This window comes from Hyalella azteca, unplaced genomic scaffold (assembly GCF_000764305.2).
Source record: "Hyalella azteca isolate HAZT.00-mixed unplaced genomic scaffold, Hazt_2.0.2 contig3126, whole genome shotgun sequence".
Taxonomy (NCBI): Eukaryota; Metazoa; Arthropoda; class Malacostraca; order Amphipoda; family Hyalellidae; genus Hyalella; species Hyalella azteca.
In genome coordinates, this window is record NW_025933379.1 from 1 (window position 1) to 113,458 (window position 113,458).

The 113,458-nt window shown below is 40.3% G+C and overlaps 6 protein-coding genes across 55 annotated transcripts; all 6 read left to right on the plus strand.

Moving 5' to 3' along the window:
* Positions 1-3,037: 3,037 nt before the first annotated feature.
* LOC108664648 (longitudinals lacking protein, isoforms A/B/D/L) lies at positions 3,038-58,109 on the plus strand. Of its 50 annotated transcripts, none has more exons than XM_047885802.1 (6): positions 3,911-4,039; positions 5,468-5,559; positions 6,588-7,505; positions 7,970-8,068; positions 29,576-29,972; positions 30,128-30,147. In XM_047885802.1, exons 2-6 carry the CDS (start codon positions 5,482-5,484, stop codon positions 30,130-30,132), a joined length of 1,497 nt encoding a protein of 498 aa, XP_047741758.1. In that variant the 5' UTR covers positions 3,911-4,039; positions 5,468-5,481; the 3' UTR covers positions 30,133-30,147. The 50 variants fall into 50 exon arrangements, with proteins under 50 accessions (XP_018006760.1, XP_047741753.1, XP_018006759.1 ...); XM_018151313.2 differs by lacking the exons at positions 29,576-29,972; positions 30,128-30,147 and adding exons at positions 15,982-16,247; positions 16,577-16,591 and having other exon boundaries at positions 3,916-4,039; XM_018151271.2 differs by lacking the exons at positions 3,911-4,039; positions 29,576-29,972; positions 30,128-30,147 and adding exons at positions 3,038-3,154; positions 20,852-21,934.
* Positions 58,106-59,899, plus strand: LOC125179610 (zinc finger protein 536-like). Its single transcript, XM_047885809.1, has 2 exons — positions 58,106-58,147; positions 59,046-59,899. Exons 1-2 carry the CDS (start codon positions 58,106-58,108, stop codon positions 59,526-59,528), a joined length of 525 nt encoding a protein of 174 aa, XP_047741765.1. The 3' UTR covers positions 59,529-59,899.
* Positions 59,900-60,148: 249 nt separating this feature from the next.
* On the plus strand, positions 60,149-61,258 carry LOC125179612 (zinc finger protein 536-like). The gene is made up of 2 exons (XM_047885811.1): positions 60,149-60,316; positions 60,762-61,258. The coding sequence occupies exons 1-2, from the start codon at positions 60,221-60,223 to the stop codon at positions 61,071-61,073; spliced, it is 408 nt and encodes a 135-aa protein (XP_047741767.1). The 5' UTR covers positions 60,149-60,220; the 3' UTR covers positions 61,074-61,258.
* Positions 61,259-68,882: 7,624 nt separating this feature from the next.
* On the plus strand, positions 68,883-76,903 carry LOC125179608 (zinc finger protein 665-like). Its single transcript, XM_047885795.1, has 6 exons — positions 68,883-69,068; positions 70,889-71,341; positions 71,639-71,941; positions 73,718-73,990; positions 74,665-75,000; positions 76,607-76,903. The coding sequence occupies exons 1-6, from the start codon at positions 68,883-68,885 to the stop codon at positions 76,901-76,903; spliced, it is 1,848 nt and encodes a 615-aa protein (XP_047741751.1).
* Positions 76,904-76,908: 5 nt separating this feature from the next.
* LOC125179611 (zinc finger protein 628-like) lies at positions 76,909-79,537 on the plus strand. The gene is made up of 2 exons (XM_047885810.1): positions 76,909-77,906; positions 78,028-79,537. Exons 1-2 carry the CDS (start codon positions 77,880-77,882, stop codon positions 78,490-78,492), a joined length of 492 nt encoding a protein of 163 aa, XP_047741766.1. The 5' UTR covers positions 76,909-77,879; the 3' UTR covers positions 78,493-79,537.
* Positions 79,534-83,520, plus strand: LOC125179609 (zinc finger protein 775-like). The gene is made up of 5 exons (XM_047885796.1): positions 79,534-79,539; positions 79,967-80,264; positions 80,921-81,069; positions 81,626-81,745; positions 83,197-83,520. Exons 1-5 carry the CDS (start codon positions 79,534-79,536, stop codon positions 83,518-83,520), a joined length of 897 nt encoding a protein of 298 aa, XP_047741752.1.
* Positions 83,521-113,458: the final 29,938 nt, after the last annotated feature.

The following is a 113,458-nucleotide window of genomic DNA, read 5'->3' on the forward strand; positions in this document are numbered from 1 at the left end:
AATTCCCTATCTCGGCCGTGAAAAGCCATTTATGACCCGCAAACTTGTTACTTACACAGTCCCATCACTACCATGCATACAAAGTCCCATGTTATTTACAATGTCCCGTACAGAAAACAGTCACTAGCATTTGTCATCACTTAGCAGCAACTGTAAAAGTGATGATGCAGTGTGACCATTCTGACCGTCTGACTGACGTAACCGCATCTACACAATCTTCATGGAGGAAATGTTCTTAGTTGACTCATTATTATGTTCTTGGGTACATGTGGTATATTCCGACATCGTGGGTAGCTAATTCCGACACTTCTCAACTTTTTTCCTTTATATTAAGCTTTGTCTTAGTTCCACGCATTTGTTGATGGTTGAAACAGTGATGTCATACTATTGCGTGCCATACTATTGCCAAAACACTAGGTCTAGGTATATTCCGACATCGTGGGTAATTCCGACACTTCTAAACATTTTCCTTTATATTCAGCTTTGTCTTAGTTCCACGGATTCGTTGATGGTTGAAACAGTGATGTCATACTATTGCGTGCCATACTATTGCCAAAACACTAGGTCTGGGGCGTCTGGCGGGAAGATGTTGAGATCCAAAGAGAGACAGTGCACATCACCCAGTAAAAACATCAAAAAACATGTCAAAGTTAATAGTAGACCTTGCTCTACAAAATAGTGATAAACTGTTTGTGTAGAAAGAATATTATGGTTTGAGACTTTTAAATAAGTCTGTGAATATATTAGGAATGCTTTAAGAATACTTGTATTTGCTGATTTCAAGTGGTAAATAAATTAATAGATGATCAAGTTAAGAGAGTTTTAGACACATAAGAACTAATTCTGACATAGCTTGGAATTAGACAGACACAGCTTGTTTTGAGCTGTGTTCAAAAATTAAAATTTTCTCAATTAAAAGCTTAATAGCTCATAATTAAAAGCCTAATCAAGTAGTGTTCAATATTCAATAGTGTTCTAATTCCAAGCTGTGTTGTATAACAATACAGCTCACACAGCGATCGGAATTCGAACACAAGAGGGTCGGAATTATGAATTAGTAGAGTTTGAAGCACGGCCGGAATTAGTCTCCCAAAACGCCGAATTTAGTCGCACACAGCGTCGGAATATATCGATTTGGACTTTGGTAGGTTTGCATTCTAAAGGCTTTTAAATAAATATGGCAACAGTTTGTGACGTTTCATCATTGCTGGCACGTAGTGCGGAGTTTTGAGAGTGACGTAAAGCAAACAGAACTCGAGTTGCACATATGGTGATTTTTTTATAGCTATTCATTTTTTGCTACGTCCTTAATGTGTTGGAATATACCGCACCTTGCACATTATTTTGGTAGGAGGCAAGAGCATTGAAGTATATATACTGTGGATCCTATGGATTCCATAGGATTCATTCCATAGTATGGAATGAAAGTTGAAAATTTTATGAAATGACATGTTTGCAAAGTGCAAACCGCTATTTTTTCAGATCAAACAAAAATTTATTACAAAGCCGTGAAATTTCATACCATAGGCTACCTACCTACTAAAATTATATGACAGTCATTGACAGAGCTGCAAATGCAATATTTTGAACCAAATGACTTTTCCATCCCTGGACTGTGAATAATATGAAACTGAACTCAGTAATAAACCATGCTCCATTCAGATGATTCAGTCCATTGTTTGGCTAAGCCTAGGCTACCTAGGTAGTACCTTGAATCGAAAATGCAAGGGCTCATAAATTATCTTATCTAGAAATAAATATTGTGAACAAGTACTTTGCTGAAGATTTATAGTGAATTTTGGCGATGCCCTCAATTATTGCCCTTTAATAATATTTCAAGATAGTGAAAAACGTTTCTCGACTCGGATCTAGAAAAAAATTAAAAACTTACCATACAGAAGAAAAAGTAGCTATATCAAACAGTCGGTCCTTATCAGAATTTAGTAACAATAATCAAACTCTAGTAAATTTAACCTACGTTAATGCTACGTTCAATAATCAATACCATTAAACGCTAACGAGAAGACCTTTTTCCATCAACGAACTGAATAAGGACTCAGCTAGCTGTTCTTCACTCTTCAGGCTATTCTAACATAATTACAACGTAATTGGACGCTTACATGGCTAAAATGGGAATAAAAATTATAACTTAACTATTTCTACTCACATCTTTCATTGAATGAACTTATATGTTGCATATCTTATGCAGTACTTTAAATAATATTCGTTAATTACGTGACAGCAAACCCACACAGTTCACACCAAACGCATCTTCACCACACCACGGCGTCACGCGTGCGCCATCTTGTTAACGAGAAATTCTTATGCAGTCATATAATAATAACGCGTGTTCTCACTATCTACAGGCAACAAAATGATATTAAAATAAATTCATTGGTATTTTGATGGAGGAAAGAAAATTTAAATAGACTTAAACCCATACAGACCCAATAAATATTTTTTACAAGACTTTACTGCTGAGTGGTTGTGACCTCAACCAAGCGTCCTGTGAGTTCCTAGCTTTCGTTATATGTTTATTTAAAATCCGTTACTGTGCAATTCTGTGCATTGAAAGCACTATCAAATCACATTTTTAATATGGTTTCATGAAACTTGAATATGGTACTGAAAAAACGAACAAGTTGATGCATGAATTCAGCTTCAAGAATTAGGTTGTGTAAACGATTTTCAGGTAAATTCGTAGTGAGTTTAATTTTTACTCGATATAATTAAAGGAATATTATGGTAATATGAAATATTTAATATAGTGTTCCGTACTGGTCAGTATTCAAAAATGTTGCTCATGATTTCAGTGAAATTGATATATACAATAACTTTCTATCATACGCCATACAAGTTAATGTCGTTCCAATATGCTTATACAGCTTCGTTTCTACCTTTTATTTACATTAAAAACTAACGTATTATTCGTTAATATGTTATAAATGATTGATTTGATGCTAAATTACAAATATTTATAATTTTTGTAGACTTAATTTTTACTTATTAGTAAGCTTATTTTTGGTTCCATCACGGAACATCTGGCACTTCTTCGGCTGCAACGCCACCTAAAGACTGGCTGGTGTTGGGTGTTGATCTATCATTGTGCGAAAAATAAAACTTTGTGAAACTTGGTACTTCGATGCAATGTAAAGTGAGTATTAAAGATCTAATGATTATTTAAATGTTGTGGAAATTTGTTCTTTGTTGTAGAAATAGCTAGGTACTTATTTTATGTGATTATGATATCGGGATTGGGCCGCCATTGCTTCGATCTTCGCAGTGAAGCGAGAAAGTTAGAGTCCAGTGATTCATCGCTTATTTTTTTATGCTGCTTTTTGATTTATATCGTTGTTTTCCCGCTAAATTCTAGATAATTGCAAGAAGAAAATCTCTCGCATGCAATGGCTAGTTGAGTTCTGCTATATCATATTTGGAGCTTGCGTATAATTGTGCAATTTTTATGTTCCTAACGATTTGTTAGAAACTGATCGTATTTCTTAAGAATATTCGGCATAATATCAATTTGAAACTAGTGGGTGATGAGTAAAACTTATTTAAGTGATATATTGATCTAATATGTCATTTGTGAGCTATTTCAGGATTTTGGGGGGTTATGTGGGGGTGCGCGACCGTTGATGGGGTCTTAGGGAGTGAGGGGGAACCTCCACAGTGAAGCGAGTGGTGATGGGTTGACGGTTGGTTGGAGTGATGGGGAGAGGCTTGCCAATTGGTTGAGGAGCAGCTGCGCATAGCGCGTGGGGAAAGCTCATTGGTTGCGGCTCTTGGTTGTGTGGCGCGCTCGTCATGCGCAACGGCTGCGCGTGAGGGAGAGATGGGGGTATTGGATGGAATTGAGGAGTGTAGCGGGGGAATTCTTTGTGGCGTGTGTTGCGTGTGGGGTATAGTTGGGGGATTGTGTGAGCCGGTTGGTGCGCGGGAGACGTTGGACGAAGGTCTTTGTGTTAGTTGGTGACGGAGTTGCTGGTGGAAGGGCCGTGCCGGTACGGCTACCGCGTTATTGCAACTCTAGCTGATGGTATGTATATATATTTTTACAATTTCATGTGTATCCAAACGTCAAGTGCAACATTCCGATCATTGATCTTTGTATATGAAAGAATTGCACAATTCCACGAAATATTATAGTTGTGTTCGGTTGCTTACGCTTGCGGAGTTGGCCGTGGAATGGCGTCGGTTCCTCCTAGCCTACTGCGCATGCGCGCGTATGGCGTCAGTAGCACACCTGAGATGCGCGTGCTGAGCTTATTTTAACCCCGATTCGGAACTTACTTCTTTAAGACCAGCAATTGAAAGGTATTTGTTGCATAATTAATCGCCTGTTGCGTAATTTTTGTCGAATCTTTTGATTGTTTAAGTTTACCATATGTGTAGTACAGTAGTAGAGCTAGAGAAACTGCGAGGCTGAAAGCCAACACAACAGCGTCACTGCGCAGTCGTATCCGTGCCGAGTATTGATTTTCTGCTGCAGGGCGAGCCCAAGTTGGTTTCTTTTACGCGCTCAACAGATCTCGGGTGTGGAATTTGTTTTGTTGATAGTGATCAATATATGATCCGGTTTTGTTGTAGGACTATCTAGTTCACCGCGTACTTGGAAGTTTGGCATATGTCGGCTATTTCGGCCATGAATTACTATTCATCTCGCATTTTCTTTACTGTCTAGCGGTCTAGCCTACGCTGGGGCTGGAAAAATATCGATTAGCCTATTGCGTTATATAGGTAGGTAAGAAAGTAATTCAGCAAATATTACCTAAATTTAATCGAATTGCATGTAGAATTGTCCATCTTTTCATAGGTAACTTCAAATTTGTAGTGAAAGTAATACGGGTAGCCTATTGGAATACCAATTTTTTAATTCGGGAACTATATTTTGTCTTAGGCCTAGTTGAATTTGTCGAAATTCCGCAGGTCCGCACAGCCAAAGTTAGGCAATAGTTATTATTCTTCTAATTTTCTTGTGAAATTGAACCAGATGTGAGCATTGAATGCTGACTTACCTAATAATAAATTTTTACTTCTACCTAAATATGACTGGCTAGCTACCTACATTTAGGAGTTGAAATGCATTTGTTTCAATTTGGCAAATAGTGTCAAAGCTGAGACTTTGATGAGATTTTAGACTCTTCCTCAAGCTCAAAGCTAATTTTTTAGTCCCATAAGTAGACCAGTTATGTATCATGGATAGCTATCATTGTCATGCATAAGAAATTGGTGTAAATCTTCAGTAGATGAGGAAATTGAAATTTATCTGACTTTAAAAAAATCTGGTTTGTCATTATGCTTGCATTGAAATGATTAGATCAGTTAACGCTTCCTAATTGGATGGATAATCCTATGTTGTGTAATGTTTAGCTTGTGTACCTAGTACCTACCATGTGTAGGATTGGTATAGGCTATCTGCAGATGTGTTGATGAATTAGGATTAATGTCGAATTTTTGTGTGCAGTTGGCATCACCACAATGGAGGAATTACTATCACTCAAGTGGAACAACCACCGATCTACCTTCATCCACGTGCTTGGCATCCTCAGGGATAAGGTTAGTGGCTAGCATACATATATCTCTCTGTTTATTGGTTGTTTATTGAACCATGTATGATGCATATATTAAAAATATTATTACTACTAATATTCTAACATCCTCGGTCTACCTTGAGACTGTGTTTTGGGTTTGAATAAATTTGTGCCCTCTGCACAAAATATTAATATTTACATAATTGTCATTGCTGGAATGCTGTGCATTATTCCCTGTCATGTCTTGCTCATTAGTATGTGGTAAATTTTTGAGATTGTATTTACACATAAAATTCTATTCGTTTTTTTACGAAATGTGCTTAATTGGGAAGATTTATAATTTTATTATTTAGTCATGTTTTTATGAAAATGCTGAATAGCAAACGAAAATGGGATCTGTCGATGATTGGATAAGAATTTGATATCTGACATAATGTATTATGCTATGAAATTTGGAAATGTTTTAACATAGCGTGGCTGTAAATGCAAGTTAACAAATTGGTTATCAATAAAAACTCGATGACTAAGATGGGCATGAACTTCTTAGTATTCTCTTTGGTGAAGAAACTGTCGGATGAGCAGATGGATTTGCCACTTACAATTGTTAGTTCAGTGTATTGAGGAGAAGTTACTATTTATCTTCAGTTCAATTAACCAGAATGATATTCTATGTGCACGATAATTAGAAAGAATTCGAGCAGACTTACTCCCAGTGACACACAATGACAAGTAACGCTTGGTGCATCATCTTGGGAACAGCATTTGGTCCACTTTTTAGGTCTAATGTACAGAAACTTACGGTACTTGAAATAATTCAGTAAAATATTTTTAACTAGTTGCCAAAGTGACAATGCTTCATACTGTTTTTAATCGTTAGTGGAAATTATGGAAAAGTTGTAGGGTTATTTCGTAATCGATCGAAAAGTGTATTATTTAGGCACGCACTAGTTTCAGCTCAATATTGAAATTTGCTTTTGTTATTGACATTGCTGTACTAGTGTACTAAGTACATTAGTGTACTCGTGTACTAATATGTGTTGTTTGTGTTTGCAGCAACTGTACACGGATGCGACCTTAGCGTGCGATGGGAAGTTCTACAGTGTGCACAAACTGGTGTTATCGACGTGTAGTGATTACTTTAGTGCTATGTTAGATCGGACTAATTGTAAAAGCCCTGTTATAGTTCTCAAAGACATCAAGTGTGAAGATTTAGAAGCCTTATTAGATTACATGTACCTGGGTGAAGTGAATGTTCGCCAAAGTGATTTAGCAACGCTCATCAAGGCTGCCGAGTGTTTAAGAGTGAAAGGTTTAGCGGTGCCCGACGATGAACCTCCAGCATCAAAGAAGAGGGAGACCCAGACTAGGCGCAACGACCCCAGCAGCAGCCCTCCAGCCAAGAGGAAGAGACGCAACGACGTCGTAGATGACGGTAGAGACGACGTTAGACCAGCGCGTGTAGACCGTAGACGGTCTTCATCACCTGCTCGCAGTTCTTCTAGACCAAAGAGCCCTGCTATTAGTTCAACTCCTCTTAGTCCTGTAAATCATCATAGATCAACTCCTCAGAAACAACAGTCTTCATCAAATAGCGACCACCACGCTGTCGAGTCTTCGCCCAAGACTAGCCATTCTGTTGCTGGTGGTGGCGGTGGTACGGACGATGGTGCGTTAGGTGACCCGGTGCACTCGTCTGAGTCAACCAACAACCAAGCCTACGCCAGCGACCAGGTGGAACCATACGTCAAAGTCGAGATGGACGATGGCAGTGGCGCCGACCTCGAAGCCTACGATCTCAGCAACGACGGAGCGTTCAAAGAAGAAGGCGAAGATGGGGGAGGGTCCACGACGGGGGACGGGGGAGGGGATCTCAGTAACGACCTCCCAGAGTTCCTGCAGCAGGCGACAGGCCCCATGGCTGGCGGCGCATTTGGTCACTCCTCCTTCTCTGGCTCTACGTCTTTCCAACCGGTAAGAGCTCTTATTTATTATTTATTAGCTTATTATGTTCTTATCTGGTATATCTATATATATATATTATCCATTAATTGAAGATGCTCTAGTTGACTAGTATTGATTGAATTCTTAACTAGTAAGTAAATTTTCGATGGATGATTTGCTTCTCATATTGCGTGGTATATTTTCTTTTTAATAATCTGCCCTGTGGAGATTAATTTTGTTTCGTAATTTGAGCGTCATTATCATGGGGATAGTTTTATAATACATATATTTGATCCTCGTTTAGGCTTGTTCATCTTAATCGCTTGTTACGAGCTTCAAATTCTGGCCTAATTTTCACCAGGTCGTGATTTCGTATTCGTAAAGTCGACTTCTTGACCTTTGTGCTGTATAACTATTTAGATTTAATTCCGTTATTTTATTTAATTTTAGTCCTAATGAATTAGTAACACTAACAATATCTCATTGAATTGCAGGGTGACTTGGCCGGTTGGCAAGGCGACGGTTCCAACGTAGGCTTCCCTCACCTCAACTTCAGTTCTGCAGAGAGCGCTAGTCAACAAAACGCACCAGGAGTAAGTATTCTTTACTTTCTGTTACTTACCCCTTGTATTTGAGACTGGAGAGAGTGCAGAGATTCTGAGCCGTCCGTACAGTCACGAGCCGCGTTTGTAACGCATAATAGAACAAATTTTTTTTTTTTGAACGGTAGAATTTTTTTATTCGATCAGAATCGTTGACTAGTCAAGTTATTGTAACGCGTAATAGAACATTTTTTTTTAACGGTAGAATTTTTTTTATTCGATCAGAATCGTTGACTAGCCAAGTTAGCAACCCTAAAACGTCGCTTTAAAAAATGAATTCATGCGAATTTTTTAATTACATATTTGTGCAACGAAAAATATTCATTTTTGCATTCCATTGTTGAAAGGATTGAGAAATATCATTTAATAATATCTTTGATTGCGAATAAATAATTAAGATAGAATTTTTGCTAACGCCGTAATAGTGCCGTATGAATAAAAGTCGCTTAAGGCTTAGCATGATTTTCATTGCGTCCAGATCTGTTGACGTCGCTAAAATAATAAATATCAAATGCGTGAATACCTTGTATAATTTTGATAATTAGTATTTTTCAAATGTTACTAGTGACTCCGAACTTGTTTAGTAATCCTTGGGGATCTGATAAGATTAAGTGGGCGTTCTTTCAAAGTCGTTCTGAGATCAGTGCCTGAACGAATGAGTGTATTTTCGCTAGTCTTTTAAGTCTGAACAAGCGAACGAGTTGCCTTCGTCAATTTATTTGTTATATTCACAATATCCTAGTAAATGAAAAAATTCCTTATAGCGCTTTTTAAGATTTTTTTGTTACTTTGATTTGTTTGAAATAAATCATATACGGGAATCGACGTATCGTGACACATTGTACGATGTATCGAGTTGATGAACATTTTAATACTCGCATATGTATCTTACATTACAATGAACTCGGCGTTTCTACCCGAGGAAATTTTCTTTGCGATTACTTTAATACTTCAACATTGAATTTTTGATGCGACTTAATTTGTCATGAATCGAATTCAGTGGATAATATTCAATAAATCAGTTTCTTGATTGAATGATTAGAAATCGCCTTTAAATTCTCGGTAGCGAACCGTGACGAGCTTTTAAAGTCATACGTAATGGAACCATTGAATTGAATGGCACGGTAGAAGTTGAGACGAGCATACCGGTTATTCGTAAAATGATCTGTAAATTACATTTGTGGCTCGCAACGTGTAAGGCCGGCTCTACCGTAACGTAGATCTCAGCACTGCCTCTCTCTCAAACCTCAAGGGTATTTTTAGGGGTAACATCACTGAACTGTTTCCTGAAGGCTTTATTCACTTGTCTATTGTATCTTGAATGTTCATTGCTCATTTTCAATGTCTTCTTTACCTGCATAACTTATCTTTAATATCAAATTGAATTGTCGATTTTCGCATTCAATATCAACTGCTGAGCCAATGGCTGTCTAATTTATCTGTCGTTAAATTTATCACCTGACAGTCGTTAATATTTAATTTAATTGCATAACGTTCAAAGTTATCTGAATCATTGAAATCTTTATGAAATAACATCATCAGATTTTGATTATCAACTGAATTTATATACATAAAAATGTATTAAAAATGTCATCTATTTATTCAAATTAAATTTTCATTCATTTAGCCGAATGTCTAATAATCGTCATTTGCAAGCGAATTTAAATCGGTGACATAACTCGTTGATGAAATGTATTAGCGTTTTGTCTGTTGATTTGTCTTCATCTTCTGCTACATCGCCGATCACGGTAAGTCCAAAGTATATTTGCCAAAAGCCTTCAGGAAACAAGCGTACCTTGGCCGGAACTTGAATCATAGCTTTCCACATAATTTCTCTCAAAAATAATCCTTTTCACTTTCAATAAAAACGGAAATAAATAGAATTTTATTATGCGGATTGTGTTGTAATTTGAAATCTTGTCTCTGAAAAAAGTTAATTTTTGGAAAATTCATTGCATTCCTTCCATTCATGAGTTTTAATACGTTCATATCGCAGTGGAAAGCTAAGTGTGTTAACCCTCACATAATTTACTGTTAACTTACTTCACCGCTACATCACTCTTCTACCACCTTCAACATCACTTCTCAACCACTACCACATCACTCTTTAACCACCATCACATCACTCTTTAACCACCATCACATCACTCATCAACCACCATCACATCACTCATCAACCACCATCACATCACTCATCAACCACCAACACATCACTCCTCATCAACCACCAACACATCACTCCTCATCAACCACCAACACATCACTCCTCATCAACCACCACATCACTCCTCATCAACCAACACATCACTCCTCATCAACCACCACATCACTCCTCAACCACCAACACATCACTCCTCGACCACCACCACATCACTCCTCAACCACCACCACATCTTTCCTCCAACAACACATCACTTCACAACCACATCTCTCAAGTTCCGTGCCAATAGTGCGGTCAGAATTATCGATCTTAGAGCAGCAAGTTGTTTGAACAATGCAATGAACATAAAAATTTTCTCGTCCATGATATATCTTTACGATGCTGTGTATCTTGCTGCAAGTAACGAATTTCATATCCATGTCATGTTTGGGGACACTTGGAAGTTTCTAAATTTGGTCGCATCATTGATTAAAAGATTCACACGTAGCAGAGCTGTTTCTCAAACGTCTTCTTAAATTTGTTTGTGGCAAGATGCATCTTCGTATCGTAATGATTGAAGCCCGGCTCTGCGGCTCATAACTTGCTCTCTAAGATGATAAAAATGATGACATGTAGTTCAGTGATGTATCGCCCCTTATCTGAGGAGCTCTAAACCAACCCGCGCCTTATTTCGAATACTCCAATGTTCCCATGATTTCTTTCATTGCATTAAATGAAATACTTGAATATATAGACACTACTATTCAATTGGTGAATTTTTGGCAGTTAGAGATCCTCAAAATTTCATATCTTGTTTGTGATTATCCATTAAAATGTGATTGTTTCATGAACGCCAGCCCCTTTCTTCGTCCGTACGAGAAATTAATCGCTTACTAATTGTTTCAATACATTTGAAAATTTTTAATGATGTAGGTTTAAAAATTACTCAGTTGTAATGAGAAATCAATAATTCGTCTTTGATTGTTGCCACTACTATCCATTATTTCCGATCTACTTTCAATTTATGTGTTCAATTTAGACACCGGTTGATTTTCTTCAATATTTTGCTGTTTTTTATGGTAAATCTGTGATCATCGTTGACGTTCAAAGATCTTTCGTCCGATTTATGGTATTTTTATGAAAATATTGGCCACTTTGCCATCTTTTTTGAATTATTTAAGCAATTTTTTGTCCTACATTTTTAACATAACATTATTCCAAAATAAGTGCGTTGAAGCTTCTTTTTACATGGTTGAAAAATAAGAATTTCATTTCTATTTATTGAGTAAATACGTTGATCCATAATTAATGCCTTGAAGTTAGAAAGAAAGGGGCTGTCGTTAAGATGTACTGCATGGCGTATTGTAGTCATGAAGGTTGGTGTACTGCTTGAATTATTTCTCGGTTTATTAATGGGTGGGTTGCTTTACACCAGACTTCATGCCTACGTTGTTTTCCATTTTTGCTGTGTTTGATATCCCACATATGAAACTGTCATGAGCAAAAGGAAACCCCCATAAGAAACGAAACGCTGATAGGATCAGTTAATTACGTGGGACAACTCAAGCAAACTTGGGTCTCGGGGAATCACGGGAGGGAGATGTCTAAGAGTTTGCTTGAGTTTCCCCCCGAGTGGTGACCGATAGCGAGACCGCGCAAAGAAATGAGTGTTGAATGCTACGAAGACGGCGATTTGGCATCGCTAAGCGAAGACTTGGTAGTGTTGGAAAATAACGTCTAAAATGCGTCAACGGCATCACAAGTTTTCTACATTATCATTGTACTATATAGAAGTGTTGTATCTGTCGATGTGTTTTTCATCATTAAATGTTAATATTACGGGTCTTTCATTTTTATTTAGAATGGCCGCCCATGCAAAATTAAATACACGGTGTTATCATATGATGCGTTAGTTGTTATTGGGTTTACAGGTTGTGTTTGCTATTGTATAAGACGCGGCTCCTCTTACAGGAGTTATGTAGACGAGGAGGAGGAGTGAGGCAAGGTTCAGCTGCGCTGGCTTCACATGCGTTCAAAAACTCGTCAGGCCTCCAGCCCGCCTTAACTGACTTCTCTTCTTCGTCTGTACATAGCTTCTCTGAGCCTCCTCAAACGATGTTCTCGGACACCATCACACTGGACACATTGCCTGCGCGACATAAATGTCTTTTTTGTGGCAAACAATTTGGTTCACCTAAAGATCTACGGCGTCACGTCCTAACGCACACCGGCGAAAAACCTCACGCTTGTCCGCTTTGTCCGTACCGCGCCGCTCTGAAAGGCAACCTCAAAGTCCATGTAATGGGCGTGCATAAGAAGTTTCTCGTACCCGTCGAAACTGATGTTAATATGACCACTTGAATCGCCATATACTCGCGAAAGTAAAACTGAAAATCACGCACATCTACTTGAACATTGAAGAAATGTGTGACATTCCTCGAGTGTCAATTATAAATAGATTATTCTTCGACTACGGTCCAAAGAATGATAAAGAATTTTGCGCGTTCTGTACTTGATATTTCACGCTTATTCATTGATGATGATTTATATTATTGGTGTTGAAATCGGTGATGACAGATTCTTGTAGTTTTTCAAGATCTTGGAAAAAGTATATTAAACTTTATTGAAAATTGGCATTGTTATACGTAGATAGGGTTTAAGTTACAGGAATGTTATTATTGCATCATGTGAAGTTGAAGGCCAAGTCGCAAATTGTATGCTGGACAGTTCAAGACATGGGACGTTCTTTTCATACATTCATCATAGAATGGGAGACTGCGCTGTTTATTTTTCGACTTTCAACTATGAATTTTCAACATAGGACTTTTTTTATGCAATATAGTTTTCAATTGTATTAGAGAACTTGCACGAGCTCTGCGGTCCTCGGTTTATTTCTTCAGCGTACGGATTATAATACATTATTTTCACTTCGCATATAATTTGTCTTTTTAAGGGTTCGATTTGTACTGTTGTTTTATTTTGAGGCGTCTCGTTTTAATTTGGCTGGGAATCGATACATTTCGAGAATCGATCTTTAATTTGAGTGCTCTGTCAATTGTTCACTGTAGCTATTCTCCGAGCTAGTACACCTTGCAACTGGATAGCTGCATGGGTCTAAATAATAGGTTTCGTGTAAATCAATGTGCTATCGTGGAGAAATGGTAAATTGCTGTGTCATCCACTGAGGGTCGATGTTGCGTTCATTTACAGGCTGTGAGCGCTGTGGGTGGCGACTTACAGCAATATTCGTCACTTCAATTACCTCCTCCAAACCTTCTAGAAAACTCGGACGCAAAATCCATGATGTCGCGCGCGAGAACACGGCGTCCTGACCAGCTTAGCAGTCATGGTGATACCGCCGCCAAATCCAGTGGCATGCATTGCAGTATTTGCGGGCGCCTCTTCCTGCGACTGCAAGACTTCAGCAGACATCAACTTGTTCACACAGGAGAGAAACCCTTCGCGTGTCCTCATTGTCCGCATCGGGCAAATAGAAAATCTAACTTACGACTGCATATACTTACGCAGCATGGAGCTGGTGTAGACACGTCTGCTCCGGATAACCGAACCATGAGATGTACCATTTCGCTGTAGCGTCGTCACTCGTTGAACAAACTTCCTCATGGCCGTCTCATGAGTGGTTATTGTGTCTGAAATGTCCGTCTGGATGATTTCTCGTTCTTGGAGGCTTGACCATCGAACATTGAATCGGTGTTAGCCTAAAACTGGTCTCAATTGTGGGGTTGGGTAATCATGTGTTGATGATTTTATTTTCTTTGCTGTCGTTTCATATCTGTTGTAAGAGCGTTTTCATTACTCTCCGGAAACGAAAAAATAGCGTCCACTTCACATCTTTGCACTCCGGCTTCAGCTCATTGGTGATTCCGCACCCTCCGTCTCCTGTGGGCGATTGATGATTTTCTACTGCTACTCCTCTGATAATTGAGACCTTACTTCAACCTTCGATATTATTGTCGTTTTCGGTGTGAAATAGTTTCGATATTATTGCACTTGTAAGACACTACAATCTTTACATCTCTACTTATTCATCAATTTGTCCTTTTCGTCATCATTTTAACCGTGAATTTTCGTGGAACTCGCACTTACTCATGATAGTTTTTAAGACCAGCGGTTGATTCCTTCATAGCGGTAGTGTAAATAAGATGTGAATCTGCGACCAAATAATGCTTGTCAGTCTAGGGAGATAGACTGATGGCTGAGTTGCATTGTTTGATGTTCTGTTGCAGACGAACCAAGCAAGTATCCTGAGAGCTCTGTCTGCCGCGGGTTCTAAGTTCCTACTGCCAAAACCGGCTCCAGAGGCCAGAGTAGACGAATCACTGTGCAGTGAATGTCCTCTGTGTGGCAAGAAATGTTACGGACGCAACCGCAAGCAAAACTTGGCCCACCACATGGTTACACACAACAACGATCGTGGACTTGTTTGTAATCTGTGTCCTTATCGGGCATCTTTCTCCTCCCAACTGCTGCGTCACATCACTCAAGTGCACTCGCCGACCGTTCATGATTTCTCGTTTGTCAACTCGCGCAGTTGAGCTATCGCGGACTCTCGATCCATAACCGACAATATAGTGTTGTCGATGGCTGCTTATTCAATGCAGATATTCAGATTTCACGAAATAACCTTCTGTGTTGGAGTTGTGCCGAGAACTGATTCCGCTCTTCAGTGATGATTTGGGTTAGATGGTGTTGACGGTGTTGCTTGCATAAATTTTGATGGCACAATCTATGTATATTTGAGTTGGTACTATTGCCTTATTGCAGGCATCGGACACTTCGTGCATCGATGTGTGGATGGCCAATGCTACCTCGTCTGAGGGAAAGTCATCTGTACATCATCACGTTGATCCTCGCCTCCCTCATCTCATGCCTGAAGCTCGTCTTACTGTTCCTCGTCCTTCTGCCACCGTATGTCCTCTGCAATGTCCTGCATGCGGCAAACTGTTTGAAGGACGCAACAAGAAACAGAACCTGAAGCACCATTACATGACACACACCGGTGAACGGCGTTATGCTTGCCCGTTCTGTGGTCATCGTACAGCACACAAGTGGCATCTCAAGACCCATGTCATGAGACGGCACCCTGATCGCGTCATGGAGAGTACAGTCGCTTGGCTCGGATTTAAAACCTTGGATATTTCAGACGCTAATGAAAAATCGGCTCCCTCTAATGTAGAGAACTTGGTTGAACAGTTCTCTATGACACAGGAGTTAGTAACTTCACAATCGTCCATTGGTGGATTGCGTGTGTCTACTGCCAAGAGACCGAATTCCCATAACAAGTTGGAACAATTTAAGAATGCACAAATTTTTCTAGATAGGAAATCGTTCGACCTTGAAAATGCGTCACAAAATAATGTACACGACATGAAATTTCGTTGTGACGACACTGGGAGTTAGTATCAAGAGCCTTTTTTTAGGACATTTCTGGACACTTCTCTCCAACCTCATTTCGAGAAGTTGTGAATAATAAAATATGAATCGAAGAAATTTTAAAATATTCTGCTAAGGTGTGATGACTTTCAGTGCGACTATTAATCATTTCCGACGTATATTTTCTGAAATTTTCTCATGACCGCCCGAGAAGCTCTCTTTTTAGACCTCATTTCGAAGTTTCCTATCCTATATTATGTTGTATGATTATGTTGAGTGCATAGGCGGGATCATAAAGTGTGTTTAGAGTAAGCTCATGCTTGGCTGGGAATTGAGCGGTCAACCACTAAGGTGGTGTTGGTGTTTCCAGGAAGCGGACTTGGGGCAGAGCCGACAATGGGACGTGGTGCCTGCTGCACCACTCCAACATCTTATAAACTCCGCTGCGTGTCCATTTTGCAACAAAGAATTTTTTGGCCCCTACAGGAAGAGCAATCTTAAGCAACACATTTCCATTCACACTGGGGAAAAGCGCTTCGTGTGCTCCTTCTGCCCTCATCGTGCTAACAGAAAAAACAACGTCAAGATGCACATGAAATTTGTGCATGGTGTCGAACAGGAACAATGAAAGGAAATGTGCGTATCTCTCGAGATCAAGTGAGACGTGCCGAAAAGTTGAGTGAAATGCAACGCAATGTAAATTGGGTGTTGCTTGCAAGTTTAATGTACCTCTTCAACATTCAGTTCTAACTAACTTCTGAATTATTCACTCTGATTGCTCTGAATGTTGAACCCGAATTCTAAGGACTGAAATGTTAGTTTCAAGATGGCCTGAAATTAACCGTAGTTTTGGCTGTCTTGAGGTAAATAGAGCGTCGAGAGATGCTTCATTTAGCTGCTAGTATGTGTGTGTCGTGACGCTACTAGTTTGGACGCTCCATTGAAACGCGGTATTATTGTTACAGGTGAGGCTGAGACAGCTGCTCTCTATCTCTTCTTCACTGCATAAACTCCAGCCTAGCTTCAAGAGCAAGGAGCCCACGCTCGATAGTGTGTCGTGTACCGTGTGCCACAAGTTGTTCAGTGGTCCAAATAGAAAACAAGTCTTGAGACGCCATCTCATAATTCACACCGGTGATCGCCCCTATGCTTGTAAACTGTGCCCTTATCGCGCCAACCAGAAAAGTAATTTGACAGTTCACGTTCTCTCGGTGCATGGCAAGGACCCTTTGTGTAGTGCCAGTTCTGCTCCTACGTCCACCACCATGTCTCCTGACCATCACGAAGAGTTGTCTTGAGGAAATTAGTCCAACTTTATGCCTTCTAAAGACCGGCTGAAATAATTCTAGTCATCAGAATGTGCTATAGATACGGTTGCTCTGCTTTGTTTTACTTCGTTTCTTATATGCACTGAAAGTTATCGATTTTTTAATGTGAAGCGCCGCTCGAAATTAAGCTCCCTCTCCGAAAAGAAAAAAAGTGTCAAATTTCGACAACCGAGATTTTGAGTGCTCATTCCAATTTTCACGCAGCGCAAGAATGTTTTGTTTCGTTTTATTAAACGTAACGTAAAGTATCACGCGGAGAAGATGGAAGTGAGTTTAGCCCCTGTTGTCTTGCAGAGCGTGGGTGTGCGGTGTCCATGGTGCATCAAGGTGTTCTATGGACGTAACAAAAAGCAAGACTGTAAGCGACATCTTCTATCACACACCGGAGAGCGTCCCTTCTCCTGTCCACACTGCCCTTACCGCGCCGCTCTCAAAGGCAACCTCAAGAAACATCTATTCACTCACGAACGAACACACGTGTTCTCGGCTGAAGCTCTACCTCACAAAAACTCGGATAATTCCCCTTCTCTCGGCTCTAAAATTCCGCTAACGTCCCTATCGAATGTCTCGACATCGGCTTCCTTTCTTGATGCGTATGTGAATTATACTCCGTAAATTTTAGCTGTAGAATCTTTTAAAGCTTTGGTGGTTACATGTTGGAAGGTTTGTTATGGTTTAAGGGGCGGAGCGGAGAAGTTAGACGGAGGCACAAGTGACAAAGACCCTGTTGTTGGTGTTTCAGGGGTGCAACGTGTGGCCCTCGCTTCCTTCTGCCGTCAATCCAGCTTTATTTGCTGCTGTTGCGGCCGTCTCAGCTCCTTTCACTGAAGGACTGAGTCAACTGAACTTGGGTGGACATCAATCGTCATCTTCTCTATCTACGCAATATGTCACTTGCGATATATGTCAAAAGCGCTTCGTGGGCATCAATAGGAAGTATCTGCTGAAACGTCACAAGATTACTCACTCGGGAGAGAAACCGTTTCATTGTCCTTACTGTAGTCATCGTGCTAACATAAAACAGAATCTCGACATGCACATCAAGCGAAAACACTGGGACAAGCTTTTCTCTCTTGCTCAATCTGGACCTGTAGATATGTCCTCGAATCATATATTCCTTCGAGAGGAAGAAAGTGGTAGCTCGTGATTTCAATTTTGTAAAAATTTATTCTAGACCGGCGAAGAAAAGTCCTTGTAGATGGCTGAGCAGAAAATTATTTGATGCCATGTAATACATTTCAGGTTTCTTCCGTCGACCGCGGAGCCTTGCACACGCAAGTATGTCCCATCTGTAACAAGGTATTTGACCGAGAAAATCCATCATGGAGCAAGAAATACAACCGTCACATGATAGCTCACAGTGGCAGTAAGCCCTTCAAGTGTTATTTCTGCGATTACCGAAGCTCCAGGAAAGATAGCGTCAAACGACACGTCAAGTTGCGCCACGGTCCTCAGTTAGCTTTGGCTGGATTTGGACCATCTCTACTCGGTGTGGTTCAAGTTGTTGAAAATTTGCCACTCCACTAATAAGCTCGAAGTGCGCTAATCGGATGGAAAATTTACATCCTAGTGTTTTATTTTCATCCAAATGCAAGTTTACTCTCTCCTGCTACATAATCTCAGCAGCGTTGGAATGGACATCGGTGAACTAATTTGAATCAAGTTTCCCAGTCAATCAGTAATTTTTATTGCGGTCTAAATAGTGGCGGATAGCCCAACTGTTGCCACTACTAGCGACTAAATTGTCATGAAATGCAAAGTATGCGGTTGAGATCAGTTGGTGTAGATCTCATGGCAGTTCCATGTGTTACAGGCGCCAGTATCTCGGAGCCTTGAAGAGCTCATGTTGTGGCTGGACGATGAAAGGCGCTGTCGTGTGTGCGGCAAGCAGTTTTTGCCTGTGACGCCATGGAAACAACGCTTGGACCGACACATCAACACTCACTCAGGGGCTCGTCCATTTGCGTGTCCGTGTTGCTCTCACCAGTGTGCGCGCAAAGATGCCCTCAAACTCCACATGACCCGGCGACACGGAGTTGTCTTGCTTGCTAAGAAGTACACTTCAGAAACCGCGACATCCACAACCGCCGTACCTTCTGCCGCCGTATCACTTTCTCAAGAAGTTGTAACAATCGCCAAAAATCTCTCGTCTCGCACACAAGGCGATCGATCAAGTTCAGACTCGTACGTCAGTGGAGGCACAACGGAAACTCATGCGAATCCGTTGCATTCTGTTTTCTCCGGTTCTTCTTCATCTTGTTTTGATTTCAGTTTCTCGAAAGCAGATTAATTTACGACAAAATCGCTCAAACTTCCGCAACAAAAGCGAAGCTACGAGCGATAGCTACTAAAGTGCGACAACAAAGATTGAAGTTATCGTGAAAACTTGAGCAACTTCAGTTTCTTGTAAAGATCATTATTTTGTATAGTGTTAAAATTTTTCGGAAATTTGATTGGAATTGGTCATGCTGTTGCAGACGAGTGGCTGCAGTGACGGCAAGTTAGAGGACCGAAATTCGGATGCAACTCTTGAATCGCCTAATGAGAAAGGCTCTAAACCGTCATCTGGTTTTCTGCTGGAGGACTTTTGGCCAACTTCTTTGTTTGAAACTGCTTCCAACGCACCTGTTGAGCGGCGCACGTGCCCTTACTGCCGCAAGGTCTTCACTATGGCCACATGGAAGCAGAAACTAGAGCGTCATATGCTGATCCATACCGGTGTCAAACCATACCTATGTCCGCATTGTCCGCACCGCAGCAACAGAAAAGATAATTTACGGCACCACGTCGTTTCCATGCACAAGCAGGCTTTCGATTCTTCTGCTTGTCGGCCCACGCCTTGGCTGTGATTCCGACAAATGATCGATTTTGGTTTAAAATGTACGTTGAGTTTATATTAGGTGTTCGTTCATTTTTTCGGAAAGAAAGTTGTGACTTGTGAGATCGTTTTATTATTGTGAGAAAGACTTGTGAGATCGTTTTATTATTACTTGATATAGGTTTATTTGAAAATACAGATTTTGATTTAAGAAATACTTCAAATAGAAGTAATTTGAGTAGTCTGGTTGAATGAAAACGCAATGTCACATGAGAAACTTTCATACGACTAAGGGCGTAATTTAAATAATAAATGATGACTTCTTTGTCAGAAAATTATGCCAAGTAACTGTACATTCGTAATAATTATTGCTATTAAATTATGACTTCATTTTAATCTTTCAGTGTCCTTTATTATCTATGTAGGTTAGTGTAAATTTTGGTTCGGTAAAAATACTGTAGGTAATACTCACGTTCCTGATGAAGCCTGACCCAGGCCGTTCAAATTGAATTGAAATCTTTGGTATTAGTTTTCAAATTTCCCCAAAAATTTAATTATTTTATAATTCGCGTCATTAACTAATTTTAGGTTTCAATTGTTATTCCAACAGCTAGTGAAAGGCCGCTCGCCAAACGCACGAATTTTTTTTCCTATCTCTATACAGGATGCATATAAAAAGTTATGAATTCGCTCTAACGTCTTAAGGAAGTTTAATTCAGCTTCGTCAAACTAACTGCCGAGATTTTTGAAATTTTATTGGTGAAACACAGTATGTGGGGTGACTGAGATCGCCAAGTGTTGCGCTGCATTCTGTTATCATTGTTTCTACAAGAGCATTTGATGCTGATATACCTCGACATCCACCTTAGCGACTCTTGTGAACATATGGTATCACTCGCGGAGTCGGAATCAAGGTTTTGCTATTAATTACCAATATTATGGCAAATTTAGTAACAGCAACTTGATATATCATCGACAGCAGACAAAACATTCAGCGGGTGAGACGGTGCCATTGGAGGTACCTGTATATCGTTTCCCGCACGCCCCGAATTCATCTAATGAATTTGAACAGCTTACGTAGCGTATTTTTGCAGGCTGATGTGACTTCAACCCCGCCTGATGGAATATGCGTTATCCAGAGAGCAACTTCCTCTCATTTGAAGACGACAGTGAGCCGCAGTCGCAGCGTCTACAGAGTCCGCTCCTTTGACATATCCGACACTCCCTTGCGACCTAGGCCTGACTTAGCTGTACGCGTCAATGATATTAGAGCATCTACTTCTAATTGTTCTCGAGACGTCGCACTTGTTAATTCTGAAGCAACACAACAGGCTTTGAGTAGAAATAACGATTGTAGTACTGCGATTTCATCTGAATTGCCTGCTCAAACAAAATCTTCCAATTGGGCGACAAGTTCAGTTCAATTTCCTGAAAATCCTTGCGATTCGGCCAAAAACGAAATGCATGGTTTAAGGATAGTGTCCTGCAAATCCAGTTTTTCGACTTCATCCAATGATGCCAAAACTGTAGTGAATGATAACCTCGTTCCAGCTTGGAGTCAGAATCCTGATGAATTCGCTGCTTCTGGAGGACAGAGTGAGGACTTCGACGGTGATAGCCGAAGCTGGGGAAATGATACGATTGATATGACAATTTCTAATTCTAACCTACGGGAAAGTCTACCAACAGATGACATGAAAGTCTCGTTGCCTCCTCCACTTCTATGCCCAGTGTGTGGTCGTGCTGTGTATGGTAGAAATCGCAAACAAAACATGGAGAATCACATGCTAACTCACTCGAAAGTTCGGCCACACAAGTGTTCTCTGTGTTCCTACAGTTCTATCCAATTAGGTAACCTCAATCGACATTTGCGCAACGTTCATAAGATCTTGAGGTCAGATTCCGAAAGCTCTTCCGTTGTCCCTGCAAGTCTCTGGATTGGTAGCCTGCCTTCCGGCTCTGATGACATAGGGTTTCCAGTCTTGTCTAATTTGTTTGATAACATTGACGACGATCTTTTGAGAGAACCAAGCCAGTAAAACTAGTCTCGTAAATTGTAACATTAATCGTAAAATTAATCTTGTGGTTTTCTGATCAAAGTTCTGGATTGTAACTAATTCACAATCATTTGATTTGTTGCGTCTTGTAGTCTTGCGGAATAAATTGACCTGCCCTTTACCTTCCAATGTTTGAATATCCTTACAAGTTATTTGAATTCGCGGTTTTGTTTTAGAGTAGCATTCTAACTGATCCAAGTATTATATTGGCTGGCTAGTATGGAAATTTAAATATTTTTTGACGTCAGCACGCGATTGTTTTCATGGCGCATTGAATCCAATTAACTTATATTTTCTCGATAGCAAACGCTTCTGTCATTTATCAATCGATATTCTTTTTGTCTGCAGATTTCGACAATAACTGTCAGCTTTTTAAGATTCTTGATGGCCTCATGAACATAAATAACCGACATAAGTATGTTTTTTGCGACCTAGCGTCTGCTGCTGAATCGTTTAGTTGAATGGGAAGTTGGGAACCAAAACTAAATGGCGGATATAACGTTGACAGGCTGTTGTGTTGCAGGCTTTCGACTGCACAGACGGCGCGTTGCCTCTGCAATCGTATCCGCCGCTATCAGGCGATTTGGGCCCTGGTTTGGAGTGTGACAAATGTCCTCGCGTTTTCTATGGCAGCAGTCGCAAGTATCGTCTCGACCGTCACCTCCTCACTCATTCCGGAGAGAAGCCATTTCATTGTTCCATGTGTCCATACCGTGCTACTCAGCAGGGCAACCTTAACAGGCACATCAAATCCGTGCATTGTGGTGTTAGGAACAGTCAGTTTCCACCAGAAGTTGCAGAATCGTCCGCTACTACCATCTCACCCATATTCAACATCAAGCCTTGAATATGAGGTCTTTCGAGTAGGAAAGTTTCTGAACTCGTTCCCGAATATGCCAGAAAATTGCGTGCTTTAGGAATCAAGCGTACATCTGTGTGATGTCTTTATAAATTGATTATTTAGCTTATATAGTTACTTTACAATGGACATTGTACCCGGAAGTTTGACGTTAGGGATTGTTTTGCAGGACGAAGTTGGATTCGTTTATGGCAGCAGTGGATCTTTGGAAATGCTGGGCGGCCGCATGGATTCTGCCAATGAAGGAGATGGAACTGGATATCCGGACCACCACGGTCTGCCAGCTGACCAACATAGTCAATGTCATGTGTGTCTCAAAGTATTTTATGGAAATAAACGAAAATATAGACTTGATCGACATATGGTAACACACACTGGAGAACGACGCTTTCAGTGTTCTTTCTGCCCTTATAAAGCAAATCAGAAGGAACATCTCATCCGGCATATGAGAACACAACATCGCAATGCGCCTTGATTCGTTAATTGGAATTACTGTTGGACGAAGTTTCGAAACCTGCAATTGAATGTTATTCCGGTTTTCTGCTGCTTCGGCTCGACGTTTAACTGCGAAGTTTCCCGTATTGACTTTTCCAAGTCCACTTATCGTCTCACATTGGTTGAGGGCACGCCGTTCTCGCTGCAAAATTCGCTAGTTGAATGTTAAAATGGGAAAGCGTACTCTAATGTAGTAAGAAGTTGCAGGGTGAACTATAAACAATTAAATTGAGTGCCAAATGTAACGGTGTGGTTGTTCATCTCATTGCAGGCTGAGGAAGTGGACGCCTGTGGGCAGTGCGGCAAAGAATTCACTGGTAAGAACCGCCGCAATAATCTTGTTCGGCACGTGCGGACGCACAGCGGAGAGAAACCTTTTGCCTGTCCCGCTTGTCCTTACCGGGCAACCAGAAAGGAGCACATGATACGTCATCTCAAGAAAGGCTCTTGTGTTTATCACAAGTTTAAGCAAGCGAGCAACTTCATAGGCCTTAGCGTGAGCCCGTACGATGACAGGGTTAAAGCTGCCGTCGAAGCCTATCTGCAGCAGTTTGCACCGAAGACTCAACGCAAGTTCGGCTCTGATTCTTCCAATACGATGCCGTATATATGAGACATGATCAATGGATAGGGCTTCGTCACTCGTGGGTCGAATCACTTCCAGCTCGTCAGATCGTTTGCCATATCGATTTGTTGTGCATCAGTTGATACCCACGATGATGGCTGTACCGTGTTCTTTTGGTTCGATGTGAGATGACATAAAATGTTGTGCAGACGAGGATGAGATTTATTACTTCAACGTGGTGTTAACTGATGATAGCATAATTGTCCAACCCAGCCTGCATTATTTAATGTATTATTAAACCGAAAAGTAGGAACTCGAGGTTTATTCAATGTTCCCTTCTCAGGTTCATCGTCCTCTCCTTAGGTCGTCATAAATTGTATTGGATTTCTCCTTCATTGTGGTATTTTTCAAGAACTCAAGATTTTTGAGTGATGATTTAGTCGTGGCGTCAAGTTGCTGTGTATGTGCATGCGACTTTTTTTAGTTACTGGTTTCTGTTGCTATTCGTGATTCGTCTCAGAGAGACATTTGCTCTGTATGCGAGACTTTTCGCCGCTGGGGTTTGTCATGAATAGTTTTTAATTTAAGAAATTTGTAATGATCGAGACTTCTCCTTTGCTGGAAATGTTTATTTTAATTATTGTGTGAGTTAATACAGCTATTTATGGCGCATCTGCTATGAACTGCGTTAGTGTCTAAGTGTATACTTCTTTTGAAGTCAATGTTTACCGATGCATCCTATTGGCTGGTTCACCATGCTATCAATTGTTATTATAAGCGTATAGTGCTTTAATTCCAACATTGTGTTATGGTAACAAAACATTCCATTAGAAATAAGCTTAGGATAATATTTACACTGTTGAATCGTCAGATTTAGCTTTTGAATTGACTCGAATTATAGTGATATGGACCTGATATTGGTCGTTCCTTGCTCATATTGTACGTAGCTTGAACGTATTTTTCTATGACTAGTCTAAGCATAAGCTGGTCTTCTGAACTACACATTCCATTAGATTTGTACCAATGTATTATGAAGAATTATGATTATTAATAAATTGATATTTTTCTCGAGTACTTTTTCTTCCTGCAAAATTTATTTTTGTCCCAAGTGCGGTTTAATTGCTGAACATGTCTAGTCGCGGAAATATCCCGTTTTAGTAACATTTTATCCATACACATTTTACTATCAAATTTCCCATTCTTACGTGTTTTATTACTCGAACGCTAGAGACGTTAAGGCTTCTGACCGAGGCTATTGTGCCTTTTCAGGAGAAACACCGGTGTCGAGCGAGCGGAGAAACTTCCTTCCAAGAATACCTTTACCACGGTCATAGAGACGCTACATCTTTTATCCCCTCCTCAAATAGTGCTACTGATGCCACTCATCTTACTGTCACTTGCGAGCAATGTGGCAAAATCTTCCATGGAGCTAATCGCAAGTTTTTGCTTAGCCGGCATAAAATTACTCACACGGGTGAACGACCTTATCAGTGCCCTCTCTGCTCATACTGCGCGAATGTGTCAAGTAATTTACTTCGTCACATCCGCTGTGTACACGGCAGCAAGGCCAGTCAAGACGCTTTACCAGCACATTACACTGCAACCGGTGATGGAGGAGCTTCTTCCATGCTCGAAGATCCCCTCATTCCGCCAAATTAATGAAAGTCGCGTGATTTATGAATGCTTCAGGTTGGTCAATTTGTTACTTCTGTCATTACACAGACGAAAGTTGCCTTCATCGGAGTACAATAGCATCCAGTACACATGTCGCACGCTCTGAGAGATGTGTATCAATTTTTCAGAGCGATGCGGTGGATGGTACATATCCAGAATGGGCTTCAGATTCAAGCGCGACATCTCTTCTATCTCGTCCCTCTGATGCTTTGACTGATGGTTCAGAGCTATCGTGCAAAGTCTGTGGTCGAGTTTTCAGAGGAGAATACAAGACTACGTTACTGACTCGTCACTACAGAACTCACACGGGTGAAAGACCTCATCCGTGTCGCTTCTGTGCCTATAAGGCCGGCACCAGCTATAACCTTGCAAGACATGTTAAAGTGCGGCACTTCCACACCACGTCATGAACCTCTTCTGAATTTTCCCCTAAAGGATAACCGTTTTCCGTTCTGCGTAGAGAAATGAGAACTTTCAGTTACCAAACGACCTGCGTTTGATTAGTTTATTGAAGCTTGCGATGGCGTAGGAAAAGTAGTCGTGCCGCTAATGATGCTTTTATGTAGCATCAGGTGATAGAATACTTGAAACAAAATGAACAATTTTCGGTGAATTGCAGTTGATGTCGTTCTCATTTATTGATTCGTAATGATGTGTACTTTTTGAGATGAATGACAATTGGGTGCTTACTTTATGAAATAACTCGCAGAAATAGTTTTCTGGGCTGAAAGTTCGATGGTTCTTCAATTGGTTATCCCTGTCGGAGTAGCGACGTTTGCCGGGTTCTGCAAACAGCACGGCTCACTGGGATCGGACGAACTGTCGCATGCTTGTTTTGCTTGAAATATTTCAGTAGGTACATTCTTCATGTCTTGTAGACACATGGAGCAAGATAACATTTACTAGAAAAAACGTTGAAGCTGTTCGCTCTGCGATCATCGACCAACAAGAAAGATATCCTCACTCGACTCGAAAGGGCTGTCAATTTCAAATAATGCAGAAGTCGATTGTAATTCCAAAAGAATCTTTATTAGAGTAGAGTAGTTATTTTTTAAGGCGATTGGTGGAAGGAATTTAAATGTCAGAGCATTTAGTTACCTTCTCATGAGTTTAGTTTGCCTGTCGTGCGGGTCAATGATTGCCACACAGAATGAAGTTTCATTGCTTATTGTGTCGTTCAGCTAACAATTTTGGAAGGATTTAAGTGGCGTATCAAGAATTCATTGTTGCAGGAACGCGAGCTGTCGAGAACGTCGTCATGGCGCCTGAATGAAAATCATGCTGAGTTGCATGCAACGCGAGGCTCACTCGTGATACCGTCTGCTGCCACACTCGACCAAGACGTACTTTCGTGCTCGTTGTGTGGTTTTGTTTCGCGCGGAGTGAATCCAAAACGCAATCTACTAGACCACATGAAAACGCATAGAGGGGAACGACCTTATACTTGCCCTCACTGCCCGTACAAGTCTCTTAAAAGAGGAAACCTTAAACGACACGTGTTTCTTCAACATGCTGCTCAGCAATGATGCTAATGTCTTCATTCTAGTCTTGAATTTCCGTACCAATTCCATTCTTTTGTGGCAGTTGTCAATATTCTGTTATATTATTAAACTCTGTAGTTCTTTTTTTGATTACTGCTAGTTTGTGTTAAAAGGAAAACATTGAATGAACTATTCAATTTGACATCGGTGCGTGTCAGTACTTATGTTTGTAATACAAGCAAAAGTTGGCTGGTTAATTTGCGTTCGCTTTCATTCTCTAATTACATTATGTTTTTGACACTTTCTGAACTCTCTGAACCGTTGAGATGACTGCTTATGGACGGAAAGGTGAAATATTTTCATCTTTCACAGGCGATAAACTCGTCCGAAGACTCCTCAACGACGTTCCGCGCTCACGCCCAGGCCTCGGAAAATATTTCATCTTTGCGGCCGCAGCGTACGTACACAGCTGATGACAACTCGCAGCAAGCCTTCCCATGCCACATATGTGGTCGTCAAATCTCTCGCAAATACGACTTCAATCGACATCTTCTGACACATACGGGCAAGACTCTATACGCGTGTTCTGTTTGCTCTCGCGAATTCAATCGGAGTAGCAACTTATACCGGCACATGCGGAGCGCCCATCCAACGGTTGCTATGCCGCTAATTGGTGAAGAGCCATAACTTGAAGGTTCACGTCAACTGCGTATCGTGGTCTATAAAACGTCAATTAGTGCAGTGACAGTGATATAAATTGGTCAGCAAGTGGCCCTGCTACCACATGCCGTGATCACGTGACGTGTTGTGGGGCGTAAACGCATAGACGCATGTGTTCCTGTGTCGCATTTAGGAAGCAGTACTTGCAGGTATCCTCGTTATAAATGGCATCAAACTGAATTGTCGATGCATGTTGCAGGACACCGTCTGTCTTGGTGATGCATGGACCGTGCCAACGAGCTCGGCGATTGGTTCTCTTTCTGCTGCCACGGACTCAGTGCGATGGGCCTGTCAAGATATCCGTCGTGGAATTGAAATTCTTCCACAAATGTCATCAATGTGGTCTAGCGCAGCTCAAGATGAATGCTTCGTCGTTAATAAAACTGGTTCTTCCGATAAGGTCATCCAATGCCCACACTGTCCTAAGACGTTTTCTACGTGCAAGATGCAGAACTACCAACGTCACGTGATAGTCCACAGCGATATGAAGCCATTCAAATGTAGGCTATGCAACTTCCGATGCAACCAGGCCTCCAATCTGCGTAGGCACATCAAATCTAGGCACCAACTTAGTGACGCTCTAATCGAAGGCTCCTCTCAGTCAGCTGGGCTTACGGCGTCCCAAGCGCCCTTCTGAATATTATCAGATTTGTTTATTGAACTAACAGGGGGAGTAGTAATTGTTTTAATACAAGATAGTGACTGGAAATGGTGGTACATGTCTTGAGTTGAGCTATGGTGTTTTACAGATGTATGGCATGGGTGGCATCACTAATGCAACTAGCTTCAGTCGAGTGGACTCCACGCCAATGCTGTGTCAAGTGTGCGGTAAAGGCTTCGTCGGTCGCAATCGGCGACAAATGTTGGAGAGACACACTGCCGTTCACACTGGCGTTAAGCCTTTTTCTTGTCCGCTCTGTCCTAAGCGTTCATCTAGACTGGATTCATTGAAACTTCACGTCGCCAGAGTGCACAGACATGTCGTTCATCGGCAGGAGGACGCTGACACCCAACTTTCTATTAGCGCGCCGTCCAGTACAGCAGCCATGGATTCAAATAATTAGCTCGACGCCAATACAAATCAGTTGTGTGCGGAACGTTCCTTTGGAGCCAAATAATAAATTATATTCTGAACCCTGAGCAAATTACGGCCAACCGTTATAATGCATTGTTAGCATTCGAACAATCTGGAAACAGATGTAATTTTTATTGTTGGTGATCTTCATGATTTAATTTGATTCTGATTTTAGATTATATTCGAGAGGAACGCTTTATCGCTGGAGAAATTACGGCAAAGAAACGTACATAAGTTATGAATAAACGTGTCCTATTTGTAATATGACGGGACACTAAGTCTGTTGGTGGTCTTGCAGGTTGGACTTTCCGTAGCCTCGGACGCGACGTCGAACTTCGGCGTTTCTTCTGGCACTCCACCGAAGTCACGCCTTAACGAGGGCTTGGTTTGCCCTATTTGTAGTCGGACTTTCGTGGGAAAAAATCGGCGGCAGCACTTCGCTAACCACATCTACACACATACCGGAGAGAAACCATTTGCTTGTTCTCTCTGTCCGTACCGCTCTAGTAGGAAAGATACTTTGTATCTTCATATGAGAAAGTGGCATGGTGAGCTGGCGCAAACCTCTCCGTGTTTAGGGTAAATTGCCACAGAAGTCGGAATGCATCGGTTCTCCCGTTGGTAGGACTCGGTCTAAATTTCTTGTAAGGCATAAGTATATTTTGTACTTCGTGTACCGTGATGTATTCGTTAATAAACTTTGATTTCTTCGAGATTTTCTATTTCTCCTGTTCCTAGTGAATTTGTCACATGACCATTTCACGACAAATTGCTGAACAATTTTATTTTTCTCACATTGCTTGCCATGGATTCTAGCTTAACTTTTGTAAATTGATTTGAAGACGTTTCTTAGTGGTCTTGCGTTGACAGTCCCTTTCCTTCTTGTTCTTAGGAACCATCGTCTAGCAAAGCTTCGACCATGATAACAGCGAGGGCAGAAGACAGTGCAAGTAACAAAGCCACTTCAGATGTGTTTCATTTGGGTAAGCGGACAGCTGCTAGCTACGGCGGGTCATTTGGAACATACGTACCCAAGAACTCGTACGTTGGAGATCTCGTCGTATCATCACAGCCTGAATCTTATCGTGGTGCCGGCAATGTCGAAATAGATTGGTATTCACGGATTGCCAAGCACATGTGCGGTTTCTGCAACAAAAAATTCAACACTCCTTCAAAATTGGCGCGACACGTCAGGACTCATACTGGCGAACGCCCATACTTATGTCCTCAGTGCGACCAAAGATTCAATCAAAAGGAGATACTACATCGTCATCTGAGAACTGTTCATGGTATAACTACAGTCAGCTGAATAACTTTGTGTGATTAGGTCTACTGTATCTTTAGTGGCGAATAATCTGTATACTAGATCCCGCAAACTAAAATAGCGAAAATCGTTGATTTCATGAGTGCATATGATGAGTTGTACCTCGCGTGACTCCCACAGGGTGATGGTGATGGACGCTTTGGTGGAGGATGCGCTCCACTTCTCGGAATGCCACCAACCTTGAATCCTGCAGTGTCCTCCGGTCTTCCTATGCTAAGTCATTCGCCTTCTCGTTTGTTCTCTTCAGCAACTCCAGCGTTTGTAGACTCTTCTAAGCACGAAGACTCCAATACTGGCGCTCGCGCAGCCTGTCCATACTGCACGAAAAGCTTCAAGTGGCCGTGTTTACTGCAGCGTCATCTACGCATTCACACCGGCGAACGACCCTTTTCTTGCCCTTACTGCTCTTATGCCGCTGCTCAGAAGTTCGACGTCACCAAACATATAATGACCCGGCACTCTGATACGAATTCTGCGACTATAACAAGCGTTCTGCCTCGTGTTTCTGATCAATTATCAGGCTCTAAAGAATAAACCGTTGAAAAAATTTCACAAATGTTTACACTACTTCGGCGCGAATGATCTTGCGTTCAGAATAAACTGTGCTTGATTATTCGGCAGCTTTGTGCTTCAGAATTTTTTTTAATATTGTAAGGGTGTCACTACTGTTATGGGCTGTCAAATTCGTTATTAATAGTAAATATCGAGAGATTTAAGTTCGAAGCATGATACTCGTCATATTGTTACCACGGCGAATTCAAAGATGATTGTCGACTCGTACTCGTCCAGAACATATTAGGCTGATGAATACAACGATCGCTATGTGATTGTGCTGCAACTAATAAATTTCAGACCTTGGATTTGAGCGAGCGTGGACACGACGTGTGAAGCATTATGTGATACGGGTATTTTGTTTTCTGACAGATTGTATCAACTTCGCAGTCACCAGGAGGTCTCACAGCGTCGCTTGATCGTTCCTCGACCGGCGGCCTCATGAGCTCTGATGTGCCAGATCCTCAGTCGAATATCTTACATCGCCAGCAACAGCTTCTCTTACAGAAAGAACAGAACGTTTGTCCCGTGTGCGGCTACAAGTTTGTCTACAGATGGATGCTTGTACGGCACATGATGACGCATACTGGAGAGAAGCCCTTCGCTTGCCCGCATTGCAATTACAAGGCGGCGCGTAAAGAGCAAGTCCGCAGCCATATATTCAACAAACATCGCTAATGTCTTTCATCGATAGGTAAAGCGCTTCTGTAAATGCCACGAAGACATGTCGTATCGTCCTTTAGCCGATATTTTTTGCAGAAAGTTAGCTGGAAAATACGGGCATAATGAATGAATTCTTTGAATTCATGATTGAAGTGTCACTGGATGAGCCATAATAGCGATAATACAAGCAAAGGCTAAACAAATAAATTGGACAAGTTTTGGTGAATTTGAGCCCCTGTATGAAATTTGTTTAGCATTTAGATGGTTTTGTGGCGACTGCGAATTTTAATCGTCTTGATTATTAACTTGCTTCGCTTTTTATCCTCATGATCGAGCAGTTGTGGGCCTTTCTTTTCAAAGTGGGGGGTTTTCTTCGGTTACTGATGCTCATCCTCTTCTACAGGGCTTAAAATGTTTCGCCTCACCTGCGTACGCCTGTGCACCAACAAGTTATTCTTCTTCGGATGCTTCTTATTTAGATACGACAACCACACACGATGGACTACGATCAACATCAGCTGCACGACTGACTACCCCTAGCAGACGTTTGTCTGGCTTCGATTGCACCGTGTGCGGCAAGAAGTTCGGCTATTTATCTCTTTTGCGGCGCCACATGACCAAGCACACTGGTGAACGCCCCTTCCCATGCCCCTATTGTCCGCACAGGAGTCAACAGAAAGCTAACTTAGAGCAGCACATGGCCACACATGGAGTCTTCAAGAAACTCCGGAACCCTGCGGAATGACTTCACTTATATCGAGAATGAACTATGCAAAGGAACTAATGTCTGGATATTTAAACCGCTAAGAAGCTGATTCAAAGCAAAAAGAATTAGAGTGCAGAAAAATTAGTTCGTCGAATTTATGGCGAATTAAATCACCAGTGTTCGTTTTTTTATTGCCCAACGCCGTAGTTTTACTAAAGAGTAAATCTCGGGTATTTGTTAAAAGCAAAAGCCTATTAGAGCTTTTCATGTGTTCGATGCTCAGGTTTGGGTTCTCTCCTCCAACAGAGCGTGTGTGTCCCTGCGGGACTGTCGAATGTGACATTGCAAGCTGGCCTCACCGTCAACACCGATCTTCGGGCGCTGCCCGAAGATCTCTGCAAACTGAACACCTCGAAAGACCGATACTGTCTACTTTGCGACAAGTATTTTCCCTTCCCAGCTGCACTAGCCAGGCATCTCCGATCGCACTCAGGAGAGCGGCCGTTCCCTTGTGATCATTGTCAATACCGTGCGAAACATAGGTTCGATCTCAAGAAACATCTCATCACTATACACAAATTGGCTATGAATCATTGACTAAACTTGCTTGCTACCAAAAGATTACCTCGGATTCCTAAATATTATGAAGCAGTCGTTGAAAACAAACTGCACTGCAACGTTCATTTGTCTCAACTTGGATTCGACCTGCAATCAGGGAATTTTTCTGTCATATTTGACGTCTGTTCTTGATAAAATTGTGATTTGCGTAACTTGTGCATGAGTCTTGATAATGAGAAGTCCCAAAACACAAAGCTTGAAATGGCGATGATGAACTGATCTTGGCGTTCGTCTAGTTGTTTTCGTCTTTTAAGAAGTGGAATCGAATGAATCAGTCCTCTCATCGCTTCCCTGTTCGTCCTCAGGGCTACAAACAGGCGAGCAGCAGTTCCTTCTGCTCTTCCCTGCAATCCAGAAAGGACCTTGAACAAGCTTCTTCATTCTCCAATTTACCTGCAAGCTCCTCGGCTCTTTGCCCTTACTGTGGCAGAGATTTCTTCTACGCATCTAAACTTACTCGTCACATGAGGACTCACACAGATGAAAGACCTTACGCTTGTCAATCGTGTCCATACAGTGCCAAGCATCGGTCGGATCTCAAGAAACACTTATCTTGCGTACACAAAGAATAACCCTCCCTTCCAACAATTATTAGCGTGTTTTTATAGTAACTGAAAAATTTACTTCGCGTTGGCTAATAAAATGGCGACGTAAGCGGAATAACTGTAACTGTTGTTCACATCGTTAATTTACGTTCGAACTCACATTTGATTGCCTGATGTGTTCTCAGGAGTGTTCTGAGCAAGGAGTCCCTCCTACAACACTGGCGGTCTCCACTTACATAGACAAGACGGCTGCTGCTGCTGCTGCCTCTTCATATTCGAGCTCGTCTGACGTTGGACGAGCCTGGCGTTCTCTGTATTCTAATATCGTCTGGTCCAACGTTACGAAAAATAGTGAATCTAATGCTTGGGCAAGATCTTCAACCGATGATACTTTGACCGCAAGTGTTCGTTCCCAGTCATCGACAACACCCAGCGGCGGTGAAACCGTTTTTAAGTGCTCGTTTTGCCCTCGTCAGTTTTCGTTCAGCTCGCTCCTCGAACGACACCTTCGCACTCACACCAATGAGCGACCATTTCAGTGCAGGTTGTGCTCCTACAGAGCCAAACACAGAGCCAACTTGAAAAGTCATTTCATCTTCAAGCACCAAGGAATACCTTTTGAATAGGTGTTGTACTTTTGCTACTTTCCGTACAATGAGCGAAGTACATAGCAATTTTTCATGTTTTTTTTTTCTGGAATGTCGTGAAAAATTAATTTTCATATTTTATAAGCTTGAAGTGAGAAAGTATTCATGTCACTGAGTTTATCTGATCGTAAGAAAGCAAATATCGGTCAGGGACTACCCAGTTAAAGATGTTATTGTATGATTTTTTTTTGTATCGTTCCGTTTTGTCGATTAGTTTGACAATGCGTATTGATCGCCGGAAGACGTTCGCCGTTGAGAAAGTATCGATGAAGTGCTCGAAACTAAGCAATAAATGACAACAAACAAGAAACGTGTGGACCACACCTTTAACCATTAGTTGAGTTTTACTAACATTTTGTGGTGTTCGGGAGTGCCACTGACTCATGTATGTCTTTCGGAGTTCCCAGAAAAAAATTCCGGGCTCATCTCCCATACTTCAGTGATACTTTCTCCCTCGTCAGGGGTTTTGTGCCGTGGGCATCGATGCTGCTGCTGGCGGGCGTCGTCCTGTTGGTGCTGCTCAGCATCAGCGACGAATAGGTTCAATCTCCAGGAGTGCGTACGACAGACATCCGGTGGCTGACGGTTCATCGTTCCTCTTAGCGGATGTTTCGAAAACCGATGCTGCATTGCAGCTTCAAATGCTAATGTCGTCATCTATCTCGAAAGCTACGTCTGCATCTCACTTGGATCAGGCCATTGCTGGCAGATACACTTGTCGCTACTGTAGTAGAGAGTTCCCTTTCCCGTCCAAGCTGATTCGACACATGCGCATACACACCGGTGAGCGACCGTACCCATGCGGCCAGTGTACGTACCGAGCCAAACATAGGGGGGACCTACAGAGACATATCTCTAGTCATCACCACATAGCTACCAATGACCAAGTTGGCGTTCGAAGTGACAACTCCGATGCACTTAACTGGATTGTTCGTAATCAGACAAATTCTGACGACACGGCATCCTGACGAGGAAAACTTTCACACGTTACGCGTTATCTCGATTCTTGGAATTAATGTACACTGATCGTCAATAAATACACTTTTGAACCGGAAATGTGCTGATTTTCCATGGCAACGTTAGTGCCATTGATACGTACCTAGTAATTTGCACATAGCATGAAAACGCGTTATTGTCATTACTTTACTCGTGATTTATCGGCGTCGTTGATCCAGGTGCTATCTGACGCAAGCCTTGCTTGTTTGTTTGTTGCAGTCACCGCTGCCTCCTTCCGCTTGGTTGGATCGCACTACCGCCATCTCCACTCCACGTTGCTCCATTGCTCGAGATACGTCAATGGTTCTTCCTCGTTCCTGGAATCGCCTTTCAGTCGGTTGCTCGGCGCCTGCCCTCAATACTAGCGCAGAAGAAAACAATCCTAACACATCGGGCATCGCTTGCAAGATATGCCATAAGAAGTTCCCTCGCATGTTCAATTTGGAGCGTCACATGATGATACACACGGGAGAGAAACCATTCCCTTGTCCCATCTGTCCTCACAAGTCGAGACAAAAATCAGACTTGCAGAAACACATGATTCGTCATATGGGCGAGAAAAATTACGTACTCGACTAAATTATTTTACTCATTCACCATTTTCCAAAATATTTTCTACAATTGAGTTTTTCTCCATTTTCGAAAATATTTTCTACACTGGATTTAAGTAAAGTGAGAGGGGGAGGAATGTTGAATTGAGCTCCATAGCTTGGTGACGGTGTAATGGCTGACGTTTGCCGTGCTGTTCTCCAGGACCGCAACAACTGGATCATCGAGAAGCGTGATGCTGTAATGAGAAGCGACGGACGGGAAGCTCTTGGTCCTCATGCGTCTTCTTGGGTTGCTGCTGACAGAAGAGTGTATAACTGTTCCTTCTGTTCTAAGAGCTTCTTGTTCAAATCTCATTTGGACAGGCATCTGCGTACCCACACCAACGAGAGACCGTTTCCCTGTCCTCATTGCAGCCACAAGGCAAAACACAAAAATGATCTCCAACGCCACTTGGGATCCTGTCATGTAGCTCCTACGCGTCCTTAATTCCCAATTGTTGCGACTCCGTAACGTTTAATTGCAAGTACTCCTCCAGTTTAGAGCAATTAACATGGCGTTCATTTACGTGTGTTTAGGACCTTTTTATAGATGTGTGTTTTTTAGCATTGGTTGAGCGCCGTAAAAAACGTTCTCGCTGTTCTGTCGCTCAGGACCTCCGAAACCTGTGGCGCCAACACGATCTGGGCCCGCTGGAGGAGCTGGTAAATCCAGTGTTAATCGGCGCCGGCGAAAGCTCCAGTTTCTTCCGAAGTGGCCAGAAATGCATCTACTGCTCCAAAGTTTTCGACTCTCAGTGGTTCCTGACTCGACACATGCGCATACACACCAAAGAAAAACCCTTCAGTTGCAGTCTATGTCCTTACAGAGCAAACCAGAGAAATCATTTAGTTCGGCACATGGGGGCCGTGCATCAGCAAACCATTGATGGTGGTGCGCTCGATAGATCACACCAGAAAAATAGCTCGTAGTTATCCATGCATGTCGAGTTCGTTTGATTTTTTGTGCGGCTATTTTCAGTTTCATATCAATTTTGTGAGGAGAAAAATCGCATCTGATATGTGGTTTTTGTCTGTCCCGCAGTATGAGATTCGTGTCTCTCCAGTTGAGAGCAGAACTCAGCAGCAGGCCCTGGAGAGCTCTGAGTTTGTTGTGCCAGGGACTTCGTGGTGCGCCGGGGTTTCCAGTGTATCTGCTACTGCGTCAGCGTGTGTCCCTGCCTCTCTCCTTCCATCGTACAGTGCTAAGGAATATCGATGCAGCATCTGTTGCAAGAATTTCAATCGAGCTTACAGTCTCGACCGACACATGATGATCCACTCGGGAGCTCGGCCGTTCAAGTGTTCATTTTGCCCTTACAAAGCTAATCAGAAGTCCGTCTTGCAAAAACACTTGATCCGCATACATAGAATCATTTGCGATCCGAGTGCGACGCCAGAATAAATGTTCATTTCATCTAATTTATGACAGCTGAGCGGCGTTCGTTATGGGGAAACTATATCTACGCGATCCAAAAGTATAAACATTGAAGGAATCGGCAGTGTTTGTAGAGATCTATGAGAAATCGCGTTGTTTGTGGAAGTTAAATCGTGAGATTATTAAAGAACAGCTGAAGTAATTTTGATAAAACTTTGCTTGAGACAAGTCATCGGCGCCACAATGTTACGTACGCAACAGTCAAGAATCGTCTCTGTAATTTAAAAAAGGGACTCGCACGGTACTCACGGACACCAACACTTAATATTTTTGTTTCGATCAACTTCATATTTTGTCTCGGAGCTCTAGTTTTGGGTTTTAGTGGAGTACATTATTGGGTGCTCATTGATGGTTGATCTTGGTTGGTCTCGCAGGGCGGTCTTCCTCCCCTCCGAACAAGCGCCACTCCCAAATTCTGCGAGGGTCTCAATGCTCCACCACTCTACTATCCTGGCAGCATCGGTAGCTCCTTCTCGTCCAGCGTATCGCCTGGCGACAGAAGCTTCCTCAAGTTCCCGTGTCGCTTCTGTTCCAAGGCCTTTGCGTTCAGTTCTCATTTGGAGCGGCATATGCTCGTCCATACCGGGGAGAGACCTCATTCTTGTCCCCACTGTCCTTACAAGGCTGGTCAAAGAGCCGTGCTAAAGAAGCACGTGCTCAGAGTTCACTGCGCAGACCCTTCGATGTCTTTATCTCTCAATATGGAATCTTAATATTTATCGGACGGTTGATACTGTGCTCGCTTGTTTCCGCGTTACATATTCTATTTATTTGTTAATTTGATGATGAGGGTTAAATTTGTGGGTAAGAAGTATAATTGATCCTAGCGTTTTGCGGTGTCGACAAACTGAGTATCTATTTTTAACTACTGTGATTTTATTTCAGTTCGAAATTATCATAATTAATGCGCTGTAAACTATTGCGGACTCAGTTGATTATGATCTATTATGATCGGAGATAAGTATATGAGAGGCTTAATTTAATTGTCATATCTTATTGGAACCATTTCTCCAGTTGTGCGGTATTTTGGCGGGCATTATTGTTAGGGTATTTTAGTGTCAAGTATATTGCTCACGTGGAGCTGCTCAGACAAATTTTGAAACCTTTTGCTCTTGGAATAATGTAAAGCGGTGCGTGGTTGGTCGTTTGAATTGATGTAATTTAGTGGATTAAGTTTTTTTCTTCAATTTTTGTGGCTCGTCGTTCGACGCAATGTATTGCAGTTGTTGGAAATGCTGATGATTCTATGGCCACTCGTAGAATAATTCTAAGAAATAGCAACGTCTATTATTGTGTACTGATCAGAAGCATTGTGATAGTTTCTAAGAAAGTGTGATCTTGTAATTTGTAATACAGAAGTGGTGTCTTATGGAAATGTTATAGTAAATATTTCTTTCTTGATAAAGTACTTTTTTTAACCTCCATTCTTAAATTATGTTGAATGAACATTACATGTATCTGCATCGGTGAATTATCCCGATCGATACTTTCTAAAGACACAAACGATATTAATAATGTCTCGAATGAATTCACAATTCGCTGCAGAGTTACAATTGTAGTCACTGAATTTTATTTCAGAACATCGAGATCGTACGTTTCTATGTCCTTTCTTTTTGCTTTGTTCGCCCAATGACGGAACCAATTTTTGTTTTTAATTTCAATTGATTTTGAATGTTACTGAAGTCCTGTCCATTGAAATATCGTGTGGACCGACATAGTTGTTGCCTGTGAAACAAATGTGGGAATGGGCAGTGGTGTGATGGTGGGTTAATGGCGTCTCGATGCTGTGTTGCAGGTCACAGCGAGCCATATCAACCCACCCGACAAATCAGAGCCCGGACAATTGTCTTCCCCCTCTGGCTCTCAACTCTTCGCATTTTGGCCGTCCATGGACGAGTCAGACTCGATGTTGAATGCATCTTTTAGTGGCAGTATGCGCGACGGAAAGCGCCTCTATCCCTGTACGATGTGCACTAAAGTCTTCTGTCAACTGGGCGACCTCAACAGACATCTGCGTGTCCACACCGGCGAGAAGCCATTTCAATGCCCCTACTGTGATCTGCGCTCGGCTCTCAAAGGCAACCTATTGAGACATATCAAGAAAATTCACACTCATGTCCAAGAAGAAGTCCAGCTTTGAAACGAAGTTCTGACACTGAAAGATTTTAGGAGAATCCTGCATTAAAAGTTTTTCGAAAGAGCCTAATGCCGGATGAGATCAGTCGATGCGATAACAAATATTTAATATGAAGAAGGCTAGAAAATATGTTACAGCGCGAGTTCTCAGGCTTATATTTGAGTAGGCTTTGTTTAAAATAATTGTTAGTACACACGGTACCGAGATAATGTGGAGGCTATGGGATCGATTTGCTCCCTTGCGTTACTAGGATATGCGTAATTCGCCACGTTTCTGTTTCTGCTCTGCAGGATCATTGATCTAAATTTGCGACGGAAATTGCTAATTGCAGCATGGAATAAATAAAATCTTAATATGTTGAGGGGATTAATTGGCAAAGCGTGTCTGATTGACCTTGCTACTCATGGATGGTTGAGTGATGATGTTTATCGTTTCAGGATCAATCCTTCGCGATGGAATCCTTGACTCGACCAAGAACCGGCAATACGCTGCCAATTCAAGATCAGCTCCTAATTGCCGAGGATCTGGTTTTCATTCAACCGCCCAGAACTCGATCTTGTGAAATTTGTAGTAAAACTTTTCTCAAGATAGGAGACCTAAATAGGCATCTACGAACTCACACAGGAGAGAAGCCCTTTGCCTGTCCATACTGCAGTCACAGATCTGCTTTGAAAGGAAACATGCTACGTCATCTTGCTTCGCGTCACCAAGACATGCCGCCTGTTACGCCTTACGAAGATTCGTCGTGTTAAAACCCATTTTAGCACTTTTTGATGAATTCTAATGTAAGTTACAAGAAGTTAAACGCATCAATTACGTTTTACTTTCTTAAGTAGAAAGCTCTGGTTTATCTAGAATGGAAAGCCCACCTAACAACGAACTTGGGGGTAAAATGGGTTGTTGCGACCTCACTAGAAACTATTTTTTCCATCGGTGAGTGAAATCGGCTTCTTGAAAATGTTGCTGGTGATCAAGGCTGTTATTTGTTTATTGTAGGTGAACAAAGGGGATCCAGGGGGGTCTAAATTTATTCCAAAACCGCATTACGTTGACACGTTGAATTCAGCAAACGAGTAAACATTCTTGAGTCTTTGGAAGTTTTTAACTTTGGGGCTTACCTCGAAACTCTTCGTTCACAGACAACTCATCCTCCTGCCGCTGCTTCATCTTCTTCAACGCTTGCAGTGGTAAATTCTGCTGCTGCTGCTGCTTCGTCTACAAACACCATTTCTTACTCAGACGACCACGATGTTGCTGGCGATAAGACCTCCTCGCTTCGATCATGCGCCCCCAAGAACTGTTCTATGTGCGAACGTATGTTCCTCAGCAACTCCGGCCTCAAGCGTCACATGTTGATCCACAAAGGAGAGCGGCCTTACCCTTGCCCTCTGTGTCCCTACGCAGCACGACAACGCTCTGATCTCAACAGACATATGACAGCATTACACTCTTAATCATGTACCGTCGTATTAAATAACTGATTCTCGTCTGAAAAACTTTGTGTACATTACGATTACCTCTGTTAGTAATCTCAGTAAATTATTACGATGCTGGTAATTAGGAGTCTTTCCGTAAAGGTCGCCTATATAGCTGGAGTCGCCTTCACAGTTGTATGAGCAGCACTTGTTCTCTTATCAATATTATATGTAAATATATGCAGATTGTTAGATACGTCGACTAGCGGTCAGATTACTTTGCTTCAGCCATTTAATAATGATCTTATTCCACTGTGCACAACAAATTCCAGCATTTGGTTGTATTCAATATATTCAGCGGCTCGCTTCGTTCAAACTTTATTTTCATGCAGAAAGAGATTTTATTCAACTTAGTTCATTTGTATTTAATATGCAAATAAACGTGCTGAACGATATGAACGTGAACGTGCTTACTTCATTTTCACTTTAATATTCTGTTTATGACGAGGTGATGTACCAATATTACTTGCCAAGGATATAATTCTCTTCCGTATTAAGTTTTTGTTTTTGTTGATGCCTGCCCAAGACTGATGCGCCGAGTATTTCCTATAGAGATAATGTCGGGAAGAAGCTTACAAACGTGACTTAAGGAACACAGGTTACAGTTTTCTTGAACGGAGCTGCTTTTTCAGCAAACTTGATTGATGTATTTATTTCAATAAATATGAGGAACTTCTTGCGAACTGCTTTGTTCATTCCCTGTGCAGGCAACGTGTGCTTCAGTCGTTGCTGCTCAACACATCAGCTTGCGCCAATCTCAGCATCTGAGAACGTTAAGTCCAACCTCTGGTGATCCTTCAGCAACGCGCTCTTCATCTCAGTCACATCTCATGCAACTTCAACTGTACACCAGCAATGAAAGCAATGAAAACGTTATCACAAATAACTCTCAAATTTGTTCGCTTTGCGGTAAGACTTTTCCTGGCTCATGGCATCTACGTCGGCACTATCGAACCCACACCGGTGAGCGGCCGTATATCTGTCCTCACTGTCCTTACCGGGCCACGCAGAAAAGTGATCTGAAGCGCCACGTCCTCGGCATGCACGAAGTCCCATTTGCATCTGAGATCTCTGCTGATCCTCTCAGATTCGTTGGTGAAAAGGCCTCCTAAGCAATGTCTCATTTTGCAGAAGATGATGTCGTATTCTATTCTTTCCCATAAAGGGTGATACGGTTTAGCGCACGTGGTGTTCAGGTTCCGAAGATGCTTCACAGGTCTCAGTCACCAGTTGATTTAGGATAGCATGCGACCTAGCGCGATCTCCTTGCTTAGGAAATTACGTCGACACGATTCATTTTGCTGAACCGGCCTCACATTCTCGATGATAATGCATTTTACTCGTGTTCTTTAGGCAATACCGGGAACTTGTGGAAACAAATGGTTATTTGCGCCCTTAGCTTGAATGAGAGTCCGTTATTCACCTGGTGTATGTCTTGTCAACAGGGGGAGTCCCGTACCGCAAACTCTACGGTTTTTAGCTCGGCTTCTTCGATCACAAACCAGATGCTCCTCTCGTCCGCTGGCTCTCAGTACCTCCTTGGCGGGTTGTCTTCATCCTCGTCTACTGCCAACACCCAAAAAGCAGCCAGCCACCAGTGCTTATTCTGTCATAGATTTTTCCATACGCCATCAAAGCTTGCCCGCCATGTGCGTTCTCACACCGGCGAAAAACCCTTTATGTGCCGTTACTGTCCTCACAGAGCTGCGGACAAGAGCAATCTCATGAAGCACATGTATTCCCAGCACGGCGCCGGTGGTCTTTCTCCGCCGTTAGCTACCGCCACACTTATCTAGGCGTCTCCATCTATTACGTCAACAGAGGGGGATCCATTATGTGCCTTGTTGGTTAAATTACTCCAACCGGGTCAAGTATTGTATCGTATTCGCTAGTGATGGCATCAATTCGTCGTTGGTACCGGACTGGTGATTTCAATTAAAACTTTGACCCGCGTTTTAGAATTCAGTTCTAAAATGTTCGAATTATTTAAAGAAAACTTCAAAACACACACAAAGAGTGTAAATTACGAGTTGTCGTATTATACATGTCGGTTTACGTTTTTCTCGTCTTATTACACTGTAAGCTAACATTACAAAAACTCTTTTTTAGCTTATGGCCATCAGGTCTTGAATTCCTTAGTCAGCATTGTATGAGACCACTATTGAAAAATACTTTCTCACTTCATTGAAAGCAATCAAGTCGCTGAAAATCATCGAAGAGTGTGAGAATTAGGCCAGAGCAAGCCTTCGCAGGATCTCATACTGACGCCGTTCTCTGGTTTGCAGGCACATCAAGAGTCCTCGGCCTTCCCCTACGCTTCCGTCACCCAACTGGATGATACGGCCAATAATTCGTTGATAAAAAAGAATCCGCAATGTATATGCCAATATTGCGGTAAAGGTTTCGTTACTCCGTCCAAAACTAGAGAACATGAACGTGTGCACACCGGCGAACGGCCTTTCTCGTGTCCCCTTTGTTATTACAAAGGCAGGCGTCCATATCACATCAAACGGCACATGATCACAATGCATCCAAAGACACCTGACCTTGAAAACGTCATGAGCTCTGTCTTCCGTAACACAATGTAGCGAGTAAAATTCGACTTTCCTCTCGAAAATTGTACCAATGCAATGTTCCTTCGCGATCGAGCTAGTCACGTGAGAAATTTCTTCGCCGTAAAAGAAATCAATCAAATTCACAAAGCCAGGAAGTCTGGGTCATCGATTGACGATCTCTTTCTCTACAGATCCGTTGCCCAGGAGCGGCGCATTCGCATCATCGTCTTGCCAACAGTCGAAAGGACAAATATTTATCTTCGACGGATGCAAGTCACTTCGGGTGTGAAGCTTGGCACATCTCGCCAGTTGTTAACATTGAGTTGGGTACTCTAGAGGGTGCTGAGCCAGCCATGATAAACAATGGACAGCCTGGATTAGCTCATGCCGAGTCTTGTTCTGGGCTTCAGAATTCAGCCGAAATTGTTACGCATTTATCACTTGATGAAAGTTTTATTTCTCACGAGGATGGCATGCATGCGTGTTCCTTTTGTGGCTTCAAGTGCCTCGCCAAGTCCAAAATGCGTCGTCACATGAGAAGACACACCGGAGAACGTCCTTATTTGTGTCCGCATTGTTCATATCGCGCTACACAGACGAATAATCTCAAGAGACACATTTTAACTGTTCACGGAGTAGTGTCTACGTCAAACGCGAACTAACCTGGCTTTTTCGTGGATCGGCTTCGCATTAAGAGAAAAATATAGAAAACATAAATTTTGTCTATTTTGCACGAACTAGTGTAGAGACGTGACTTCTGAACCCGCTAATTATTCTCAAAAGTACGAAACATTTATGCATTGACAAGTTCTCGGGCGTGGTTGCCTGCTCTGACATGGACCGTATATTGCAGGGTTCTTTGGAGACATCGCTGTATGGCTATTCTGACTCCCCCGTGTCGAAGCCCAATGCTACATCTACATCATCTGCGATGGGCCAACGATTCTCTTGCTCCTACTGCTCCAAGCAATTTCTTTTCCCCTCACATTTGACTCGACACCTTCGAGTTCACACTGGAGAAAGGCCTTATTCTTGCCCGATATGCGACTACCGCAGCACACTGAAAGGACATCTCAAGAGGCATATTGCTACCGTCCATAAATCATCGTTTAAGGGTTGATATGAGTTATTTTGCAGAATTGTGTCTCCACTTCAATCACCATCACTTAGAAATTTGTGCATTTAGACTTCGTTAATTGGGTCTTGAAGCGTTCCAGCGTTGAGTTCTATTTCTTTAATTTGTCGCTCTATCACCATCTGTCGACGTAGTCTGTGACGGTGTGCAGTCATTATTGTTATATTACAATCGCATTTCATTCCTGACTGGTACAATTACTTGGTTACAACTTTTCAATCGAATCTCTTGATATATTAGTGCGACATATTCCACTTATACAATTGTTTGACAATGAAATTAACTCACCCAAATTTGTAAATCGTTGAGGTTAGTCATTGAAAATTTAGACATATCCGTCTAACTATTGGAATAAATTCATGTATCCTTTTTTTTACAGTACGTTGTTCAAAACTCATGCTTTTATGTGTTGATATTGCTCGTTCAGATATCAGAGACTCTCAAGTACCCTGCGACTGCAATCGGAGCAAAAAATTCTGGCGTGGTAGTGTATCGTTGCAGTGTTAACGTCAAGAGTTGCATGTGGCCTTCCCTGTTGACGCGACACGTGTGGACGCGCACTGCCTTGCCACTACCATTTGTGCTCATATCGAGCCAAAATCAATGCCCATATCAAGCTACATCTCGCTCAAGTCCACGAGCAAAGAATTAAACAAACTCATCGTGATAGTTGCAAATTCAGGATCGAAACTTGCGCTACCAACTTCGTGCACCTACAAATAGTTTGCTACCGCTACTCTTCATTGGTGGAAACGTGCTCCTTCTGCTTGCACCTCGTGCTGTTGTGGATCCTATTTCTATGTATACAACGAGAAAGAATGAGAAGCAACTGGAATGCGTTTGAAAGATGAGCCGTATGTAAAAACCTATCACTTGATTGAAAACCTATCACTTGATTAGGTGCAGAAAATAGAGTGAAGAGGCAAGGGGCGATCGATCTGCGTATTGAACATTCGCATTTACTGCTCTGCTCTGTGGAAGTAAAGAATTTTATTATTGCATTATCTTTTCGACACGAGACAACTAATTCCATTAAAACTTTCGTAATCCGATTTTCGTCTCTGAAGAGATAGGACGTTTCTAAGTAGATGAATTGCGTGATGAAAATTATGAAATTCATGTTTCGTCAATCATCATCTGAGACTGAAATAGTACTCCATTGTAAAGCAAGTCTTGATATTCTTTGTTCTTGTTTTGAATGCACGTTTCTCTACAACACTGAGCATTTTTTGATGTATTGAATTCATAAGCTCCTCTAATGCCGTTCTTTTCACATGTATTATCAGGTTGATCCTAAATTGTGAAAACGGTCGTTACGTTGCGTCATCGTGTTGAATACTTAGTACTACTTTGAACTCCTGTCTCCGGAAAAAAACATTCATAATTGATTTCCTTGAACGCATCCGCCCAACGATTTTCTCTGCTGACTATTTTTGTTCATCGAAATGAATTCTTTTTCCGTTGAAGGCTTTGTGATGTCTACTCTGCTGATGTTCTCCGTTCGGTACGAGGAATTCTTAATTCGTTGCCGGCTTTGTGAGGTTTTCTTTGCTGATTTTCATTGATCGGTGCAGCAAACTGACATGACCGTTTCTTCTGTAGGGCCACGTTGGCGCGTTCGGAACCTCACTGCAGACTTCTCGTGCGACGTCGGTGTCAACTGATGGTATGAGAAGTGCAAGCTCAGGTACTGACCTTGAAGCCTCGCAAACAGAAGCTAACTCAAGTTCGACTAATCGAAGCGCCCTTTCAAATCGTAAATATCGAGGAGCTTCTCCGGCGGACCTTCTTTCCTCAGTTGAATCTTCGACGTCGTTTATGAGTAACGTCGATGAAGACCTGATGATGTTTAGCGGTGATTCTGGTCTCGTTCATGGCAGTCAAGTCGCGCTCGGCAGCCAAGTTGAAATGACTGGCGCCAAAGTCTGTCATTTTTGTGGTCGTAGCTTCCTAAGATCATGGCATTTGCAACGACATCTTCGGTCGCATACCGGGGAGCGTCCGTTCCCATGTCGCTTATGTCCCTACCGCGCCACGCATCGCAGTAACTTGCAACGCCATCTTGCGTGTGTGCATGGAAAGAAAGGCGCTACTTCAGATGATGCTCTCCAGAAGAACGAATAGACCAATTTCTTGGAACAAATTTAAAACATTTAATTTTAATTTCTATTTTAAAATGGATTTCATTCTGTTTTAATGAGAGATTCGTGAATAAGACGATGATAGATTTAAAAATGTTGACAATTAATGCGCTGTGTTGTATATTGTTACATTGAATCCCCTTGTGTGAAGTGAATTGTATTGCCACAAGTTCCATATCTCATTTTGCTGGCGGCTCCAAGATGTGAGGTTCTTGAATATATATACTACTTATCTAGGCATTCAGATCACTTCTGAATAGGGCCCACGTGCACGCTATTGTTTATTGTCAACTTGATAGACCCCGATACAATTTTTTGGGTAAATATGCCTATGGCTGTTCCTGTGAATCTTGATGTCGGAAAAAAACGCTCAACTAACGTTCACTGTTTTTATTACTTTGGATTGTGATTGTATTTTTGTGTGTATCTTGTATATTAAGGTTATCGTGATAACGGTTTATTTAACTTAGCTATCAAATTTTTTCTGCACTCTGTTCTGTTTGTATATTTTGGTTGGATAATGAACTAGGTTCTATACCACTCCTTAGGTAATTAAACTTTTAACTCGAGCTATCTCAATAACGACGAATAATACTTTGATAGACCAAATGACTGATATGGCAAACAGCGCTCATTATATGACTCTTACTCCGAATAATTTTCAGAGTGCTGATAAAAGTTTCGGTTTAATTTATACGATAGTTATTTTTCTTTTATTTGATGTAATAATCTTCCTAGGTGGCTGCTAATGAGGCGTAATGCATGTGCTGAGTTGTTATTTTCGATGTATGTCCACATCGTTCCATTTGGATGCTCTCAAATACTTTGAGAAAGAAACGACGTTGTCAAATAAACATGATTTATGATTTGATTTTCAATGTGCCTTCATTGTTAATAGGTTCTTTGTATGCCCGTTTCTACCTCGCACCTGCAGACATCGTTGATAAGAATTACGCGACAGTGCAGATAAAATCTAAATGCCATCTCCCAAAATAATCAGATGGTCCTTTCAATAGCACGATATTGCTATTTGTATGTTTTAATCAAGTTGATTTCTTTTAATTATTGATAAAGTAAGTAAATATTACCGTTTTGAAAGCCTGCAGTAAAACACAATAAAACAGGTATTCAAAGCAAATCCTTTGACTCGTGGCTGTAAACTTATCTTGATGTCATCCTACTTCCTGGGATGATAAGCGCGTCGTTCGTTTTGAGAGAATTCTATGCTTGCTTAAGAGTCTTGTCTAGGCTTCCGTCGAAAACAATCTATTATTAGTATTATTGCGCAGTTAATAACCTCGAAACATCGACGGCAAACAGGCGAAGGCTCGGGAACAATCAGGAATTCAACTATAAGCGGAAAATTTCCATTCTTTTCTGTTAATTTCAGCATGTTGAAAACTATAAGTAGGAACATGCATTTTGCTATGTTCAGAAACAAAAGTTCTGTGAATTTTTTTTATCTATGGTAAAATTAGTTATTATGGGAAAAATTCGTTATTCGAAGAACTAGAAAGTATAAGTAGAACAAATCTTGAGTATCCTACTAACAAGTGAACAATAGCATTATCTAAGCTAAGTTATTGATTAAATAATTAACTGAAACGCCCATAATCGAAGTTCTGAGTCCATTTTATGTCGAATCGAAGATTCGTGCTCTTAGATCGTTCGAGCGAAAAGAGCGTGCAAGCCGAAATTTTTTTTCACTGAGACGGATGCTAACGTCAAATGTATTCACCGAAGACACCTGTTCTTCCGCAGAGCATGGCTGCTTCTTCTTCTTCTACTGTTGATGTTGCTCTTGCCGTCGCCCAGATCACCACATCGTCTGCTTCTGTCTCCCTAAAAGACGACAACATCGCCTGCTTGTCAACTTCGTCTCGTTCATCGGACTTGTCCGTTACGACGAAGAGTGCCTGCGGATGGCTGAGCTCTGCGGTAGCCGAAGGAAGCAACAGTGCTGTGTCAGCAATCGGGCACACGTGCCAAATTTGCGGCAAAACTTTTCCCTGGCCCTCTAAATTGAACGAACACATGCGTACTCACACGGGAGAACGACCTTTTCAATGCCCATATTGCGTGTACCGTGCTACTCAGCGCATCACTCTTAAAAAACACGTATTCGCAGTACATCCTGCTTTACCACACATTTGAGTGACTTCCAGAAATAATAAGTAGTTTAGAAGTAATGGGTTTCTATGGATACTGACAAGCTTGTTTTTAGCAATCTTTACTAACTCCTCGTTTTCTTTGGTCTTTTCTATTCCAGTCAATTAGCGCCACTTGCTCACCTAGCATCCAGGGGTGGATGCCTGAAACTTCGTTCAAGACTGTCGCTTATCCATCAGAAGGTTCATGTGAAACTTTTTCTATCGGTCAAAACGTTCGGACATCCTTGAACTCGGGCCAAGTTTTAACGCCTGTTCCTTCTTTTCCTGTTGCGCATTCTGCCTCCACGCGTGTCAAGCGAAAGTTTTGCCATCTCTGTCCATTTTCTGTTGGCAACTCCACGGATCTCGTACGGCATCTGCGAACCCACACAGGAGAGAAGCCTTTTGGATGTCCGATGTGTTCCTACCGTGCCGCTCAAAAAAGTACGCTTAGTAGGCACGTTCGAACTGTGCACTCGACCAAATCTTCGGAACAGAAAACCATTTAATGCATCAATGTGAACGAAAACTTGCCGTCCTCCAGATCTGAGAAATCAAGCTGCGATATCATGGAATTCCATTGTTTAATATAACCTGGGCGTTACGTATGCAATGTCCATTACACAGGAGTTAACCTGTGCCACCCTAATTGCTGTTATGAGTCCAAGATCTAGTCAACTCACGATTATTCTCATTGAAGATTGTCCCATCTTTATCCACATAATCTCCTTCAAAAGAAACCTCTTTGATGAGCTGGCGTTTTTCTTACAGTTCTGATGATTCTTGGTTCGTTTACAGGTAATGTCGAGTGCCGACCTTATCAACACTGAGCGCAAACATCTCGGTCGACGGGACCGCCCCAAAGGGCACCTAGCAACTGATGAATATGAAACTTCGTGTGAAAGCTTTGCTGCTTCCAGAAACGATTCTGCTCTACTGGCAAACGATGGTGTTTCTGGGGATGTTCTTTCGCCCACATCTTCCGAAGCACGGAAACAAATATGTCTCTTTTGTGGTAGGGATCTTTATTTTGCGTCACGGCTTCGAGAACACATGAGAACACACACGGGAGAGCGACCTTACCAATGCAATTTTTGTTCTTACCGAGCCACTCAATCGGGATCATTGACGCGACATATCAAAACTGTTCACCAGAAAGATCAACTTTCCCTTGAAGACTTGCAAAGTTTCATGAGTCCGTGATTGACCGACTACTCTCATTTTTGCATGAGAATGATAGTTGACTACATCGTGCGGCAATTTCGACACTAAATGTGAGGTTAACACTGTTATGTAGTTGTTGTTAACTTTTGCTCGAAGTGAAAATTTCACTCTACATATTTTTTGTGGACCGTTATCTCAAGATTCGTTTCTCTCACGTTCACAGAGAGGAGATGCGCGCGTCAATTTTGAAGATGTTTTGGCACCTTTAACGTCGCTTGATCCGCCTTCTTCGAGCAAGCCTCCTCCTGGTCGTGGCTGGGTTAAAGAGTGTACCTGCCCCATCTGCATGAAATCCTTCTGGTGGCCCAGCGAGTTGAATGTTCACATGCGGACACATACGGGCGAACGCCCATATCCATGTCCTCATTGCAGTTATAGGGCCACGCAGAAGGGGGCACTCAAGAGGCACATTGCCAGTCTGCATCCTCAGCCCCAATCTTCATGCTAGGATCAGCAGTTTTGTGCAGCACGACATTGACTTTCGTTTTGTTATTGTGAGTAGGAACTGATCTCGGCTCAATGCATGGCTTATATAAAGAACATTTTTCCAAGCCGAAGAGTTTCAGCAAGTGAGATTCCGTTATATTAGAATTCTTAAGCAAGTACCCGGAACTTCAAAATCGAAATTGAATGCGCTTTGATAAACCAAAAACCGTGCTTGGAACTTCGTGTAATGTTCTGAGGCTACAACTTGAAAAAGAGTGAACGGGGGCTCCTCCGTTTCTGAAAGTTTTCAGTGACAACTGACAAGTGCTAGAAATTTTCAATCGAAGGGAACTGCCTCAACTTGATGCCACGTTCGTATATGATGGGAGTCGCTGACAGGTGTGGCCTTGTTCAACTTGAGCCTCAAGGTTATTTCACAAAAAGTAACACTTGCAACGATAAACACGATGTAAATTTGGCTGTTCGTAGCTAACTGGGTCGGCACTCGAACAGTGAGGAGAGATTTTTCCGAAGAAAAGTAGCATTAACATTTTGGTATCCTTTCCCAGATGGCGCTCAAAGCCCAAATCAATGCCTCGCGACTACAGACAGATGCTGGTGCGCGTAGTTCTTCAGAAGCCAGGGATGGTCTTGCCTTCGAGCCGAAAAACGTGCATAGAAGGCAGTTAGGCGTCGTGGCTTCTTCTTCAGGCAGCAACCCTGAAGGGCAGAGCGGCCTGAGTTGCCATTTTTGCGGCAAGTGGTTCATGTATCCAAAAGACATAAGACGACATCTGCGTGTGCATACTGGAGAGAAGCCATTCGCGTGCCCATTGTGTCCGTACCGAGCTTCACAGAAAGGAAATGTCAAGCAACATTTGGTTAATGTTCACAAGCAAATTTCTGACGTAATGCTGTGAGAAGAATAGTAATCAAACACTGTGTCGGTAGGTCCTGGATTCATACTAGTAACAAAGACTGAATGCGTGTGAAATTAAGTGCTGAAACTTTGATCGACCATTATTTTTTTATGTTAAGCTACTCAGGACCTTACTGAGTGAGGGCATTCGATTATAATTCAGTCGCGAATATCTTAACGATTCCACATATTGTATTGTAGCCTAAATAAGAATAATTTTTTAATTGATTGCATTACAAACCTTTTTAGTTTCGCGACAAAAGATCGCTACGCACAGGAATGGCTATGCCACTTGTGATTCTGAAATCTGTTGTACATTAGCGATGTGCTGTTCTAAACTTGAATTTTTGAGACTGGTCGTCATCGTTACTGTTATTATACCTTTTAAACATAGTCACGTTTTTAACCGACAGTGACTTGCCACCAATGAGTGGAGAAATGTATTTAAATAAATTTGACATTTTTTATTCAAATTCTGTGAATGTGATGCCATGAAATACCTGTGGTTTATTCACGATTCTGTGTTTTTAAGGAAAAGCTATTTGATTGCTGATGTATCTCATCTTAAGTTTGCTAGAAAGTTATTTGAATTACAGTTGAAGCTTTCATTAGTTTTTCATTGACCTCGAAAGTCAGAAGAATGTCCTATCAGATACATTACTTCATTTAGTTAAGTTCATTTATGGGATACATTATACTCCCTGTATTGGTATGTATTTATATATTTTTTAATTTTGTCTCTGTATGCACATAAATTGATTTATTTCATATTCCTCGTTTTCATTTTCATGGGACTCGTTAGTCTAAGCCTATCGTGTTTCTGCTGCTCCTCGACACTCCCAGTAAGGTATTGTCCTGAATGATATCTTGCGATATAAAAAAACTTTGTCGCCATAGCTACTCCGTTACTTCTGCCTGACAGCTACTGAAAATTATATAGAATGAGTGTTCCAACACAGATGACATTATCTCATCATGCTGTGAAACTTCTAAGGAGATTGTGATGTATATATGCGAACACTTACGGTGTTGTGAGCTGTATATAGTCAGGCATTTTTTCAACAAATATTCGAGACCTAGCACCAAGATAATCTGGCAGCGAGTTGTAATTATTGCCGCTCGCCTGGTCTCAGCGACGCGACCAACGGTTAAAATCGAATTCTTCACTGCATTAAAGCAGATATTTCTGAACTCCTTGTTTTACACGGCTTCTTTCTGTCGTATGATGTCCTTTCTCCCTTCGGAGTTTATTCCGGTACAAAGTTGATCCGCGTTACTGTTCTTTCCTCGCTTGCCCGCAATGCTATTTAAACGTTTCGCAAGTAGGTTGAGAGTAATGAAATAAACTATTTATTTAGTCGCTGGTTGCGGAATGTTGGAGGTGCTGAATTTCGTATTTCCTGCCATCAGGTGGAGTTCGCGCCACTCTATGGGGCATCAAGCGACAGCCACCAGTTTAAGATGGGATATCCAATAATGCAAGAGGACGGCATACGCGCTTCTTCCTCTCATAACCGCCCTGCCCCTCATAACCGCCATGCCAAACTACACGAATGTCCAGTATGCGAGCGACGCTTCGTGAGAACCTCGGATGTCTGCCGACATATTCGTACCCATACGGGGGAAAAGCCTTATCGATGCAAATATTGCCCCTACAGCGCTACTCAGAAAGGAAACCTTCGCACGCACATAGGAAGAATTCATTCGCGGACCTTCTCGGACATCGACTCAACTCCACTCACCACCTCGTTCGTTTTAATGGATTCAGATCAGCCAAGAGAATAAGAGTTGAAACAATACCAGTCACTTGATTCTTACATGATAAAAATCGTCGTTTCTTAACTAATTCTGGTACAAATGCACTGATTTGCCTGAAAGGCCATTCAAATCGATCGAAATACTGAAGTGTGGAGCCAGTTTTTTTGCGAACATTATTTTGGTCAGTGGTGTACGCTTGGCTGTTCCCTTCAAGTATTTTGACCTGATGCGTTTAGTATGTATCGTTACGAAACACGAAACAACGTGTAGGCTGGATGGCGTACAAACGTGAGGAACGGTGGAATTTCCAACTTTAACGTTCGTTTGTTCTTCTCCAGATAATGGGAGCGGTGGCAGGCGTGGCTTCTCTCGATGCCTTTGTTTCTGTAGCTCATCATGACCAAATCTTTGGAAATTTCGGTGACACGAGGAGGCTGACTCGTCCGTCTTCTGATGGATTCGGGACTCTGAAGCGTCAGCCGCCTAGAATCCACGCGTGTTCATATTGCGCCAAGACTTTCGCTAAAAGTGAAGACTTGAAACGACACATCAGAGTGCACACTGGCGAGCGCCCATACTGCTGCAACAAATGTCCTTATAAATCAGCTCTCAAGGGCAACCTGAAACAGCATCTGAAAACCCATCTCAAGCACAATACCTTCAAGTTTTGAGCGTCTGTCATGCTTTCAAAATTATAAATAGTCATACTAAATCAAGGAAAATATTCCAAGCCAGGATCTTTGATGTTAACGATTAGAATAGCTTTTAACTAAGGGACAAGTTTAAGGCAATGATTATGGTTACTGTATCAATTTGACACTGATTTTGTTCAATCTATTATTATCAACAATAATATCGCGTTTTGAATCTCTCCAATGGTCTTGCAAAATGAAAATCTGGAAACGTTATACGCTTGGATCGTCATGGATCTGGGTAAATGAGGAGTTCTAGTTCTACTATCTGAACTTGTCGCAGTTTAAAAGTTACAATTAAACTTCATCAACACGAATTTCTTCGCTTCAAGAGCGGTCGGTTTAGAAACGACGAGGAATTTCATAGCCTTGTGCACTGAACTGTCTTTACGCAAAAACCTGCATTCCTGTAAAACGTGCTTGTGCGAACACAAATTCTTATGACACCCCAGAGTGTGGTGCTGTGCAATCTTTGAGCCCGTTATGCGTTTTTTGAAAATGAAAGTGAAATGAAATTAGATTATTTCTTCGGATTTTTTATTTCATGTATCTAATTTTTTTACTTGCGTTCCAAAAGTTGCTCGTTTTTTATTTGGATTCATTTTTGACTGAACCTTCTTATTCTTTTCATTTAAGCTTATCACGCTGTGATTGTAGAAGTCATGTTCCGACCCAACTATAGTAAAACTGACCTGCTAAATCGTTCTTTACGCTAACGCCGTTATTATGGCATCTTATGTATTAGGAGAAATCTGTTTTTGGGCTTTTGTTTAGCGATTTTGTCACATGATTCTTAATCATCTCAATTTCAGCAACTCGTCCCCTCATGTTTATTAAGAAATTGTAACAATATTTGCTCTTTCTTCTTTATTTACCTGATTATTTTTTTCGATTTGGCTCCTTTTTTATTAGCAAACGTTATAGTGTACATTAACTTACTGTCACACGTTTTTAACCATTGCCTACGCAAAGAAGCTTGGTGCGATGAAGATATTTGTTATATTTAAAACGAGATCGTTTAAAATAACTCCGACTTAATCGTGTTAGCGTATGTTTAGTAGGAAAAGCGACACTACTGTGCAGAGTTTATTTAACACGCAGCCTCATCTCTCTCGGACAGATAGACTCGTCAAGCGAGCTTAACTTCAAATCAAGCTGCGCGTCGTCCTCCTTTGCCTGGCCTACCTCGTCCAGACCTTCACAGCTCAGTCAGTCCTCGTACCTTGCTAATGAACTCGACCACTTCAGCGATGGCTGTTCACCGACCGATATCAACAGAAGGTTGTCGCACCTGACCAAGAACCTGGCATTGGGTAACGCGTTACACGCAGGATCTTCATTGGGTCGGCTTCAGCAGAACAAGTCCACCAAAGGACATCCATGCTCAATGTGTCCCAAGTCTTTCTTCAAGACAGAGGACTTGAAACGGCATGTCCGAATTCACACCGGGGAAAGGCCGTACGCTTGTCCTTTCTGCCCGTACAAAGCTGCGCAAAAGGGCACTTTGACACAGCATCTCAGAGTCCATAACAAAAGAGGGCCGAGCAGTTCAGAATAGTCCTGTTCACGAGCGTGATTTAGGCCATGAAAATAAAAGTTGGGAATAGCCTAGTGCGAAACTTTCTAATCTTCAACTGATTGCTAACGTGCGAGTGCAATTCGAGAATAAACGAAAATTGTCTTGCTTCTAGATCAATTGAAAATTTGATTTTGGTGAAGAAACATGTTTAAAAAGAGAACATTACCACTACCCACCAACTTTTTGTTTAGTTGCTTATTCCCTCATTTTTAGTTACTTTGATTTGCGCGCTTTATGTTCATTAGAAAGAATTGCTTCTGGAAGTATGAGTTGTGAGCTTTTAGTCGATGTTAGTAGTCGTAGCCACCCTTCGTAGTGAGATCTCAATGAGTTCACTACCTTCCTTCTCTCATGTTTGTTGCAGAGAAGTCGAGAGGCTTCTGCTGAAAACGAAGACACAGTGAACCATGTAGAACCCATCTGCATCTTGGAGGAAGAGAAGCAACTTGCCTTGGTGCCAGTGGCCTCTGGTACAGGTTCCCGTAATACTGATCCGTGTTCTTCAGTTTGTAGTGATATGGCCTTGTCACTGCCAAGTGGCTTAGCGAGTGTGTTGGGAGGAGTTTCTGTTTCTTCCGAGGTCGATGCTTTGGCGGTGTTCTGTGTCCGTCTCAAAGTTGACCCGTCAAAGCTCTTGTCCGAAGAATTCTTGTTGAATGCTGACTTCATGGAACTTATATCAACAACCGCAGCTGCTGCTCGCTATTACTACGATTTGGTCAACACTTGGCAAGGCAACCAACGCTTCATCAAAAAAGTTTCAGAGGTTTCAAGTAAATATCGATCCATTGAAACCTCCATGGATGAACTCGCTAACGCTTTTGCTCGGGTCTTTTCAGTTTGTGAAGAACGTAATCAACATTTTGATTCCGAATACAATGATGCGAACAACAAAAAAAGTATTAATTATTGTCTTGATTTAATTCTGACACTGCTTCGTGGTGTTAAAAAAAGCATGGACGAAGCTGTGCCCGGCTTACAGGCTTGTATTCGCGCCCAGAAAGCCCGTCGTTTGAGTAAGATTCGAGCTGCATTCGGAACATCAAACTTAGAAGAATCGTTATTTCTTGACAATGCCGTGTCGTGTAGTACCAGGCAAACTGGTTCTTCGATTTTTGATGAGGAAAAGCCATCCCTGTCTTACAACGATGAAGAATCTGACAAGTTTCAGGTGAACAAGTGTCGTGTGTGTTTGGAGACGTTCCACAATCGCTATCAACTGATTAAACACCAGAATCTTGCAGGTCATAAGCTGAAGAGAGGAAGACCATCGTCGTGTTGTGATAAGAGCTCGTGTTAGTTTATGCGACGAATAAAGCCATCGGTAGTAGGTAAATGTTACTAATATGTCATAAGAAGCCACTTCCTAGTCACTGAAATTTAATAACTTTTCATGATTTTCACTCCTTGAACATGGATGTTGATATTCCGAATTTTTATGAGTGACGGTTGCTCCATTAGTTCTTAACGCTTTTTCACCATATCGCTAGTGATAGGCTCTATATTATTTTCGGCGGAATTTATTTCATAAGAATATTCAACACCCGAATTTTTTTTTATTACATTAGACCTCGTTAGAACTGCCTTTTTTTATAAACCATAATTATTATCGGCATCGTTGACTTGCTATGTTCCTATTTTTCCCCACTCGCGTTCAGAAATATCACGATAAGAGAAAATGTAGTCATTTCAAGAATTTTTCAGAATATCTTGAATCTTGACCGACCTCCGAAGAATAGCCGGAGGCTATTGTTAAACACTGTAGTATTTCTTTCACCGTGTTTCTTTTGAAATTGTATGGAATTACATACTACTAAGAAGATGACATTCAATGAAGTTTTTTCTTTCGTTGCGAGTAGATTGACACGTTGACAGCTTGAATGATTTTGGAGCTTTTAATTCTTATTGAATAAAATTTCTTTTGGCTATTTGGAAATCTATTCAGATGTGTTTATTTTATTTATTTCGTTCTTTTCATATCATTTGCTGACCATTGAGAGATCCACAATATCTGAATTGGCCTGCTGATACTTCAAATATCTGCTCATAAGGCCATACCAGGTCAAATAATTATTCTGTATTTATCCCTTATTTGTACAGCGTATTTTTAACTATCGTTCTTTAGAGTACGTAGAATGACAGCTCTAGCGTCCTGAATACGGTTGAATAGATTATTAGGTTGCTTTGTGAATATTGTGTACTATCGAGCTTTGAGCTTTGCCTGTGCCCTACACAGTTAACTATTTCCCGACACTGATGTAAATTCATGTATAATAAACTCTATGCGTTCATTCTTGGTTTAATTTTCCAGTATAGTGAAATTTTGTTTTATTATTGATATTTGAGCGTTTTGTTCCCTGAGACCGCTACTGCACAAAGTAACCTCGTATATAGTTTCACATCTGATGTATTCTCACCTTAAATCGGCTATTATTCTTGTATACTACATCTCTTCAGGTCGTGTCTAGCATGACTACTCTTGTACATTGGTAAAGCCAATTTTATAAGCACCCACAAAAATATTAACTAACAGGATAAACGTGGAATGGTTTAGGTTGACGCACAATGTCAGTGTTCTCAAATATCGTTGAGATAAACAGTCACTGGTCAATGTGAAAAATGAGACAAGGTTGAACGGGATAGTAACTATAAAAGTCAGTAGAGTGAGGTGCTTAATTTGTGTTGTGTTGTCTCGTGCAGGACACAGTGCCTGACCAGCCTAAGAAATCTGTGATGCGGCCACAGGTTTGGGTCGCAAGACCTGCCGCAAATGGCAAGGCATCCTCGTCTGCTGCGTCGCTGTCTCTCGATTATGTTCATGTAGCAGATGGCGGCTGGCATCATATCTCTAAAACCGATCATCCTGAGAAGACTCAATCATCAAATTCGATGGTGGACTTCGACTCTCAGCTTGGAGTTGGATTTTCTCTAGAGGACTCAGGAGGGCAGAGCAAGAATTCGGGAATAGTGTGTCCTGAGTGCGGCCAGTGGTGCGCCTTCAAGTCGCAGCTCGTTAAGCATATGTACATCCACACGGGAGAGAAGCCCTTTGAATGCCCCTTCTGCCCTTACAAAGCCCGGCAAAGAGGGACACTCAACAAACACATCAAAGGACAGCATCATAGCGTTTCTCATCTGACCTAAGATAGTACTCAATGACAGCGTTGTTCTTGGAAAGTCTTTCTTCTAGTGTACAGGTTATATTCGTTTTATACTATTAATGGTACATTATAATTATCCACGACACATGATACGTTATTAAGTACAAACAAAAAAAGCAAGATTCGTCATTACATTTTTTTTATAAGAATTTGCTGTCGCAAATTTTTCTAGTCTAGATTATCGATAAAAAGTAAGCGAATTTCCATTATGAGACTGATGAGTTGGCTGCTTGACGGCGATTTTATGAATTGAGCAATAAAAAAAACGTATTTTGAATTCATCAATCGGCGGTCGGCGAGACTTATGTCGACCAGTGCGTTGTACTTCTCACTTTTTGGGAAGAATATCACTTATTACGAAATCGAATACTGTCGCGAGTTTTTTCATTCGTTTTTATGTTTAATTTATAGTCGAGAATACTAATTATAATTTTCAACTATCTGTATTCTAGTATCGAGCTCCGTAATTGAGTGGCCATTGTTCACAAAGAAAATGTTAGAATTTGATGGTATCATATACACTGGTGGTACATGCTTGAATGCGTTTGATATGTTGATGATTTGTTGACATGTTCTTAATGTATTGCGTATGCTGGAACAAGTGCAAAATTCTTCACAAGAAGCGCTTCGCTATTGGAAAGTATTCGATATTTAAACTCAAACAGTTGCAACGTTTAAATTTTTCGGCATATTCTAATTGTACTCGATGAAGTTAGTCGTCCGTAGTCTTACTATAAATTCTTAGACTCGACCTGAACTCGTGCAAGTTCATTCAGTAACGAAATGTTCGTAATTGGCTTCCAAATATTATGTTGATACAGGAGTCGGACCTTATCCAGTGACATACTAAGTTTATCTAAATTACAACTGTTACTACTGTGCAATCACAGTTATTGAAAGATCTTTCCAGTAACGGCTGTTACTTCTTCTTCAGGCGACGGCCACCTCACGCTTGGCCTCATCGTCCCTCTTTCCCGGCACATCCTCCTTGATTGTACCGTCTGTGTCGTCGGGCCCTACTCTTCCTCTCACCTGCTCGGCAATGGCTTTTGCTACTATTTCGTCAGCAAACTACGCATCTGCATCTGACACAACTTCTACTTCACCTTCGGCCCTTAACTTGCCGTCTTGGCTAATGTTGGCTTCCCAGAGGCCACGAGGAAGGGCCAGAGTGCGGCCAGTTGCAGGAGTTCTCTCGTGTAAATATTGCGGCAAGCATTTCGTCGGTAGGACGGACCTGGAACGTCACATCAGGACTCACACTGGCGAGCGCCCCTACAAGTGTCCCTTGTGTCCTTACAGTGCTGCACAGAAAGTCACTTTGAAAATTCACCTGGAAGGCAAACATAAAATGGTTCCTGATCAGGTCTTGAGTCCAACCACCTCTGCTCTCCCTCTTTACGGAAGCAATAAGTAGATTCCACTTCTCAGGAGTGTGATGACTTCTAGATATCAATAATTGTATAAGTAAGTTGCAGGAAAGCGATTGTGCAATCCCGTTAAGACTGAAACGAAAGGACTGATTCGCGCCTTCTTCGTAGCTTGGAAATTGCGAAGGAGAGGTTATTTTAATAATTAACGTACCAGTTTATTCATGTCACACCTATGTAAATACGAGTGACAGAAGAGAAATATTAAGTAGCGTATGCAATGATCTGTCGTCAAATTCAAGTAACCCGAATTACGTGTGTAAAGCTCTTATAACTATGCTTGTGGGCATCACTGACCGATACGTGTATCTAATGAGCCATGCACCTGGAGTTCACGAGGTTAATGTCGGTCCTATTTTCCTCAGATACCTCGTAACTTGGGCTCGCTTCCATCCGACACTCTTCAGCATCTGCTGTCTAATCCGTCTATCAATTCTCGTGCGGACCCGATGATTGCTCATTCGACGGTACCTCGACAACCCTCCGAAAACACAACCGCTAGAACTTCTAGAGGCTATACCTGTTCTTACTGTGGGCATTGGTTCTACCGAAACGTTGAGTTACAACGACATATTCGCACGCACACCGGGGAGCGGCCTTTCAAGTGTCCTCTGTGCCCCTACAGCGCCAGCAGGAAGAGCACCTTACAGGGCCACGTCTTCAATATCCACCAGAAGAGATGGCCTATGGATCCATCCCAGGATATTCCGGGATCGTGAAAGAAAAATTCGTTTTTCGGAATCCGTCATCCAATGACGTGTGTTGGATTTTTACTGTGAGAAAAGTTGTTATTGGAAAGAAGTTGCATAATTCATGCGCAAAAATGTTATTGCAAGTGTCTCGTATTCGACAGTTGTATTTTATCGCTCCATCTGTCGAAATTTTCGTCGGTATCTTCTTGATTCTATTTTACTTCGCTACGACTTGAACTTTTATTCAGTTTTCTGGGTTAGATTGCGATTGGGGGCTTGCTTATATGCTTTGCTTGTATTTTTAACATGAGACGAACTGTACGATAATTAGTAAACTTTGCCCAAAACGCTGACTGAACCTGAAGTTTAATTTGGATTTTAATGAAATGTATTGACCAATCATCGCGTATGGTCGAACGAACGAAACAAGAAAATTAACTAAGGACTTAGTAAGTTCTCGATCTCTTGCTTAGCAAAGCAGCGTACGGAAAAATGAGCTCATTATAAAGTGTATGCGCTTTCCCCCAGGTTTACGACGCTGCGTCGGCGTCTTTGTCGTCCGATTACAGTGGGTTCGATGACACACCTGATCCTCGTGCCAGGCCGCGCCTCCGGCAGCCCCTGGAAGTTGTACCGAAGAGCGGCTGGACTATAAAAGAATTAATTTGTCCGTATTGTAGTAAATGCTTCGGGGGCAAGTCTGATCTGGAGCGCCATCTGCGCACTCATACCGGCGAACGTCCATTTAAGTGCACGATGTGTACTTACAGTGCCTCAAGAAAACACACGCTCTCCTACCACATGAAAAGCAGACATCAAGCCTTACTGGACCCATCTTAGTGATACGGGATTGATTTCAACATTAAATGGAATTTAAATATTGTACCAACTTTCCGAAAAATATCCTAGACGAAAGATTAGAAACATCTTCTTGGCTGCATCATCAAGGAAAAATTTGTGCGTAGGGCATAAGCAACAGAATTGCTAAAATATCAAATTCAGAAGATAAAACTTGTGCGTTCTTCCCACAGATATCATTTGCGGACGTCCCTTTCTCGATTGGGCAGTTGCAAGCTCTGCCCTCTGAACTGGCTTCTACCGCTCGCCCCAAGTCGACTGCAGCTCCGAAGACTACGGCGAACCGACAGTGCAGTGTGTGCGGCAAGAGCTTTATGGGCAAAACAGACCTCGTCAGGCATATCCGCACACACACTGGCGAGCGACCCTTCAAGTGTGAACTGTGTCCATACAGCGCGACTGTCAAAAGCACACTGCAAAGCCATATGATGTTCAAACACAAACAATTTCAAACAGATCATTGATTCCGAGTGCTCGTTGATGTTAATTCGTTAACTTGATGCCAGTGTAATTTTAATGTGATCTTCGTATCTTACACCGCTGATTGCAAGAAGCTGTTAAATGAAGCGAAAGAAGATAGCTAAGTTAAAGATTTTTACTGCTTGAATTCAATGCGAGGACGCATCGCCCTTCACTTGGGTCGACTACAACTATTAGTATTCTCGATGCTGGATAAAAATATATGACCCATGAGCTAGTTGACTTGAAATATAAACTGACTGCAGCTTTATATATTTTTTTTTTAATAATAAATTTTAGAGAGCTGTCCCGTTTTTATGTTTAAATGTCCACCTTTGCTTACATGATTGCTAGCATATATTGGGTATAGCAGTAAACTAATTAGCATCGTATCGTGTTTGCGCAACGGCAAAGTTTTTCAGAAGATAACCATTCGTTTATATCAGTGATAATATTGATGAATTCGAGTGTTCCGTGTTCCATGATCAAAACATGACACTGGTATGTTCCAAAAATTGCGTATGTTTATGCATGATGTCGGATTTAATCTTATTACTAGAATTTCTTCTCAGAAACTCGAGTTGAGCCGAAATAAGCTCCTACCGAGGTTTATCAGATTTATCTGTAGAAAGGCATTGTTTTTCTTACTAATGCATTTTCCGTCGAAAATAGTTTTCATCAACTTTAGCTAGGTTACACTTATATTTGTACTATATTTGGTAATAGGCTGTATTTATCTTGCTCCGTTTTCAAGTATAAAGATACGAGAGAATCTCCCTGTTTTTTTTATAATCCTTTATTTGCGTCCTTGTATTATTGCGAAATAGACGACTGTCAACTGAATCATGTGCAAGACCTTTCGTAATTCTGCCGTTTTTTAAGTATCTTACATCAGTGGTCGAAGGATTCACCCATAAATTTCTTTTAAGGTCGTGAAAAAGGATTTATTTTAGCCTTTTCATGCTGTAAATTGACGATGACGAGGCCTTAAAGTATCCCTAAATTTTGAAGTATCCGTAATGATGGACTGCAGGTGTATTAGGGTTAAAGTAACCAGATACTTCTGTCTCAGGTCGGACATCTTCTTGGCTCACAGTCGCGCTACTCTGGCATCAAGACCCGGCGAGTCCATCCCGCTGGCGTGATGTGCAGCTATTGCAGTAAATGGTTCTCTTGCAACGCCGACCTTGCAAGACATGAAAGAATACATACTGGAGAACGGCCTTTCAAGTGCTGGATTTGCGATTACAGCGCATGCGTGAAATGTTCTCTACAGAAACATCTCGCCAAGAGGCACAATGTTTTGATGTGATGCCATCTACGCCGTATCTTCGCTCGCCTTGGAAAAAAACAAACAAAACATAATTTTTGGGGGAAGAGGGATGTGTTTCATGGAATTAATAGACGCATAGACCATATATCAACGTTCTAACTCTAGGCTCCTCTTCCTCAGATGCATCTGAAATTCTCTGCATCGCGCCCAGTGTTACAATCCGGAGAGGATCAGATGATGCCCGAACTTTACACCTCTTCACCCAAAGCGACTGCGGCTGAAAAGCAAAGAAGAACTAAACATCACATGTATCCTGAGGATGCTAAGAACAGTCTTAGCAGGCCCGTCGGAGTTACCTGCTCATTTTGCGGCAAATGGTGTCCATGCAATGCTGATCTACTGCGCCATGTTCGCACGCACACTGGCGAGCGTCCCTACAAGTGTTCTTTGTGTTCCTATTCTGCCACCGTCAAGTGCACCTTGCAGTATCACTTGCGATCTAAACATAATATCATAGAAAAGATTTAAAATTATTCCAGAGGGGCAACGGCAAAAGAAGTGAATAGTGTGCCGACTGTCGAAAGCTATTTGGAAAGCCCCGTTTGACTCTTCACCGGCAGTTGAAAGTTCTCTCCAAATGTCGTGACTAAAAATGTTGCAAATGCATAAAGCATGATCTACTTCTTCGGAAAGCTGATGTAGTTAGAGTATATTGTGGCTCGTTATAGTATTTTTAGGACTGTTGAATAATGTAAACTCGCCCCTCCCTGCAGATCATCCCTCTCATCGCTAGCTCGGCGCGTTACAACATCCTCTCGTCATGGGTGGAAAGGGGCTGCATCTCCAGTCAATTCTCAAGATTGACCAACACTCGCCGCAAGAGCATGGAGTTCGAGCCAATGGCGCACGGAACGACGATGACAGTGTCGTCCCCGGAGCCTTCATATGGTGTCGAAGAGCCGTCTTGTGCACGTCCCAACTCCTCGTGTGACGATGCTTCGTCTGTTGCAAAGCTCCTGTCGAGCCCGTTATCAAAGCTGCTGCCCATCGCTCCGAGCTCTCTAAGTCGTGCACTGCGCAGCGGTGTGTCGGGTGTCACTTGTTCCTACTGTGGTCGCTGGGCTTCGTGCCGCGCAGAACTCGCGCGACACGTTCGTATCCACACGGGCGAGAAACCATACAAGTGTTCTTTGTGTCCCTACAGCGCCAGTGTCAAGTGTAACTTGCGAACACACATCAAAACTAAACACATGAATTCTTTGCAGCAAATCTAAGTGCCAGTCATTTGCATGAGTGCGTTTCGAAATAAAGTGACGAATAAATGAAGTAAAATTCGTCTCAATGAATTATTGAGTGAACTCGTACATTTTTCCACAAGCTTTTCCTTGAAGTGTAGGTTGTTTGGCAAACTGATATTCGTGTCAACATTTAGGAAATTCGTTTTTTTACGAGGAAATCTTTTCAAAATTTAAATGAGTTATCTCACTTTATGAGACTAATCGTCGCGCAGCCGCCGTCCAGTAAGGCGTTAAAAGTTTCATTACTTGAGGACATGGGTAGACACGCTTGCGTTGAACGTTAAATTTTATTGGATGTTCGTCGTGTCTTGACACCATCTTTACTCGTCTTATGTACGAGAGTTTCTCATGACGATATTTCTGATGAATATCTGAATTAATAAGTGGCACTGCGCTTCTTTCTCAGATCGAACCTGTGGTCGCGACCGGACTTGAAACATGGTGCTCTCCTAGCGCGCACAAACGCGATCGTCGATACTCAGCCAAAGGTGAAAAAAACTACTTTTCTCAAGGAGGGGACGACCAGCTCTTTCCTCCTATTGAGGTCGAGTTGTCGGAAATTCCCAATAATGATAATTTGGAGTCGGCATCTCCGGAAACATCTGCGCGGAAATCTTATGGTTTGAATTGCCCGCTCTGCCAAAAGTGGAACTCTAGTCGAGCTGACTTGAAAAAACACATGCGCACTCACACAGGCGAACGCCCTTACAACTGCCACTTGTGCTCCTATAGTGCGACGGTCAAGTGCAATTTGAGGAGACATCTTTTTACCGTGCATAAACTCGACGCTACTTCTATGAGTTCATTGTAATATAGTTTTTGGTGTGTGACAAATGTTACGGTTTTGTTCTGGAAAAACGACCGACTGTACTGTACACCGCATGCAGGTTCATTTTTAATTTAGCTAGGCGTTTTTGTTCTACTGTACGTATGTCATTGTGCTTTCTAACTGGACATTGCTTCGGTAAAAGGATAAAAGTGCTCATTATTATATTATTTGGCAGTTATACTTAGATTTATAAATTTTTGTCAAGATTATCCGTTATAAAGTGAAAAGTCATTTCATGGCTATGGATACTAATCGGGTACCTAATGCATTTAATACGGCGGCAGCCATTTATCTTGAATTCAGCCATGGAGCTGAAATGCGAGAAGAATTCAGCCATGCTAGAAGAAATTTGCGTGTGGGACAACTAAGAATGATTGCAGTACCTATGAAAACTCGTGAATTTTTAACCTATGTCACACTCGTAAATAGTATTATAATGTTAATGTTATAAACAAGCTACATGAGACATTGGATGAATTAAGTTTTTTATGTACGGACTCCCGTGATTGGGTAGATTGATGGGTCGATAGGTCTTTCTTCTATATATAATATTGCATAGAACGTGCAGCTGTGCGGCCAAATCCACTGTTTGGAAGTGCGAAGGAGCAAGATGGCACTGTCATTATTTAAATGAGTGTCTAGGTATAGATAGGTTTTTAGTGTGTACGTTACTTTTGACTTCATGTAATTAGATCTTCCTTTGCAAGTAGGAGAGGCAAGTAGTTTTTATTTTCGACCAACGAATACACAAAGTTATAATACTCATGTTGTTTCCTGACATTGCCGAGAGATGATGAGAAGCGTGTAAATTTAGTCGTGATGTGATTGCGTACCTTCTTTGTAAGAAAGTTGCTTTTCGTAATTGATTAATTAAACTATTTCGTTCACTGATACTTGCAAAAACATTCTCTTCATATTCAATCGAGTTGTCTATCATAACCCATTTTTTACGAATACTTTAACCATCGGCGAAATCCTGGACAAGTATTACCCTCTGATGAAAATCGTTCGAGTAATGCAAACGCTTCCAATTTCTGCTCGCATTACCAATATTATTTTTTGTTTTCATTTCATCATTTGCGCCTTTGCGTGATTCATAAAGCGTCTGTTGCAGCTATTTTACTTGATTACTCTGCCCAGTAATACGGGCTGCATGTTAAGTGAGGGTTAGCTTAAGTAAATTATGTTTTCATATAGTAATGGTGAAGAACTCACTTCCAAGGGTTGTACATGAAATGCTCTGCAGCTCTGATACGCTGCCTATGATATTATCAATAAATGTGGATATAAAAAGCTGTCGTGTATCGTTTATCCTGTCTTGTACGATTTAATTAAACATTGAGGAATAACCATCGATCGTAACATAACGTGGTTTTATGTACGTCAGTTTCTAAAGAAACGAAAATTTGCGTCTGCTGAAATTCCGTCAGATCTATATTGAAAGCTGTTAAGCGAGGTAAAATAACTATGTAAAAAATATTCGTAATAGTAAAAGTTCAGCTTATGGGGTTCTGAGACAAAATATCTCCACAGGCGATTCAGTCCATCTATCACCCTTACTACTAGTCAGCATTGTCGACGTTGAGTTTTAGATCAAAATCTTCCACTTTCGGCATATTAATTTTGTTTTAAAATTATAAATCGCTTTATCAAAACTTTACATGTCTAATTTAACGTCGAAAGAAAATGACGGCTTCCTAATGATAGAGTTGGCAAGTTCGTAAAACTATATCCAACCTATGAGACAGCAAATTATTCTTCGTTCATCTTCGTGAACAGAGCGTGCGTTTTCACTTCTTCTCATTTTTATGGTTGGCTTTGAATTGCGATGTAGAGGATAAATGGTGGTAATCCCTCCAATAGCGAGATAGATAGAGGATTAATGGTGGTAATCCCTCCACAGATGGACCATTTGCCAGGACAACCATCCACATCCTTGGGATCCTCATCGACGGCGAGCGGAGGGACATCTATTGACGAGCTCCGCTGCTTTGTATCCCTACGCGGCGATCGTGCCGGTCTTCTAGATAATTTGAATATCGCTGACGTGGCTCCTGGCAAAACGGTTAATTTGAAAACGTTTCCTGGTACTATTCGCACCGAAGTTCCTATCGCAGGACGACGCGATGTATGGCCGTCTCCAGGAATTTCTCCTGTTTCTACGAAAACTATGGGGAAGTCGTTGCCATTGTCGATGGCAGGCGTAACTGGCGCTGGATCTTCTGCCAGTGGATCGTCTGCTACTGGTACTCAATTCGACGTGCTATTCAAACCCATAGGAACTTCTAAAATCAAGATTTATCAATGCGAATTCTGCGATCGCAAACTTTATTCCAATATTGACATGGTTCGTCATGTCCGTACGCACACAGGAGAACGTCCTTACAAGTGTCCTGACTGTGACTACCGAGCTTCTAGGAAATGGTCTCTGCAGAGCCACATTGGCCACAAGCACCCTGAGCGACGTGCTCGAGAATCCACGGACCCTCGCTAAAATTATTTAAATTTAATCCCTATATCACCTTCGTGCCTGAAGAAAATTTCTGTGATTACTCCGTTTTAAGATCTATAAACCTTCGAGTTGAATACCGCCTTAAGATTCCCCTCTAGCGATGTCATGTTGAGAAAATTATTTCAAATTCAGATGCGTTTTTCAAATTCTGAAATACGATGGAATTTCGACTCAATGGCACAGTTTATGGAAGGTTCAACGACTGACTTTGTTCTCGTTGATGGATCTCTAGATTTTTATTGACTTCTCTGGTCTATGGAAAAGTGTTAACTTATATGATATTTTAAAATTAAATATTATAAATTTTCTGTTCAGAAAAAAACTTTTCTGTGCATTATTGACGTCAAACATTTGCATTTTCTCAATGGCCTTGTTTGCCGATTGAATCATATGGTTGTCTCTTCGGCTCGAAACGGTGTCGGTGCTAATGAACGGCGATTGGTGCAGGTTATTTTAAAATAAATTATCTGGCATTTACTTGCTTAATATGTGTGAAGTTAAGTATAATTCCTTAAGAAAGCTACGCAAGACTACATCCTCCACAGAGGCACATTGAATGATCGGGATTTTTGATGGCCTACCTTGGTTTCATTGCAGGCGTCGCAAGGCAGTTTTCAGTCAGCGTCAGCCTACAGCACCGCTCTGGTTCCTGCCATCCTGCCCCCAGAATTACGCAAATACGCCTGTTCCTTCTGCTTAAGACCGTTCATCAACAAGACTGACAAGGAACGACATGAGAGAATACACACAGGAGAAAGACCCTTTCCTTGTCCCATCTGCCCCTACCGAGCTGCTCTAAAGAAAACTCTTAACAAACACCTACGCACTCACGAATCCATTAAAGCGTTCAGAGCCGAGCCTGATCATCAGTAATTGTAATTGCTAAGCTAATTAGGTGACTACTGCGCCATGTTCTCACGTACTTTGGCGAGCGTCCCTACAAGTGTTCCTTGTGTTCCTATTCTGCCACCGTCAAGTGCACCTTGCAATAGCACTAGAAATGGATAGTGTGCTCACTGTCCTTGGAGATTTGGAAAGCCCTATTTGACTCGCCACCGGCAGTTGAAAGTTCTCTCCTAATATCGTTACTAAATATGTTGCAAATGCATAAAGCGTGATCTACTTCTTTGGAAAGCTGATGTAGTTAGAGTATATTCCAAATTCTGTAGCATTGAGATCTTTGAATGCCTCTCGTCCTTAGGTTCATTTATTTTCTCCAACTTTGTACATCTACATTTCACATCAGCTGGTCTCCTTCGCGACGCATGTTTGCAGAAAATTACAAGTAATTTCCGTGCAATTAACGTCCGTAGCGTGTTTTATCTTTGGTGATTTGTCCCCTTGTAGCTGTGAAGTAACTCCGCCGTTTTGTTTGCAGATAACTCAAAATTGGCCCGCAGCTCTGGTCCCTGAAACATCGATGGCATTGCCAAGCATTCCCGTTAGTTTCCTACCCGAGGCTCGCAGACCATCTGATGGCCTAACGAAGTTCGCGAAGAAGAGCTTCACTCTCATTTGCAACGTGTGCGGCAAGCTGTTCAAGCAGAAGATAGACTTGGAGCGCCATGCTCGGCGTCACACGGGCGAGAAACCCTTCCCATGCCCTGTGTGTCCCTATCGTGCTACTCTCAAGTGCGCTCTTCAGCGTCATCTGATGACGCATCAAGTGTCCGGATCCTCATAAACGTTCCGTTTTAAAGATAGCGGAGTCATGCACTTACTGATCGTTACATAAAGGAAACTCCCAACTATTATTATTTTCTTTTGAGTGCTGCCGATTTACTAATCAAGTGTAAGACGCCTGTTACCCTATTTTGATCGGTTGAAAAATGGCCTCCTCTTCATGAATTTTATCCTCCGTCACGCAAATAATAAAGTGGTTTCTTTTATACAAAGCTAGTGAATATCTCTCTTGTAGATTCTTAATGAGACACTAGCTACATTTTTTAGCGTCGATTTTTTCGATTATTTTAGTTGTTGTTTCGTGAAGTTTCGGCAGTTTGGTGGTGATTCACTTGGCATTTTCATAATAATTGTCGACCTTACTTCGTCGTCGAAACCGTTGGAAGTATTTAAATGCACCTGTGCAGTAACTGACGGTTTTGGCTGTTTTTACTCCATTATATGATGTATCATTCAATTTAGATTTTAGGAATATGAATAATATCCGTCAACGTTGAAGTATTTTCACTGAGCTGTTACTTCTCACTAGAAAATCTGCAGGGTTTTGAGCAACCAACACATAGCGTATTGTTTGAGAAACTCGAGACGGTCCATCTTCCTCCTTCTCGGCTGCCTATTCATCATTTCTGGTCCTGTCCGTTTTCAATTCTTCGCTTGTTTAGCTGACCATTTATCATCTGTTTACTCAGAGATGTACACGCAGCTTCTCTTCACACGCTTTAGTGTGGTGACTGCTCGACATCCTCGATCTAATCTTATGGAAACGTCCTAATTTTTTGCTCTGTCCGCGATCATGCTTGTTTGTCGAGGTCTAATGTATCATGTAACCCAATTTATTTCGAGCGTATTACCATATTCTGTTTTTTCATTGCTGGCGCGCCAGCAGAATTTCTATTGCGAATAATATTGTGCTAAAAATTATTGCTTGTACGAGTTTTAAAGTTATTATTCCACAATTAAAATTATGGTTTCAAGAAAAACTTGAAAAACGGAAGAAGAGTGCAGCTCGTAATCATTCAAAGTCTAATCTATATTCAATGTTCGTCGTGGCTTTGAATTTTGCACGATTTTTCGTCTGCTAAACGCATTTTAATTGCTGTCACTTTACAGAACTAATCTCGGAACTCGATTTTTCGAGCTGTTTATATAGTTTTCTGAATAAAGGTCTTCAAATTTTTAGCCCGTCGGCTTATATCGTTCCTAACCATGTTTCTAATTTGATCTGGTGTACGAAATTCAGTGTGAATATAGTTTAGTAAGTAAACTAGTAAACAGTGTATATGAAAAGGTTTTAATTATCCTTTACTTATTCACAAACCTTGGCTTCTGAAAATTTTTTCGTAATCTTTTGTCATATTAGTTTGTTATTTGAAGGTCGTTGGGATGCGCAAAGCATCTGGGAAATATGTAAGGTTAATTATACGTATATGAAAAAGTAAAGTACATGAAGTAAAAAGTTGCAATCTGATTTTGACTGTGAATTAATTGAAAATTTGGCAAACAAATCAATGGTGTAGTTTTGCCCTCCATGCAGCAGGCTCAACCATAGAATTGAAAGACAAATGTTTCTACTTTTACCCGTAAAACACAATTCGTAAGACATGAGTAAGTCGATATTGGGCCAAATTTACGGAACGGCACAGATAAGAAATCGTCTGAGATACATTCAGTCAAAATAACGTTCTTGCAAGAATTTTGCTTCATTTTCGAACGTTGACACATATTTCCTATTTTTCGTTTCAGCCGAGTGGCACTGTGCTCTCAACAAGCACTCGCAAGCTTCTCCTCCCTGGTGACGACCATCAGCTTCCCTCCAGCAATAAAGCTAAACAACTCGCTTCTGAAACCTCCGTACCGCTAGACCTTGCTTCTCTCTGCTCAGCGGCATCCTCATCGTCTTCTGCTCCAGCGTCTTATGCAGTTTATCCATTCGTAAAACAAACTGTTCGTAGTGAAGTCGATGATGCTTATGCGTCTATGATTTCTTCCATGATTCCTCAGCTACCTGTGAGCGGGGTACCTCTACCAGGTCGTGATCACAGATGTAGCGTGTGTGAAAAAGCCTTCTCGCGCGTCAAAGATCTCAACAGACACATGCGCACTCATACAGGAGAACGTCCGTTCAGCTGCACCGAGTGCAACTACAAGGCCTCTCAAAAAGGAACGCTACTAAGACACCTTAATAAAGTTCATAATGTGATTGTTGAGTATGGCGATCTAATAGGAAAAGATTGAACTCGCTGTCGAAGCTTGAGAAATGTCTATTGAAACGTTCACAGAACTTAATCCCAAGCTTTGTGAAAAGGGAGTGTGTGCAATTATATCCCATATGCACATTTACAAAATTAACGGTTTTGGTTGAGTTTCATCACAATATTCCCACTTACTCAACGGCAATGGCTCATGATCACTAACTACTCACCTCTCATTCACATTTTAAGTCTTAACACGGCTTATTGTGATCTATTAGTAATTGAAGAACTTTTTTCTCAGATGAGCGCCTCAATTACAAGTCCATCCTCGGCTGCGCCATCTCCTCAAACTCTGAGCATGGGACAAGCCTCTGATTTTAGTGACGGGAACGGCCGGAATACTTCAAATTTTAATCGTGTGTGGCTCGGCCAAGACTCAGCAGGTTCTTCAGTCGCTGACGCGGCGACCAACAGGCGCTCTATGCGCGGTGCTGGCAACTGCGATGTGTGTGGACGATTTTTCTTGCGCAGTGCTGATCTCAAGCGACACTTGATCGTGCACACGAGCGACCGTCCCTTCCCATGCAGATATTGCGACTACAGGGCGAGACAAACAGGCGCACTCGCTAGACACGTTCGGATCAAACATTTCGATCTTGTAGAAAACTCTCGACCTTAGTTTAAAAAAATTTCGATAATTTTCATCAAGTGTTGCTTCTCGAGTATCGAAGTATCATATGCTTATTTTTAAACCATGTTATTTTGCTGTACAACGATTTCTCCATCGGATGAATCTTTTTACTGCGCGATGACAAGAAATTTTGTAGAAATTTTCCCAACATATAACGAAGAAAAATCCTGTGTCAATAGTAGGTTAGGAGATTATAAATTCATGTGCACTTATAAGCTTTCTTCTCGGTTTAAAAGTTGTTTTAAGTAGACTTCAAACGTTTTATTAAAAATTAGGAATTAGGACTCACTGTTTTTGTATGCACCATTTCCTTTGGTCGAGCAGTTCCGCGTGATTGATGAGTGCTAATGTTACAATCGCGATGCCTTTACTGATGACAATTCAAGGAACTTCGAGTTCGTCAATCAGGAAATATATTTGTATAGGACTTGTATTGGTGTATATCAATATTCAAGTACTCGAGTTCAAATTCGTGTGGGATTTAACGTAATAATGGAAATAATAAAGCGTGTTATTCCCGCACCCATCTTTATGAATTTTTCGCCTGAAAGTTACGATTTTGATGTACATGACGGCTCAGAGTTCTATCAAAGTTGATGTTGACCTGACTGGGGAGACTTCTTGCTATAACTTAGAAGATCATTTCTTGGTTACTGACATAGAAATTACATATTGTTCAATGTATTTTATTTTAAGTCCAACCTTTCAAAACTTTTCATGTTATAGCCGATGAAGTATCAATGTTTCCGTGTGTTTAACTGGTTTTATTCTCTATCAATTTTCACTGTTCTCGTATGTATTTCATTATTTTATTCACCGGAGTTGTTCGATTCATGTTTCTAGTTATTCAGTAAATACGTTACTAATTGTATACATAGTTTCCAGTGTTCTTTGTTTCCTGTGGGCTTGGTTTCTCATTTATATACTATGTGTCTTTTTACTCATTGAAAATGCTTTTCTTAATACTTTCACGATCTAAAATTAAAGCATTATATCTTCATTTCGTACGCACTCGATTATTTTGGTTGTCTCAGCTTTGCTATCTATTAACCAAGTTCAACGTGTATTTGAATTGATGATTTTTATATGCGATTCCGATGCGAATATATATTGGAGAACGAAGCAGCACTTGTGTATTTAAATTCCCTTTCGATGGAATGCTACACGTTATCGACTTTCCTAAGCAGGCTGCTTTGGCTTCAAGCCTTTCTTAATAGTATCAGTCTTGTGTCAATTATATGGTTCTGTTTGAAATTGTATCAAATAACCGCCTTAACTACGCTAGTATTCCAATCATACATTGTTAACTGTCACTGTAATTAAAGGCGAAAATTCGTTCGTGATAATCTCTTTGTTATTAGTGTCATCAAGCCGAACGAAATTTTCTGCTATGAATGACGTTAAGTAAATTACCTGGTTATTGAACATGTAGTACTTTTATTGTCCTATATAATTTTGGATTACTGCGATTAATCTTTTTTCATTTATAGAAAAAGAAGCTATTACGAGCTTGAATAAGTGTGAAATATGTTTGCTTATTATAGGATCTCCAATATTAGGAAGGTGGAACTAGAATGAAAGTAATTAATCCGTGTTTTTTGTTCGGTGTGAAATCTACGTTGTGAATTTTTTAAATTGGACCGTCGCCTGGGCACAAAGAACTCCTCTGATGCTTGCTCTTGCCTACAGATGTCGTGGTCACGTCATGGAGCATCTCATCTCGACTCCCGATTCTGCTCCAACATCCTCGACAACAAGACTTCAGGAGATCGCTTAGGCGTAACCGGCAAAGAGTCCTCGTCACATTCTCGGCGTGCCGGTAACTCCGTCTACAATTTTGGCCGAAACCTGGCCAACGAAAGATACTCGATTTCGCAGCGAGAACCTTCCACAGAATTTGAAACTGGAAGCGGAACGAAAAGAGTTATGCAATCGCTGGCTTGCTCGTTGGCCGGTAATATTGTGGGTTTAGAAGATCTTGGGATGTCTGAAGAGCTTGGCATGTCTGCTGCACTATCCCAGACGCATCGAACAAAAAACCAAATCAGTGACCTAAAGCGAGCTTTCTATTGCCCGTATTGTGCAAGAGCGTTTCCCTGTAGCCGGGATATGAAGCGACATGTTCTCATACACACCGGAGAACAGCCGTTCCTCTGTCCGTATTGTCCTCATCGTTCCAACCGGAAAGGCAACCTCAAGCAGCACATCATGAGGTCTCATGCCGAAAAATTTCAATGCGGGGCAACTATGGCATGATGTTCTCGCCCTCAAGCCTACTGACAATCGAAACGTAGAAGGTTCGCATCCAGTCCACTGAAAAATCTGTCGATCTTGGTGACTTTATTTACGGTGCTTTTCGAGCTTGAGCTGTCATTGTAACTTGAGTACCGGTATCCTGCTGCAACTGAGATATCGATCGTCAGTTGCTTTTTCCAAGCGAAAATCTGTACATTAGATTATTTCTAAAAGGGGTTGAGCCTATACATATAAATAAGTTTTCTATTGAGCGTTTTTCAAGAGAATCATCACCCGAAAGCAAGCTAGGTTTATGGTGGTGTTTTATAAAGCTGAGTCATTGACTTTTGGCTTGCTGCTATCGCACTCGAAGTAACTTGCCGTGATTTTTTGTTCTGCAGATGTCACCTCGCTTGGAGTCTACTCGACGCTACTTGACATCCGGACGACCCTGGTCAGTAGTCGCCGGCTCCTATGCAGGATTAGGTTCCTCTTCATCGAGCTCTTTCTCCACCAACCTTACTACTTTGCCTACGTCCCTCGTGGGCTGCGACCCAAAGTACCCCAACAGAAGTGGCAACTCCTGCGACGTCTGCGGCAAATGGTTCCTTTTGCCGAAAGACCTACGACGGCATGTGCGTGTGCACACAGGCGAACGACCGTACAGCTGTCCCATCTGTCCGTACAGGGCGGCAGTCAAAGGGAATCTCAAGCAACACGTCGTTAACACTCACAATGTACCTTTTGATACCAAAAACTGTAAAGAAAGCAGCTCAGAACAATCGAAGTGATCCGAAGAGTACCGGTATCGATTAATCGAGAATGTGAAACCACACACCGCATGAACATGTTGCGTTCTGCTACCAGAAATAGTGAAGAGTCACGCTGAATTAGCTGGGAAAAAATACTGTGAATATCGTCTAATCTGTAGAAGAGAACAACATTGCATCCGCTATGATGCTTTGGTATCCTCACGTGTTATTTACATATTATTTATGCATTCTTTGACTGCATAGATTCGCAGTTACTTTGCTAGCCCTTTGCTGATTTGTATGCTTCCTCCTGTTCTTAATTTTTGTTACAATAGAGGTCATGCAGTTTTTGGGAGTGGAAAGTTTTCAGCTCAAGAATTATTTTTCTCTTTTGCGTTCCTAGGCACCCACTTAGAGGTTTCTTTAGACTAAAGGACATTACAAGTGAAATTGTGTTATTTGTGTTATTCCTTTTATTTTTCTAGTTACGCTTGATGGTAATAAAAAACTCGGTATTACACTCGGTAATAAAAAACCTAACAAATTCAGAGTTGTAGCTCATATTTGATTGGTGCAGCGTACGGGGCTCAGTATTAATGATTTCACTAGTTTGTTCTTCGATTTGAACTCTTTGGTTTTGTTTTCAAGCTTACATTTGCAGATGATAATGCTTGAGTCTGTGCGGCACACTCATTTACTTTCTGGGTGTGAGATTAATGTCCTTTTTTCAGCGTGGATGTTTCGAATTAAGATAAGAAGAACGTTTCATACAATGAGAGTTTCATGTAACGTTTCGTGCATATGGACGTTTCAGCTTTGAATTTATTACGTTACTTGAGAAAACGATTTTGATGAGACTCATCAAACTTGTTCACTTCACTGATTGTATTTACGTATAAATGTTCACATCCATACTGTCTGATAATGCATATTACCGGATACATAGATGTTTTCACTTATATATCAGTTCTTCATTGTGATATCGCGTATTGAAAGTCACTTAACTCGGCTTATAATAAATATTTTTCTTCTATCTCTGCGTTTTATTTATCTTTCAATATTCGCTTCAGCAGACATCGGTTTTGTAATGTTTCCCATGCGATGTTTCATGTTATTCGTGCGATTTGGTCCGGAGAAAATGACTTGAATCGTTAAAATCCCAACACAAAAATGCATTCACTGTTCGTAGTTGATGATTGCACTCAGTTCTCGCGACCGTTAATTGAATAAAAAAGCTTGTAGAAATGACGAGGATGTGTTCCGGAAAACTTGAGTGATCCACATTTCGACTTCAGCATTTTCATAAGGTGACTTATTGATTTTTTATTAACGGAATTCAATAAATGCTACTGAATTTTCAATACTTAATCGTTCTATCAGGAAGATTGACCTGTATTACGTGTACGTTTATATCCATCCATTGATGGAGGCCTAGATTCGTGTCTGACTGAACAGGTATACGTGAGATATTGTTTTCACCCAAATGTGAGATACCCCCTCTCCTCCAGATGTGTTTGCATTACAAAGAGTGTGTAGTTTAAGTATGATCTACAATATAAGTAGAGTGATGTTATGGCTCTCCTCCCTGCAGATGTCCTCTGAAGGCTGCTCATCCGAAGACCTGCCTGAGTCTGAGTCGAACTCGCGACATCCAGGAACGGTTTTCTCGTCCAAGACTTCACTGAGTCACGCTCGCGCTCCCGACGGCCGCGGCCACAACTGCTTGTTCTGCGGGAAGTGGTTCCTGCGTTCGTCTGATGTGCGGCGACATTTCCTTGTACACACCGGCGAAAAGCCCTACGCCTGCCCGCAATGTTCCTTCAGAGCATCTCTCAAGAGCAATCTCAAGCAACATGTCACGGCCGTCCATAAAATACCCTTCAAGTGAAGCATTTCACATCATCGTTACTCATAATATTTGGAGCTCCACAAAATGGCTTCAAGTCGCCATTTTGCGTTATCGTGGCCCTCAAAAGTCCCTACAGTTTTACGTCATGAAATTGTATTCAGCGAAATTTTAGTACCGCAATTATGAATAATCTTAGCGCAAACGAGTGTAGCGTGCCACAAGCTTTGTGTGCTAATGTGTGCGTGTCGAATAAAAGTAGACTAAATAGTTTCTAGAAATCATACATTTTAAATCATAAAATGGTCTTATATAGTCAAGCTAAAAGTATAAATAACTGTCGTGAAAATTTTTTAAACAGATTTTGCCATCAAAAGGACATAACCTCGTTGAACGTTGCTAAAGCCGCTGCAATAACGAAGCGTTAGTGAGGTAACAGGTAACAATATCACTGAACATAAAAGAATATACTAAAATTGAAATCAAATTCTGAGAATTTCATCATCCAAATAAGCACAACACAACATAAAAGAAGTACTCCTGAAAAATGACGACTGCAGGGCGAATTCAACATGCTTCAGTTCAGGAGCTGAACGTATCCTATTAATCGCCGATGAGATAATATACGATAATATATATGGTCAGCGTATAGGTCACAACTCTTGGCACGAATTCCATAAATTCTAACCCAATTGAGATCCTAGTTTTCTGACTGTGGTCGCTACTGTGGAAATAGTTATGTAGTACATGAAATGAAAGAATTGCGGTCTGTTGCCATTCCTGCTTATATTATCATTGCATGCATTGTCAAAGCTATTATTTATAACATAAAATTGTAATTGAACTCTGTGCCATATTTAGTGTTGGAAAGTTCTGGTCAAGTTTTCGTATTGTGCCATTCACGATGGGGTCGAGTATGTTGCTAATCTGCGTTCCGCAATGACTTCAAGTGCTCGCATAATATCAGCTGCCAGAAGAAAGAAAATTCATCAAACCCGGTTCATGAAATTGAGAAACTATGTCGCCGAATGTTCATGAAAAATTTGTGAGTGAACATTTTCCGTTGATTTTTCTTCTTGACTGAGTGTTGGAGTGCACCTAGCGTAAACTCATTACCAATTATCCGACCATTAATTCATCCTAAATGATGTTCAATTCTTTCTCAGGTTGAGCTCATGATCTCCCGACTGCAGCACTCTCGGGCAACAAATCCTTCTGAATACACTACGGAGAATATCAGCTCGGATAAGTCGCGTCGCACAGTGCCTTCTCTACTTTCTGCTGCGAGCAAGAAAGACGCTATCGGAGTCTTGACGTATCGATCAACTTATGACACTTCGTCCCTGCCTCATCTTCTCTCTTCATCTGCCGAGAACGTTTCTCCTCCTCCAAATTTGAGTTGGAAACCAAGCGAGGAAAGTAGCCTACATCGAGATCGTGAAGACAGTGGTCACAATTGTCCATTTTGCGACAAGTGGTTCAAGCGCAAGTCTGATTTACGACGCCACGTTCGTATTCACACGGGTGAGCGACCCTACGCTTGTTCATTTTGTCCGTACCGCGCCACACAGAAGGGCGACCTCAACAAGCATCATTTGTCGCAACATGGCTGTGTCCCGACTTTTGAATAACAATTGTGGAGGTCACTTTTGATGATCCGTAAAGGACTTGAAATGCAGTTGGAAAACCTCGTAGGTACCACCTATCATTCAAAATTACAATTCCTGTACAGGAATGACGTTCAGTTATTTATGCTCAAATTTTTAGTGCTGAACGTTGTTGGCTAGTAATTGTAAGGTGAAATTTTTACTGCAATTCAATGCTTGTTGCGGCTTTTACGCGAGAATATCCAGATCCTGATATCGATTGATTCATTACGCTATCCTCTTCTTGGGTCTTCGCTGGTGCTTGTCATAGCGTATTAAAAATTCTCCCGCGAGGCTTCGCTTTTGAGTACCCACTACAGAGCTAGTGCTACTCGATTGCAGGTCTCAGTTTTGGGTTAAGCTTCCATGAAGATCTATGGTTCCTTGCACTTTACGTTCTTTTCGTGTTGGTGGCCGACCGTGTATGCGACCTCTAGCACCAGCGTCTACGTTCTTGTTACCAATCACTTATTGCTTCTTTGTTCTTTGTCTCTCACAAATAAAAGGCTATTCCTTAATTTCTTGCCAGTTTCAGTTCGCTGGCTAGTTGAGACGTTTAGCTTCTTGTGGGTGAAGAATGTTTTTTAGTAAAATTTGGTTTTTACCATATTTTTTTAGGTATCGGGAGCTATGAGACCTTTTGCCTTATTGTATGAAGTTAATAAAGATATCCTTGTTTTGATCTCTAGTGAACCTTATGCCCATTAAAGTACCAATAAACTTATTCCGCTGTATATGTTGAAGATGTAAATTTTTTAATTGGAGATTGTTGAAATAAAATTCATTTGTGCGTCTTCATAACGAAATGTAAGTTCACAAAAAATGGTCTTGAGCGGTAAAACATAACAAATGAAAAGTGATTCATTGAAATCAGGGTTGAAATTAGAACTCAAACAAATAGCAAATCAGCGTAAAACCTTGTTTTTTACGCATCATCACATTGTTATTGAAGCGACGTTATAATGCGAAAATAAAAATATTATCGACGAGTCATGTAAGTGTGATGTAGAAAGTAAACTCTCTAAAATGCTTGTATCTTTTATTTCTCCTATGTTGACAGAGAGATTTTTTGCGTAAATTTGAACAATTTAACGGAAGAAAAAAATATTTAAAAAGAAACTGAAATTCGATTTTCGCTGTTATCTGGCATTTTGACAGAGAATTCAAGTCAGTCGTGAAGCTAACAGCTTTTTATGGTGCCTTGTACGCTGACGTCTCAAAATAAAAAACTGGTTGTACAAGTTCTGTTATTTAAATTAGTAATTATTGGCATTATTATACAAAAAGAAAACAATCAACCGTTAAAGATTCGGGATTGTGGTATTCCGGAGTTGTCTAGATGGCAATTCCGAAACTAGTCATCTTGTGATTGTTTTAAGAATATTTTCAGGGGGACTTTTGATTCGCCTTCCGTAAGTCAGTTAACAGTGTGAGTCTTCATGTGTTCGCTTGTTCGCAGGTGCCTGTCGGAGATGCTTTCATTGCCTTGGACGCATCTCGAAACACTTCTCCTTCAGAAGACAAGGCGCGACGTGGAAACGCAAAAGACTCTGTCAGAACACCAACCGACTGGAACCTGCCCCAGCATATCTCGCACTCAACACTCACGCATTCAGATCCACTGTACTCAAGCTACTCTACCATTAAGGGCTATGTTTGCCCTCATGAAGACTGTGGCAAGCACTTTACTCGGTCGTATGATTTCAAGAGGCATCTTATGATTCACACTGGGGAGAAACCGTTCGCTTGCCCGAATTGTCCGTACCGCGCCAATCAGAAAAGTTCACTTAAACAACATTTCCTGGCCAAGCATGACTCGACTGCTTCGCACACATAACTTCTTTGCTAACAATTACGGTTGATAAACAAGAATTTATGATACTAGATGTTCAAGAAGCCTAGTTTCGTACGAGAAATAAGTAACTGACAAGAGATTTAAAGTTAAAGCGCGGTTCGGTAGTGAGCAGTATCACTGCAGACTAAAAAGGATTAATGAAGATTGCTAGTTGGTGATAGATGCATAAATCCTCATTTAGCTAAATTTTATGTATTTATTGTTATTCCTATACTTCCTATTGCCGTCCGAATTCTATAATTGTTTATTTTAGATAGTATTTCTAGGATGAAAATGACCTTCTGTGGCAGGAGGACTGAGCGTACGATAGTGGGCGTACGACAGTTGGTGATGGCTTAACTTGTGAACATTGAGTCATTTACCAATTCAATATCCCATATTTACAGAAAGTCTCAGAAATGTTATTTTATGGGAAGCGAATGGAAAATGGAAACTAAATAAGAAAATAATGTCCATCTTTCATCTGTCCTCAGATGTCGAGATATCCTGGAGGGTTATTGCCCAGGCACGAAGAAGGTCTGCGACTGCAGCAAGTATCAACTGCACTTCCCTCTGCAGTTGCAGATGATCCCCACTCCAAGAATAGCACTTCACTTTCTACTTCTCCTTTCACATCCACATCTACAAACCAGGACCTCAAAGATCTTGGAAAGAACAGCCGCGTCGACGTCTCTTATACAGCAGCCGTTGCCAGTCTCTCTACGCTCGTGACTACCCCATTCTCAGCCAGTCTTGACCTGGCTGTTGGAGATCTCGACCAGCCGTTGATTAGCGATTATACGTGCATGTACTGTGGCAAAGCCTTCATGTGTCGCACTCACATGGAGAGACATGTTCGCGTTCACACGGGAGAAAGACCTTATGCGTGCCCATACTGCTCTTACAAAGCAAGTCAAAAAGGTTCTGTCAAGAGACACGTCCTTATGGTGCATCGTGACAAACAGCCCCCCACCTGAGCCAGTGGTTTTCTTACCACCCAATGATACATGAATCGCGCGTAAAGTCTTATATTTGTTGGTATTTTCTGGCGGGTGACGCGGTTATTATTAACAGTTCAAGTAATTCCTTCTTGCACAAGATGATTACATTAAATTCAGCGTTTCAGCTGCGGTGATGCTCCTTTCATCAAAGCAAAAATGAACTTAAAATTTGAATATTTTCCTCAACCGGACCTTCGCTGACGCTTATTTAGCGACAAAATTGAGGAGTTCAGCTCCGCTCAGTGACCGTGGCGAGCTCTAACTGATCTTGTTGCTCTTGCAGATACGGCCAGGGACGATCTTCTCCAACGTTTCAGTGACACCCTCGCATGAATTCAAGTTAATTCACTCTGAAGCGTCCATCTCGATGAACAACCGTAGTGTAAGGACCAGTGCCAGCTCGGTAAGTTTTCCTCCTGAAAGTTCGAGTCATCAAATGCCGTTCTTGCTCGGCGAACAATCACTTCCTCAAAGTCAATCCTACTTAGAGGAAGGAATTGGGGCCTCGGCTTCTACATCTCAAAAAATTTGCCCAATGTGTGGCAAGCGCTTCGGCGGCAAAAGGGACTTGGTTCGCCACATCAGATCCCATACTGGCGAGCGTCCGTTCCAGTGTCCCGCTTGTGATTATCGCGCGTCCATAAAAAGCCACATGAAGAGGCACATGTTCCTGCGTCATCAGCTCAACATTGCGGACTTCCCAATTGGAAAGTTGCCAGGCTGAGAGAACTGTCAGTGCTCAACGTGGTATCGGCACGAAAATATTCATGAAAATAGAGCGATGGGCAAAGTTAATTGTAAATTATCATACGAAGCATTACGAATTGGAATGCAAACATTATGCTAGGTACTTTAAGATTAGGCATCTAAACATGTGATCATTTGTTTATAAAACGTTCATAGTTGAAACACGTCTAGAATCAAATAATAAAATCTGATGACTTCTGTAGAATACAGCTTATAGTTGACGCAATAAATTTTCAAGCTCCTCATTGCTGCCATCGCACGATGACCTCGCGTCAGATGACACAAGACTACTGCATGGAGGAAACTTTTGCTAAGATTTATTCCAACAACCTCTAATTTTTTCGGAATTTCTCATTTTTTATATTGCTGATTTGTATACCTAGCGATGAGCTTGTTGTAACCGATCTTTTTGAGGCCGATCTAAAGTTATTTATTGACTTCTTCTTTCTCATCGAAAATGTGATGAGATTTATCATAGGTTATCCGTTGAATTCGATAGCATCTACTTTGAAGGTAATTTTGAATCATTAGTTTTTTCAAAACCTTTGAGTGTTACCTGAATGTGTTTCTCAAAAAAAGTTTTTGTTGATGTATTAAACTCTCAATGTTCAATCTTCTTACGGTGCGAATTCTGACGTAAATAATTTTTGTGGTTCCAGGCAACCTGATTTTGTAATGCCTTTAAATTGTGAATAAAGTGATGCAAAAGCTTGATTTTTGTTCTTCCTACAAACTGCAGTCAAGTTATCCACTCACTACCTCTACTAGCGTTTTTTGAGTTCATAGTGATAACGAAGAGTTGTTAGCTAATCATATGGAAAGCCTTTCCGGGATTTGATGCCCACGCAAATTTTGCGTGCGGCATTTATATCCGCCCGAAAATTGACGTGGTTTATACTTCATACCTGAACTTAGGCTGCAAGGTGACGTGCGCTCGAACTACGAAACTTGACGAATCTACGTACGTTGAGGAAAACATATCCTTATTTGTGGTGAGACTGGCGTAAGTTATACCTTTCGCCAGCAAGGTAAAGTACGCCTAAAAACTGATAATTAGAAAGTACAGTCCATGGTGGCGTGTCCTCTAAACTTGTACCTCCTGTGCAGGACGCCATTGTATCCAGCAGAGGACTTGTGGCTGCAACCAAGGCCAACAAGAGTCCTCGACCGAGCTCATCGTCGTCCTCTTTCGCTGCCTTGGTCGCCTCCGGCACCATGGTTTCATCAGCGTTCGCTACCGTAGGAGAATCACAGGCCTACTCGTGCAACTTCTGCCCTCGAAAGTTCTCGTTCATGTCACGCCTCAAGGAACACATGCGTACTCATACGGGCGAGAGGCCCTTCTCTTGCCCCCACTGTTCCCACAAAGCCAAGTACCGCGGAGACCTCACCCGACACATCCAATTCGTCCATGGAGTCAACACTGCCTGATAGGCACACACAGCGCCTGCTTCTCGAAATTTGGAATGCCAGGAAATCTCACAATTTCGTTTTTTCTCCATTCTGAACATGTGCTCGCCGGCCTTGTATATTAACCCTAGTAAATATAACCACTGAGTATGAAACTACGGTTTAACCATGCCAACATTACTTTCAGTAGGATCGTAGCGGCTATGAACTTGAACCCGTTGACGACGACCGAGTCGTTGTTTGGTTGAAATTTTGTTCAACGGACCTAAAGAATTCTTTTCCTGTTGACTAGCGCTAGTCTATGAGTGAATAATTTATTTTTCGTACGAGTGCGATTCAAAGGCTTTTTAGTAAATACATATTTTCTTGTACTGATATTCGCCAAAAAATGTCCCAATTAGATCAAGTTGCTTCATTCTGATGTTCAGCGTGAATGAAAACCTGAATTTAAATGGAATCATTAGTTTAGTACAAAAGACGAAGTGAATTCATTTGATTTCACGTAAATATCTGAGTTGTAATGTTGACTTCATGCTCTCAATTTGCAACTGTTTCGCCCACAAGCAAATTTTCTTAACCTCTATATCATTTTTTTCTTGTTTTGATATCAGTCAAAAGTGTGCAAAGTGCATTGAATCAATACCCTAAATCTCTTCTATATTAAAAAAAGAAGTTCGTCGTAATTTCCATACAGATCGCAATTCAAGTCTAGTTCAGATGAAATTAGTATTTCAAATTGAATATATCTTGTAGATAAGTTATGAAAACTCGTCTGTGTAAGGATGCGAAAATGCCAAATTACTTCGCAATCATTGTCAAATATTGACCAATGACAATGCAGCGGTCACAAAGGAATTAGATTTGCTATTCTTAAGGTTTCTTGTGAATGTGAACACCTATAAGCATCTGATTCAAGTGGTTGCCCGGGTCTACCTCAAATGCGATCATTCTGTTGCATCCTCGTTGCTTTGCAGTTTGATTGTCCTAATTAATATACTACCAAGATTAATTTTCGTTTTCTTTGTTCCTTTAAGTGCACTCTTGCCGTTGCGTTTTAAAAAAATTTAAACTACAGAATATGCAAGCATCACAAACTTATCATCGTAACAACACGTGCTGCTGCAACAGGTATAAAAATTTTCACAATTCCTCAAATACATGTGATAAAACAATCGTGCCATGTGTCGGACGAATCTACTTCTATAATTTTTCCCAGCAGCCGCTTGAAGCTCACATTTCTCCTTCTGTTCAGGCTCATCGTTCAGCTTCGAGCCACTTGTTCCCGGGCTTCGCTATCGGCAAAGCTGGCTCCGAGTTTCAGTCTTCTGATGCCGCGTTTCTTCCTGCACTCGACTACAGCTTTGCTGGCAGCGCCGATGGCAGCATCGACGCATCACTGGCGTCCGCCACGTCACTTTTCAAATGCCCGATTTGTTTCAAGCATTTGTCTAGTTCTTGGCACTTGACAAGGCACATGAGAATTCATACTGGAGAAAAACCTTTTGCTTGTCAGTTTTGCGACTTTAGGTCGTCTGTCAAGAATAACTTGAAGAGACACATGCTCTGCAAACACCGGCCTGATATCGTCGACGGTGCGCCGGCTCCAGAAGCCGATCGCCTCTGCTAGTTGGGTGGTACGGTATGTCGTCTGAAGGAGTTGAGATTGTGGACCGGAATTCGCGGCCATCTTGTCATGAATTATTTTCATGATCGTATTTCAGGGTTTAACATAGGGGTTTGTAAGATTATGGGCGGAGTTTGATAGTATCGCCGTCTTAATTTACTACGTGGCAGTAATGCTGAACTTACCATAGCAGAGTACATCAATTTAGCCTTAAGTATTAAAATCACTTGGCTGCTTAAGTCGCAAATTCGGAGCTGGACTCCGAAACGTTTTCTCTTATAAGAAATTGTGAACTTTTTGGCTATTTTCTTTACTTTTAAATTCCTGGTCAATTTAGCCTTATATTGGTTATATTCGAATAGCGAGTAACTCATGAATGAAATTGCCATGAGAAATAGGAAGTCGTTAATTTGATTCAAAAATATCAGTCCCACAAATATTAGATCTAAAACTACAAGCTGATAACAATTTGGATCGCGTTCGAGAAGTTTTATCAGTTCAACTTTATTGCCATCCATATTGATTTTTAGTGGTACTTTTGAGTTTAATAAATGCGCAGTGCTGGTTTTCCTTCGTATTAGCCTATCAACTTTGACGTGCCGAACAAAATAGAATAACAAACCTAACTTGTGTGGATTTATCTGCATCGCTGAAGCAGCTATGATAAGGCCTAGACCATTTAAAATTTTAACGAAAACTGAACCCATTCGATGCATTAGTATTTCAAATGGATATAAAATTCTGGTGTCTGTGAATTTAAAGAGAGCTTCAAGTGAAATAAAGTTCCATTGCACTTCCAAAGGTTATGGAAACTTGCGATTGAATTGTTTACCTCGTGATTTTTTTCCCAATAAATCGTTTTAAAATGTTGAACTATTTTTTCTTCACCCTAGCAGTAATAGATATTTTTGTCAAAACTCGATCTTATATTGAAGCGACATTGGTTCCCGGCGCTGATTTGGTTTCTAGCATTACAAAGTTTAGCAGTAGAAAAAGGCTACTTTCATGTCACGCCCCTAAAAATGAAGATTCCAGCTGTTTTAGAGGGAGCGAAATAATACAATTCATCATCTTAAGTCCGAAAGTAGTAGCACACTTTAGATCAAATTGCAAAGTATAACATGGGATCCGGTAGGAAACTGAGTGCACTTTGCGTCTAAAACGACAAATGGTTAAACTAACAGATGATATGGTGACAATTACGGGCTCATCTTTTTCCGTGCCCTGTAAATAAGTTTTTGAGGAATATGCAGGGAGCTCGATGCTTATGTTTTAAATGATAACCTCAGAACCTTGTGCGTCTCTTTCGGTCATTAAATAGTGCTAAGCATGGATTTTTGTGTTAACAGACTGTTAATTTCTCTCGAATTGTAATTTACTACGTGAAGTCTCTTTAGAGAGCATTCTAGTAATGGCCACCTTCATTTGCAGATGACCGAGTTAGGAGTTCCTTCACCTACACCTCTGGGCGGTCTTCGAAATCGCCACCAACATGAGTTTCGACGCGATCTGTATGTTTCGGACTCTGGCAAGGCCTCAACCTCGAGTGTCATTCCTCGAAGTCACAGTAGCACCGGAGTTAATCAGTCGACGAGTTTGCCCGCAGCCGCACCCATATCGCCCTCAACGACGAGTTCGGACGCAACGGTTGCTCTCGCCGGCGACGGTTCAAACGACAGCGCGGCGTGTCTGTATTGCGGTCGAATCTTCATGCATAGTCGGAACTTGTCGCGCCATATGCGCATCCACACGGGCGAGCGGCCTTACCATTGTCTGCTCTGCGACTACAAGGCGACGCAGAGCAGCAACCTGCAGAGACATATTCACAACAAGCATCGAAACAGCCTCAATTTCGATCAGGGTTCTATGGAAGATAATTCCCTTGTGGATGTACCTAATTAGAAAGCACCCGTTAGCGACTTACCCTGTGAATTTAGTGACACTGTAGCTACGCTGCTCTCTTATTTTTCAGAGTGACCAGGTTGAAATGAGGAAAGATATTCATGTTCCTCATTCATTCCAGTTCATGAGGCATAAATATAGTTTTTATCTGTCTTTCAGTTGTATTATTCATTTGTTTCTTAAATGAGTGGAATTGTACAACAATTTTGGCACGTGTCCCATTAGTCGTCGTGGCGCAGGCGCTGTTTTGAAACACTAAGCAGAATAAAATTTCGTATTCAACTTATTCTCACTCCTAAATTTGCCCTAATTTTTTATTGAGAGTATCCTCGTTCACTCAATTCATTCATTTATGTTCGCAGTCTTGTATTATTTTGTTAACGGTTTGTTGGCTTATGGTATGTGTGAACTTTTCGAGTAGTGATCTAATAATTGACCTTGTTACCATTAGCATGAAATTACCAACCTCGTAAATTGATGAAAGGCTCCGCGATTTTGAACAAAGGTCTCAACGATGCAAAAACCTGTTGGTCAAAAGACTTTTTCCCCTGACAGAAAATCAGTTCAAACAATTTCCCATGAAGTAAATAGATATTTTCATTTCTACAATAATTAATTCATCGAAAAAAAGTATATTACAGTAATTGACCCAAGTCTTGATCATAAATGCCATAGTCTTCAGAACATTTATTAATTTTTCAAGACGTATTATATGACAAGATTATTTGTAATAACTTGAACGAATATAATTGCGTTTTGTAATATTATAAGCATACTGTAAAACTTCCTACGAACCACCCTTTCATTATCCACGTGGTAGTTTGAGAAGCAATTCAACTAATTAAATGGACTTTTTAAGTATATCCACATAAGATATAAAATACTGTGAAAAACTGGTTATGCCTGAACCTTGTCCGTTTTTTCCTGATTTCTCTTCGCCTAAACCTTATGCTAGAAATAACAAATTTATTTGTTTCAAATTTAAAATCATAATATTGAAATGATCTGCTAATTTAATATGGAGTAATTTTAACCCGGCAGATTTTGGCGCAAATCGCGAGCCGCATCTAATGATTGAATGTTTTGCTAATATATCCGTACTATTTTTGTCCTTTCGAGAACCTGTCCGTTGATCTATGCGTTCTGTGAAAATAAAAATATGGCATGAAAATCAGAGAATCTAAAACAAAGCCGCCAAAACTTTTGGCCTTCCGCAATGACAGCGCAACAATCGAAGTTCATTTGTTGCGACACGGATTTATCATGCCACGTTTCAACCTAAATCAGATAACAGCTTCATTGGGATAAAATATTAAAGCCAATAATTAGGCAATATCCGTCTCTATACCACTTTCAACGCTAATGGACAACGAACGAAAACTTACCTTGGCTGCGCCAAAATATGTGTTATTTAAATTTCAATTACATCGAGAACGATTGAAAACATGCACGAAAAAATCCATGTAACTTGTCGACACTATAATAAGTTTGCTGATATGTAATATTTTCTCAAAATTAGTGACAATTTTGCTGTCGTCAGCGAAATTAATAATGTTTGCCCTGAAAGCGGAAAATTTGTCACGCCCCTCCTGCTTGTTTGCATGGACAATTTTATATGAAAAAGTGGATTGCCGTGCAATTTTAAGCAATTTTCCTATTAACCATATTATCAATTCACAACAAAAGTTCCCTATGTGTGTTGTGAATATATTTCAGCGAACTTCACATAACGGATGGTGTGTGCTGTGCAAAATTTGTAAATGGTCGACTGTTCATCAGAGATAATGTGCACATCGGTGAAGGTAACTGGGAGAGCCTATCTTTCTGTAGTCATGAAACAGTTTTTGGTGAATAACCAGCCTATCATTTTCATGAAGATTTCGCCCAGCTGCTTGAGTTCACGTTTTGATTTTTGCCCGTTTTTTCAGATGACTTCGTCTTTATCCAGAGACAAGATCACGAGTCAAGCCTCAAATTATTCAGTCTCGGCGCTGAACCTGGTGTCGGAGATTGCTTGGGGAGATGGACGGAGTGCTTCTCGGGCCGAAGATTTGAAGACTGCCGGCGTCCAGTGTCCAGTTTGCTCGAAGCGTTTCCCCAGTACGTGGCACGCAACACGTCACATGCGCACGCACACTGGCGAGAAGCCCTTCATGTGCCAGTATTGTGCATTCAAAACATCAGACAGAAGCTGCATCAAGCGACATATTGCCGCTCTTCATCCTGAAATGTTCTCTTCTTTACAATCTTAATTGCTGGAGCTCGACGTTCACTTGACGATGTTAAGTTCAGATAGGCTTTTTAACTCTGATTTACTCCCTATTCTGAAAGTCATTCTTTTCAATCATTTTTAATGATTAGCAAAAAATACTATGATGAATCCAAGATTTCCACGTTCCGTTCCTGCAAACTGAAAAGTCTTATCTTTTTATTGTCTCCGTGTTTCAGTCTCTGCTTCAAAATTAAAAATTTTTATCTGTGGTATCTCTCACTGTCGCTACCTGACAACGAAATGTTGCATGATTAATTAAAGAGATACAAGCTACGAATCATGCAAAATGCTTGATTCGTAATCAATCATTTTGTTTTTCTGTACGTTCAGGCTACGCGATTTCTTGTACAGTTTTTAAAGTCCATAACAATATGAATCGTTTACACGAGAAAAGGTTGAAACCACCAACCACTTTATTTTCACAGTTTGAAACGAGTAATTTCACATTCTTGGGCTTATTGGTTGCCATCAGCGGTTCTTCATTTTTAATCCTTATTGTTTGTTTCTCATTCACTGTTCATACATTCAGAACACAGACTGCTCTCTTTATTTTTGGAATCACGCTCGATATTTGTTTATTTGTATTCTTAAGTTTATGGACTTTTATCCATTTTGGATAAAATGGATCTTTTGTAAAAAATGATCTTTTGTAAAAACTGTAAAATACACGACTAAATATATTTTTGTTGAATAAATGTTTGTCTTGTTATCCTTTTTTATTGATTTTATCCAGAGAAAATTATTTTTCAGTAACTGTAGTTCAAGTTTAAAAGTTACTATGAAAATGAATAAAATACGCCTAAATAATTGCTTGAAATATGTGTTTATTATCCAGGCGAACGTTTGAAACCTTATATTGCTTAAACCCCTTGGTTTCGTAGCAATTACTTGCCTCGATTTACTTGATAATTTTCATGTACCAATTGTGCTTTTTTCGCACGGAGCACGGATGTAGAGCCCTGGGTTTTTGATCATCTAAAAGTTTCAAATCTGTAGTGAATAACATCGAATAATTGAACTATATTAAGTAGTTTATTTAAATCTTACCATATTATGCAGGTCGGTGTTAATGATACATGTAACGCCATACTCTGCCTACGCAAAAACATCAATTACCGAGCTGCTCGATCAGACAAAACGAAACATCACAAGCGATGCAATCAACGATTGAACATCAAACGTAATGCGATAGTGTCTCTTGTCATCGGAAAATCTCCAGTAATTTGTGACATGAAACCAATCACAAGAATTATGCATCAATAAATTAATTTCATAAATCACTGGCAAATTAGACCGAGCTAAAAATTTCAATCGATGAAGGTAATTAATCTCGAGATATTTCGTGATTTATGAGAAATTCGTGAAATCTATAGAATACGACCAAAGATGATTTAAACTCAAGATGCTACCAAGTGTCGATAAACTAATTCAGTGGTAATTTATTTAGATAGGGAGCAAGATTATTGCGCAATACATCCATCTACATGGATAGCTCCTTGTAATCATTATAATGTTTGAAACTATTAAAACTCCACCGCCCGTGCGTGCTTCTGTCAATTTTCACGTTTATTTTGTGTATTTGATGAACGGTCGTTCAACTGGTCATGTTTTTGCAGAGTTAATTTCTCATTTAGAATCTTTGGATGTTTCAGGGAGTTTCTATACTTGAATTTTCAGGCTTTTTTTTTTTTTGCTTTGCGTAGGCCTTCTTCCAAGCTTCTGACGTAGGCTGGTCAAAACACAGGTAAAACTTTGCTATCGCGGCCTCAAGTCCAAACGAAGCTATTCGCACTGCTCGTGCGACGGTCAAGTTTAGGATTGCTGTTTTAGCGCATTTTCTCATTTATGGAAAAAAATGCGTTATTGTGCTCGTCTGTCTGTCTGTCCGTCCGTGCCTTCACGTGTTCGTCGACGAGAAATGCGCTCTCTGTCACTCACTGCAGTGAGTACTGAGTTATATATTTTTTAATACATTGAGTACGTCACGACGAACCAGGGTTGTCAGATGGCGTTGAAACGGCCAAGTCAGCAGACAAAAAAGTCCCATTATTAAATATTTACTAGTAAATTTGTAGGTTCCGGTGTGAAAATTAAATTTCATGTTTTTTTGCTATTTTTTTAATTTAATAAGGAAGTACCGAAAGCATACATTTTTTCCTGCCAACGTAATTAAAAAACAAAATCGCGGAATTTGTCCGGAAAAAGATCCTGCAATACACCGGCAGATCGTGCCGCACTCAACGTGTTATATATTAAGTAGTTTATTTAAATCTTACCATATTATGCAGGTCGGTGTTAATGATACATGTAACGCCATACTCTGCCTACGCAAAAACATCAATTGCCGAGCTGCTCGATCAGACAAAACGAAACATCACAAGCGATGCAATCAACGATTGAACATCAAACGTAATGCGATAGTCTCGCTTGTCATAGGAAAATCTCCAGTAATTTGTAAGATGAAACCAATCACATGAATTATGCGTCAATGAATCAATTTCATAAATTGGTGGCAAATTATACCGAGCGAAAAACATCAATCGATGAAGGTCATCAATCTCGAGATATTTCGTGATTAATGAGAAATTCGTGAAATCTAAATACGTTCAAAGATAATTCAAACTCAAAATGCTACCAAGTGTCGATAAACAAATTCAATGGTAATTTACTTCGATAGGGAGGAAGATTATTGCGCAGTACACCCATCTACATGAAAAGCTCCTTGTAATCAGCATAATGTTTGAAAATCTTAAAACTCCGCCTCCCGTGCGTGCTTTTGTCAATTTTTCACGTTTATTTTATGTATTGGATGAGCGGTCGTTCAATTGGACATGTTTTTGCAGAGTTAATTTCTCATTTAGAATCCTTGGATGTTTCAGGAAGTTTCCATACTTGAAACTTTTCAGGCTTTCTTGCTTTGCGTAGGCTTTCTTCCAAGCACCCTGACGTACGCTGGTCAAAACAACGGTAATACTTTGCTCCCGCGGCCTCAAGTCCAAACGAAGCTATTCACAGTGCTCGTGCGATGGTCGAGTTTAGGATTGCTGTTTTTTGTCTTAATACATTGAGTACGGCACGACGCACCAGGGTTGTCAGATGGCGTTAAAAACGGCCAAGTCAGCGGACAAAAAAGTCCCATTATTAAATATTTACTAGTAAATTTGTAGGTTCCGGTGCGAAAATTAAATTTCATGTTTTTTTCGTTATTTTTTTAATTTAATAAGGAAGTACCGACAGCCTAAATTTTTTCCGGCCAACGTAATTAAAAAACAAAATCGCGGAATTTGTCCGGAAAAAGACCCTGCAACCCACCGTCGGATCGTACCGCACTCAACGTGTTAAGGAATTTAATTCGAGGAAAGAGTTTGTGAATGATTTTAGTGAGTGTGTAATGGAGGTAATGAGAGTATTCCTTCATTTTATTTCACAGTGTCAAATCGCATTATCTGGCTTTGGTGCATAACAATGTGAGATCATTGTAGTCTGTCGAGGCTGTACATTCTCATTTCATGAGTATGAAACGGATGTGTGAAATTTTCAAGTCTTTAATTATGTGGCTACGGTCTTCAGTTTTTTCAAGCATTTATTGTTATGACTCATACCAAGAGCTCATTACGCATATTAGACGGCGACTCGAAAATTTTTTAATTTACGTCGCTTCCTAAAACAGATTCATGCGCCACTCCTGATCTAAGTATTCATTGCTGATAAAATACGATTACGATCAAAATTACTCAAACTACAACAATGAAATGTGTAGAAGAATTAAACCCGTTCATATAGTTCATATAAACACGTTGTAGTCTGATGCAAATGAGTTTAAAGTTTTATATATTGTACGAGATTTTGCTAGTGCGACCACCAAATTCGGGTACGAATAAGTGGACCTTGCAATAGCTGTCCAGAAACCCAGTTTCAAGATCATTGTCGAACAAAAAATCGCTAACCCAGGGAAAATATCTTACTTGCCGTCGCTAAGTCTGACTCCGGTTTGAGTAACTTGAATGGACGTTGTAAAATACGTAGATTTTATTCACAATTTGCACTTGATGGCACAACTGTCGTAAGAGTAAATACGTGTTCCCGACGACTTAACTTCATTAATGCCATGAAGTCGTGTAGGTTGAGTATCATCACCACAGTATCTCCTCAGAGGTTAGGTGATCGCAAGATGACGCCGGATCGGCAGAAATTCATTCTTTGTGTTTCTTTCCCGGAAAGACCATGGTTGAATTTGTTCATAGTTCAACCATGGGGAAAGACAACCCTTACTCATAGTTTGTTTTATCAAACCTGGGAAAAGAGGTTTACAATCTATTTATTTCAGAAAAAATTAAAAACACCTAATTAAGTAGTACTGACCGAAATAAGTATAAATTCCATTTTTTATAGTAATATAGAGTGAAAAAGGCAGCTTATTTCATGTTGGCTACATTTAAACTTGCTCTTTTTGTTTTAGTTGGTACCTAACTAATAAGTCTGAGCCCGTACATCATTATTTACTACTGTTTGAAGTTAATCCCATTCCAGTTGATTAATACATACATACATGTATATACCTATCAGCGAGCCATGCAATTATAGGCAGCTGATGCAGGTTTAAATTCTAGGTTAGGGCGATTTACTGGAGATCCAGTGATGCATTTGGATGACAAGCAGCTTTAAGAGCGCTCCATGCATGCGAGGTACGCTGCACTCGTAATGGAATAACGGGACCTGGCATTCAGTGGGACGTGAAACTCCGTGAGCGGAAATTGCAGCCTCTCGAGTTGCGTTCGAGGAAGATTAAAACTATTCAGTCGGAACACTGGAGGATGTTCTGAATATTAAATGAATGGAACGTCGCTTCTACGAAACGAATGAAATTGCTCATCTCATGTACGAACTCTCTACCAGAAATTCGTAAGAATTCCACTTCTGCATTCAAAACTAAATGCTCTTCTAATGTTAGATCCATCTTGCAGGCAAGAAAATTTCAATTTAAAAAGAAAGGCTCTGAATAAGTTTTCATTTATTTTTCACGTGGAGAACATTTAGTGCTTGTGTAAACCGTAGAAATTCCATTCCCAACTACAATTCTTTGGACTTTTTTTTTTGAGTGTTAACAAAATATTTCAAGGCCAGTTCTTTTATCATCGTTGGTTTTGACTAGTATTCTCCGCAAGAAATAATTTTTTAAAACGCAATGCTGTGTGGCTCGTAATTAATTTATTAGCTATTTCTGAAAGTTTTATTATTATAATCTCTTCGAGAGATTGAATTGAATTTTCGAAGCAATTTTTTCTTTTATTTATCAATATTAATTTATTATATGTTTACACGATTTATATATTACAGCCGCCTCATTCGAGGAAAAACAGGACCGTTAAATCGGGATTACAAATTTTACATTGAAAATTATTCTCATCAAAATGTTCGCTAAACAAAAGCATTTTGACCTAATGTACACGCTTCATTTTTTCAGAAATGCGATCTGGGACTGACGAATCACCACACAATTCGTAACGACTCCCAGCCGCAGTCGTTGGAGTTCGGAGTCAGCGAAGCGTCCCATCTTTTAACAACGAACTCTGACCAGACTCTGCAGCCACAAGTGCTTGATTTTTCTCTTCAATCTTTGGATTCGACCGGCATATTTAGGATTGGTGATGTGAACGATGGCGTGTGTTTCCAATGTTTTCTCTGCAAGAGGCTCTTCGCAAAAGAATGGAACTTGAAACAACACCTCAGAACTCATACTGGAGAGAGACCTTATTCTTGTCGTCTCTGCCCATACCGGTCCGCCCAGAACAGTACACTCAAACGACACATGCTAACCCAGCACCCAAACCACGCTTGATATGCTTCTCACCTTGAAGAGTGAATTTAGGCTATTTAATTTAAAATTCAATACCTGATTGACGCAAATTTTTAATCGTGTAATAAAGCAAAGTAAACTTAGAGGTCGTCACACTCTGTAAAGCCCAACTAAGGAAAGAGGCAGTAAGCCATATTGAAACAGTTCCGGCACACTTGGTACGAAACCAGTTATGTATTTGTTATGCACTGCTGCATCTAAGTATTCATATTCAACTGTATACTTTTATTTGATCGTGATATCTTGTAGGAGGATTTATTTTATCATTCCGTTTTTTCTGGTTTATGCTTCAAATGGCTCATGATTAACCTAACGGTGGACCACTTTACAGATTTTATATTAATTATTCGTTGATCAAAACTGACATTCGATTACCACGTACACATTTATAATGATAATAAATCATTTTATTCAACAACGAAAGAGGTGGTAATTGGTGACAGTAAATAATCTTGAGACATTACTTATGAAACTAGCTGTTGTGTCAGAAAGTTTGTGAGCTAATATGATTAAGCAATGTTTATTCTGAAAAATTACATCATTTTTGGCACAATATCGAATCAAAATAATGATTATATACTCTCCATTGCATTATTTTTAAAACTCGCGAGCCTAACAGACGTTGAAAATCGTTTTCTAAATGTAATGCACCTAAATTTTTCAAAATGTTCAGTCTTGATTCACTATATATGAAGTGTGCATTAATTGTTGATTAGTACATGTCTGAACATTTGTTCCAAAATTTGTCCGCGACCGCAACTATTGAACAGCATTGCAGTGGTTTCGAGGTCGAATCGTTTGGTTTCTGTTCAGCTGGATTATATTCGTACTATTTTGTAAAAGAGAATGTGAGTGCAAACTGCTTTGCCTCTGAATAAATGAATAAATATTTTAAATATATTTCCGCTTTTTCTTCCCTTTGTGCATCTATTTATTAGTCTCTTACATACAAAGGTCGATCAAGTTTCGCTTGAGTGCTTCGTAATTATTCGTACATCACAGTCTAAAGTTATGATGAAAACATCATCATCGTAAAATAGTGACCCGTGGAAATCTTTAGGTATTTTTATGATGACAGAAGTTATTTTATGCCTATTTTAACAAGGTAGCGAGCGACGGAGCTCATGAACTTTATTTTATGATCATTTCTGGCCAGCAAAAACGTATTAAATTTATTTTGTTTGAATCATAAAATTAATTTCGGTCATAAAATTAATTAAGCAACCACAAGTTGTTAATGGGATAGAAGGATGGATTTGCACGAGCTCTAAAATCAATTGGAGCATGGAATCGTGCCCGAAAATTTATATCAATGCATCGAGATGAAAGAAATGCAAAGATAATTACACTATGCCACAAAACCTTAGCATACAATAGAGAAATTATTAAAATTATTTCCGATTGCGTCTTGATTATTCCGATTATTGATTGCGTCTTGTGAAAACAAAAAAGAAAAAAATTACTGAAAAATCTAAATGTCGAGAAACCCTTTTTATGTCCTTGCGATTACATTGTCAGAAAAAAAATCGTTTCAGATAAAAATTTTAACTGAGACCAAAAATTATTTACAAACTGAAGAAAAGTATACTTGGAATTGATATTTTGAAAGTTCACTACATCAAATTTTCGCCTAGTATCAGCATTTGCAAGTTTGTATTTTTTAGATATTATAAGAAAATTTTACATTTCTCGAATACCTGACGATTTTTGCTTAATGGTGTTGGGGTCATCGACTCACCAACTCAGCCTACATGATCGTATAGGGTCATTTCACTGATAGTCTTTAATTAAAATCACTTTATTGCACAACCCGTTTAGTATGTACAATCCACTTTAATATTAGTGTAGTTTGGCAGAAGCTGTTCTTTAATGCAGGTTTCGTTGAAGACCAGAGAGTATTTCTTATTGACAATTTTCATATTATTTTTATTCCAGCACGACTTTCCGTTCTATTATTCCAGCACGACTTTGAGCCGCCGCCTAACATGCCACCTCCAGAACGGAGGACCGAAGAACCACATGAGAGAGGCTCATAATGAGACCCTCACTCGCGCGACATCAAATAATGAAGAAGTCGACTCCGGACCTACCAACGCAGTGTCGGTGAGTACCAATGTCTGGACCTTATGAAAACTGTCATATCCAATCAAATTGAGTATCCAAGTATCAGCCAATCAAATGGAAATTTATGGAAATATCCTCTACAGTGCTGGAAATAGAAATTGCTTCAAATTCTTGGGCTATGACAAAGATGTCCCATCTCACAATTGGCTCTCCTTACGATTTTCTTAATACACAGAAAACTGTCATTTCCATGTCTGTTTTTTTGGTTGCAATGCTAGCATCTCGCCAACCTTTATCCCTTTCAAATTAACTGCTGCTATTTTATTCATTTTGATTTACTATCCAGTCAGTCAAACATTGAGTTCAAAACATTTCAATCCCCGCAATGCCGTCGCCTGGGACATCTTAGATGAAATTTTGACCGAAAGATGAATGAAGTTCTTGGCATTCTTCATCTATTAATCTGTAGATGAAACCCTATTCTTTTCACGCTATTTGGCTTCTTTGTTATGATCAAAAGAATAACCTCACATACAAAATTATTTTACTATAACTGGCATTCCTCGCCAATTCCTGCTTTGCTATCAGCGTTGTAAGCATATTCATGAAATGAGACACTCATGTAATTATATTATTATTTAAATATTTTATAATTGTGTTCAAGAACACTCTTCTAAAATTGGAAGCTGGGTCCAAATTTTTTTATTAATTGTTCAATACTTTAATCTAATTTTCAAACTATCATGGATTCAGGAATCTTTTAAAGTATTTTTCCTGCGAATTATTTCTATTGTAACCTCAAAGCTCAATCGAAGGTCTATATACCAAAAACATAGATAGCCATGGTGCAAAAAGTAACTCTCAAACTTTGTAATGTCGTCTATTCTATATGTCAATACCCCTTAGAAATTTTGAAAGCCAATGGAGCGGAACAATGTAGATTTATTTATTTGAAAACATTACAACGCCATGGATATTGAAAATGCATCCCAATATAGGACGCGTCAACCTGCTTTAGCTTTTTGGCATTGATTCGGTGAAATAAAAAATTATAAAAGTCCCATAAGAAAAAATTTTTAAGAGTCTCTTACCTCCAACGTCAACAGGTTAATTGGAGGCTCGTTTGACGGGTGTTTACGATTAGGACTCATAAGCCCCTTTTACTCCCGTGAATTTTTAACTAACACCCTCTAAAATGACAAGTAATCAGTACCTGTTTGTAAACTGTACCGAGCACGCATGCTAAATTAAGTTACGGAGTATTTGTCGTGTGTTATTACTATTTAATTATTTAAATGCACTTTCTTTCGTTATACCTATAATCTTTCATGCCCCTCTCGAGACTGCTAATGCATTCAGTGGGGTGTGCAGTTTGAAAACGCTGTTATTAGTTCGTTTTTAGGCTGCTGATACAAACTTCACTCTAAGGCGTAACGAGATCAGAAAAATATCTGAGTTGTTCATTCAGAATTTATTTCCATTCAGTTTAATCTCATTCAATTTTGTGTTTTATTCCCATTGTGTTTTTGATTGGTATTGTGCTTCATGATTTTCTATTATCAAATTAGGGTATTATATAATAAAAAATTATTTGGACTATCATGAAAAATTAATTTTTTCCCGGGTTCTGACATTTTTTTTTGGCTTTGAATTGAACCCGAACATTGAATTTGCCATCGATGAATTTTTGGCTTTGTTCATCAATGGCTGTAATTAACTTTACCAGATAACACTTTAGTATTTGTTATATTCCTGCTATAATTTTTTGTTCTTGCATTCAATTGCAACAAACACACCCATAACGCATTCAGGCAAATCATATGTGATCTAAAATACTTTATTTTACCGTAAAATTTTTCTTTTCCAGATTTCACGAGCGCGCACCACCGGAGGTCGGATCGTTTACGACGAAACTGAAGTTACTTCCGTTCTAAAGCGAACTTCAGTTCCTGTTGATGCAGCCAAGAACTCAGTTCTTGATTCTTCAAAACAATTCAGTTTGCCCTTAGAATGTTTCATGGACGAATTAATTCCAGGCTTGAGTAAATCCTCCTCGATTAGGTCAGAAACGCTAAGTTTAAACACAAACTGCCTCTCTGCGCCTGGTAATGCGGGTAGCGGTTCGCCTAAGGCCCTGGACACACAGCAGGCTGAAGCAGGACAGCTGAAGTGTCCTTACTGCTCCAAAGCTTTCGGATTTCAGTCTAAGTTAGACCGACACGTCCGCGCCCACACAAACGAAAGACCTTTCCAGTGCAGCTTTTGTCCATACAGAGCAAAGCATCGTGAGAACTTGAAAACTCACTGCTATATTAAGCATGCCGAGTTACTGAGCCAAATCAGTACGCCTACTTAATAACTAGCTCTTAATCCGGCATGCGCCCCAACTTCAAATTTTAATCATTTTCCTTTCCATTGTTAAGAACGCTAGACGTAATAGCAGCCTATGAAGTTTAGTTCTTAAAGCCATTCTTCCGTACGTCCTCAGCCACCGCTTAAGTATGCCCAAGTTAAGCGTGGTCATACTGCATTTGGCTTAACGGCTTAACCCATTCCCGCCTTATCTCCTCTGGCGTAACCTACACACTTTGCAACATTTCTCCACCCAAAACGAACCTGAGCGGACTTAAGTTCTTAAAGCCATTCTTCCGTACGTCCTCAGCCACCGCTTAAGTATGCCCAAGTTAAGCGTGGTCATACTGCATTTGGCTTAACGGCTTAACCTATTCCCGCCTTATCTCCCCTGGCCTAACCTACACACGTTGCAACATTTCTCCACCCAAAACGAACCTGAGCGGACTTGACCCATCTTCATTGGCTGCTGCTCCACGTTAGAGAGGATAGGCAGGTGAGAACATCGAGCCAGTCATTGGCTGCGCGAAGGCTGTGAGTCGCGGCAGCGTGAATAGGTTAGGCCAGAAGATTTTATTCCGGATACAGAACTGCCTTCTTATAAGCGAGCATGCTGAAGTTTTGGCTGAAGACCTACGGCACTGTTATCTTTAACCAGTGTATCACTGATGCGGATTACGTTGGTCCGGCGTAGGCTGCGGTTTCTAGCTCAGTGGCTAAGTAAAGTTCCTGCATGCTGAGGCTTATGAGCATGGGCTACATGACTTATTTAAGAGTTAAATTTGTTGTTCATGGCTGCGCCCCTCTTGATTGTATCTATCTATTAATTCACAATACATGTTTTGTGCCAAACGTTTCCTTAATTACAGATTATGCTTTGGATGAATGGCAAAAATTATCGCAGCAAAACCAATTATAGATTAAACGATGGTATGAGGTTACAAGTAAATCCATCAAAATTATTTTGTATGACCAACGTATTTCTGCCAAATATTGCACATCTACAAATTTGTTTATTTTAAAATGCAGTAAAGTGAGCGACGAAACAAATTGGTCGATTCAATGGAAAAACGTGCCATCTTTCAAATGTGTCAAGGGGCCAATGTTTTCCACACCCGTGAAATTCATATTGTATGAATCACTTATGAGCCCTTTACGACGATTATTGTGAAGGATTAATAGAAAACTCTTTCGTTTCCTGATATTTCATAATACACAGGTGCTCTCAGACAAAGTTACGGTCCATATTATCAAATTGGTGACAAGCTTCCTGCATGCAGCTCTGATGCGACATTTTGCCGTGCCAAATAGTGCCAGGATGACCAACACAAGAAAAAATACTGCATCGATAGTTGGACAAAGTTTCCTCATTTCTCTGAGCGTAGGTCATATGAGTATCATCAATATAAGTTCAATAGGAACGAATACATACATAGCTATCTCTTTCGACGGAAAGTCGACGTACTAACAAGAGAACTAACATCAAAACTGCGACTGTTCCAGCGGCCGAATAATACGTGATCAAATACAAATAATCCAAGGGCACATGATCCTTTTATAGACTGCCATGACGCTTCTGTCCTACGAAGCGCTCGTGTCCTAACGACATGTAATCCTCTGGAGAGTATGGCTGCTGCGGTGATATTTGAATGAGCAGGCAAATTTAGTGATGAAGGTTGAATTATGTTATTATTATGAAGGCCTAGTGCAACAGGTAATAATATATGTATATAGCCTCGTTAAAAGTATGAACTCATCTCCAATTTTCACAGAAGCTTTAATAATAAAGATATCGATTTTTAATAGAATGAAACGTTCATCTTTTATTAACCTTTGGTCTGTAGTGTCGCGAATGAAGCGTAATTGGTGGTAATAATTTAAGTTTTTTAATTGGAAGCCAATTATTTCCACTCTAGGTTTATGTTTCTTGAAATTCAGGCTCCAAGCTATCTCGGCTCCTAAAATATGTTTGACGTAAGCGACAAACTGAAATTCCTTTAGCCGTGAAGAGAAAATTTCAAAGGAAAATTTTTTAATTCGCTCATTTCCTATATTGAGCTGATTTCTTAGGTTTACGTTTATTCAGACTGGTGTATTACTTGTGTTTACCTTGCTTTAAATTTCTTTCTAATCTCGGTTTAGAGACATTTTTTAAATTTAAATGTTCCGACATTTGCTAATACCTATTTTTTCATACCTATTCGATAGATGTGTAAAAATTGTGGCTTTTGTTCAGGAGCGAAAAGATAAAAATTCGAAGTAGATTGAGTTATTGCTTTTACATTTTTTAAGGAATTTCGTACTAAAGCTGACCATTTTTCTTAGTTTCCTGCACGAGCATCTAATGATGTCGAACGATTTTTTTTCTTTGTTCGTGAATACACAAGTGATTTATTCAAATTACTGCCTCTGCAGAAGATGAGCTAGCCGCTGTTTAATTTACCGCTCCAGTTAACAATTTTCCAATCAAATGCCGTCATAGTCATTGCATGAATCTTTAATTTCTGTTACTTCACAATTTTTAGGGTTATAATGGTATATCCAGCTTCAATTTTCAAATTTAAATCTTTAACATGTTATAAAATTAAATTATTTTATACTATACTATTATAAGTCCATACTATCGTAAATTTGCGAAAAGCAGGATAATAAAATTGCATTATTGCTTGATTTTATGTCTTCGCCAAATGTCGCTACACACAAACACTGAAAAGAGCATCCCTCGGTCGATCGATGGAGCGGATCTCGATTGCTACATCAGAAGCTGAGGGCTCATTGGACCGTTTGTCTTCTTCAAAGCACACATTTCTTTGGATGCGACTGCATAACGGTACGATTCCTGCCTTTAGTGACTGCCCACGTTTTTGTGGGATTTATTGCTATAATTCAAGTTAGTGAATTGTATCAATAAATATACATCCTATTATTCAATGATCAGTTAATGCACAGTTGAATTACTGTTTCTTCGTTAATCTAAAATATTATCACTCTCCGGTCAGTAATCGATGTGACACGCGGCGTGAAGTTATTTTTGCTTTCCCGTAAAAATTCTACGGAGCTGCTCATCTGAAGGCTTATGGTATAGATTATCCCCTTTATTACTTCTTTAAATATGCGTGAAAGAAGAGGATTTCAGGAGGACAGTCTAATTGGTCGGTGGATATTGAACAACTTACCAGCGTTTCTCAAAAAATAATCCCGTCATTTTCTAGTTGAATAATATTTCAACACAAAAACCCATTTTTGAATTTTGATATCTTCTTCTCCGTGTGGGATACCCTGAGCATTCTGCAGTCATATTAAAGCTATACTTTTCACTCCCTGAGTAATTTCAGAATAATCATACGATAGAATACCGTAAAGAACACGATTTCTCCTGGAACAGAATAGCTCGACGAGGAGTCTTTTCCGAAAGCGAGAGCTTCTGAAGCTCAAATCTACAGAACTTTGAGCATTTATTGCAAATTTTTCAAGTTTGAAACTTGTTTAAGTTTCAGCGATCCGAACTAAATGCTGGTCTCATCATATATCGCTTCTTTACAGTCTATATAAAAGCTTTATTCATAACATATTAACGCTGGATTGTCACCAATGCTAGTCCATGTTATCTGTTGGTGTGGCATGGAGCGTAGATGCGTTGTGCCGTTCTATACATCGCATCTGAATGCCGAAGACTGTCATTACACGTCATTATTTTTATTATTATTAACCATCTTCTTCATTTGATTGAAATAATAGTAGAACCGAAATATACATGCCGACCATTTCATCAGGAACGCATCCACGGCTCGACATGCTTGGGCGCCCATAACAGTAATGCTATATTTCTAGTGATTTTTTTTCAGCTATTTCATGATGGGTCACTAATGCCGGCCTATTTAACTTGTTACTATGCTGGGAAGCTGAATGTCATTAATAACTTATTAATGGTTAACGTTAGAAGTTAATTAGTCCGAATATCTAATTTAAAGTACATGCTTGCATGTGTACTACGTACGCCGAAGTTAACTTGGTATTCATTAATTGATAGTAAACTGGTTCGACTTTTCTCCCACATTTATTTCATTTTTTTTTGTTACACATTTTTAGCGCATTTTCTCATTTATGGAAAAAATGTCCTATTGTGCTCGTCATGTCCGTCCGCCTGTCCGTGACTTCACGTTTTCGTCGATTTCGAGAAAATGCGCTCTCTGTCACTCCCTGCAGTGAGTACTGAGTTATATTTTTTCTCCTCGTAAGACTCAATTTTTTTTACACGCACAACACTTTCACGGCCAATCTTTTCGACACTATGGCCTGACAATCAATAAATGTTGGCTGCCAGGGCATATGGCTGCACCCGTCAAGTGTCGAACGAAACTGTCACCAGAGAAAAATGAATTCTTCTGCTTGCGATGCTGTTATGCCCGTGACAGAGACATGGAATTGAATTGAACTTCGAACCAAAAATACCTGTTATACGTGACATAACAGCCTTGAAGCTCTACTTGATTGTCATATTACGATGATGACTTTGATTTGATGCCTTGAAAAACGTGCGATAATAAAAATACTTGTATTCATCCGAGATAACCAGTCACGACCATGGCATGTGGTAATGAATTTTATTAAATGAACAAGATCAATGCTGGCAGCAGAACTTTATTAAATTTTCTCTCTATCCCGATTATTCTATGTTTTGTTTTATTCAAACATTTTTTCATATAATTAATGAAGGCAACTTATGCACAAAAAATGGTTAAGGAGCAAAATAATGAAGTGCAGTTTATTCTACATTCCAGTTGAATGCCAACTTCGGGCCAGTGTTTGTGGGGCCGTTCATCAGATCTAATATATATATATTTTTAAACTTTTATCTGGTAATTTTAGTTGTGAATATCGATTTTGATATGAATGGAATCTCGCATGAAGTTACGACCAGGATTAGGAAAAAGAATGTTTGCAAGTTGACAGTGATGATCGAGCGATAAACTTAATTATAGTTGAGGCAGGAGGTGGTAATATCATTGCGAGTAATGTGGTAATGAATTTTATTAAATGAACAAGATCAATGCTGGCAGCAGAACTTTATTAAATTTTCTCTCTATCCCGATTATTCTATGTTTTGTTTCATTCAAACATTTTTGTATAGAATTGAAGAAGGCAACTTATGCACAAAAAATTGTTAAGTATCTAAATAATGAAGTGCATCCATCTGGTGTAAATATATATTCTTTTAAAGCTTCGATCTGACAATTTTAGATGTGAATATCGATTTTGATATGAAATGAATCTCGCATGAAGTTACGACTAGGATTAGGAAAAAGAATGTTTGCAAGTTGATAGTGATGAAAGAAAAACTTATAGTTGAGGCAGGAAGTGGTAATATAATTGCGAGCTGGACAGTTGATGGACCAACAAGTCTCTAACTATGATAACAAAGAGCTACCATTTATTTAGGAGCATGGATATCACTGTTCATAAAATTACTTATTATGTTAGAAAATTTGTTTGAGAAATACATCGCTACATATAAAAAGAATCATGGTGTAAAAAGAACTATAAAATTGTTAATATGCTCTACACCTTATATTTGTGAAGAACTTGAAGTTCATCAGTCAATATTCAAGGCACCTTTCATCACATGATGAGATGCACGGACCATGGACTCCTCTAGTTGGCTTTTGTTTAGGGGCGAAACCTGAGCGCAGGTCTCCATTGTGAGGCTGGCGCTTGTTTGGAGAGCCTTGGGGGCGAGGGAACTCGGAGGCTCTCGGCAGAAGCATTGACCTCAGCGCCGCAAAATTGGACGGTTTTTATTAATACAGATTTTGGTTCAATTACTTTTAATATTAACTTTGCAAAATGGGCTCGGATTTGAAAAAAGTAGGGCTTGGTTAATCAATTTTTTGTTCAGGACTTTATTAAAGATGTATTTCAGAATTAGTTGTGTGAGACCGGCCGAAGTGTACAGTAGGCCTTTCAAGAGACGTAATTCAAGAAATTCGATCAGTAAAATATGATGGACCAGACTCATTGGCTGCTAACCTCTCATCTTTCGTCGAATTCTAAATTCAGTCGTCACAGCCGGTGAACCACGAATTTGAATCGTGATTGCTGAAATTATATTCTATTAATATACGGCATCAGCCACTATATGAAGCAAAGTGGAAATTATTTACCGCAAAATAATACGGTCATGGTAACGTTTTATGCACATGTCTGGAAATTTTTGTCCTTGTTGACTTGAAATTTGATAATTCCTTGATTCATGAATCACTGCAAGACATAAGAGTGCAGTGTAGGCCATGCTGGCACTGTTTAAAATTCTACTTATACATAAAATATTTGCAACACTAATCGAAGTGTGGAGAAAATTACGAACCAATTCCAGCTGAATTGCTGTTATAAATTTTCTGTACTGATGAGCATTCATCGGGTGTTCAGGTATGACAAGATTTGGGTAGAAAATAGTAATTTGGTTGACATTCAGATCAGTCTATAGCTTATGCAAAATAGGGAAAAGTTAAAAAAGTTAGAAAAAATTATGCTGTCTCATGTTAGAACACGTAGCAGTTCGGCTGTCCAGTTTTAATTGCAGTTTATATCATTCACTTCAATTCAGCTTCTAAAATTTAAGATCAGTAAAAATTGTAGGCGTAAAGTTTGTAATTTAGTTAAAGGTATAATATTTTTACGTCGTTAGCCAGTATCTAGCTAAGACTTTGGCATTGCGTATGGATCCTATATATTACTTTGATTGCGTCCTTCCTGCAGTTTTCTGTAGTGTTTATTGAATGCCGATGATTTGGCTCTAGTTATCATTATAATGAATGATGCTAAGCTTTATTCTTTTCTCCCTATCATTTATGTTTCTTCGATGGATTATTTAATTGTTGACAAATCCGTTTCTCCTAAGAACGTTTAGTATTCTACATGTTATAACTTCATGATTACGAAGGTAAACATGTACGCGCACTAAGTGAAAGAAACACAGGACGCAATTCTGTTTATAGAAAATGGATTTGAGTAAAACTTTGCAGCTAGAGTAGCATTAACGAAAAATCACATGGCCTTCGAAGTTTACTGTCTGGTTGATTTCAGACTTCATGTTATTATTATAAGGTAAAAATTTTTCCAAGTCTTTGTCAAATTATTCAAGTGCTAGCTTTTCAAGACTCCCAATTATTTTCTTCTGATTGGAGGCTCAATTTCTTACATGTTAAAAGTTGTCTGTAATTATAAGTTTTGTTTTAAAATGGCATGACGTACTTTATGCTTCTTGAACTTTATTTTGAAAAGGTAGGAAATTTATAGATTACTTTGAAATTTATAGAGGTAAATTTGTTTATTAATTTAATTAGTTCTAGTTGAAAAATAGATTGATTCAAAGCGAAAATAAAGAAACCATTCTATCACAAAGAGATTTCAAACGAATGAAACAGCAAACGTATTTAAATCACGTGTGGACAGATTTTTGTAAAAAATATTGTAAATTTGCTGATTTCAAGCAAGCTTTCACTTGCGAATAGAATTTATATCCATGAGTTTAATATTGCTGGAAAACTTAAGAGAAAAAACATAGCTTGGTTTTAATAAAATCATTTTAAGGTGCGGATTATATCAATTTTTCTATTTCCCTTGTAGGCACTGCGGTTTTTGCTGCGCTCGAATTTCAATGAAGAGTTCTCGGCTTTGCTGATAAATATCTTAATTGCAGAGCCGTTGGCTGGAAATTTTCATTCGCGAAGCTTGATTATTTTATTATATTTTTGTACTATTCGCAAAGAATTTCATTAAATATTTAAATGCAAGCGGAAATATTCGCAAACACTCGAGAGATTACGGAGAATTGCAGTGCAGTTTGCTATTTATTTAATGAAAAAATTAGGAATACTCCTGCATTTAATGATTAATATATTCCTGAAATCAATTTCTTGGAATAATGTCGACTTGAATAATTGGAAGCGCGGCTAAATTTATGGCTTCTAACATTGAGTAGAATTCAGCATAAATTCGCACAGAAGAGAGAAGGGCGTTGTGTGAATCGCCGAAACAACGATTACATTAGATATTTACTTTCGAAGTTTTGAAGATAAAATACCTCCAACATTTACTGTAATTAATAACTTCATGGTCCAATTATACAGTGCAGAAGTCATTAGTCGATTGGAGCATTGGAATTGAGCTGAAATACAGAATGATCGTTTATATGAATTAAATTTAATCGAATTCATGACTGCGTTGATCATGACGCCAACAACTATTCTGGGTTAGATGCCACTTTATTCAATACAAAATTACTAAAGCCAAGCTCGTAAGTTTGATCGAAATAAGTCACGAAAGTATCAAAATAAGAAATAAAACTATCCAGTCTAAGTAAGTTCACAAGAAAAAAGGTTAGTGCTGGTAGACAGGGAAATTTAAGGCTTTTTCAATGCACTGTTTAACAAAATTCACCGCTGAAGCAATCAGCACTGCTATGCTCGAGAAAAAATCGAACAATAAGCTTCAAACTGCTTTGAGCTCGAGGTTAGCAGGCGAATTTCGGGAAAACATATTCGTATTTAGGCCACATTTAGGTCAATCAATCGCTCCTGGTCACTGCATGTCCCTATTTTTAAATTAGACAAAAATGCTTGCGTATCTTGACAGTTTTACCCATTCCTATTGGTTTAGCTTGCAATTCTCGTGTTTTAATTCGATCTCGTAGAATAAGATTAGTGAAGAAATAAATCTGACATGATAATTTTATTGCTTCATGTCCTTAATTGATCATTAATTACAAATCTATTCGTGCAGAAAAACTATAGTGAACATATGAAAACTTTTCGTTGGAAGTTGTCGGCCAACTGTACTCGGAAGTTGAGGATAGCTTTCCCTGCACTCTTGCCTGTACAGTTAGGTTGGAAGATGTAAGAGTTGAGGAAATAACATCAGCGACTTCCGTGTCTAATTAAAAAAATATGCTATAACTTGCCGTCGCCGAATGGTTGAAATCCCTACACAACCAACAGTCAGGAGATGCATCATGCGTTGCATGAGTATCTACGCAATTACTGCTTGCTGCCGGGCGCTATAAATACGCTGCATTTTAAATTTAAAGCCGATAGCGAGAAGACGACGCAACGCCTCTACTTTAACAAACTGCAACATCAAAGCTTGCAGAGATGAAACTAGTCTGTTTTCAGCCCCTTTACATTACGATGCATGGAGGAATATCGTGATGGGAAATTGGCCATAACCCAAATTGGTGAAGGTGATTGGTTATTAATTGGAGTACTTGCAATTCAGGTAAGAACTTCAATCAAATATTAGGATGGATCTAGTCCAGTGAACGGTGAAGGGTCCTTTATAATCCAAGTAGGGATAGGCTTTGACAGCAGTGGACAAAATGCATGGGTGTATGGGTGGAAGCTTTCTGCTGTACATGTAATCAATACCATTTTATTTCTTGCAACAAGATCAAGAAAAATCACGAATCAGCCACGAATCTCGAACTGCAGGCCAAGATCCGTTCAATGATGTCCTGTGTTTATTAAGCATATTGAACGATCTTCTGGGACAACTGTCTTTGCTTGTGTTGCTGTTCAACCGTCTCTTGCTAAATATTATTTTTTCTATGTCTGTCTAGGACTGTAAGTGCAGCTACTTCCCATGCAGAATGTCCTTTAGATGTGCTGGCTAATTGCAATCTCGCGCCCATCGCGTGATTTAATATCATCCAGCTGGGACCATCTCATTTGAAAACTAATATGAATCTTCATTGCCAACGAATAGTCCTTTGACGGCGGCTTTATTTGAATGAGGAAGATATCAATGGCAATAATTAGTCCCACGAAAATCCGGTAATCAATTAGCAAAATGAAAAATTAAAGTGCATGAGAATATTTCTGAAACATGAAGGCAATCGATAATGATTTAAATTATAATCTTTCTTTAACGTTGGGTGAAAGCCATGAAAATGACTTGCAACTACTAATGGAATAGGTGAATTGGTCATATCACATAAAATAAATGAATTATTGATAGTTATTCTATCCATGATAGTTATTCTATCATTTGCAGTCCATTAAAAACAATAAAAAATTTTATGACCGACTGAATTGAATATATATGGGTTTTGTGTTTCGCAGCCAATGATTTCTACTATTTTTATTTTTTAGATATTAAACAATTTTCTTATTATGAGTGAACTGGAAACTTTTTTCTCTCTTCTAATCACTTGAATGCTTCTCCGCTGGATTTCTGTAAATACATTATCATATATTCACCTAACGGAGTAGCTCGTCGAAGCAAAAACTTTTCACATACCAAAAAAACAGCTTCTAAATAAATTGGAAGAATTAATTTCATATTCAAGCCAAAAATTGAGCATCCGCTACATTTAACTGCTTCTCTATAATTAAGTTGTGCTAATAAAACAAAAACTTCCTGTATGGAATTATAATCTAAGTTATTAACTTGAACGTCTTCTATACCGAATTCAACGCCTTATTTTCTCGTATAAGTCGCATATATCCTGACAGAAAACCCCATAAAGAAGTCAAAGCCATGAATGTTAGACGCTCGCCGTAACGTAGCCAGCTGAGCGAGGCTCTCCAGTGTCGTCTGGAGCGACACGCAAGAGCACTTCAAACGGCATTTGCAGCGCCGTAGGCGGGCATTTGTTCAATACTGACGCCGACTCTTGTAACGGAAACTATGTAAGCCGTGACACAAAACTTCAATGAACAAAAACTTTTAATTTTTTCAATGGATGAAAAATAAGTCGAGTTAAAATACCTTTACGCTCCTCTCAATTTATTTCTGGTCTTTCAGGTGTGCTCGAATTATCGTTAAGTGTTCGACGATAAACGTAATTTTTGCTCCAAAATAATTCTAGTGTTTAAATAAATATTTAAAGATTTCAAATGGTAATAGTCTTATCGGAATACAGTAATGTTGGAAAATCTATAATATACGGAAGCTGTTTTTTTTTAAGTGCTAACCTGATTATTTTTTTTATGTTGTTCAAATTTCGAACAAAAGATTCAAGTAAAGTTTAGAATTCCATAAAAATTGCATTAAAAGACCTTGTGTTTTACAGTTAAGCAGAACTTTATTATTAAATTTTTTTTTTTTAAATTAGCAGAGGACTTCCGTATAGGCGAGGGTTTCCATATTTTCTACTGAGAATACCTGCATGTAAAACTTTTGCTGCAAATAGTAAAAAATTATGCTTATTATTATTTTTATCTGTGGAGTTTTGGGAATTTAGAAGCTAGTCGACAACAAAAACCGTCATCGAAAATTTTCAGAAACTGCAAGCTAAGTGCTACGAGCTTCCTATAATTTGTACAAAATCCCAGCGGCTGAATAAAATCATTATTTCTTCCAGATTTAATAAGTGGACCCAAACTTGTTTATAACTGTAAATTTTGGTATTGGCCATATGTTATAAACATGGAAACAACATTCTTTATTTACGATGAAACAGACTAATTGGCCCGTGACGAAGCCATTCTGCACTCTGAAGAGATATTGCCAATATATTATGAGTGTTAATAGAGATTAGGATGCTACTGATATATTGATATGCTCTGTTGAGACAGTGCTAGAAAATGATTCAATATACTCTCTTTTTCTCTGCATGAGGCTAGCGAAAGAATTTGTGAAAACGCTGTTCTAGTGTAATTTGTGGAGGTTTTGATTACGGTTATAGTGCAGTTGATGAATTAGGGATGTCTACTGCAAGTAAATGATGTTAGTAATGCCTGTAGACCATTGTTAATTATGTTTGCCACTGGAAAGAGCAAGGAGTAAAAGGGAAGACTTCACGTAGATGGAATAATTGAGCGATTTGATTGAATTCTGTCTATAAATGAGAAGTGACCAAGTGCCAAATATAGCATCTTAACTTAACATCCATGATAACATGAAAAAGCTCATGACGAGCTCCCGGATTGCTCGTATAACGTGACATAGAAGTTTAACAATCAGCAAGTGTATAAAAAAATCTTGCTAAGCGAGTTAATTCGTCGAACCGTGTGTTCTACGAAAGATCAAACTAGTTCATTAAGTGAGTTAAAGTCATCATACCGAGTCTTTTATAAAAGACCGAGTGAGCTTACTAAGCGAGTTTCAGTATACGAAACTCAGAGAAAATTTCAGAAAAGGAAACCTCCGAATAACTGAATATCAAGACTCCAATAACTAAGACTTATATATTTTAGACGAATGCGGCAAAGAACTTGAGTATAATTTCGGTTTCAGCTCTCGTGGTAGCTTCCCCGAAAATATCTTCTGTCAAAGATTTGATGATCACGAAAAGAATGACGAAGAGAACTGGAGGAACCAATACAATCTTCCTTTTTCCGTCAAGAAAGGTTTGCGCTTCAGATGATCCACTTCATTTCGGGGACGTTCTGGATCGTCTTATTTTAGATCCTGGAAGTGCTATCCATTAAGACGTCAAGTGCGCTTTGGTAAAAATTAATCAGCGAATCTTTGCAATACCGGCGGTATTGCAAAGACAATCGGAAACTTTTTTCGTGACTTTCGCCCCGGATAAAAAAAGTTCAGTAAATCATAAATTGCCTATTAATAGTTCACTCTCTAACTAATGTAAAGAAAAATAGCGAAGCCAATGAAAAAAGTTCAGGTTGAATGAGCTTCTGAGTCGCACGAAACTATTTTTCGAAAAGAATGTGGGCTCGAGATGATACGGACGAAAAAAAAGAGAGAATCACATGTGCTTGAGATTCCTCCGTCGACAACTGAGCCAATATCGTCTATTCCCAGTCCGGGCAAGATTCTTGCGGTGTTATTTATAATGTGAAAAAGTGCAAAGTAGTTTCGACATACAGTTTTCGTCAAAGATGCTGGACGTCGTTTAGTCTACATATTCGCTACTCCGAATAAATGCTATGTTATTAATTAAACTACACTTGGCCCTTTTTAAACTAGCCCAACTCATTTGTCATGTACCTATGCGAGATGATAGACAGCGGCTATTTTTTCCTCTCTAGACTGAAGAATTCTACTGGAAATTTCTCTCAAAAGTTGTTCACAAAAAGACCCGCAACTACATTCTAAAAACCTTCAGAAAAACATTGGTTCTGTCAAGCAAGAAGCATCGAGGCAGCTTGATTTAGCACAACTACATGAAAATTTTCAAACATCATCTCCAATTTCACATCCCATCACAATTTAATATCACCTTCATCTACTTTCCAACCAGCTCCAACTCTAAATATACTCGCAATTCTCCCTCGTTCCTTACAAACTTAAAATTTAGCATAAAAGGGCATGCATGATAATTAAAAAATCCCGAAGACAACATTATTGTTTCATGGAAAAACTCTGATGGCCAGGATGGGCTCGGAATCGAGAGCTTAGGGTTGCTGTGACGTAACATAACATAACATAACATAACATAACATAACATAATATAACATAACATAGTGATCTCGGCGCTGAAGCGTAGGCCTGCTGTGGCCTGTCGCCGATTCCTTTCCTTTTCGTGCCTTGTAACGCTTCGCAACCGAGACTCGCTTACGCATTCAGCCACCGATCTCGTTAAAATTCTCGTGAAAGCGACGACGAGATCGGGAAGACGGGTGAGTGACGTGCAAGAATCGACTGGATCTATACTTATTTAAATAGATATCCAGCGACAACTTTTTTGACACAATGGGTAACTCAAGGTAAAAATAAGGGTCGTAACGGTTCCTGGTCAGGTTCACTAGCTGCTGAGCGGCAATGCCACGTCAATGTTGAAAACGACTTGGATGTAAACTTTGGTTATCATGTGTTTTGCAGTTGGATTCTCGAGATCCATTCGTAAATGAATATATAGATTCCATGAAATGCTCGCGTTTATAACGTTAACACCAAGATTAATTTTTCGCCGTCCATTTCTGATATA

What these genes read in the sequence shown, in the direction of transcription:
- LOC108664648 (XM_018151271.2), top strand. Translation starts at nt 5,482, where the DNA reads ATGGAGGAATTACTATCACTCAAGTGGAACAACCACCGATCTACCTTC. An exon ending in TTGGCATCCTCAGGGATAAG is followed by an intron (nt 5,560 to 6,587) that starts GTTAGTGGCTAG and finishes TTGTGTTTGCAG; the next exon opens with CAACTGTACACGGATGCGAC. An exon ending in GCTCTACGTCTTTCCAACCG is followed by an intron (nt 7,506 to 7,969) that starts GTAAGAGCTCTT and finishes ATTGAATTGCAG; the next exon opens with GGTGACTTGGCCGGTTGGCA.
- LOC125179610 (XM_047885809.1), top strand. Translation starts at nt 58,106, where the DNA reads ATGACAGCGTTGTTCTTGGAAAGTCTTTCTTCTAGTGTACAG. An exon ending in GTCTTTCTTCTAGTGTACAG is followed by an intron (nt 58,148 to 59,045) that starts GTTATATTCGTT and finishes CTTCTTCTTCAG; the next exon opens with GCGACGGCCACCTCACGCTT.
- LOC125179612 (XM_047885811.1), top strand. Translation starts at nt 60,221, where the DNA reads ATGGCCTATGGATCCATCCCAGGATATTCCGGGATCGTGAAAGAAAAA. An exon ending in ACGTGTGTTGGATTTTTACT is followed by an intron (nt 60,317 to 60,761) that starts GTGAGAAAAGTT and finishes GCTTTCCCCCAG; the next exon opens with GTTTACGACGCTGCGTCGGC.
- LOC125179608 (XM_047885795.1), top strand. Translation starts at nt 68,883, where the DNA reads ATGGCATTGCCAAGCATTCCCGTTAGTTTCCTACCCGAGGCTCGCAGA. An exon ending in AGAAACCCTTCCCATGCCCT is followed by an intron (nt 69,069 to 70,888) that starts GTGTGTCCCTAT and finishes TTTTCGTTTCAG; the next exon opens with CCGAGTGGCACTGTGCTCTC. An exon ending in GCAGATATTGCGACTACAGG is followed by an intron (nt 71,942 to 73,717) that starts GCGAGACAAACA and finishes TCTTGCCTACAG; the next exon opens with ATGTCGTGGTCACGTCATGG.
- LOC125179611 (XM_047885810.1), top strand. Translation starts at nt 77,880, where the DNA reads ATGTCGCCGAATGTTCATGAAAAATTT. An exon ending in CGAATGTTCATGAAAAATTT is followed by an intron (nt 77,907 to 78,027) that starts GTGAGTGAACAT and finishes ATTCTTTCTCAG; the next exon opens with GTTGAGCTCATGATCTCCCG.
- LOC125179609 (XM_047885796.1), top strand. An exon ending in ACCGTTCGCTTGCCCGAATT is followed by an intron (nt 80,265 to 80,920) that starts GTCCGTACCGCG and finishes TTCCCTCTGCAG; the next exon opens with TTGCAGATGATCCCCACTCC. An exon ending in TAAGGACCAGTGCCAGCTCG is followed by an intron (nt 81,746 to 83,196) that starts GTAAGTTTTCCT and finishes CCTCCTGTGCAG; the next exon opens with GACGCCATTGTATCCAGCAG.